Raw genomic sequence first — 144,179 nt, 5'->3', positions numbered from 1 at the left:
CGATGAAGTCAATCCCCCATTTCTCGAAGGGTTGTCGTGCAATAATTGGGGTTAGCTCCATGTGATCCTTACGAATTGGAACTTTAGTCCTTTGGCACTTGTCGCAATGCTTCACAAATCGTGCTGCATCTCGAAAGAGGGTAGGCCACCACCGTTGGAACTGCAGCACTTTGAGAGCTGTCGCGTCTCCGGTGAAATGTCCTCCTGCAATTCCATCGTGTGCCTCTATCAGGGTGTCATGCATCTCGTGCTCACACACGCATCTGCACAATAACTTGTCTTGCCCCAGCCTATAAAGTTGGCAAGCTATCAACTAATAGGGTTGGATAAGGATGAGCCACCTAAGTCAGGCTTTTTCTATCAGTCATTCTGGTAGCCCGTGTTCAAGCACTTGAACTATGTCATCTGCCCAATATGGCGTCATGTCAGCACTAAACAAGTATTTTTCGCTGGATAAGCTGAATAGATATGCGTCTAGTAGTTTATCCACAATGCCTTGTCTAGCCGCTTCTCCCGTGGGGATACGAGACAAATGGTCAACCATGTAATGCTGCTTCCCTTTACGCACCACCATGGAGAAGTCAAACTCCAAAACCATAAGAAGTCATCTAGCAATGCGTCCTGTAGTGCATGGTTTGTTAGCAAGTTACAACAAAGCTTGATGGTCAACAAAGAAAGTAAAAGACGTAGCCAAAAGATAATGTCAAAATTTCTTTACAGCAAACACCATGGCCAAGCCCTCTCTCTCCTTTTTCAAGTAATTCATTTCAGTCTCAGTGAGTTGTCTGCTAACAAAGCTCACTGGCTAATCCAGGTTGTGTTCACCAGGTTGGCACAACACAACTCCTGCAGCGAATTTCAAAGCATTGATGTGCACATGAAACGTGAGTGTCCAATCTAGGGCTCATGGAATTGGTGCTATGATCAGAGCCTTTTTCAGCCCCTCATATGCACGTTGGCATTCCTCGGTCCATTTGAATATGATCAGCAGCTTGTATAGAGGTCTTGCAATCAATGCATAGCTTAACACAAATCGTTGATAATACCCTGTGTGTCCCAAGAAGCACTCGACACCCTTGAAATTAGTTGGGGGTGGAAGGTTGGCAATGACCTTGATCTTTGAGAAATATGTGGCAATCCCATTCTTTGACACCATGTGTCCTAGGATACATCCATGTTTCACCCAAAACTGGCACTTCAAGGGGTTCAAGGAGAGACGGTATAGTCGACATCATTCAAAGACCGCTCAGAGTCCACTCGGAGTCTGTCTAAGTGTTCTTGCCAAGTAGAGTGAACACACAAGTCGTCTACAAAGACCTCTAACCTTTCCTCAGCATGTCTTTGAATATTGTGCACATCAGTCGTTTGGAAGGTGGCTAGCACGTAGTCAACCCCAAAGGCGTGACTATGTAGGCAAAGGTGCCCCATTTCGTGGCGAATGTGATTTTATGTCTATCATTAGGATGTACTTGCACCTGATTGTATCCAGAGAAGCCGTCTAGGAAACTGTAGGCCTCTTTGCCAGCCACTCTCTCGAGCATATACTCGGTGTATGGAAGTGGGTAGTTATCTCTCTTTGTAGCTGTATTTACTTTCTTGTAATTGACACATACTCTAATATTTCCATTCTTCTTTAATACAATGACTATGGGGGAAACCTAGTCCATGTGTTATATTTCCTAGATGAATCTTGCTCTCATTAGCTTGTCGATTTCTTCCTTGATAGCATGGGCATGCTTTGGATTCATGGGATATGGTCATTGCTTGACCGGCATTGCGTCAAGTATCATGGGTATGTTGTGGGTCACCACACTCGAGTCTACCCCTTTGAGCTCTTTTAGGGACCAAGCAAAGACCTCTATATACTCCTGCAAGAGAGTGATGAGACTTGTGTCTCTTGCTATGTCAAGTCATCGGCTATGAAGACAGGTCATGATGTCTCCCCTTTCCTAGCTAAATTGACCTCTTTGACCTTGGCAGGTCGCTTGATTGGTTCGCTTGCTTGCCCCTGTCATTTGGCTCCCAGCAAGATCACCACCCTATCTCCCTTTCTCAAACTTCATGAATTGTTTCGGTAGGCCTTGAAGTTTTTGTTGTTCTTTTGTCTTTGTTTCTTTAGGTAGCTTCCATCGTTCCTCCCTTAACCATCGGTATCTTAGGTGGACGGGTAGGTCTCCCTTGGTGTGTCTAGTCTTGGGAGGTCGAGGAATTTCGAGATTACTATCTGAGCTGACTTCCGATTTAGAATCAAACTTGTCGTCTTTGCTGGAAGAGGGGCTCTCTCCTGGCAGTCATAGCTCAAAAGGTGAGTCCTCGTTCACAGCAGTGGTACATCACTTGGCTAGGTTAGGCCTACCTATCGATTACACCTATGTGCTCCAACTCTCACACACAAAGCTAGGACTGCAAATGAGGTTTTCCCTGGTCAACCAAGACCTTAAACCCTTGTTCGTTGCATCTCAGCCTTCCCAATCACTCCACTTGCGACTGGAGACACCTAAGCCCTCTCTTTTTTCCATTTTTCCATGTTATTGCCCTGTGTAGGACTATTTTATAGCAGTGAATTGTGAGCTTCCCACTCTGATTTCTCCTTCATATCCTACTCTAAATGCGACAAAAATAAAAAGCAAGGTACTGAATTGATTTCTCCTACTCAACCAATCATCAAAAACCAAAAATACTTACTTGTAGCACAGATTAAAACGCAAAACCTCCTATCTATCTCAAGCTCTGATTCGAGGATGAAACCCTTACTTCAATGCTCAATTTGAAATGCGCAAGCGTCAAGCTTGAATCTGTTGATCTCGGCAACGGAATCAAAATGTAGAGGCGAGCTCAAGCTCAACCGCCAAGACCCATGGACCACTTATTGTTCAAGGGTTTCAAGAAAGCACTAATGGCTACCTCTCACATAGCCAACGTGCTATCCCTCTCTACAAGTGTAGTGAGCTTACCTTGATGCCTGATTGAGTTGATTCCTCTCTCAAGCACTCTAATAGCTCCATGATTTGTGATGCAAGCTCAAGCATCCTCAAGCCTCTTCCTCCAAGCTCCATCCTCCATAGCCACACGCGAGATGAGAGAAGAGAAGAGAAGTAGGGAAGAGAGGAGCAAGAGGAGGGCTTCTCCTCCAAGATCCCTCACCCTCACACACTCACTCCCTCACTAGCTCACACTCCCTCCCTCAAGCACTCACGTGCAAGCAAGAGAAGAAAAGAAGAGAAGAAGAAGTGTCCACTTTGACACACACCAAAGAATGAGCTGTCATTCACTTTTTGAACTTTGTATACAAAATCCTAAATCCCTTTTGGGTGGTCATCCCCTTATCCCCTTTTTCTTACATGGCCGGCCATGACCTAGGGATAGGCCCTTTTTCCCATTCTCCTCCTTTCTTTCTAGCTTAGTCCTACCGCCCATTCATCCTTACAAATTACACAAGAGGGAGATTTGCACTCTTTTACAAAGGTTTTGACTGCGCCTTTATATTTAAAGGTGCGCTTTCTTGCTTTTGGCTTCTTGCGACTTCCATGGTTACGTCTTATACTCCTAGTGGACCCACTCTCTTGTAACGTTCCTTTTCCTTTTTTCTACCTTGTGCTTTTCCTCTTGATGCCTCGTTTTTCACTTCCTTTGCTTTGCAGTAAATAGGGACCAAAAATAGGCAAAACAGGCCCGACACTAGCTCTCGAGGACCTCTAATACTCTCAAGACATCCCACACAGCCCCGCGGCCACCAAGAGCATCTAAAGCGCACACTGCCCTAACTTCTAATATAGATCTTGCATTTGTAGTGGAACGTAGTCCAACGATTGCCCTTCCTTAATCCTCAGAGGGAGATCCCACACATCTTGGTGTAGTACACCAATGTAATATAAACATAAAGGGGGCACCCCTCCGGCTAAATGTCGTGGCCCAACTACAACTCTCCTACACCTCGGGGATTAGTCCCCAAGATGCGCTGCTCTAACATAAAAAAACATACGAATAATCTCCATTCTTATATATTTTGAACAATCCAGGAGATTTGATATTTCTTTGCCAAGCTTCCCCCAAGAAACCGTTCATCTACCCTACAGCTCGGGTTTTCTTACACACTCCACATAGGTCAATTTTTTGGAAAACAATTGCAATGCATCCAAGTTTGATACCATGCTATACTCAATGCAAGTGTGGATGACCACTGTGCTCAAGCATTTTATCATTAGAAACCAGCTAGGTGAAGTGTAAAAACAACCCTTCAATGATTTTCCAACTAATCATATGTGCGGCATTGATAGAGACTAGCACCGAATTTCTTCGTGCTACTAGTCTCCTTAACTCAAATGATAGTCCATTCTATATGTTATGCATAGACAAATAGATCAGAATTTGAATCATTTTCAGCGACTAACCACTTTCACAAACCCTCTTCCCCCTATCGTTTATGTCTTGCACGGTTCGACAAGTTTAGGTTCATTTCTATGTCATTTTTCATGTATAAAGCGGTAGAAAACACACTCTAACATAAAAACAAGGCTAAAATGAGGCTTATCCCTCATGTCGTAGCCTTGCTATACATACACACACATAAAGCATATTTTCTCTTAATTTTTAAGTGTAAGAAACCTAATTTTTTCCTTATTTTTCTTATTTAGTTCTTCAAAAATTATGATAGTTTAGAATTATGAAGTCTTATCGATCAAGGACAGTCAACATCATTTTAATATCCATTTCTATCCCATATGAACCCCACAAACCCAACGAAACCCCCAAATTCCATTATTTTTATAAAAATCGCAACTTGTAGGGTTTTTGTGTTTTGCAAAAAATTATTATAACATTGTTTTCTGGTTTTCTTTCATATTTCAAAAAGAATGCAACATAGGAAATCAAGAACAAGCATTATCAAGCTCTTTCTTCAATCATTTTCCATAAAACAAAAGAAACGATCACTCACGTATAGAAACCTGCAGGTTTGAGGCTCGTATCTCGTAGTCGGGAGATCATTGACGCTTCTTCTTTGCCGCTAACGCACTAACTTGGCCCGACCGATCTATGATCTCGACGGCTCCATCATCATCATTTGCTCCAAATTCTTCATCACACCCCACCCCCTTCTCTCTTGAATTGATGCATAGAAACAAACCACAAGAGGAGAGAGGAGAGATGAGAGAGAAAGACTAGTTTTCATTCTTTACATTCCCTACATCAATTGCAGATTTGTTTTCGGCGATTTGAAGAGAGGAAATTTTGCAATTCAGTCCCCCCTAATCATGCCTTCCATCTCTCTGGTGGTCTCAAAATTCACATTTTTTTCCCAAATCGGGGTGTGCTGAAAAAATGTGCCCCCCCCCCCCCCCATGTCGTTAAAAAATTTGGTCAAGCTCTCTTGAGTAAGCTTTAAATCTTAAACATTAAAAAATCTAGTTCATGTCTTGCATGTTCACACTACATTGTAAGTGGATTTTTTAATTTCGGAGGGGCAAACTGACTCGGATTCAAGATCCGTCTTAATAGGCAGCTTCGCAACATTGAAATCCATCACCTTGGCCTCCGTCGTGCACTTTATGTGTAATAAAGAATAAATGCCTTAGTCTAGGGTAAGTATAAAAGGTGGAGGTGTAACATGTGTAGCATCTTTTTGCCATTTTACAAATATTACTTGTTTGAGGTCTCAACCTCCCACCAACTAAGAGGGTGAATACTCTTGGCCACCATAGCTTGGGGTGAATACCTTGCTGCAGCCTCTCATCATTTGATTCTCAACCAATATTGGTAATACCATTTCTTGCCAAGCCACCTTGGCTATGGCTTCCTGGCATTTTATGTCTATTTCTTGTATTTTCAGTTTAAGAGCTTGCTGTGGAATTCAGCTTTATTACATTGGTATCAGAGCATGGATTTTGATCCATAGGAAGAGTCATTTTCATGGTGAATCTGGTTACAGTTTAGGCACAGAGTAACTAGAGGACAAGAATTAGTTACAGGATTTGATTCAGTTAAAACCGTGACTAGTTAAGGTCTCTGCAGTAAACCGTGACTAAATTTGATAGTCTTGAAGAATGTCTGAAGAAACAATGGCGGATTCATGGTCATTTTGGTGGTAGGTGGTCAATTTTGGGCCATTTTGAAGAATCATAGACTTAATTGAAGCCTAAACAGGGTTTGAAGAGGTTAAACCGTAGTTACTTTTTGGAACAAGCTTCTCTTTCCTCTTTCCAAGCTTCTTGCTGAAAACTGCCATGGAGATTTTTGCTCATTTCTCTTTGCCATGATCATCTCTCTTCAAGCCACCTATTGGAGTTGATTCTTCAGGCCCTGAGCAACAAATGGACTACCTATTTGAGGGATCTTCAGCAAGATAATGATCACGTGGAGAAGAAGAGGCTCCTGGACAATTTGCGCAATTTTTTTTGTGCTCCTTGCTAGCTGGTTATTCAACAATCTCCTTCATCACTAAACTTCTCCTTCATTTGATGGATCATTGGCATCACTGACATGAAGTACCTACACTCTATTGCTTGATCTTTCACTCTCCTTCAACCCTAAAGCTTTCTTCACAACCCTAGCTATGGCAGATTTTAGGACAACAGTGATTTTCTTGGAATTTCTTCAAAGAATCAAAGGGCTTTTACTCTAACAAGTATCCTGGAGCTTCCTCGACACTCAAGGGACTGACATTGAAGCCTTCTTGGACATGAACCTTCAAAATATGGTGGCTATGGAGTCAAAACAGGATAGCAAGCTTCAAGAATCCAATTCTTGGATTATCTTCTTCAATTCCATGGGGCTTTTGTTGTCTAAAACCCGGGAAGGTTCAATTGAAGGTATTCTTCAATGATTTGGTTTACATTGAAGGAATTCTTAAAGTTTGAAAGCATCTTCAGACCTTGTACATGGCAATGTCTGAAAATTCATGGGGAATCCAAGAATTTATTGAGAAATTACACGTATCAAAGCTCAAAGGATATTCTCCAACAAGCTATTGTCGATTTCAATCAAGTCATTGACTTCTTTTGATTGCATTGGAGCAATCTTATTGATCAAGAGCTGTGAAGATTACTTGGGAGCAATCATATTGGACAAATTCTTCTTGAAGATTGGTCTTATTGATTTAAATCTTGGTCTATTTATGGGGTTTTATGCTGAAGGTTGATTGATTGGATTCATCCACTACTTTCCATCAGCATTAAAGAGGTAATTCTAGTACTTTCAGCTTAATCTCTCTTTTATCCAATTGCTGAACCAATCCTATTGTTCATAAGAGAGATTAAGCATAGTAGAACCTCTTAATTCCTATTGAAGGCATGTAAAATTCAGCCCAGGACTGATTATGATTGTTTAATGAGTTCTTTTCTGCTCATTCAAACGTTGAAGCTCAATTGATTGTATAAATGCTACTCATTGCCTACTTTACTTGGATTTTTGTTGGATGGTTGAGCATTGATGCTATAGGACTAAAATAATGATGAAAATGGTAACTGTGAATGTTGTAAAAGCAGTGAGTCACTGCAAAAGGGTAATGCCCTATCCATAGCCCTTTCAATTCAGTCATTTTCCAATACCCACTTGCATTTCATTAAAAGTTCAAAGGCTTTTTCGGTTCAATGCATAGCATCCTTGTTTGATTAGCCATTAGAATGTACTTGCCATGTTGGTTCTCGTGAGGAAAAGCGGATGCCAGGCGAGTCGGGAAGACAAAAGAGAGGTGACCCTCCCTTCCCGATTAAGACCCTGAAGGGGTGCACAACCCGGCTTGAGGTGGAACTTTGCACACCCCTCTTGTCTCGGAGCCCATGCTATTTTCAAATTTAGGTGCACGTACATTTTTATCATCAAAGTATGGCCCAAGTACAGCATTGATCAACAATAATCAGGGTTCCATAAGTGGTTGGTGAACCATTGGAAGACGGGCATAGCATCTTCTATTTTCAGGACACCTACAGGTGTTTGATTGATAAAACAACATGTATATATACCCATCTACAGGTTATTCTTGATCCCTACACGTGCCCCATAACCTCTCCTAGTTGCTACAATGGTTTACAAGGTTTTTCTTCACTCAGGGTATTCCTACAGGGTCAAACAGGGTTTCCACAGGGTGTTAACAGATTGCAAGAATTCTCTGGATAGATACACAGTTCCTACTACAGAAAATTCTATCGTGATCCAATTTGGAATCTCAATAGCTTGATTTTAAGAGGGGATCCTAAGCTCCAATTTGAATTAAAAATTTTGTAATTCTGACATTGGGAGCAAAAGTTATGGCCAATTTACTAACAGGGGGTCTAGTGGACTGCACCTAAACAGGCTATCTGGAATACACTGTTTGAGTTCATTCTACCTATATACCTTATTGCAAGTTGAGATATTATTAAATCTCGTATATACCCATATAATAAGATTTTCATAGAGCTATTAAGAATTGGGATTGGTGCCATATTCAGAGAGAAACAAGGGGTTAAGTGACAAACTATCTACTACTACAGCAATGTTTCCTAATGGCCAAGAATAAGAAGAAAGATCCTATTTTACTGAGGCATTGAATGATGGTGTCAAATATTTCCAAGAGGATCAAAATTACACAACTGAAGCCCATAATGTTGATCAAGTAGATGAAGAAATAAGCATTGGGATTGCTCATAGCACACATCAAGGACAGCATGACATACATGAAGAGCATGCATGAAATGATTATCTCCTACTGTCAAAAGAGCTGGGACATGTCAATGAAGGCCTTTCTAAGGATTTGAAGGCTTTGAATGAAGGTTTAACCCATATGAATCAAGGTTTGTTGCAAGGGATGGCACAGGTAAACCAAGGAAGCAATACATTCTTATTCCAAGAGCTCATCTTAGCCATAAAGGAAATCGAAAGCAAACCACAAAGTGAACCACAAAATATTGAAGACTCCCATGCGATTCCCTTTGTTGGTAATCCTTCCCATCCAAACAAAGAAAAGTCTCAGCCAGTATTGCACACCTTTGAAAGGGGAGAGCCATCTAGAGTCAAGGGCAACCATCATCCTTCACAAATTCATGGTATTCATACCCCAAGGCCTCAGTTTAGCAATCCAAAGGATAATCATAGACATGAAGGGGAACATGACAACACTCGATGAGATAGTGATTATCATGGATATGACCCCTTCTACAAGAATTTTTATCATCAGCCCTCAAATGCACAAAAAGGAAATGCAGTCAACAATCAAGTTCATGAAGGTGAAAGGCATGATGAGCGAAGATTAGCCCATGACATCCCAAACCAAGAGCATGTTTCAAATGGACAACCCTCATCTCATGGTTTTGGGCCACCTACTTTTAGACAAAATTCATGGAATAAAGATTCATGGAGACAACAATCTCATGGATAGCCATCTTACAATGAAAAAGAATATAAAGAGAATATCAATATCGCTAATTTCAAAGGATATAATGCATCACCTTCAGAATGGGAGGAGTGGATCAATAAGCTTTAATTGTACTTCACCCTTTACCCTAGAAGTGAAGAGGCCAAAATTTATTTTGCGGCCCTTCATCTTAAAGGTTATGCCTATACTTGGTGGCGTTACATCCAAAATATTGGGCAAAGTTTTGAGTCTTGGGAGGAGTTCAAGCAAGCGATGATTGATGTCAAAAAAGATGGTACACGTACGCTCAAAGAGGAATGTCCGTTAGAGACTATTCCAATGCCTACTTGAATCTTTCCATGTATGTTGAAGGTATTTCAGATTTTTCTAAGCTGAACAAATACATTTTTGGTCTTGACCCTACCTTATCATCGCAGGTAGGAGCTCAACAACCAAAAACATTACATGAGGCCATACAATTGGCTGAAAGATATTCTTTGAAGTACAAAAGAGATGCATGAAATTTTCAGCAAAGAAGTATGGGCAATAAATGTTTCCAATTAACCTACAAAGTATAGGCAAGTTTTCAGCCAATCAAGAGACTCTTTTAGACAAGAAAACAGAGGTTATAATAGTCCAAACAGTTATAGCAACAAAGTGCCAATATTTTCCACTATTTATGCCTCTAAACAGAGTGGACATTTTGTACCAAAACAAGGGAAATTTTTTAGAAATATGGTTGAGCCAAGAAGTACTTTTTCAAGAGCTGAAAATGCTCCAAAACTGCCCCAAAATAGTTCTAATAGCAACTTCCTTCCTCACAACAAACTTCGGGAAATGCATGCAAAAGGATTATGCTTCAAGTGTAGAGAGAAGTGGTTACAAGATCATAAGCTGAAATGTAAAGCTAAGAACTCAAAAATCAACATGGTGATCACTTAGGAAGTGAAAGTTGAAGAAGAAGAAGATCAAGAGGAAAATTTACTACATGTTGATGCATACCCAATGGTTGAAGAGATTCATGACGAGGAGCATGCCACCAACAAAGAATTCTATGATCCCATGGATGGATTTCCTTTTGATCCAGGTGGTAAACATGATTCTTATGTTTCCTTGTATACCATCTCACATGATGCATGGACTGGCTACAAAGGGGAAAATACAATTAGACTCAAAGGTTTCATTAATAGCAAGGTTTCACATATTCTAGTGGATACGGGTAGCACTCATAGCTTCGTCAACACCAAATCTTTGAACGGGCTGAAGTTGCTACCCATTGATATGGATTCTTCCTTGTGGATACAAGTTGCCAATGGTGCATATGAGTCTAGTAAAGAAGTGTGTCCATCTACCTCAATTGAGTTATCGCCCTCTTGCACAATAAAAGTGGATTTGATCACTTTGGATATGGGGCCTATTGACATTGTCATTGGTTGTAATTGGCTGAAAACACTTGGTAAATTTACCTTGGACTTGGACAAAATGCTAATGGAATTTAATTGTCAAGGATAGCACATAGAGTTGAAAGGCATAGACCACAAACAAATAGAACTTATCTCCATGATGGGACCTAAAACAGGCCGGCAGTGGCTCATGCACTAGCCAGACCTCTATCATGCACTCAACAACCCCACGGCCTCGCGGCCAGGAGCGTTGATGACACATACATCATACATTGCCTTCCTAAACATCTTGTGTTTATATCATGTCTCGTAGTCCAACTCTAACCCAATTAACACTCCTCAGAGGGAGTCCCAACACATTGCCAAATAGCACGAAGTACAAACATAGGAGGTCCTCCCACGGCTGACTGCTGCTACCTCACTGCGACTCTCCTACATCTTGGGGATTGGCCCCTCGATGCGTCACTAAACATATATCACATTTCGCACATAGTTCTCTCAAGGTACCAATTATTTCGTTCCAGGATGTACCATACCTCACTTTACTTTCCCCTTAGACCCAACGCCTAGCCCACAGCTTGGGACAACCTTACTCACTCAACGTTGGTCACGATCTAGAGAATACAGGTGCTATGCATCCAGGAGGTATTGTCTGATACCATTTATCATTTTATGCTTCATGCAAATTTTGAATGTCCATGTGCTCAAACAAAGAAAAATCAGCATTGTGCTTAGTGCAAAAGCATTCTTTCAATGAATTTCTCTGACGCGTAATTGCTACGTTGCACGAACCTAGCACCGAGGAGAACTCGTGCTACTAGATCCTTATTTTAAATTAACGATCGATCTATATGATATGCATAGATGAAAAAAATCAGCCTTTTCTTCCTCTCAGCACTTAAACACCACTCTCATTCTCTTTACCCCCTCGCCGTTTAGATTGTGCACGATGCATAGGTTTAGGGTAATGTTTTCCATGTTTTTTGTTGTATGAAAAGCAATAAAAACTCACTAAAACATAAAGGTAGGGCTGAACTGAGGCTAAACCTCATACTTTAGACCCCCCATATATACACAAACATGAATCTTATTTTTTAGTATTTTTCGCACACTCAAAACCTATTTTTCCCTTATTTTTACCCATTTTCCCTATTTTTCTTGTATTTTTTGCAATATTAAATAACTAAAAATGCAAAATGAGTTATGGACTGTGGCCCTTAGGTTCATTTGCAGTAAAAACACAAATTTAGTTGGTGTGTCTAATTATATTTTCCATTTATATATCAAAAACACCCAATTTCTCCCTATTTCGCGTGTTTTACGGGTTTTACACCATTAATTTCAGTCACAACACTTATGATTTTCTAATTTTCTGAGCATAAACTGATCAAACTCATAGCAAACAACAAAACAACAACATAACGCATAATCATCCCATGGGAACAAGTATTCATGAAGCAAATTGCATAAAACTTCAATTTCCTTTGTAAAAATGAAATTATCGTTCTTTGCGGGTTGCGGGTTTTTATTTGCCATGTCTCGGGACTGATTTCCAGCAGCCATTAATGCTCATGACGACCCACAATCAGCAATCTTCATTCCTCTTGAACCACGGAGCAATCCGGTCTTCATTGGACAAGCATTCGTCATCCATTCTTCTTCTTCTTCTTCAGCACATGAATCTGCCCTTAGAGGAGAGAGAGAGAGGAGAGAGAAAGACTGATCTCTGTTCTCTCTTTATAGCCCGCCATTGGACGTGCGAGAGAAGGCAATACGGAGCGAAGGAATAGTGGATCAACCTTGTCTCATCATTAATATGGCTTACTTTCAGCCATAATTCTCATCCATGGGGGGGGGGGGGGGGGGGAGGGGGGGCGTTTTTTCTACGCGTGCCGATTCTACACGACGCCCTCCTCCTTTTCATTGTTTTTTGGGGGTTGGGGGTCCCAAGAGGCACCCCCCACTAGCCACTTGATTCATGCCTCTTCAAATTTGGCCAAATTTTGGCACCTCCCACGTCCGGTGTTTGTTTTGCGATCTGAAAAATCCTGGGCGTCCGTCTCGGCATCCTGGACTGACCGGCAACTTCCTTGACTCGCACAGGCACATGGAAAATTTACTAAAAATCCGGAAGTATCGCACGGGCACCTTCAAAGTACTTTGACGCTTAAAATCGTCCTAGACTGAGCCGCCGCCTTCGACGTTGAATATTTTTCCCTTGATATTCGTAATTTTTAGCTATTTTTAAGCACTTCTCGGCATCAAAATTCTGCTCTCACTCCATGAAGAAATTGCGAAAAGAAATCAATGCAAAGTCGTGCATCTTCACTCTTTTGCTTGTGAAAGTAGATGAAGGACAATCAACAAATCAGCCATCTTCTTCTTCAAAGGAAAGGGATCCAAGATTAGAAGAGCTATTGGAGGAGTACAAGGATTTATTTCAGCCACCATCATCTTTACCTCCAAAGCGAGAGGTTGACCATCCTATTGACTTGTTGCCCAATACAAAACCCATCAACAAACCTCCCTATCGCTTTTCCAAGTTTGAAAGGGAAGAAGTAGAGTGTCAAGTCAAGAAATTGTTGCAAATGAGTTTAATTCAGCAAAGTCAATGCCTCTCCCGTGCTCTTAGTCAAAAAGAAGGATGGATCATTTCGCATGTGTATTGATTATTGGGATTTGAACAAGTCAATGGTCAAGAATAGGTATCCCCGAATTGATGATCTTTTGGATGAGCTTAAAGATGCAAAGGTCTTCACCAAAATAGATCTTTGTTCGGGTTATCATCAAATCCGAATGAAGGAAGGAGATGAGTTCAAAACAGCCTTTAGAACTGAAAGAGGGTTATGTCACTTCTTGGTTATGCCATTTGGACTTTCCAATGCACCTGCTACTTTTCAAGCCCTTATGAATAAAATATTGTAGCCCTTCTTGTTCAAAATAGTTCTTGTTTTCTTTGATGATATCCTAATCTATAGTAAATCCAAGGATGAGCATTTGAAGCATATGAGAGAGGTCTTTGACACTTTACGAAGACACACTCTTTACCAAGATGACGAAGTGTTTTTTCATGGAAGATGAAGTTGAATACTTAGGTCATGTTGTGGGAGAACAAGGGATTAAAGTGAACCCCAATAAGGTAAAATGTGTTAAATAATGGCCTACTCCTACAAATGCAACCTCTTTGAGAGGATTCCTTAGGTTGTCATTCTTCTATAGAAGGTTCATCAAGAATTATGCTCATGTGGCGGCTCCATTGACAGATAGGCTCAAAAAGGAAGCTTTCTTTTGGGACTCCATTGTCGATCAAAGTTTCAATGAGTTGAAATCTCTTCTAATTTCAGCACCCATCCTTGTATATCCGGATTTCTCTAAGGAGTTTATCATATGTGTGGATGCTAGTGGAAGAGAAATTGGGACTGTTTTATGTCAAGATCATGGAGTCATAGCTTATGAGAGCCGAAAGCTTGATGACAAGGAGCGTCAATTACATGTTTATGAGCAAGAGATGTTAGCAATATTTCATGCTATCAAAAAGTGGCATCATTACATTTATGGTAGCCATTTCAAGGTCAAAAGCGATCATCGTGTGCTGAAATATTTTCTTTCACAACCAAATTTATCTCCCAAGCAATGAAGATGGTTAGCTACTCTTTAAGGATATGACTTTGAAATATCTTATATGGTTGGAAAAGACAATGTGGTGGCAGATGCCTTATCAAGAATGTGGGCATGTTCCATTTCTACTATTTCAACTGTGCATAAGGATTGGATCCATGATATCCAAGAGGAGTATTTGCTTGATGAGCAAGCATCAAAGATAATGAAGGAATTTCAGCAAGGCAAAGGAGAAGAGTATCCAAATTTCAAATGGCACGATAGTCTTTCATGGTATCGCGGTAGAGTATTCTTGACACCGCAATCTTCTTTCAAAGACCATATCTTGCATGAGATGCACTCTTCACCCTTAGCGGGACACCATGGGTTGTTCAAAACATTTGACAATATCCATAAGAGTTTCTATTGGAAGGGCATTTGGAGGGATGTTAAGGATTATGTTATGCAATGTCTTCTGTGTCAACAAAATAAAGATTCATCTCTTCTACCCAGTGGTTTACTTCAGCCATTTCCTATTCCTCAAGGCAAGTGGACTGATATTACAATGGATTTTATTGTGGGCTTACCTTCAACAAAGCATGGGTGGAATAACATTTATGTGGTGGTGGACCAGTTGACTAAATTAGCTCATTTTATCCCTACCAAGGCTCAATTTACAACAAAGCAAGTGGCTGAAAAATTCATGGAATGTGTTTTTAAGCTTCATGATATGACGTTGAAGATAGTATCCGATCGTGATACTAAGTTCATTTTATCCCTACCAAGGCTAAATCAGCTCATTTTATCCCTACCAAGGCTCAATTTACAACAAAGCAAGTGGCTGAACAATTCATGGAATGTGTTTTTAAGCTTCATGATATGACGTTGAAGATAGTATCCGATCGTGATACTAAGTTCATGGGAAGCTTTTGGAGGAGTTTATTCACTTCTATGGGAACAATTTTGACTCCTAGGACTGCACATCATCCCCAAACCGATGGCTAAATGGAGCGTGTCAATAAATGGTTGGAAGTCTATCTTCATTATTTTTGCCATGACACTCAAGCTTTGTGGAATCATTGGTTACATCTTGCTGAATTCTGTTATAATAATGCTAATCATATGAGCATTGGCATGTCACCATTTGAAGCACTTTATGGATACAAAGTGCAAATACCTTCAGCCCTTTTTCATGAAGGCGTCAATCTACAAGCCAAGGCAAAAGTTGAGAAAATGGAAGCTCTTTTGCATCAATGCAAGGAAAACATTCAGAAGGCACAAGATGTTATGAAGGCTTATGCTGATGAAAAGCGGAGACCTTTGGAGTTTGAAGAAGGGGATTGGGTATTCCTCAAAGTGCCTAAATCTAGGTATGCTTCTCTCAAAGGCGGTCATAATAAGTTGGCTCATCATTACTACGGGACTTATCAAATCCTCAAATGAGTTGGTGAGCTTGCATACAAGCTTTATTTGCGTTCTTCAACAAGGATTCATTATACCTTCCATGTTTCCCAACTTAAGAGATATGTGGGTCCATCCATAAAGGTTTTAAAAGAGCTACCTCCCATAGATGAAGATGGTCTTATCATTTATGAGCCTAAAAAGGTTATTGGCAAAAGAGAAAAGGTTTTAAGGAACCGTTTGCTGCTGGAGTACATTATTAAATGGAGAGGTTTGCCCATGGATGAGTCTACTTGGAAACCATCATCATACCTTGATTCTTTTCCATGGCTTTTGCAGGAAATAGAGTAATATCTGAAGAGGACAGCTTGTTGTATTAAATTTTTGTCATAAAAATAATTGCTCTATGGTCATCAAAATTGGATTTTTATGGCATGGCTAAATACTAGGGATTGTCCTCTACATTTCTATATCTCATGATGATTGGACATTCCTTCTTCAAGTTATGGCCATTCTTGTGCAATAGCCTGTTTTGGACAATTTCCAGCAGTATATTCAAATTTCATACCTATACTTCATTGATATATGAGATCTTCTTCAGCTTGGAGTTTCATTCAGTATGGATTCATCACTTACAAGCTATTCTTGTAATCTTTCTTCATCAATTGTCCCAATTTCAGCTTTGAGGATAAATCTCTTTTAGGCCGGGATGGCTTGTAATAAAGCATAAATGCCTAGCATAAATGCCTTAGTCTAGGGTAAGTATAAAAGGTGGAGGTGTAACATGTGTAGCATCTTTTTGCCATTTTACAAACATTACTTGTTTGAGGTCTCAACCTCCCACCAACTAAGAGGGTGAATACTCTTGGCCACCATAGCTTGGGGTGCATACCTTGTTGCAGCCTCTCATCATTTGATTCTCAACCAATATTGGTAATACCATTTCTTGCCAAGCCACCTTGGCTATGGCTTCCTAGCATTTTATGTCTATTTCTTATATTTTCAATTTAAAAGCTTGCTGTGAAATTTAGCTTTATTATATTTTGGCTCCCAAATCCAATAGCTGCTTTATAATGCCAAACCTTGCAGGGATTAAATGGGGGGTCAAATGACCTCCGAATCGATGAACGGAGACTTGCATTGGATTCCTGACGTCGAAATGCGTCTAGGAAAACTCTAGCTCAGCCACCCGTCACCATTTGATTTTTCATGAAAATTTGGTCTTTGACACCTCCCGGGCACTTTTTTGCTCAAAAACGGCCTTAGATGCTTAAAGAACGAGAGTCCAAGTCGGCCCCTAAAATCCAACTCTAATAATGGAAGCTCACTATGCCCCTCAAAAACTTAATTGCTCATGTTACCCACCATGGCAAAAGTTAAACCCTAATGCTATTGACCATTACAAACTCAAAATACTTTTATTGCATTTTAAGAAATATTGTAGGCTTTGGTTCTCTAAACCCTAAGCCATAAAGATACTTCCTATCCAAAACCCTAATGTTATCCCTCTTCAAAACAAAGCCTTAAATTGTAAGCCCAAAAGTGTTAGCCCCTAGGTGATGAATCCATTAGGATTTTTTCCCTTGAAATATTATCTAATACTTTCATATGGATATATTATTACTTTTGGCATATATTATAATGACATTTTTATAACTAGATATATTTGAAACCTCCTCAATTGATCAAAATCTTGGCTCATACCTCTTGAAGATCTTAAGACATAGTGAGAATGGTAATTGATCTCTATGCCACTCAAAGCTATAAGTACTCATGCTACCTACCATGGAAAACATTGAATCCTAATGCTATCTGCCATTGCAAACTCTTAGCCTACTCCTCTCTAAAATAATCCCAAAACTTTTATTTTCTTATTGTTATGTAAAACCCTAAGCCCAAATTTTCAAAACCCTAATCCCATCCCTTTCTGAAATAAACCCTTTAACTTTAATCCCACCACTTCCCAAAATAAACTCTTTAATCAAACCCCAATACCCTAAATCTTGAAGCTATGAATCCGTTAGGACTTTGCTCTTGAAATCTTATCTAATATTTAACTATAGTATATTATATAATTTACTAAATATGTTATAGAGATATTAGGTAGAACTTTATGTCTCCCTAGTATCTAGTCAAAAATGATATTAGGTAGAGCTTCCTATCGCCTTAGTATCTAGTCACAAATGATAATGGAAGCCCACTATTTGCTTCAATTAATCCTCAACTACTCATGCTACCTGCCATGGCAAACTTAAAACCATAATGCTACCCACTATTGCAAACCCTTTGTCAACTCCTCCTACAAGTTTATTTTAAGTGAAGAAAAGAAACCAAAGCTAAGTGACCCTTTGATTGTAAAAGAATTACAGTTTTGGAAACAATGGAATGCAAAAGATAAAAAAGTGATGTTTTGGTTATCTGTAGTTATTGATAGCACTATGTTGTGGTATATGAGAAATGTAGAGAGTTCACATCAGGTTGGACCGCCTCTAAAAATATTTTTTTAGTAAATAAAAGGCAAAAAATATTCAGCTCTTGCTCTTGAAGAAAGGAAAGTGTATGTAAATGAGGATGTCTTAAAGGTGAGAAGCATTGCAGATTCCTTGGCATCCATTGATATAATTTCAGATGATGATGATTTTGATTTTGTCTAGTTTGGGTGGCCTTAATAATGATGATGATGATTATGATTTTGTCTACTTTGGGTGGCACAAATAATGAGAAATCTTGGAAAACTTTTGTTATTTCTATGTTTGGTATGAAAGTTATTTCCAAATTTTGATGAGTTGGTGTCTCTCATGGTTACTGAGAATATCAATATGCAAGATGAATCATCTAAAAGAAGTCATGAGTAGGTCCAAGCATTCTACTCAAGTTTAGGGAGGGGACATGGCAGGGCCTCTTCAAGAGGCTATGGTATAGGACGACATACTAGTGGTAACTAGCAAAATAGATTAAATCAATAGTTTGCTGACATGCATATTGCAAGTATTCTATAGGAAAGGGTAGCTTTAGAGAAAGAGGTGAGTGGTAGAATAGAGATTTTAGTTATTTTGCTATTTTTGTCATTACTATAATAGAATAGGTCATATTATAACCGATTTTTATGATGAGAAGGATAACCTTCGTAGTAGTGGTCAGTTGTGCAGCAAGGAAATTATGCATCATCCTCTAGACAAAATGATGAAAAAAATGAGCATATTTTTTCCATGTAGCATATAATGAGTGCTATTTATAAGAAAAGGAAAAAGTGATTATGTAAAGTATATTGATTCAGGTGCATATAATCATATGACTAACCATGTGAATAGCTTAGAGAGATACAAGATTTATATAGTTCGGGTTATATAGAGATGGATGATATTTGTGCCATCTGATTTCACATATTGAAGAAGTGTTTGTATGATATATTACATATGCTATCCATCACAAATATTTTGAAGCAAGGCCTACAGGATAGATTTTATATGAAGGGTTGCTTTTTTTTTTAAGACTTTAATAACAAGTACATATTGATTGCAAAAGGGAGTAGAGTTGGTTGCATATTTACGTTGGATGCTAGAACTTTTGCTATAAATCTTGCTATGTATACTAAAGAAAAAGTTATGTTGTAAAAATTGAAATATGGCACAAACATATTGGGCATGCAAATGTACAAATACTGAAATCAATGCAATCTTAAGGGTTAGTTATCACAGGTTTGCCGAGGTTTAGAGTTCTAGTCACTTTGGGAAGCATGTAAGATAACCTTTTTCACATGACAAAAATGTAAGCAAGAATGTACTTAATATTGTATATACAGATGTTTGGGGGCTTACATAGAATGTGTCACTTGGTGGCAATACAAATATTTTTTATGGTCATTGATGATTGTTCTACAAAGCTATAGACATATTTCATGAAAGAAAAAAGTGAGGTGTTTGAGCACTTTAGAACTTTCAAGGCCATTGTTGATATATAAATAGGCTTGAAAGTTAAGTGCTTGAGGTTAGATAGAAAGGGAGGATACCTCTATAATGAGTTTAGTAACTTTTTGAAATCTCATGGTATAAAGCGACAATTTACATACAAGCATACTCCCTCTATACTCCACAACAAAATGGGGTTACAAAAAGGAAAAACAAGCATATTGCAGAAGTTACACAGGAATCAATGGACTAAAAGAATATACCAAAGTATTTTTAGTACGAGGCTATCCATATTGCTATGTATATCATGAATAGGACTCCCATAATTTTAGTTCATGGTGTAATCCCTAAAGAATGTTTTACATGCGATAAGCATGATGTATCATACTTGAAAGTATTTGCTTGTATTGCATATATTTATGTGCTTGATAAGTTAGATAAGAAACTTAATCCAAAGGCTTAAAAATGTATCTTTGTTGGAGACTCTAGAGAGAAAAAAGGATATTGTTATTATAACTTTTTCATTGATGAATTTAGAGTGAGCATGGATATTATTTTTATATGATGAGCAGTTCATATGCATCTAATGGAGATACATTGGATGATGATAATGATCCTAGCCATCTACATATAGGAAGGCAAAAACATGGATCCTTAGTGGACCGGAGACATCATTTGATTGGTGTTAGTCCTAGGTCTAGGAGACGAAGAAATAGTCTCTCATCTCACACCGTATTGGTATATATTTGCCTACATCCATGACCAGCTCCTCTCACACTGTATTGGTATATCTTTGCCATGGCACTCTATTTCATTCACAAAAGATAACTCTAATACACAACTACTACTGCACAAGTTGGATCATCTACCACCTCTCCTCATGTCATATTACCATAGCTCATGAGATCCCCTACCTGTTGAGAAATGTGGATCCTTGAGTAAGGTTTATCTTTGGTGGTTGGAATTCATAGACAAGAAGCATGATGACTTAGAGTATTTCTCAAATGAATTAGGTTCCAAGATAGATTAGCTTGGATTTATAAACACGATCTTGAGTACACAATGACATGACTAAAAGTGCAAAGTACAATAGCATTCACATCAAATAATTGTCAAGTACATTATTTTATAGTTGCAAGATAGTTTCACTTTTTCCTATTGTGCTTATGGGATACATGACAATTCTTCTAGGCTGTTGCATGTTCCTTACCGCCTTACTACTCCATACAAAGAGACTATCATAGGAGTGTGATTGCATATTTCTCAACACTACCACCCCATATCAATCACTCAAGAGAGGACCTTTGATACAAAGCAATTGACATACTCCGTGGACCATCCATAGCTCCTCTTGTATCATATCTATTGTGGAGTTCAACTTCTTGATCTCTTTACATGGCTTTCTTTACCTCTCTCTATTATTCATATTGAGTTGTCATGTCTAAGAAGTCAAGATCCTTGCCTATTTCTTCTACCAAAGGAGTGAAGTTGAAAAAAAAGGAAGGATGACCTCCATAGCATCCAAAGAGTCAACCAAAGAAAAGAAAGACCTTGTCCTTGCCAATGTATTTTCAACCACTTCTCTAGGCTCCACTAGAAGTACAAGGATGTCAAGGAGGACCTCTAGCAAAGGAAATTTCCCTTTAAGGATCCAAGGCCTCACTCAAATTAAAGATATCACACCCTTTGAGAGGCTTTTGAATTTTCTAATTTAGAGTGCTACTAAATTGTCATGTTTCCCAATTGTTAGGGATATATTCAATCCTGAATGGGATCTAGATCAAGTAGTAGTCAAACCAAGATCTCCAATCAAATGGCCTAACCATAGGACCTCCTTGCAAGCCTCAATGGCTAAAATGTATGTAGTCTTGATAGTAGATAAGGTCGTGTATTGTTGCATCCTAGACATCCAAGAGATAACACCTCCTATATAGACATACCCAAAGGTGAACTTCCTATTGTCTACATATCGTGTATAATTTGAGTTAGTGTAACCCACAACTCATATATCCTAGCTACCATAGCAAATGCACATACTTTTAGTGCCTTTAAGGTATCTCATGATACCCTTCATGGCATCCCAATGTCACTTGCTAGGTGTAGCCATATAATGTGCCACAACTCCCACTGCAAATGTTATGTCAAGATGAGTGTCTATCATGGCATACATCTAATTACCCATTGTGGATGCATATGAAACCTTGGCCATCTCAGCCTTCTCATCATCAGATTAAGGACAATCGATCTAACTAACCTTCACATGAGAAGATAAAGAATAGCCAATAGGCTTACCATCCTACATATGGAATTTCTCAAAACTTTGTGAATATAATCCTTCTGGGACAAGTAGATAAGTCTCTTAGAGAAATTGCACATATAATGCATATACGAAGCATGTGTGAAGCTTGCCTCATGTCTTTTATCTCAAAGCTCTTCTCAAACTCAGTCTTTAAAGCATCCAACTCAACATGAGAACTCCTAACAATAAGCATATCATCAACATAAAGCACCAAGACAATAAGGCTATCATTACAAGCCTTCTTCGTGTATAGACATGGATCCATATCGCTGTGAAAATACCCTATGAATGCATGAAAGCATTAGACTTATGGTACAACTCCCTAGGTACTTGCTTAAGCCCATAAAGACTCTTCTTGAATTTGTACACTAGCTGTTCTCTATCTCTTTTCACAAATCCCTTGAGCTGCTGCATATAAATGTATTCATGCAAGTCCCCATGTAGAAAAATCATCTTGACATCCATCTGACAAAGTTCCAAATCCCGAGCCTCTACATCATCAACAACTATAGCAAGATGTCTCATTGGGGCCAAGTATACTATAGCATGACATCTTAAAGGATCATCTTATATAGCTCAATGGCCTCCTCTGGTCTCATATGCATCTTTTCCTAATGGAAAATAACATCATGGCTATAAATAACCTTCTGTGCCTATGAATGCCAAAGATGATAGCATATCTCACCCACATCCCCATATCTAAGAAAGACACATTTGATAGACTTCATAAATTATTACACTTGTCTTTGGAAATATGGTAGAAAGCCTCACATTGAAAGGCTTGCAAGTATGCATACAAGGGAAGTTTACTAGACCATACTTCCTCTACAACTCTACCACCAAGAACTATACATGGGGATCTATTAATGAAATGCACAGTAATAGTAACTGCCTCAACCTAATAGTGCTATGATATACACATATCTAACTAAGCATACTATGGACTCTTTCCTAAATAGTCATGTTCATGTGCTCTGCAACACCATTCTGGGATGAGGTGTATGGGTTGGTCAATTAACACTTAATACCCCTCTCATCACATAGCTGCTCAAAAGCCTTATAGAAAAATTCATCTCTATTATCAAACCATTGACATTTTAGCCTATAGCCAAACTTGTTCTCAACCATAGCACAAAAACACTGAAACATCAGCAAAATATCCCATTTCTACTTAATGGGATAGGCCCAAACCTTATGTGAATAATCATCTATGAATGTAACAAAGTACTTCGTGCTACCCAAGGATTGACATGGCATGGAGCAACCAACATCTGAACACGTAAGATCCAAAGGCTCACTCACACTCATAGAGTTAGACTAGTCTGCCTGCCATATAAACAATGATCACATGAATCAAAACAAGAATAATCCAAGGGTGGTAGATATTGCAAATGGATAAAAACTTTCATTTCTTTCAAAGACACGGCATTATTCAACCAATTAGCATCAAGTGATGAAGCAGTAAGAATGTGATTATCAAAACTATATGTCAAGGTATTTATCTCCTCTATCTTCACATTGGACTTTACAATCTCAATAGACTTTGCATTTTATATACTTTTCCCTTACCTTTCTCATTGCGCATTTTATGGCACTATTGCCTAATGGACTACCCTATTGCCCACAATAATGACATGTCAAAGAGGACTTATGACTGTGGGACTTACTATGTGATTGCCCACAAGACTAAGACTTACTTTTGTTGGACTGAGAGTCTCTACCATGGTTATTATTACCATTTCTACCTCTAACTATAGGTGCATGAAAAGTGCAGGCTGCATCAATATTCTTCCTATTTGCTTCTGCAATAAGTAAAGCATTGTCTACATCACTACATTTAAAATCATCCTCAATAGGATTAGCACTCATTACAATATGAAATGTATCCCATGAATGTGGTAGTGTGACAAGCAAGAACAAAGACTTTATATTTTTCTCAAACTTGATATCCTACAATATAAGTTGGCTAAAAATAGAGTGGAACTCATTTAAATGAGTAGATATAGGGGTGCCCTTCTTCATGTGAAGGTCCATAAGCTTCTTCAGCCAATATATGCAAGACTTTGCTTGTCATAAAGATCACATATCTACTTTCATAAATCATATACATCGCCAGTAGTAGAGATAACATTGAAATACGCATGCTTAGACAAAGATAATATAATAGTGGACTTGTATAACTCATCAAGCTTATTCCAATCATCTCTATTCCAATCTTTTGGCTTTATTCCCTTGGTCTTCAATGGCTTAAACTACTTCTTCTACATCAATGCATGCCACATTTTCATCTTTCAATATTGGAAGTTGTTATCGTTAAGCTTTTTAATGTTGAAAATAACACTATCGACTAATGCATGAGAAGTACTTGCCATTATGATTACAAATGACTGCAAAGTACAAGAGTATGGGATGTTGTAATTATAGTAAAATAGTCCAAAATCTGAGCCAAAAGGGCGAACAAGAGAATGGGAACAAAAGAGGGTATAGCTATCCATAAGTAATAGACAATAGAGTGCTCAAACAAGGTAATAGTATTTAACATTGCTATCCATAAAATTGCAATAAATGACCATATATTAGTAGGAAAATGACCAATGGAGCAAGTTTCCACTACTAAGAATATTCGAGTAGCAATCCGAGATATAGAGAATACAACTAGTAATGCAACAACCAAGTACCAATAACTATGATATTCAACCAACGTGTGATAAGCATCTACCTTTGACAACCACTATTAACGATGGGTAATGGGTATCCAAAAGCTCAAAAGCAAATCAGCCCACAAGAGTTAGTATATCTGCAAGAATAATGTATGCATATATCTACTAAGCATATACATGAGCAAGAAACTCTCACTGTCTCTAAAGAACCAAGTTCTACAAAGTAAATATAAGTCTCTTCCACCGAATACAAATTTAAAGTGTAAAGTGAGCGAGGAAAGCTCAAGACATAAGTTTCATAGCATCTCGGAAGCCCAAGTACATCATAAATACATTTGGGGGTATATACATGCAATATTTCTTCAACCCACAAGTGAATAGTCACTGAAAAAATTGGCCAAAATCCAAATACATCCAGTGGAGATCAAATGTGAAGCTCAAAGTGCATCATAAGCATATCTGGGCACATGCATAAATGCTAAGCATCCATATAAGTATGTAGAGTACCCGAAGCAGTTGTAGGCATTCAAAACATAAAGCTCATCATTGTATGCTTTTGTTCAAACTGATATTATAGTAATAAACCCTTTAATGGATCATGGGCACGTAGTCCTTCCTCTCTTCCATAGTAAGCATAGAACCTAATTTAATCGATCATGGCTCATCCAATGTACGAAGATCTAGCTCAACCACATCTGCATCTAATTCTATCTTGAGATTTTATCAACTCATTCTTCAAAATCACCTATTAGACATCTTTTGTAGTGTATCCCTCTCTTAATTCATTGCTTGATGAAGTCTCACTGCTAGAAGGATCCTCTAATGCATTCAATTCTATTGAAGATAAAGGTACTCTCTCGCTTTGGGGAGATTCAGGATATGCATCCACCATTACGCATATGGCATCTCTACAAATAATCAAACGACCAATAGGTATATCAACATCATAGTTGAATTGTGAGATCCATGGCCTTCCTAGTAATACTTGATAACTTGATTGCCCTGCAAATCTAATAACCCTAAAGTCCAAAATCCATTCCACATTAGCAACAATCACATGGACTTTGGTAATGCAACCTTCCGGTTGTCTTAAACTATCATCAGTCATCCACAAAATTGTGGAGGCATCCTTTTGGATTTTTAGTCCCAGCCTTTCTATCATTTCTAAACTCATAATGTTGACAAAGGATCCCAATATCCACAATGGCATGATCCACTAATATGCCATCAACATATGCTACTACCCTTGGGCAATGCTTTTCAACATGTTCAAACCAATCATCTCCCACATGGGCTATTCCCAAGGGTTCATTGATATACCCAGTGCCAAGGATCTTCTTAAATTATTTATAAACTCCTAGAGATAACTTGTTCAACTATGTAGGAGATTCACATTAAGCTTTACCTTGCAAAGAGGATTAGCTAAGTCAAATTCATGATAATTAGCAATGGTTCTCTTCTCCCGCCATACCATTCTTTCTCTTGGTTTGCTGAATAGGCTTAGGTGCCTCTTTCTTGGCTTTTACCTTCTTCTTTGGTAGCTTCTTATTGGAGTCAGCTTTGCCACTAGCAGCTTTTAGAGGACCGGCTTCCACATTAGGGTTAAGGACTTGTATATCCTTATTATCCTATTTAGAGTTTGCCTCAACATGTTTTATATTATCTTTAACACCTTCTTTAACCTTCTGTCCTTTTGTAATGGCTCATAAATTGGAAGCCTCATTGGTATTGACATGCACAACTTCGATAAGGCTGACACTACAACCACTAGGCAACTCTTCTACAATAGCTTTTCCTCTCTACAATAGTTACTTTGGTCCCTCATTCTATAAAAGTTTATTCCCTACTCGATGGTTGCTTACTCTAATCTTACTCCAGTAAGTACTAGCTAGATAGCTAGACTTTCCACATTTATGGCATTTGACATTAGAGCAGTTCCTTGAAAAATGTTGACCACCACACCACTTACAGCTAAATCTTGATGGACCACCCTCTTTAGGACATTGACTTCTTATCAAGTTTTGCTGCTTCTTTAGGAAATTAACATCTATGGCTATTTGTCTATACTGTTTTGTTATCATATCAGTATAATGCTTCATCACATCCTTAACTTTACCAAGAACATTTGATATACTGTTTTGTTATCATATTAGTATAATGCTTCATCACATCCTTAACTTTACCAAGAACATTTGATATACTAGACTCATAACCATGATCATCCCCTTGCCATTTAGCTGGCCTAACCACCTGATTAGGGATTGGTCATTGACTACTTGGTTTTCATTATTTAGTGGAACCATTTGGCTAGCCATCAGCATAGCAACATTAAGAGGAGACAACAGCATGGGCACACTCTACATTATGCTTCCTCTTCCATTCGAATTGGTCACATGTGTACTAATTCCACCTTGACTTCTATTAGTCAAAGACAAATTATTTCCAAGACCTAGACTCAAATTTAGATTTACCCTAAATGCGTAGACCACTTGTAAGCATAACTCTACCTCTTCTATTCATGTGATAGCAATGTCTATATCTGCAATAGCAACACTACTCAACTTCACTTGGATATTGAAATCTAATCCATGTAAAAAGTATTACAGTTGGGCGACAGGTGGAATATAAATAGAGATTTGCAATTTAAGAAACATGTCTTTCAGTTCCTTGGTGTAAGCTTGAGCATTCTCGTGGGGCTCTTGACCTCTCTCAGGAGCAAACTCTCTTCATCAAAACATTGCAAAGAATAAATCAATCATGGTTGTAGTTCTGGCAAGCCATGATACCAAATTGTAGCTCGTCCTTTCAGAGTCATATTGAAAAGCATCATGATATGTCCTTCATCGTCGTGAATTCAGCAATTGAACATTCATTCCTAGAATTCACTAATGTGAAGTTTTGCATCTTCCTCTGCTAACCCATGAAAGATGGGTAGAGAAAAACCTAGGGCTAGCAAATCTGGCATTCCTGCAGTATTGCAATGGGTTGCGCCATCATGACGATTGGGGTTGCTTTAAGGGTTTGTATCAGTGGGGTTATACTCCCACTCAAAGTAGATTGACTTTTCGAGAAAAGGGGAATGCTAAAGCTTCCTCCTCCCCTTGACGAACTAACGAGGATATTAATTGGATCAACAATACCTCTCTTTCTTAGCAATATCGAACTACTTGGTAGCTAGAAGCGATTGGAGGCTATACACTACTCTAAGTGAATCACATGTTTGCATCGATTTGTAGTCCCTCAAATTTTTTCCTTCCCAACTCCAACAAAGGGAGTATCCAAATATACAGGTGGTTAGCACCTAATGTCACATACATAAAGAGCTCTCCTTAGCAAAATGTTGTGGCTCCTACAGCTCTCCTACACCCCAAGATTTGACCCTAGGATGAGCCTCTTACACATAGAATATGAGTGTAATAGAGTTCCCTCGTAATGTAACCATAACGATCCAAGAGACTATATATGTTCCTCACTTGATCGATTTTCTTAGATATCGTACTAACCTATAGAAAAGGAAAACTTTACACTCTTAACATTGGTCGTCACCAAAACATATAATTACAATGTATCCATAAATTTATCTTTTGATACCCTATTTAGATTACATATGTAAAGTGTATAACACTTTGTGCTCAAACAACTTAACTAAAAATCAGTAAATGTGAAGTGTGCAAACAATCTTTTCATGATTTCCTTCTAGTAGCATCGTGCTCTGTGTTACTAAAAGGAACAATACACCAGACTAACACATGCTATACTAAACCTCTTAAAACTTATACAAAACATGGCCTATATGTTAAGATATGCAAAGAAATCATCAACTTAATCAAATGTCTTTCCATTTAAACCTTACACCCCCTATTGTTTATATATTAGATTGCTTGCACAAATGTAGGGAGATTTTGTGACAATTTTTCATAGAAACAAGCCCTAAACAGACACTTTAACATATGAATAAAAGCAAACTAAGGCAAACCCTCATGCTTTATCTTCATTATACATTCACAAATATTCTTCTATTTTTTTAACTTTTTTAAGCACAAAAAAATATTTTTTCTTAATTTTTTCTTCTTTTGACTATTTTTCATGCATTTTTTATCTATTTCAACATAAATTATTGATTTTTCTAAGTTTTCTTATTTTTATGACTTAGATGAAGTGTGTCCATCAGCATATTGAATTTCATGCCATATGAATATCATTTGACCCACAAAACCCAAAAACAATTTCATTTTTCCATTAAATCTCGTGTTTTGGATTTTTTTAATTTTATTATTTTTAATATACAAAAAGAAAAATTGATAAATTTCTGAAATTACAAATATCGGCAAATATATTTCAATCATTTGTAATCATCTTTCCATCATATGCACTAACAATTCATCATAAAAATCAAATAAAGATTGCTTACTCAAAAATCTACATACATACATCTCATATTTCAAGGAAATGGAGTTGTTGGTGCAATTTTCCAGTAGTTGACACATCCAAATTACCCGATCTATATGCCATTACACTTTTGAATCATCGTCCATCACTAATTTATCAAGTTAGCCATATGAATAAGGAACAAAGAGACGAGAGAAAGACTTAATTTTGATCTTGCTAATTACTACATCATTCTTTACGACGAGGATGGAAGTGATGGAGAGCAAGAAATCGATGTAAATCAGGCCCAAGAGGAGGAGGAGGATCTCAACAGGTACAAAAAATATTTTCTTAATGAGGAGAAGCAAGCACTGAAAAAAACACACCCCTTCCATCTCATGATGAAATTGTGGCTTTTGGCTCCTAATGAAGGGTTAAAATTGTCCCCCCAACTTACCTAGTTCAAATCTTGCATTTTCACACTTATTCAAAGTGGTTTCGATCTGGTTGGAGGGGCAAACAGCCTCAGAATCTCGATCTAACTCGATGTGCAACTTTCTAGTATTGAAATCTATCAACTTCTTGGCTTCTATCACATGATTTTGGGCTTCTAGATCCAATAGTAGTTACTTCATAATGCCAAACCTTCTGGCCATTAAATGGGGGTTCAAATAGACTCTGATCGACAAATGGACACTTGGATTGGATTTCCGATGTTGAAATGCATCTAGGAAAACTCCAACTCCTTGATCCGTAGCTATTTCATTTTTACACCAAACACGCCTCTTTTACGGGTCTCGAGATCCTTTTGCACTTGAATGCTGGCTTTAAAATCCGCTCTTAGTTTGCCATTACCTTGCATTGCTTATTCTCTAAGTAAGTATTTACCTCTCTCTCTCTCTCTCTCTCTCTCTCTCTCTCTCTCTCTCTCTCTCTCTCTCTCTCTCTCTCTCTCTCTCTCTCTCTCTCTCTCTCTCTCTCTCTCTCTCTCTCTCTCTCTCTCTCTCTCTCTCTCTCTGTGTTAACCTCAATTCAAGATGGCGGAAAAATGAAGGAAAAAGTGAAAAAATGATGGAAAAAGAGCAAAGGCGTAACCTCAATTCGAGATGGCGGAAAAATGAAGGAAAAAGTAAAAAAATGATGGAAAAAGAGCAAAGGCATAGAGGCGGCCCCTAAAGCTAAGCTGAGGCAAAAAGTGTAGTTTTAAATGAAAGGTGCCTCAAAAAACTCTAAAAACTCTTGTAAAAGAGTGCCAAGCTCCCTCCTGTGCCATTTGTAAAAGAATAGACGAGTATAGGCTTACGGCATGAAGCAAGAAGAGGGAATTAGAAAAAGGAACCTTGTCAAAATGGCCGGTCATGTAAAAAGGGATGGGTGCATGGGATTTTGGGGTTTTGTATATAAAGTTGAAAAGTGAACGAGAAGCTCATTCTTTGGTGTGTGGCTAACAAGAGTCCTCTCTTCTTCTCTTCACCTTGCTTCTGTGTGTGCTCTTGAGAGAGGGAGTGTGAGAGTGTGAGGGAGTGAGTAAGTGTGTGGGAGTGAGGGATCAAGAGGGTGAAGCTCTTGACCATCTCCTCTTCTCTCTTCTCTTCTCTTCTCTTTTCTCGCATGCGCGGCTATGGTGGATGGAGCTTGGAGATGGAGAAGGCTTGAGGATGCTTGAACTAGCATCTAGGATCGTGGAGCTACTGGCATGTGCGAGAGAGGAGGCAACTCATTTCGGCATCAAGGTAAGCTCACTACACCCCAAGAGAATCGACGATGCGTTGGCTAGGTGAGAGATAGCCATGAGAGCTTACTTGAAACGCTTGAAACAATAAGCTGTCCATGGGTCTTGGCGGTTGAGCGTGAGCTCCCACTACATTTTGGTTCCATTGCCGAGACAAATGGATTCAAGCTTCAGCACTTGCGCGCCTCATATCGAGCATCAAAGTAAGGGATTCATCCTCGAAACAGAGCTTGAGATAAGTAGGAAGTTTGGGTTTTTTAATCTTCGAAACAAGTATTTTGGGTTATTTTGTTGGTTTGATGATTGGAAAAGATGGAGGAATCATTTCAGTTTTTTGCCTTCGATCTTTGTTGCATTTAGTATAGGTTAGGATTAGAAAATCGGATCGTAAAAGCGTAGGGTTTGTTGCTGTAAAACAAGGCAAAACAGGGCACAAATAATGCAAAAATGGAAAAAAAGAGTGCTTGGGATGTTTAATGTCGGCAAGTGAGTGATTGGGGACATCAAAACCTTACCCGGGAAGGGGTTTAAGAGCCAAGAAGTCAAGGAAGAGCTCATTTCATACCCTGACATTGAGAAAGAGAGAGAGAGAGAGCTCTTGGAGATTTGATTCGATCTTGCTGTCAGGGAGTCTACCGCGTGTTCCAAGTATATCAAGCCCTTCCCCTTATGCCTTGGTACTGATCTGGAAGCTCTTGTGTGATATGATTGCATGTGTTGTAAGATTTGAGCAAATTATGCCTTTGTTGTCATCATCACGCGTCATTTGGCCCGTCCGAGTGGCCGGTTCCTGGGCCGAGTCCTAGAATCGGCTCTAGATCCACTTACTCTCGATCGACTCGGCCCACTAGTCAATTCGGCCCATCCGAGCATATCACTCAGCCCACTCGCAACTCGGCCCTCGGCCAATCTACCCCATTCGACCGTCCGAATGAACCAACTCGGCCAAAAGTTCACTCGGCCATATCGAAAATTGGCCCTTGGCCCACATGCCTCAGCCTATCCAAATAGACCTATTTGGCTCGTTCGAGTGAATCTCCTCGGCCCATTCGAATCACCGTGTCCGAGTCACCCTATCCAAGCTTCCCATTCGGCCCTCGGCCACGACAACTCGGCCTGTGCGAGCGACACACTCAACCCACATTCAACCCTCGGCCCGTCTGAATCCATCACTCGGTCCCTGCAATTCAGACGAGTTGGGCCGAGTCAGGATTTTTCCAAATTTTCAGGAAATTAGACCAAACTCGGCTAGAGTTCGACCACGTAAACCTTTGTGAGTCCTCCTGATGCATAGAACAGAAATTCATAGGATGCAGCCACTTAGCAGCTCAAGTAGGCTATTGCAAGACCCAGAGTCCTAACGATAGCCAGCTGAGCCAAAGACCCTGAACAAACCTAAAACGGGTAAGACAACGCAGCAAGAAACCCTAAAACTTGACAAGATGGCCAGAAGTGGGTCAACAAGCCTATCAGGCCTAAAATGAAGCGAGAGTGCGTAAGCCGCTTAGATACTTGTTTTCCACACTCACCTGAATTTCCGCACTTGAAATACACTTAAGGACAACTGAAAGCCTGATTAAGCACAAGTGCACGGGAAAGAACACACATAGATTGAGTAGAGATAAATTGAGGATTGGATGCAATAAGTCAAGGAACTCACTCAGATAAACATCTCAAGGAATCCACCAATAGGAGAAGATCCCAAGACATAGACGGACGACCAAAGCACAGAGTAGGACCAAGCAAACGACGCTAGAGAAGTGGATCTAACCAACTTGCTCAACTTGATCGACAGCTTGGTGGAGCATGATAACGTGATCATGACAAAGGAAAGCTCAGACCGCAGGCCGAATGAGGAACTCGACCTAGGAGTTTTTCTAGAGGCAATTCAGCAGCTAGTGAGCAGCTATGATATGCATGCTTGGTATGAGCACCGCGGAAAAACAACAGAGGCCATTATAACAGACTTGGAAGAGGAATGGAAGCTAGCCCACAAGGCACTGCAAGGCATAGTGAAATACAACCAAGACCAGCGTGCTAGGAGCTTAAGGCAGAACGCAGAATTGTGCGAGGTACAGTGGGTGGTGCTGAACCTAGAAGGTGGGAATCAAACCGATCATGAGAGAGCCCTAGAAGGAGACTTGACATTGAGTGAGCTTCTCATGAAGCGATTGCTCGACAACACAGCAGCAAAGCAAAGTGCTACAACACTAGCAACATCATTACTAGCAAGATTAGGATTAAACCAAGGCTCTAAGGGCCAGTCTAAAATCCCAATTGTTGCAAAGCAACTCCATAAGTACCAACCCCACGATGATCCATACAACTTTGTAGAGCAATTTGAGCAAGTCTACGAGGCCAACAACCTCACCGACTTGACTCAACGCTCTCAAGCATTCAGGCTTTGCTTAGGCGACAAGGGTAGGACTTGGTACACGAGTCTAGATGCCGGAGAACGAGCTGACTTTAATAGCCTCAAAAACCTCTTCATCAACGAGCTCGGATACTTTGACAATCTACTAGTAAGACTGATGGATGTCAAGTAGAAAGAGAAAGAGGACATCCGCGACTATGTCACCCACATGAGGAGCCTCTTTAAGAGAATCCCCATGGGCAAACAACCTACCAAAAGAGCGGTGTCCACCATGTTTATCAGTGGAATACGGAGAGCTGTATAAGCCTTGGCAAGCAACTCGAGCTTGCAACGAGACTCGCTAGCTAGGGTGTTTGAAGAGGCCATTTGAGTAAATGACCAGTTGAAAGAGCGGAGCTCCAGGAGCTCAAATTCAAAAGAGACCAACTCGTAGAGTTCAGAGAGAGCGTCAGTCTCTAGTGAACGATCAGGTCCAATGGCCCAGGACAAAGGAAAAGCCATTGCAACAAACCAAGACTTGGCTGAGGTAAAAATGGAGATAGCCAAACTGCAGGATATGTTGAGATGACCAACACGCCCACATGTCCAATGCATGTACTGTGGCAGAAACCACTTGTCGACCGAGTGTCAAGACCCTAGGTCACGACCTTGCGCTAATTGCGGTAGATTCGATCATGACATCGCACATTGCAGATTACTGAGAAGACTTCCATACTCACAACCATATGGCCAGCCATATCTAACGAGCAGACCCCAACAATTCTTCGAAAGGGGAGCCCCATTAGCCCTTCCTGTGCCTAACGACATTAAATCGGATATTCCTAGAATGGACATAAACCCTACATGCATACCTAGACCGCATGGTCCCTACATGACCCATCCACTGAGTGACGCTCCAGTCCACTACATGGAGGAGCCAAATGAGAAAGAGACTTACGTATGCCCATGCATCTCGCACGACGACAAGGGCAATGCAGTCCTTATGGACTATCGACCAGTACCAGTGATGGCATTAGGAAGAGGCTGAGGTAGAGACCTTGGAGGGTAGATGCAGGATCCAATCAGATGTTGGACTTGCGGTCATCCAGGGCACGTCTCATCAAGTTGTCCTGAAAGGGAGCAACCAAATAGAGACAAGGCAGACCTAAGGTGCCCTGAGTACAGAATCACTCATCTCTTCATTGACTATCCCAAGCGAAAACCATCCTCAAGTTCAGCCAATGTGCCATCTGTCCCATTGGGACTATTCGGCATCGAGAACCTCGATGGGGAGGCCACACCTATCCCATTGCGTGTCATGACCCGAGCACAGACGAAGCAGGCCGGCATATCATTGCCAGGTCCTAGCAACCTCGATGCAGCCTCGATCAGGAAGAAGAGCCGTAGATGGAGAAAGAAGAAACCCGAAGCTAAGATCACACTGAAAACTAAGAGTGCCATGACTCTACCTGTTGGAAAGGTCACTGATGCAGAGGCAGAAACCTCAGCTTCTAAGACGGCTGAAAAGGGAAGTGCTAAGGTAGGGGAGTACCCGCATCTGAAGCACCAAACTAGAGGCTATCGAGAAAGTGAAGGAAAGGGTAAAAGAGGCCCAAGAGCACCTAAAAGATGCTAAGCCCATCCTAGAGGATGAGATTGAAGATCTCTCCAGCATAAGCACGCTAGTCTCACCCCCTCGACCAAAATCGAGAGATGCAATTGTGCCGCAAGAGGTACCACTTAGGCAAAGCCTTGACGCTATAGGCCAGCAAATCAGTCATGGCCATTGGCCAAGACAATCCAGAATAGGAGAAAGACGAGCAGCCAATGACCTTCTTACCACACTAGTGACCACCCCTATGACGCTGAGCCTTGGAGACCTGCTTAGGCAGCATTCCACCCTATGGCAAGACTTGAAGCAGTGGGTTGAAGGATCACGAGAGCAAGCTACTACAGTGGGTTGAAGGATCACGAGAGCAAGCTGCTCCAGACTTGCACGACCATGATTCAGAGACACAAATACCGAGTCTGACACTGCACTCTATGCCTAAGTCCTTGCACATTAATGCTTTCTAGGAAGGCACGAAGATGCATGCGGTCTTACCTGTCTTAGCCCTAGACGACACAACGAGAAAGGGGATTGTAGACACAGGAGTAGGGGTTAGTGTACTGAGCCACACAGTGCTTCAGACTTGGGGAAACCCGCCTATTGAGATTGCTAGGTTCAATGTCACAGTAGCAAACAGTATGAGAGTGAAACCATTCGGGGTGCTTAAAAACTGGTCGGTGAAAATCACAGGCGTCCAGTTCTCGATTGACTTTATAGGCATGAAGGGAGTGGACTACAATATCCTATTAGGCCGACCCTAGATGCGCAATGCCAGAGTCATCGAAGATTGGGGTAACGGCTTAATCTTCCTTGGAAATAGAATGAAGCTATGAGGGTAAAGATGGACACTTAAAAGATCTCACCAGTCGACTTGGATGCCATCTCCGCGATGCTTAAAGGTAACACTCAAGTCAAGAAGTCCTATGGGCCCTTGACCAAGTATATCCCATTCCCAGAGGATGAGCGAGACTGGATGCATGCCCTTGCTATGATTGACTTGCCATTCTTGGATCATGAGGCATACGAGCAAGCCATTAAGACAGTTAGCAAGTCAAAAGACACACCCTCCATACCGGTCTACATGATGGCACAAACCCTTTGTGGGCGACCTAAACCTGTCACATTCCAAGTGCCAAATAACAAGAGGGAACTCCAAGAGATTCTGGAGTATTTGACTAGCAAGCTAGCTGGAAATCCAGCAACAAACTTCAAGCCACTCCAAGATCTGTTAGACGAACCAAGGTGGCAATGGACCAGGGTGCATGACTTAAACCTCATGTACAATTGGGCCCTAGTCCTCGATCAGAGACAAGAGATATACCAAAACCTAGGAGACGATGAGCAATCGGACAAAGATGGCTCCAATGATGAGTACGAAGACTGTCATTCTTTCAATGAGTGAAAGTGAGGGTGAGATAGACACAATGGAATACGACATTGAGGGATGAGAAATAGAATAGATATATACGAGCAGACTCCAAGCCACAAAAAAAGAGTGTCTTTAGGATAGAGCGAGGGGTCAAGCACATGGATTGTGACAGCACTTGGTTGCAACACAAGGGAGCCATAGATTTCAAATAAGCAGGCCTAACCCAACCAGGTACGACACCAGTGCTTAGAACAAAGTCACCCTCTGAGCTGCAACCACCAGGAGAAACCACCTCTTGTAGCGAAAACAGCAAGTTCGATTCTAAGTCAGAAGTAAGCTCAGATAGCAACCCAAAAATACCTAGACCATCCAAGACCAGATGCACCAAGGGGAACCTACCCGTCCACCTGAGGCGTAGACGGTTGAAGGAAGAAAGGGAAAAACAGCCTAGGGACACGCAAACAGAAGAGCAAAGAAAGCCGCAGGATCTCTCGAAGAGATTTATGAAATTCAAGAAGGGTGACATGGTAGGAATCCTATTGGGTGCCAAACGCCAAGGGCAAACAAGTGAACCCGTCGAGGGACCAGTCAAGGTTAAGGAGGTGAACCTAGCACAGGAAGGGGAGACACCCTGACCAGTCTTTATTGCCGATGACTTGACTGAGGAAGAGGAGACAAGTCTTGTTGCTCTCTTGCGAGAGTATATAGATATGTTTGCTTGGTCCTTAGAAGAGCTTAAGGGGGTAGATCCAAGTGTAGTGACTCATAACATACCCATGATGCCAAACACAATGCCGATCAAGCAATGATCATACCTGATGAATCCAAAACAAGCTCATGTAGTCAAAGAGGAGATTGACAAGCTGATGAGAGCATGATTCATTTACAAAATTGAGCACACAGACTGGGTGTCACCCATAGTCATAGTGATGAAGAAAAACGGAAAGATTAGAGTGTGCGTCAATTACAAGAAGGTGAACGCTGCCACTAAGAGAGACAACTACTCATTGCCGTACACTGAGCACATGCTCGAAAGAGTGGCGAGCAAAGAGGCCTACATCTTTCTGGATGGCTTCTCTAGATACAATTAGGTGCAAGTGCATCCTGCCAATAGGCATAAGACTACCTTCGCCACTGAGTGGAGCGTCTTTGCTTACATAGTCATGCCCTTCGAGTTGACTACTGCCCCAACCACCTTTCGACACCTCATGTGCACCATATTGAAAGACATGCTTCGCAAGGAATCGGAAGTCTTCGTGGATGACTTATGTGTTCACTTGACCTGGAGAGAACACTTAGACAAACTCCAAGCAGTCTTTGAGCAGTGTTGCCTATATTGTCTCTCCCTGAACCCCTTAAAGTGCCAATTCTGGGTGAAACATGGATGCATCCTAGGGCACATGGTGTCGAAGAACGGCATTGCCACTAACTTCTCGAAAGTCAAGGTTATTATTGATCTTCCGCCCCCAATCAACTATAAGGGAGTTCAATGCTTCTTAGGCCATACGGGATATTATCGATGATTTGTGCTGAACTATGCATTGATTGGTAGACCTTTGTACAAGCTATTAATCGTCTTTCGAGTGGACTAAAGCATGCCAACGAGCGTATGAGGAATTGAAAAAGGATCTGACTACTGCACCGATTCTACGAGCCCCAGATTGGATCATTACCTTCCATGTGCATAATGATGCTTCAAAATTCGCCCTGGGGGCAGTGTTGTGCCAACCTGGCGAACATAACCTCGACTATCCATTGAGCTTTGCTAGCAGACAACTCACTCAGACTAAAATGAATTACTTGACAACTGAGAGAGAGGGTTTAGCCATGGTATTTGCTGTAAAGAAGTTTCGGCATTATTGCTGGCTACACCTTTTGCTTTCTTTGTGGACCATCAAGCCTTGCTATATCTAGTAAACAAACCCTACGCTACACGGCGCATAGCTCGATGGCTCCTTTTGCTTTTAGAATTCGACTTCTCCGTTATTGTACGGAAGGAAAAATAACACTACATGGCAAACCACATGTCATGCATCCCCACGGGAGAGGCCACTAGACAAGGCATTGCCAATGAATTGCTAGACACCCATCTATTTAATCTTTTCTAATTATCCATCGAAAATCCTCTCCATACTACGCTCAGGAAAACGAGCAGGAAGAATCCACAAATAAGATCCTTATAAACGTCCTAACCAAAGTAGTTTCTGCTTTGCGCAGCAACTGGGATAACAAGTTGATGGCAGCCTTGTGGGCTTATCGTACAGCTTATAAAACGGCTGTCGGCCACACTCCCTTTAGGTTAACCTATGGGACTGAGGCAATTCTACGAGTAGAGTTCTTCGTTTCAAGCCTAAGAATAGCGCTTCAAGAATTATGGGAAGGGAAGGAGGCATGGACGCAACACCTGGTTGAACTTAAAAACCTCTCGGAAACTCACTTTCTAGCCACTTATGCGCTTATATGCGAGAAGGCACGACGCAAGAGCTGGTTTGACAAGCATGTCAAGCAGCCCGAGGGTGACTTAGTGCTCTTGTACTCAGTTAAAGCACATAAGCAGAAAATAAAGTTTAGAGGTCTTGGGCCTTTCAAAGTTCATGCAATCAGCCGAACTAGCAACGTTGAGCTCGAGACTCTAGACGGTGAGGGCATAGGCTTCTTTAATGGCAGTCACATTAAGAAGTACTACCCTCCCATGCATCCATTTCATGAGCCACCAATGTTAGAACCCCCTGTCAAAGTACGAGTCGCCACAATCACAGGAATTGATGATGAGGATGAAGAAGCCATACAACCCGCATACTTGCACATCACGGTCACTGCCAAGTAAACATGCGCTTTCAATGCCTTGATCGACGAGGGAGCATACTTCAATGTCTTAACTCACGATCATTGGACCCAACTTGGTAAACCACCACATCATCCCACTAATGCCAAATTAAGCCCATATGGGGGCCGCTCAGACGTACTTCTTGGCAAGTGCAAGGGCGCTATTGCTATCGAGTCTAAGACTATACCAATGATCTTTTACTTGTTGCCAAACACTAAAAACACAGGCATAGAGTCGTTGCTAGGGTGAATCTTCAAGAAGCAAACTCATTGCAATGTCAATTATGAGTTGCAGCGCATCCATCTCGCCATAGGCAATGGCCACATTGTTACAGCCTTCAGCAAAGGACTGCCAACCTCATCAAAGTCCGCAAGGCCACCGATAGAAATACTCGTAGCCAAGTCTATGGAGAGGGGTAGTGCTCGACCACCATCCATCGAATCTCACGAGTCGCCGCTCATAACAGCAAAAGCTAAGGCCCAACAGCCTAAGTTTCAATGGAGGCCTAAACAACCGCAACCACCACCTAGGAATAGACACTCACATCCTCGTAACACAAGAAAACTCTAAACCTAGGAGGCTGAGACACAGTTACAAAAATCGAAGCATGATCAAGCCAAGATAGGTTCCTAAAGTTCTCTTGCATGTGCAAGGCTACTATGAGGGAAATGCCTGGATATGGATCCCTAAGGCCTGAATGGCCCAAGGCACTACTCACATGCCGCCCTCAAGCTCGATCACCCCAAGCCCCATAGAACCTCAGAACCATAAGCCACAGCACTTCCAGGACTCGCCTCCTACAAGCTCACCCACACATAAGCCCAGAAGAGTTGAGCAAGCCTATCGACCCAAACCACAAATGCCTTTACACACTTCAACCTCTACTAGTGCCGATGAGACTTGCCAAACCCAATCCAGTGTAGCAACCCATCCATAGTAGCTACTATTCCGACGCTCATCCACAAGGCTCAACCACCGCTTCATGGGCAACTGCCACCATCTGCTGCCAAGCCTTCTAGCCCCATTAAACCCCAGCCACCTGCCTGCAGGCCTTAAATCCTCCTACAAGCAGAAATCATTCTTAACTCTGGCCACAAACCTAGTCGAAGACATAGGGGATGGCATTATTGCTTGTCTTAGATACTTAGATGCCACATTCATGTCGTTGGCTCTAAGTTATAACTACTTGGACTTGGGCCTGTTGCAAGAGCCTTTAGTAACTGAAGTTCACACGATGCCTTGTTCCTGGGAAACATTCAAATTCACATTTGTCAATTCACCCTACTCAGCTACCAAGTTGCTACGCATTGAGATATCAAGAGAACAAGCCCTGAAACAGCGCCTCATTACGTCCTACGATAAGCACACACTGACAAAGAAGTCGAGGAGTTGAAAGCGTTAGCTGACACCGACTCCCCATTTTTACAAAACTGGTACACTCTGCGATTGCAGTGGTAACTCAAAGGATGTCAAATCACGACCAATGCTGAGCAGCGCCGTGGACCCAACCCATGTCACACCCACCTCGTATAGAGTGTTAACCACTCTTTGTGGCCGACCCATGGAAGAGCACATCAAAGGACACCCATATCTTGATCGTCTCCTCTGAAGAAGAGCTACACATCGTTAGCCGTGTCGATTCCAGTGATTTCCTAATAGATGTCCTCACTTACATCACACACATAAGTACCCGATCCTTCGATCTGGACCGCAAGGCTCACCTACAATATAACCCAGAATTCTATACTTGGCTCATGCGCAAGTAACCCTTATATCTGAATGTTGAATGCCCTCGACCGCCTAACCTTTAATCCTAGGAAGGATTCTTCTCAATCTAGAAGGGGAGGGGGTAAGGTGAATCAAATTAAAACCAATCAAGATCAAGCAAACGCATAAACACATAAGAAATTGGTGATGTAGGAGGAATGTCACAAAAGCTTTGAAATAAAAGGCAAAAAGTCTAAAGGAAAGAATCTATGTTGGATCTTAATGCTTTCATTCAACAAACATAAAGTATTTCTTTTCAGCAAGTTATTATTTTTAAAAGCACCAATGGGAATTGTGGTTCATGATAGGAACGAAAGATGTCGCAACAAGACCGTGCTCACTGACTCCCCTTCATGGAAGAGGAGAGGACCCAATATGGCATCTCCTTGGTAAGTCATGCCTACAACCAACTAAAATTTCAAACCATCCATAACATCGAGGAAGTAGTGGCCAAGGAGGAAGCAGCCAAGAGGGTCATAGAGCAGTGCAACCTTGCTAAGTACCTCGAGAAGTTTGCACAAGAGCCTAACCACACAAAGTGTGTGGATTTCCTCAGAACTTACAACCTAGATCAGGAATGTGAAAAAACAATGGGAAGGGGGGAGAAGGCCAAGCAGGTACAGGTTCCCTTGAACCCAGGCTTGGTGGAGAAGGCACTGGGGTTAGAGCCTAAGGTGGAGAAGAAGCAGAAAAGAGACGTCTATGCTTAAGATGAAGAGGGAAGAGGTACCGACCAACAACGGCATCAGCATTCAGGATATCCCTGATACTGAAGCCTGCATGTAGGCAAAGCTGGTGCACTCACTATTCTCCAACTAGCGCTACAATTCCCTCATGCACCGGATCAGTGTGCCTATGCTCAAGAACGTGGCAACTCACACCCTGGATGAGGTTGACTGGAATGGCTATGTGCGCAAGACCATAGACCAAACAGCAAAAGCACTAGACTTGGGGAGCAAGCCAGCATGCGGGGAGTCCCCAGTCTCCAAAAGCACTGAGAGGAAGAAAGCCTCATCCAAAGCCTCTTTCATCGACTATGGAAGTGTTTTGACTGCTCTCATCCAAGAGGCAGTAGAAGAGGCACAGGATGCAGAGGAAGGAGAAGGAGAAACACCCAATAGATCGCCCCCTCACTAGGACCAAGAGTTGTCTAGCGACAGGACCGAAAGTGACGAAGAAGGGGGAGAATAGAAGGAACAATCAAGCAAAAAGCAAGCAAAGAAACCTAAGAAGAGGACGACACAAAAGAAGAAGCAGGATGAAGGCTGCAAAAAGGAGAAGGAGGACTTAGAGACAGCAAAAAGAGAATCCCTCAAAGAGGCAGAAGAGAGGGAGAAGAAGAAGAAACAGGAAGCAGAAAAGTCAAAGGAAGAAGCCAAGAAGGTGTCAAAACAGGAGGCCGAAGAGAGGAAGAAGAAAGAAAAAGAAGAAGATGATGAATTGGAGGAATAATCTAGGAAAGCAGAAGAAGAGAGGGAGAGAAGGGCTGCTGAGGAAGAGGAGGAGCTGAGAAGGAAGGAGAAGGAAGACATGGCCGAAGCCACACGTCGGTCCATAGAGCAACAAAGTAGGGGAGATGACCTAGGAGCTCTGAGCCCGCCCAAGGAGGAGGGGCCAGGCTCAAGCACTCAAGTGCCAAAGACCATACTGCTAGCCCTCATTAAAGGCAAGGGTAAAGCCCCCATCCATCCTATCCCGACCCTCCTGGTGCCTACCACCGAAGCAGCCACCCTCACCCCAAGCATCCCCACTAGTGCCGACGTCTCAAACTTTCTGGCCTGGATGCAATATTTCATCAATAAATAATTAGCCCAAGGAAAGAGCATGGAAACCATAGCCACGGGGTAGAAGATGCCAGCCATAGATGTGTCAAGATTGTGGGAGAGAAGGAAGGAGTCTCACTTGTAGCTTTCTTGCTTGCACAATGGGGGAATACGCACAAAGGTGGAGGCTGAAAACTGTTTTCCTCTTCTTAGTTTGTGTAAGCCAAAAAAAAAGTCTCATACAAAGAAATAGAAGAACCCTATATATGGGTCTCAAACCAAAGACAACTAACTAAGGTGGCATACTAACTGAGCCACGAACTAGAGTAGATAAGGATAGCTATCATCTAGCTATTATTCATGGGCGGTGTACCAACCGCATCTACAACTGACAAGTCGGTGACATAAATGCACAACGGTCACCCTGGCATATCACGAGTGGAGCTCGATATCTCAACACTCCCCCTCGAGCTCAATCCCAATTCCTGCACACCAAGCAGGTCTCTGAACTTGCGCAGCTTCTCTGCGCCCAATGCCTTCGTGAATATGTCAGCTACCTGATCCTCTGTGCTGACATAAACTAGATCAATAAGACCTAGTAAAACCCTTTCCCGTACATAGTGATAATGCAATTCAATGTGCTTTGTTCTAGCATGATAGACTGGGTTATTTGCCAAGTGTATACTACTCATGTTGTCACAATAAATGACAACTGGCCCATCTGTAGGCTGATGCATATCATAAAGTAGCTTATGCAACCAAGCTACCTCACATGCAGCCATTGCTGCACCCCTGTACTCAGCCTCTGTGCTCGACAAGGCAACTGTAGGCTGTTTCTTGCTACTCCAAGTGACTGCAGCACTCCCAAAAGAGAATACATATCCACTGGTAGATCGTCTATCAGAAATACTACCAGCCCAATCAACATCAGTGTATCCATGCAACTGTATCTGAACCCCAGTCTCATAAAATAGTCCATACTGCAATGTGGACTTCACATACCTGAGTATGCGTCTAGCCACATCCAAATGTGGTTTCCTTGGAGCCTGCATAAACTGACTTACCAATCCAACAGCATAGCTCAAATCTGGCCTGGTAATAGTCATATAAATCAAACTTCCTACTATGCGTCTGTACATAGTAGGGTCTTCTAGAAGCTCACATGTATCTGTGCTCAGCTTCACATTCTGCTCCAAAGGAACTGAAATAGGCTTACAGCCTGTCATCCCATATTTGGACAGCATGTCCAATCCATAGTGCCTCTGCAAGAGCTGTATCCCACTTGGTGATCTAATCACCTCAATGCCCAAGAAATAACGCAGCTCTCCCAAATCCTTCATCTTAAACTTCTGCTTCAATAGCATTTTCACATGAAGGATATCTTCATCACTGTCACCTGTCATAATCAAATCATCAACATAAATGACAAGTAGCATAATACCTTTCTCTATTTTTCTCACATAAAGTGAGAAATCTGCCTTGGAAATCTGAAAGCCAATAGTGACAAGATACTGTCCTATCTTGTCAGACCATGCTCTAGGTGCTTGCTTCAAGCCATACAAGGCTTTCTTCAACATGCAAACAAACTCAGGATGAACAGCATGCACATAACCTAGTGGCTGCTCCATATAGACCTCTTCTTGCAAATCACCATGCAAGAATGCATTCTTTACATCCATCTGATGTAAAGACCATCCCTTTGATGCAGCCATAGCAATGACTGCTCTTACGGTTGCCATCCTTACAACCGGACTGAATGTTTCTTCATAGTCAATGCCATATGTTTGTGCATACCCCTTGACTACTAATCTTGCCTTGTATCTGTTCACAGAACCATCTGCATTGTGCTTCACCTTATAAACCCACTTACAGCCAATTGCATTTTTACCTTTAGGCAAAGGTACCAATTCCCATGTAGCATTTGCTTCCAAGGCATCCATTTCTTCATCCATGGCTTTCTCCCATTTTTCTTTTCCCATGGCTTCCTCAAAAGAAGTGGGTTCTGGTTCCTGTATCACTTTGACCATATATGCATAGTGAATGGCTGTAAATCCATCATATTTCATCCTATCCACAAGATACCTAGTTCTCGTAGACCTGCGCAAAGTAGGTTCACTCCCAGGTGCTCTCAAAACATCCCTGGTCTTCCTTACTCCAGGTGTAACAATAGAAGGAATACCCAACTCATCATCAATGCTCTGTTCTGAGCCACTGGATTCACCATCCACATAAGAGTGACCTGCATTCACATCAAACATGGGCTGATCAACCTTCTCTTTTCCTTTTCGTGATACCTGCATACCACTATCTGCATTGCTTTGAGAAGATTCTCCTGATCTCAATCTGCCTGTCCATGGCGAAAAATGTGAACCACTACTAGAGGACGCTCCAGGTCCACTAATATTTTGTGACTGTTGCTGTGAATTCTGTGCAGCATTACCATTTTGTGCATCTACATCATCAATCATATTTACTGGTTTATACCAGCTACTCATCTCATCAAAAACAACATCTCTGCTCACTGTAAACTTACGAGTAGAAGGGTTATAGCATCTATACCCTTTTTGCTGCAGAGAGTAACCAATAAAGATGCACTTCTCAGCTTTTGGATCCAACTTGGATCTCAACTCATCTGGCACATGTACATAGGCAATGCAACCAAAAATTTTCAAATGAGAAATATCTGGTTTCCTACAAGTATACCTCTCCTCTAGAGTCATTCCATGTATTGTTGCAGTGGGAGTCCTGTTCATTATGTAGACTGCTGTAGCAACTGCTTCAGCCCAATAAAAATCTGGCAAGTCTTTTTCATTGAGCATGGCACGAGATACCTCTCCAATATGCCTGTTTTTTCTTTCTGCAATTCCATTTTGTTGTGGGGTATGACTGCATGAATATTGTTGCTTTATGCCATGCTCCTGCAGGAACCTTGCAAACTCATTTGAGAGGTACTCTCCCCCTCCATCTGACCTTAGGCATTTTATCTGCAGACTTGTTTCTTTTTCAACCATAGCTTTAAGAGTTTTCAAATGCCCAAAAACTTCACTTTTCTTTTTCATAAAATACACCCAAACTTTTCTACTATAGTCATCGATAAAAGTGACAAAATAATGACAGCCTCCAAGAGATGCAGCTTTAGTAGTCCACACATCAGAGTGGATTAATTCCAATGGCTTCTTACTCTCTTGAACATGTCTAGGAAATGGTTTCCTTGCTTGTTTTCCAAACTGACAGGCTTCACATACCTTATGCATTTCTGCAACCTTGAATTTAGGCAATCCTGCAACAATGTTTTGGGCCTGCATTGATTTAAGTCGCTGTACATTAACATAGCCAATGCGTTTATGCCAGATATCAATATCTGCAACTACACCGGTCCCATGTGCAAACATTGCTGCACTCAATTCAGACATGTTTGCATCCAACGTAAACATTCTGCCCTTCTTCTTTCCTTTTGCTATCAAGCGACCTTTATTTTTCATATCCTCAACAAAGCATCCATGAGGATTAAATCTGACTTTCAAGCCCTACTCAACCATTTGACCAACAGAAACCAGATTCTTGGTGATATTCGGGACATGAAATACATTGGACAAGTATTTCTTTTTCCCATCCTGCATAGACAAGGGAATTTTTCCAATCTGCACAATAGGATGTGCAGTATCATCACCAGTCTCCACAAATCCTGGTTTTTTCATTTTCCTTGCATCCTCCATCCATTCTGCATGACCTGTCATGTGGTTTGATGCACCTGAGTCAACATACCATACATCATTGCTTTCTTCTACACTTGTCACAGAATTGTTCATGTGCTACACCATGAATAAATGCTCATTTCTGTCATCACCCTGTCTACTAGAAGATGCATAATTTCCTTGTTGCAATTTCCCATTCATGATGTCATTCTTCTTTTTATAGCAGTCTTTAGCCATATGACCCATTTTACCACAGTAGTAGCATTCAACATTACTGTTTGCATTTTGGCCTCTTTGCCATCCACCACGACCTCTTTGGCTCCCCCTGCCTCTAGAGTTACCACGTCCTCCTCCATAGGACTGGTTTTCTTGAGTTTGCTGCATATTCTGATTTCTACCACGGCCTCCAAATCGGCCTCCTCTACCTCTGCCTCTACCTCTTCCAGCATTTGAGTAGAAGACAGCTTCTTTTGAAGTTCCTCCTGAAGAAGATGCACCACCATTTCTCTGCTCCTCAGAAATTAGAAGAGCAATCAACTCCTCAAAATCAGGAAATCTTTCACGAACTGAAATGGATGTCCGAAACTATGCATAATCCTTTCCTAGACCATTCAAGGTCACAGAAACTAAATCATCATCTTCCACTGGCGACCCAATGAAAGCAAGTGCATCTGCAATCTTCTTCACCTTCATGTGGTAGTCGTTGATGCTCATATTTTCTCTTTGCACATTGTGCAACTCTTGCTTGAGCTGCATTTTCCTGGCTTGCGTGTTTGTGCTATACATTTTTGACAAAGTATCCCATGCCTCCTTTGGCGTACTTGCATCTTGAATATGCACAATCATAGAGTCTAAAATGTTGATAGACAGCCAGTACATAACTTTCCTGGCTCTCTCATGCCATGCTTTAAATGCCTGCATTTGCTGTTGATTGGGAACATCAGGAAGAACTGGTTCTTCTTCATTTCCTGCAACAAATTCCCAATATCCTTTTCCCATAAGGAAATTCGTCATTCTAAACTTCCATGCTTGGAAGTTGTTCTTGTCAAGCTTTTCAGTGACAATCTGTGAGAGAGAATCAGACGCCATTACAGAACACTGCAAAAAATTCTGTCACTGCAAAGAACATAGCTTCAGCCTCACAAAGGCAAATCTGCAAAACTGACGAAAGTGGTATTTGACCACACAGTCACTTCCTAGTGACGATTTTGCATCAACAGGCAACAGGGATGATTCTGTAACTCCCAATGTCTCTGCGCACAAGCATACGATGCAATTTCTACAGTAACTTTTCACCGACCTGTAGAACAGTGGTTGCACAGCATAAAACTGGACCTTTTCCTGAGTGCGTGCAGAAAACTTCCGCCTCCAAAATAGGCCCTGAAATGGCCTCTTGCTTCACCGCGAAAGGCGTCTCAACCTGAGACAATGCACTCCTGCACTTTCTGGCTGTGCTACCTGCAAAGATCTGCTCCCAAAACAGAAAATGAAAGCAACACTGCTCCTCTTACCAGAACACCGCGAGCTTGGCTTGCTTTCTTGAGCTCCTTACCACGAACAAGGCTCTGATACCATGTCAAGATTGTGGGAGAGAAGGAAGGAGTCTCACTTGTAGCTTTCTTGCTTGCACAATGGGGGAATACGCACAAAGGTGGAGGCTGAAAACTGTTTTCCTCTTCTTAGTTTGTGTAAGCCAAAAAAAAAGTCTCATACAAAGAAATAGAAGAACCCTATATATGGGTCTCAAACCAAAGACAACTAACTAAGGTGGCATACTAACTGAGCCACGAACTAGAGTAGATAAGGATAGCTATCATCTAGCTATTATTCATGGGCGGTGTACCAACCGCATCTACAACTGACAAGTCGGTGACATAAATGCACAACGGTCACCCTGGCATATCACGAGTGGAGCTCGATATCTCAACAAGATGCTGAATCTAGACAAGATCCAAAACTCAGAAAGTGGAGGCCTCAACCACTCAGATCCACACGATGATGATGCCACCAACTAACTATGACGAATACGTTATTGAATTGCTCTCTCAATTAGAGAAAGCTAAAGAGGAGAGGAAGATAGTTGTGGCCGAGTTAGTAATGGAAAAAGAGTCGATAGCTACTTTTCAGCTTGAAAATACCCAAAAAATAGCCATGCAACAAAAGGAGATCTTTGATCTCAAACAAGAGCTGAAGGCTAAGGACGACTGGGAGGAAAGCTGGAGGCAATGGCTAGAAGATGAGAATCAGGAATTGGTAAAAATGCAAAGGGAGTATAAACTCTTGATCATGCAACATGAAGAGCTAACCGCAAAGACTGATTAGATTGAACGAGGCATGGAGGAGTTTGCCGCCAAAGAAGAGGAAAGTAAGCAAGAGGAAGAACAACATCGTAAGGAGATGGAGACCATGATTGAGAAGCTGAACTTAGAAAGAAAAGAGCAGGAGAGAATGAGGAAAGAATTGAAAGACTAGGAGCAAAGACTCATAGCTCTGGTGCAAAGGCAGAGGGAAAGCATGGAGGAAATGAAGAAGAGAGCCGAAGAATGGGTGGGACAGAATGAATGGAGGATGAAGACCTTGGCACGTCGCCTAACTCTCATGGAAAAAGAGAAAATCCTCGCAGAGAGTAGAGCAAAGACCACCCAAGTAGCCTTCAACACTCAACAGAAAGCCTTCTTGAATACACTAATGGATACCACCCACTTAGAGGAAGGGGAGTCCCTCGAGGTGGCAAAGAAGAAACTAAGCATAGCCCGCAAGGCCCTGCAAGCAGGACTGCACATGCCACCCCAAGCCGATGTCGTGGGGTTGAGCCTTGATGATAAACGGAGGTACCTATTGATGGCTGGCCTAACCCCCCAGGAGGTCAATGCACTAGGCTTTGAAGAGGAAACACATCATAGAGGGATGAAGCTGAACTCCAATTTGATATGGGCAGATTTAAAGAAGAGGTGATCCCACAACCCCCCTCGCCACATTCCCAAGAGCAGCCATCAATTGACACATCTGCGGAAAGACAAGCCGCCCTCAGGGAAAGGAGAAAGAAATTGGTGGAAGAAACCAGGAAACAAATGAGAGCCAAGCCGGCAACCATCCACACCCCTACCACCATGCCCAAATGACCTCCCAACATGTTTCCACGCTGAATTAATAGTTTGGGAGCGACAAGAAAGGGACAGAAAACCCTTCTCCTTTATCTTCCTTCTGCCCAACAGCCTGAGGAGAGTCATGCCACTTAAAGTAGTGGAGGAAGTGATTGCGATTGGAAGCCAACTAGGCCAACAATGGCTAGAAAAGAGAGAAAAGTATCCCACTCTCTGGGGGACCGAAGAGGCAGACTTTTGGCAGAATAAGATCTTTGAAGTGCCACATTTTGTACAAGGCTATAACTGCCAGCCCATGTGGAGGAGACGGGTGTGTGACATTAGCATGCTCACCTGGATGGCCTTTTGCAACATCTTACCCTACAAGAGGAACAACCCTACATTTATGGCATACCCTCATAGGATAGGATTTGGATTTTGACGCTACCCTCCATGGACGCTATGACTTCCCCATTATCTATAATCCTAACTGTGCCTCTTTTGAATAAGCTCTCACCTTCACCTTTGAAAGCCTAGATGTTTCCATGACCCGCTTCCTCGTCGACTTTTCCTCTTGCCCCGATCCAGCCTTTATAACCACCTGTAACTACCTTAGGCTTCTTAAACTCTTACTTAAGCAGGACCCTACCCCACAAGAATGTGGCCTCCCACCCCTCTTTTTTTATCCTAACACCATCGATAGTTGCGCCATGATGTGCTTGATGATGAGAGCTAGCCTTCTACCCTCTTTTCGCCTAGCTCTTCTTGAAGATATAAACGATAGCCAGTTCACCCGATGTAACCACCCCTTCCTCTCTACCACTTCACTCCATGTTCGCATGAATCTCAATGGATACATGCAGAGCTGGCAGTTTTTGAGCAAATCTATCCGGCCCCCTTCTCCACCTCCCTCTGACGATGATAATTAGAAATTGGCTATCATCTTGGCTTGATTTTTAGAAAAATAAAAAGAAAATTAAAAAAATAAAAGAAAGAAAGGAAGGCAAGAAAACACATCACAAAAAGAAAAAGACATGGAAAGAAAGACTCACATGAAGACACAACCAGGACCACACATGACACAATCACTTCACCTAGGGGTCCTCAAGTTAGGCGTGTCCGGTGGCTTCAGTCGACCAGCTCCACTCCTATCCCCCTAGCCCCTTTTTGATCCCCCACTTCACGCTTAGGGCACATCAAGGGCAGGACATACCTAGGGAGGTAACACTCGCCTATGGTTAGACCTGTCACCCTACGCTACACACACTGCACCTCCCTACTGCACGAACGGGGTCCTCAAGTATGGGACATCACCTAGGCCTACTTGTGGTTAGACCCAGCTCCCCATTCCACCAGCAGGAGCAGAATGCACCACATAGTAAGGTAGACACTCCCCTTAGGTAGAGCACTGCACCTTCTCCTTTTAGGTACTACAAAATGTGGCAAACCACCAACTTCACAGGCCCCATCATCCACTTGACATTTGATTGGCTTCTCCGTCAACCATCATTACCAAAGCTTCCAAAGCATCTAATTCCACATGTGGCCCTACCATCACCTGACCAACAATTTGCCAACCGCCTATCCTTTTCCAACAAACAGCTAGAAGTGCCATTGGATTGGCACCCGTCTTGTAGGGAGGTAATATTAACCTCAATTCGAGATGGCAGAAAAATGAAGGAAAAAGCGAAAAAAGGATTGGAAAAAGAGCAAAGGCGTAACCTCAATTCAAGATAGCGGAAAAATGAAGGAAAAAGTGAAAAAAATGATGGAAAAAGAGCAAAGGCTGAGGCGGCCCCTAAAGCTAAGCTGAGGCAAAAAGTGCAATTTTAAATGGAAGGCACCTCAAAAAACTCTAAAAACTCTTGTAAAAGAGCACCAGGCTCCCTTCTGTGCCATTTGTAAAAGAATAGAGGGATATAGGCTTAGGGCATGAAGCAAGAAGAGGGAATTAAAAAAAGAGACCTTGCCATAATGGCCGGTCATGTAAAAAGGGATGGGTGCCCATGGGATTTTAGGGTTTTGTATATAAAGTTGAAAAGTGAACGAGAAGCTCATTCTTTGGTGTGTGGCTAACAAGAGTTATCTCTTCTTCTCTTCACCTTGATTGTGTGTGTGCTCTTGAGTGAGGGAGTGTGAGAGTGTGAGGGAGTGAGTGTGTATGTGGGAGTGAGGGATCAAGAGGGTGAAGCTCTTCACCATCTCCTCTTCTCTCTTCTCTTCTCTTCTCTTTTCTCGCACGCGCGGCTATGGTGGATGGAGCTTGGAGATGGAGGAGACTTGAGGATGCTTGAGCTAGCATCTAGGATCATGGAGCTATTGGTGTGTGTGTGAGAGGAGGCAACGCATTTCGGTATCAAGATAAGCTCACTACACCCCAAGAGGATCGACGGCGCATCAGCTAAGTGAGAGATAGCCATGAGAGCTCGCTTGAAACGCTTGAAACAATAAGTGGTCCGTGGGTCTTGGTGGTTGAGCGTGAGCTCCCACCTCTCTCTCTCTCTCTCTCTCTCTCTCTCTCTCTCTCTCTCATGTGTTTTACATGCAAATCTTAAAACACGTATCAAAATTCTTGGCATCAACAATAAAACATAGTGAAAACTATATTACTTGTATTCCTTGCATGTAAATCTAACCATACCATACATGCAAGCATGAAGGATATAGCTAAGCAATAATATTAAAACATGTAGCAAAAGCTTTGGCATCAACAATAAAACATAGTCAAAGCTATATCCAAGTGATATAAAAGAGAATTAATGTCAAAAATAAGAAAGACTTTCTCTAATATATCTATTCAAAGTGAAGCTTTCTCTTTCATATTGAGCAATTTGGATGAGGTTTTGTTGGGAGGCCGCTTGTGCCTAGCCGCCTACATTTACTTGTATATAGTACTCGCACACTTGTACACTATAGGTGGAAAGTGCCCATCACTATCACGATTATTTATTCTTTTAGTGGTTACTTGAACCTCCATAGCTCTTGCTCTCTTCTGGCTTCCAGTTCCTCTCCACCTTTTAACTTGTCTTAGAGCTGGCATTTGAGGAGCTTCCTAATCACTTATTTTAGCCCACCGAGGAAGAATATCTTCACTTCAAGCTTTCATGGTAGCCCACCATTCATTCATCCAAGGTATGCATTGAGTCTATAATTGTCCCCTACCTGATGGAGCCTGTTCTAGGGACTTGTGGTGATCCTTTGACCATTGTTTGAGGCTCCATTATGGCCTACACAAGTAGCACTCCTCCATGACAACCATAGATATAGTTTGCATTATCTTTTATAGCCCTATTTACTAATCTATAGCTCACATCTCAATCATTTTTGGCTCTCAATGCTTCTCCTATCACTTAGCAATCATTCTGGCATTATTTGACTTAGTCGCAAGCACTTTTTAAAGAGTTAATCATCTACTCACAATTTGGTACAAACATTATGTACACCTTGAGGATAGTAAACAATGAGTTCTATGAATTTCATGATATTTTTGCTTGGAGCTATGATGAGTTGAGAGGTATTCCTCCTAGTCGTTTGGTTGTGCATACTATTCCCCTCCTGTAGAAGGAAGGTAGTTGTCCTATTTGACAAAAAGTGAGGTGTATGCCTTTTGAGCTAAGTGATAGACTATTTGAGAAGCTATAAAAATTGTGTGAGACTAGCCTGATATTTCTTGTACAACATAAGGAGTGGTGTTTGCTAATACTTATCAGGAAAAAGAACAATAATCAAATTTGGATTTTTGTAGATTTCAAGGAGCTTAATAAACAAGCAGTCAAATATTACTATATATTGTCATTTATTGATCAGATTCTAGATCAATTAGTGAGTAGGGATATCTATTTTTTTATGGATTGCTTCACTAGTTAATAACCAAATGGCTATTGCAAAGAAAGATAAGTAGAAAACTACATTTATCACTATATTTGGTACCTTTGTGTATCATGTTATGGCTTTTAGCCTATGTAATGCACCAAGGTCTTGGTAATGTACAGCTGATAAAACTTTCAGTGATATTTCCCTATAGGAGCTAAAAGTCTTTATTGATGACCTGGGGGCAGCCACCACAAGGAAGAGACATCCGATTATTCTAAGAAAATGTTTTGAGCAGTGTAGGAAATTCTGCATTGCTCTTAACCCAAGGAAATGCATATTTGGAGTACCCTATGGATTGTTGTTGGGCCATGTGGTTAGCTCGGTTGGTATTATGACCGCCGATCCTGAAAAGATAAAGATTATCATCGTTTTGAGTCTACCACATACTCCTAAAGAAGTGCATAGCTTTCTATCATCAATCAAATATCATCCATGATTTATTAGTGCATTGGCTGAGAGAACATTGCCATTAACGAATCTATTGTCCTTTAACTATCTGTTTGTTTGGAGTGATCTATATCAAGTATCCTTCGAGGATATGAAGAAGAAATTGGCAAAAGCGCTAGTCTTGAAAGCATCTAAAAGGGGTGAGATATTTTGTATATTTTTAGCGGCTACGATGTATAGTATCAACTACTACTATTTAGCCCAAATTTGGGAGGAGAAGTGATACCATCCGATTGCATTCGCCAATTGCGAATTGGGGTGTCCAAGATTAATTATATCTACATGGAGAACTTTGCCTTGGAATGGACTTTGCAACAAAGAAATTCGGGCACTATATCCTATATGAAAAGATAGTATTTTATATGAAGGCAAAGGGACTAAGGCTATTGTTAAATAAGTTGCAACCACCTGACTGCCTAGCAAAGTGGCTGATCACTTTGGAGGAGTTTGATTATGAAATTAGGAGTAAGCTGCCAAAGTTGTAGGGCATCATTGAATGTCTTGTAGATTTTGGGGAGGCAAAGGAAGTCTTGGCTAAAGGTAGTGAACTCGAGGGTCTATTCAAAATTGACACGTCCTCCATTCCATCGTGGTATGCTACCATAACACACTATCTATTTAGAGGAGAGGCTAGAGCCACTTTGTCAAAGATTGAAAAGAGGAAAATTAGGCAACAATCCTTGAAATTTTCCTTGATTGTTGTAGGAACACTAAATCAGTAAGGGGTTGATGATGTTTATCGCCGATGTGTTGTGTTGGATGAGGTTTCATTTATCTTGGAAGAGAGTCATGACTTCGCTTGTGGAGGGCACTTTGCCAGATGGTTAACTACATAGAAAGCATTGAGAGTTGGATATTGGTGGGGCCATCCATTTTCTAGGATGCATTTGTGTATGTCAAGAGATGTGATACATGTTAAAGACATGATAATAGGGAGAATATAAGTTATGCGCTAACTCCTACTATGGCTATACTACCATTTGAAAAGTTGGGTATTGTTTTTTTTTTACCTATACATCCTTCGTCAACTACATGAAAATGTTGTATCATTGTGGCGACAAAATATTTCACAAAGTGGTCCAAAGCCCTCACTACAATGAAGGATAATGCCAAGGAAATGGCTAGTTTCATTTTGGAATAGATTGTTTGTCGGTTTGGTCTACCTAAGGACCTTGTATCTGATCGTGGGACACATTTTTTTGATAAAGTGACTAAGGCTTTGATGGAAGCTCTAAATATTTGTTTACCGCTGCACAGAGGAGCGGGAAATGGAAAAAAAGAAAAGAAGGAAAAGGCGCCTTAACTGGCAACTAGACCCTAGAAAAAATTAAATGCACAAGCATGACCCTCAAGAAGTCTTAGAGTTGCCCAAGGAGAGTAAAAGAATGAAAAGCGCACCATTAAGTGCGAAAACACTTCCAAAACCTTGTAAGAGAGCGCCAGGCTCACTCCTGTGCAAATTGTATGCATTAGTTGGGGATAGGATAGACTAGAACAGTGGGAAATGAGAAATGGGCCTAGGCTAATGTCCGGCCATGTAAAAAGAAGGGGATGACCGCCCATGAAAAATAGGGCATGTATATAAAGTTGAAAAGTGAATAGGAAGCTGATTCTTGTGTGTGGCCAAAGCTTCTTCTTCTTCTTCTCTTGTTTCTTGCCTTCTTGCTTGTGCTTGAGAGAGGGATTGAGAGAGTGTGAGGGAGTGAGGGAGTGATTGTGTGAGAGTGAGGGATCTTGGAGAAGAAGCTCTCCATCTTCTCTCTTCATCTTCTTCTCCTCTCTTGTCTCGCGTGTGGCTATGGAGGATGAAGCTCATGGGAGAGGGATTGAGGTTGCTTGAGCTTGCCTCAAGGATCGTGGAGCTACCGGCATGCAAGAAAGAGGAGGGTACTCGATCGAGCATCAAGGTAAGCTCACTACACCCATAAGGTAGGCATTGTGCGTCGGCTAGGTGAGAGGTAGCCGTGGCCGCTCGGTTCGAAACACTTGAGCAATAAGTGGTCTGTAGGTCTTGGGGTAGAGCTTGAATCTCCCCTCCATTTTGGTTCTGTTGCCGGGACCGACGGAATCGAGCCTTGAGTGCCACGCGCATCAAATCGAGCATGGAAGTAGGGTTTGCAGCCTTAACCGGTGCTCGAGATAACTAGGAGATTTAGGAGGGTTTAATCCATGAAACAAGTAAGTATTTGGGTTTGTTGGAATCATTAGATTAGGACTACTATTCTGCATTTCTATTTTGCATGTTGGCTGCATTAGATTAAGGTTAGATTAGGGTAAGAAAAGAGAAAACAGAGGTTCTGGCCACTGCTGGAAACAGGGAAACAGGGGACCAAATTCAAGTTTCTGGGTGAAACTGGGACAGGGAACTGGCTGTAAGGTTTTGCAGTGCTGGGAAAGGACCTTAAGAGGCTTGGGAGGCCAGGACAAACCTCATTTCTTTGGTTAGCCTTATGAGAGAGAGAGAGAGAGCTTCTGGTCCACAGGACGAGGAAACGCTACCCCGATTCTAAGCGCCATCAATTCGTGCTGCTCCAGGTGAGTCTGGTGTTTTCCAATAGTGCTCTAATCAGATATGGGAAGTCTGTAGTGATTGTGTGCAGCAGACATTAAGAAGGATTCAAACGCGCCGGAATCGCGCCCATCGCCGACGCAGTCAGACCAACTCGCAGTGGTCCGATTCCCAGAATCGGACCACCCGACTCCTGGGGTCGGACCGTCCGATCCCCAGAATCGGACCGTCTGACTGAAGGAGTCGAACTATCCCTGTCCGAGTCCCGGAATCGGACACCCCGATCGGACGTGCCACATGGCACTCGGACTGCCCATTAGAGTCGGACCATCGGAGCCAGACTCAGACTAGTCCATAGTCCGACCACTTTGAAAGTAGGACCACCCTTCTGGTCCGATTCCTAGAGTCGGACCACCAAGGTCTGACGAGTCCCAAAATCGGACCAACCCCGTCTGACTATTAGAGTCGGACCAGACCGGTCCGATTGTAAGAATCGGACCGTCCGACTCCCAGAGTCGGACCAGACCGGTCCGATTGTAAGAATCGGACCGTCCGACTCCCAGAGTCGGACCAGCTCTGTCCGATTCCCAGAATCGGACCATCCTGCTAGAAGAAAAAGATAAGGATCTTTTGCTGGCCTTGCCACAGACCTGACCCTAGGACGTAACCCTGAACACCCCCAAGACCCAGTTTGACCATTAGAACCTCAGAGACCAATCGAACTTAGGGTGCGGAAAGACCGTAGAATAGCTGGAAACCGAGTTGAGAACTCAAATTAGGCTGGGAACGTGGGTAGAAACAAGGTGGAGTTTGCATTAAACGCTTTTTGCATCGGCACTTCACTCTTGTGCTCCACTGTCTGCACAGCAAGAAAAGAGAAAAGCATGTTTTCACACCAAGCACCACGAAAGCACTAAGCATAACGTGTGAGTAAGGATCGTAGCTGCTTTCGAATAACAAGGAACACACAAGGATATCTAATAACATTAAGGAACCCACCAGTAGGAGAAGACCCCAAGATTTAAACAGGTGCATGAGTGCCCTACTAGTAGTACCTGGAGAAGACACAAAGACACGGGAAGCAACAAGATAGAGGAGTGGAAGCTGCCGGAGCTGATTGGATTCATTGACAACCTCGTGGAGCTGGAAGCAGAAACAATGTCGGGATCAAGAGGCGAACAAGGGGAAGACCAATTAGACTTAGGAGAATTTCCAACCTCGGTCCAGGAACTGGTCCACGACTACGATCTACTCACCAAGACCGTGATCCAAGGTAGATCTGTAGAGGAAGTGGTAGCTAACCTGGAAGAAGAGAGAAGAGCTATCAAGAGAGCGTTGGAGGGCATAATTGCCTACAACCATGAGCAAAGGGCTAGAAGGCTACAGCAAGACGTGGATATGTACGAGGCTAGACAAGTACTAGACCTAGCTTGGGCAGCCAAGTCCGAACCGAACATAGAGAGGGAACGGGTAGCAGAGGCTGGCATGACATTGAGTGAACTAGTGGCAAAGCAACTTATGGACAATACATCTATGGAACAGAGTGCCACTGCCCTAGCCACGGCACTATTATCAGGATTGGGAGTCACACAAGGGGCTAAAGGGCAGGCTAGAATCCCCATAGTGGCAAAACAACTAGCTCGATACGAACCTAGCAGTGACCCGTTCAGCTTCATGGAGCAGTTCGAGCAAGTATGTGAGGTGAACGGTCTTACTGACCCTGCGCAGCGAGCTCAAGCCTTCGACCTGTGCTTAGGCGACAAGGGGAGGACCTGGTATTCTAGTCTGGATGACGCAGAACGTACAAACTTTGCTCGCCTTAAGGGCTTCTTTATCAAGAGGTTTTCGGAGGCGGGGTATTCAGATAACCTCATTGTTAGGTTGATGAATATCAGTCAAAGGGAGAAGGAGGACATTAGGGATTACGTCACTCAGGTGCGCAGCCTCTACAAGAGAATCCCTGCCAATGAGCGACCTACCGAGAGGGCAGTGTCTAAAGTGTTCATGAACGGGATTCGGAGTGAGGAGCTCTACAAGGCTTTGGCCAGTAACTCCACCTTACAGCAAGATGTGCTAGCTCGAGTCTTCGAGGAGGCAATATGCGTAGATGATCAACTCAGGGAACGTAGCATGAGGACTACCAACCGAGATAGTGCAAGCCAGAGGGACCCTGAGAGATCAACCACCTTGGGGGAAAAAGCAACTTCTAGCATGCAGGATAAGGGAAAGAGTGTAGCCACGACCAAGGGATGGCAGAGATGAGAATGGAGATTGCATGGTTGCAAGAGCTCGTTAGAAAGCCTATGAGATCACATGTACAATGTGTGTACTGCGGCCGCAATCACCTCCCAGTTGAGTGCCAAGATCCTAGATCTCGACCGTGCTCAAATTGCGGTAGATTCGGCGCATTGCAGAATGCCGAGGAGATTCCCATACACGCAGCAGTACAACCCTCCATACTTACGTAATAGGCCACCTAATTTCTTTGGCAGGGGAGCCCAGTTAGCTCTTCCAGCACCAACTGACTCAAGACTTACCATGCCTAGGATGGAGATGAACCCAACTGGTATACCCAGGCCACCAGAGCCTTTTGTGACTCACCCATCTAGCGATGCTCCTGTTCACTTTGTGGAAGAGCCTAATGAGGAAGAGACATATGTCAACCCGTACATATCCTATGACGAGGAGGGCAACCCGGTCCTGATGGACTATCGGCTAGTGCCGGTGATGGCTTTAGGAAGAGGAAAAGGCAGAGGCTTTGGAGGGCAGCCAAGATCCAATCACATGCTGGACTTGCGACCATCCAGACCACATTTCATCACGCTGCCCAGAGCTAGAACAAGCTAACACGGACAAAGCGGATCTCCGATGCGCACAGTGTGGAATCGCACATCTGTTTCCTAATTGTCCTAGGCGGAAGCCATCAACCAGCTCTGCCAACATACCATCGGTGCCTTTGGGGCTCTTTGGAGTGGAAACTTTTGGTAGTGAGGATACGCCCATCCCACTACATGCTATGACGCGAGCTCAAACGAAACAAGCAGGCATCTCCTTGCCAGGGCCAAGTAACCTTGATGCAACCTCAATGGGGAAGAAAAGCCGGAGGAGATGGAAAAAGAGAACCGATGAAAAGATAACCCTTAAAACCGAGGAAACGACTACGCTAGTAACAGGAAAGAAGGTCACAGACGCAGAGGCAGAGACCTCGGCTCCTAAGACAGCAGAGCTAGGGAGTGCCAAGGTAGGGGAATATCCCCACACCAAACGGCAACTCGGGGCTATAGCCAAGTTCAAGGAGTGGGTCAAGGATGCCCAAAAGCACCTCGAGGATGCTGAACCCATATTGGAAGACCCTATGGATGACTTCTCCAGTGTTAGCACACCAGTCTCACCCTCAAAACCACAGGCTGGGAGCATACCTGCAACACTAGGAGCAACTCAGCAAACAAGGCCGGGGGGAAACTTACCAGGGCAGACAGAATGCATAGCCTAGAACTGCTAGCCTCAAAGGAAGGCAAGGGTCCAATAACCTCCTCACAACCTTGATGTCCACTCCAGTAACTCTAAGCTTGGAGGATCTGCTTCGGCAAAATCGCTCCTTGTGGCAGGAGTTAAAAGACTGGATCGAGGGACACGTAGGACTTGCGGGTGCTGATCCGCAAGATCATGATGCAGTTACACGGATCCCAAGTCTAACTCTACACTCAAATCCTAAGTCTTTGCACATCAATGCTTTTTAGGAAGGCACTGAAATGCACGCAGTTTTGCCCATCCTAGCCTTAGGAGACATGTCTCGAAAAGGAATTGTAGACACAGGCGCCGGTGTTAGTGTGCTAAACCATGCAGTCCTAGAGGCATGGGGAAACCCTCCTATGGAGACCGCTAGGTTCAATGTCACGCTAGCAAATGGAATGAGGGTAAGACCATTTGGGGTCTTAAAGAATTGGCCGGTAAAGATTGCCGGTATACAATTTTCGGTGAACTTCATTGTCATGAAGGGAGTGGATTACGACATACTATTAGGCCGACCTTGGATGAGGAATGCACGAGTCATAGAGGACTGGGGCAATGGATTGATTTTCCTAGGGAACAGAACTAGTGCAGTGAGGGTAGAGATGGACACTTGGACGACGACACCTGTTGACCTAGCTGCTATCTCAGCTATGCTAAAAGGCGATACTCAAATGACCAAGCCCTATGGATCGCTCGCTAGATATATTCCTTGCCCCGAGGATGAGAGGGATTGGATGCACGTTTTGGCAACCATTGACCTACCATTCTTGGATGAGGAAGGACCACATCAGCAGGCTGTTAAAGCCGCAACCATGCCAACTGAGGAGCCGGTTGTGCCACTTTGCATGATGGCAGGAAGCTCGCTCAACCCGAGCAAACCGGCCCCGTCCCACATCCCCAACAACAAATTAGAGCTTCAGGAAATCGTAGAGTATCTGACCAATAAATTTGGATGCTAACTTAAAACCTCTACGTGACCTTTTAGCTAAACCAAAATGGAAATGGACCAAGGTCCATGACCTGAACTTGTTATATAACTGGGCTTTAATTACTGACGACAAGGAGATTGAAGAAGGAAGCTTAGGGGATGATGAGCAGTTAGAAGGACAGGACCCGGATGATGAGGAGTATGAGGACTGTCACTCTACGGGAGAAGAGAGTGAAGAAGAGATAGACACAATAGAGTACGACACGGAGGGAAAAGCGATAGAACAAATCAGGGCAGACTTGAGGCCTAGGAAAGAAGGGATCAGTCGGAACGAAAAAGGAGTCATGCGAATGGAGTGTGACAGATCCTGGCTAGAGCGCATAGGAGCCATGGATTACGAGCAAGCCGGAGTAGCACAACCATGGGTGATCCCAGTGCTCAAGACAGATGCACCTACGGGACTACGACCCCCTGGGGAAACACCTTCCTCAAGTGAGGGATGCGAGTTTAACTCAGATTCGGAAGTTAGCACTGAAAGTGATCCCAAGATCCCGCAACCCGCTAAGGTCAAACGCACCAAGGGAGACTTGCCAGTCCACCTGAGGCACAGGAGGCTAAAAGAGGAGGCCAAAAAGCAAGCAAGGGACTCACAAGCAGAAAGGCAGAAGAAACCATAGAATCTGCCCAAACAGTTTACAAAATTTAAAAAGGGTGACAGAGTGGTGATTCTGTTAATTGCAAAAAGACAAGGTCAGACTAGTGAATCGATCGAGGGACCCGCCAAAGTCAAAGAGGTTAACTTGGCTGGGGAAGGTGAAAAACCAAGACCGGTGTTCGTTGCAGATGACTTGGTGGAGGATGAAGAGACCAAACTTGTAGCTCCTACAAGAGTACATTGACGTATTTGCCTAGAACTTAAGGGAGTCGACCCTAGGGTCGTAACTCATAACATCCCAATGGTCCCAGATGCAGTGCCAATGAAACAACGACCTTACCCCATGAATCCCAAGCACGCCCATGCAGTAATAAAAGAGGAGATTGATAAACTCATGAGGGCAGGTTTCATATATGAGATCGAGCACACGGACTCGGTATCACCTATCATGATTGTCATGAAAAAAAATGGAAAAGTCCGAGTGTGCGTGAACTACAAAAAAGTGAATGCCGCTAGGAAAAGGGATAACTATCCTTTATCTTACACCGAGCACATGCTTGAGAGGGTAGCAGGAAAGGAAGCCTACAGTTTTCTGGATGGTTTCTCGGGCTACAATCAAGTGCAAGTGCACCCCGACGACAGGCACAAGACTGCCTTTGCCACAGAATGGGGCGTGTTCACCTACATTGTCATGCCTTTTGGGCTAATGAACGCACCTACAACTTTCCAACACCTAATGTGCACTATCTTTAAGGACATACTTAGACGCGAACTGGAAGTGTTCGTAGACGACCTATGTTTACACTCTAGTTGGGCCAAACACTTGGAGAAATTGAGAGCTGTCTTTGAAAGGTGTAGGCTGTACCACCTCTCATTGAACCCCTTAAAGTGCCAATTCTGGGTAAAACACGGATGCATCTTAGGGCACGTAGTGTCAAGGAACGGCATTGCTACTGACTTTTCCAAAGTCAGAGTCATTGTTGACCTACCGCCACCCGACAACTACAAGGGAGTTCAGTGCTTCTTGGGACACACTTGATATTATTGACGTTTTGTACTAAATTACGCACTAATAGCTAGACCATTGTACAAGCTATTGATAGTGTTTGAGTGGACGCAGGAATGCCAGCACGCATATGAGGAGTTGAAAAAGGCTGTTACGACTGCACCAATCTTACGAGCCCCAGACTAAAACGTGACGTTTCATGTACACATAGACGCCTCTAAGTTCGCTATTGGAGCCGTGCTATGCCAGTGTGGTGAACATAACTTGGATTACCCTGTGAGTTTTGCTAGCAGGCAGCTCATAGAGACCGAGATGAACTATTCCACGATAGAAAGGGAGGGGTTGGCCATGGTATTTGCGGTAAAGAAATTTAGGCATCACCTATTGGCCTCTCCCTTTGTCTTCTTTGTTGACCATCAAGCCTTGCTGTATCTTGTGAACAAGCCTTGCGCTACGGGGCGCATAGCTAGATGGTTACTCCTCTTACTGGAGTTTGACTTCTCTGTGGTTCTACGCAAGGGAAAGCAGTATTACATGGCTGACCACATGTCCCGCATACCCACAGGAGAAGCCGTCGGACAAGGCGTGCCTGACGATTTGCCGGATGCCCATCTCTTTAACCTGTCTAGTGAACGAGAATTATTTAAAGCTGATCTGACGCTGTATTGGGCCGATGACATAGTGCAAGTGCTAGAAAATGGATTACCAGAGCGACCCATTAAGAAGGCCAGGCTGAAAAGACTTATCTTGAAAATTCAGCCATACCAACTGATAGCTGGCCAACTCTACAGGTTGGGACAAGATAGTTTATTGCGCAGATGCGTATGTGAGCACGAGATGCACGATGCATTGAACGAACCACATGGCAGAATCACTGGAGGACACTTTAGCGGGGACACAACAGCCCGAAAGGTGCTACAATCCCAACTATGGTGGCCCACCCTCTTCCGCGATGCAGCTAAATTTGTAAAGCATTGCGATGAGTGCCAAAGGACCAAAGTGCCTGTGAGAAAGGACAAGATGGAGTTAACCCCTGTCATAGCCTGACAACCCTTTGAAAAATGGGGCATCGATTTTATTGGACCTATCAGCCCTGCAGCACAATATTCCCAAGCTCGCTACATCATAGTGGCGACCGACTATCTAACGAAATGGGCAGAGGCACGAGCCACGAGGAAGAATGATTCTAGGACCACCGCAAAGTTCTTGTGGGAGCATGTCATCTCACGGTTTGGCTGTCCAATCGAACTTGTAAGCGACCAAGGCACACACTTCATTAATGAAGTGATTTGCCCACTTGCTCTCTACATTCCTAATAATTCATCGGAAGTCCTCTCCCTATTACCCTCAGGCTAATGGCCAAGCCGAATCCACAAATAAAATCTTAGTCAACGTGCTTACAAAAGTCGTGTATGCTTCAAGAAGTGACTGGGACAACAAGCTAATGGCAGCCTTGTGGGCCTATCTCACAGCTTATAAAACGGTTGTAGGACAGACGCCTTTTAGGCTGACGTACGGAACTGAAGCCATTTTACCCTTAGAGTTCTTCATCCCTAGCTTGAGGCCAGCTGTCCAGGAGCGTTGGGAGGGAAGCGAGGCTTGGACCAACCGTTTGGTGGAGCTAGAGCGCTTAATGGAGACCCGACTCCTCACCACTCACTCTCTGATTTGTGAAAAGGCTCGACGAAAGATGTGGTTTGACAAGCATGTCAAGCAGTGAGACTTCGAACAAGGGGACCTTGTTCTGCTATACTCGGTAAAAGGACATAAACAGAAGATGAAGTTTCGGGGGCTAGGGCCTTTCAGAGTACGCATGATTGGTAGGACCGGGAATGTCGAGTTGGAGACACTTGACGGTGAAGGAATAGCCTTTTTTAACGGCAGCCGCATTAAGAAGTACTATCCTCCTTCCCATCCATTACATGAGCCACCCATGCTAGAACCCCCACTGAACGTCCGCATGGCTACTATAACTGACCTTACAGATCAGGACGAAGGAGCAGTGGCACCGGCATATCTACGAATCACAGTCGCAGCAGGAGTGGTGTATTCTTTCGAGGCCTTGATTGATGAAGATGCCGACTACAACATCTTGACACACGACCATTGGACATGCATTGGTCAACCGAAACTACAGCCCACTAACGCTAAACTCATCCCGTTTGGGGGTACCGCTTATTCACTCCTAGGGAAGTGCAAGGTGGTAGTTTCCATTGAGTCTGAAAGTATACTAGCCTTCTTCCATGTGTTGCCTGACAGTAAAGGAGCCGGTAATGTGTCACTATTGGGTCGCACTTTCAAGAAGCAAACAAACTGTAATGTGGATTACAACCTGAACCGCATACATCTTGCTATCGACAATGTGCGTATAGTGACAACCTTCAGCAAGGGCTGTCTTAATTCCCCCACCTTTACGAAGCCACTGGTAGAAACCCCTACGACCACGTTTCAGCCCGAGTCTGAACAGAAGGAAACTACGGCCTCGTGCCGGGCTCTCGACCCCAGGCCCAAACCCACCAAGAGCGCTCACAAGGCCAAAGAGTCCAACTTTCTATGGGTGCCAAAACGGCAAAAACCACATTCGGGTAGACCACCCAAGTGTGATCCTAAACGTCAGAATCATCGACCGTCACGGCCTAAGAGGCAGTCTAAATGATATCAACGTGGACACACAATCATGCCGCGTTGGATCCCCAAAGTTCTTTTGCGAGTACAAGGATACTACGAGGGCAATCCCTGGATTTGGGTGCCTAAAAAGGACCTGCTAAAAAGCTCACCTACAAGCAATCTCACCCTAGTGAGGGAGGCTTGCACAAGTGGTGCCTAGAACATAGTCAGTAGGCCATGGCCAGCTGTGGCTAGTAAGTCTCAGCTCATCTATCGACCAAAGCAAATGCCACAGGCCTTAAACCTACCTAATCCAGAGAACTTAAAAACCACTATGACCGCTCACTCAGAACCCAGCACAACCCCCATACCCCCGGAGCTTCCTACAGCACCTCAAAGTGCTTTAGAGTGCAAGGCCCAACCCATGACATCGATGAGGGAGTCACCACTATCCAGTCCAGTTGCACCACCCCCATCAGCGGTTCTTAAACCTTCATACGCAATACGACCTTTCCTCTCCTTGGCTAAGGACCTTGGCGCGACTTCTGGGGATGACTTAATAACCTGCGCAGCTCTTTGTGGGGTCGATGGTCTTGCAGTGATCGGGCATTGAACACTTTCGCACAAAGACCTGTATCATCCTGCATCCACTTGTCACTTCATGAGAGTACATGCATGGTATATGCCGCAACTATAATAAACCAATGCAATGCAAGGAGACATCACTTATCTGAATTCTATGGTGTTGACTTAGATATTTATCACCTGCGCTTGATTAGCTTTTTCTTTTGCTAAAGACGTGAAATACATTAAACGCAGATATGAAAAGTTTGTACAATTGGGCAACATGTCAACACTTAACCATTTGAAGACAAAGAGTCCTGGCTAGGTAGCTTTTAATAAGACTTTATACAACATGGGGCTACTCTATTTGTACAATGCGGGGCTCCTGTGGGGTTGTGCAGGGAACATGTCGGCCGGGACATGAATGGTGTAATCCCTGGCCGCCACCGTTTCCAAAATGCTTTTGAACAAATCATTGAATTCTCCCCTGTCTCGAGCTGCCCTTTCTACCTTTGAGCACCTGGTGCCCGAGCATCCGTTGGGTGTTTGCGCAACTGGTGTTGCCACTTCTTGCATGCTACTTTGAGCTTCTACTCCCCTAACCTGGGGATTCTTCGGCCTACGTCCGAGACGGTGTTGCTTAGGCCCTCGTTTCTTTTCATATTGTTTGAGGGTGGGCACGTAGCGCACCGGCGGAGGGGCGTGTGCTGCATGTTTCCATCGGCTCTGCAAAGAGTGTCCTTGCAAGCTAGTTGCCCTTGATTCTCCATGTTTTCCTCGCGGGGGGCCTGTAAGATGTGAATCAAGGATTAGGATTTGTTACGTGATAAGACCATTCATATGTAAGGGATTATAATGCAGGTTATCAAGTGCATAGGACGAGAAGGGGAGGGGTGGGGCATGCAGTGCTTGTTGTAGAGGGGTGGCCCCCGTGATGTATATTTAGCCTCCTGCCATTAGCAGATCTTGGTTCACGCTGAGTTACATCGGTTAGCGGTCATGGATTTAGGCAGGGCTCCTCCTCGAAAGGATAAACTAGAAAGGGAAGGTGTATGTGTATAGAAGGGGACTACACCCTGTCTACACCATCAGAGTTGTTGGTCAAGGCTTCCTATGGCGGTAATGTGGGTTGCATGCCCTTCACTTGGAGGTGGGGATGGTCATATGGCTTTTAAATGCGTGATGAGAGGAGTACTTGAGGAGCTTAGCCTATCAGACCCAACTCTTCTCCCTGCGCTTGACTATCATTGCTTGTGTGTGTTGATATTGTTTATACACGGTGACACAAAAATCAGTGTTTATTTATATACATATTTATGAATCTATGTCACTTCACGAGGATAAGAACCAACTATAGAACTCGGGGTTGTACTGGAGCGTGGCACATGCATCCAGCACTCGTGGCAACTTACTTAGTACCGATAGATATTTTGCCACATCGAGCAGCATGGACCCTTGTCCGAGTCTACTGGCAACATGTAACTCCTCCTCAGTGAGAACCTTATCAAACAGAGAGTTTTCTTGGCTAGGTTCAGCCAAGTCCGTACCCGGAATGGCAGTCAGCACTTGAAGGGAAGTGGGTGCCACATAGGTTGGGTCCCTTTGGGATCACCATTTGGCCAATTGCTCCTCAGAGACTATCATGATCTGAGCCCCTAGTTCAGCCATTACAATGCGGTGTTCGCACCAACGCTGCTCAAATTGGCTCTACAGTCGCCTTAGTTGCTCTATGTCTACAAGATTCGGTCGGCAGAGCACATCATTGAACGTGACAATTAAGCGCAGTTCATCGGTTTCCTCGTCAGAGATGAATCGCATGCGTTCATGCAGGAGCCTATCATAGTGCTCGTTAAGATGTTCTTGCTCTTCCCAGGATAGAGGAAAGGGCAAGTAATCTCCAAGCTGCTCCTTGGGGATTGTGCCCATGTCTGCAAGGACGTAGACTCATGCGAACACCTTGAGCTTAGCATCCAACTCAGCTAAGCATTCTGCAACACTTCTATGTTCAACAAGGCTCGGTTGCCATCTCATCCAAGGTTCTAGGAATTTGTCTAGGCTTTAGCATAGCTGGGGGTTCAGGCCTAGATGAGCAAGATTGGTCAACGCTAGGATTGCTTATGCTCTCAGGAATTGTGCATTTTTTCAGAGGTTTTACTGCTATTTTGTCATGGTTCTTCTCGGATGTGACTGGTATAGATTTGTCACCCTGTTGTGACGACGTTGTATCCACTCTTGATTGATCGATGTGAGTTCTATTGTCGGTGGATTGAGTGTTGAAAGCAACTGTTGATGGCAATGGCTGCTTTGATTTTTCAGAGCACACAGATGTGACTGAGGTTTCACCGCTATCAGGAGAGACATCAATGGATTCACTGGTGGATGGACTTGATGCTTTATTCCTCAGCTCTCCATCACTCTTAGTCTCAATGTTCTTGGGGTCCACAACCACATATATCTGCTGTTTTTTTCGTTGTTTTCTCCTCTTTTTCTTGGTTAGTGAAGGTGCATCTCTTTATGACTCAAGACCCTGAACTAGGTCAACCGTTGATGTGCTTGGTCGGGCCTCAGCATTCTCTTTCTCTAGTGTGTCCTTATGGGACATAGTCGTGGCCTGCGGAATTGCTTTGCCAAGTTGCGTGGGTACAACTGTCTCCCTTTTGGGGGAGTCTAGCTCTTCAGCTGTTTCCCATGTGTTTAACTCTTCCAGTCCAGGCTTTAGGCTCTTTGGAAGTGCCGGAGTTATTAATGAAGTTGGTTGCGACACCTCCTTCACAGGTAAACTACTAAGGACACGTTCCGCTAGGGGCATTGTCACGGCCAAGGGCTGTGACTGTTGTGATCCCTGATTGAAAGTAGTAGCAGCTAGTTTAGTGGCCTGGCTACCCTTGGTGGATTGCGGTGTCAAGTCCTTAGGCCGATCGAAGTGGCCGTGCCTTTTCTTGCCCTTTGAGGACTCATTTACGTAGATCGATCATGAGTTGATCTAGTCACATTGGGTTGCACAGGCATACCCTTGGGCCGAGAGCTACGGCTAGTGTCATGTCCCCCCTCTTGGATATTTGGAAGCTTTGATGGAGATAGAGATTGGGAGTGAGCAGCCGCCATTGACGACCGCTGTTGTGCTTCCTGTGATCGTTTGGAAAAAGAGGATGTAGGAGTTCTAGGACTCTTAGGTGGACTTGGCACTGGCTGAATGATTTGCTCGAGGCTATTAGACGATTGTGCCATTTTCTTTGTTGAGCGATCAGCCTTGCCTTGATCAATGTTGTGCCTATGATGCTTATTCTCCCCTTGGGAAATCAAAGGCTCTTTGGGCACTAATGATCTTTGTGCATGCTCAATGGTTACATATGACATCTGTCTATTTAGCATGCTAGGCTGAGGCTCTTTCTTTCGAACAATCATGTCTGGTTTGTTGCCTCGAGACCTAGATTTTCTCTTAGATTTCCTCCTGTGCTTCATTGCTTTTGATGCACTCTAGCCTTTTAGCTGATGGAGGCGGTTTAGCAAGGGATTTTGGTACCCAAATCCATCGGTTACCTGCATAGTACCCTTGAGCACGTAGCAATGCTTTGGATATCATCGCGGCGTTGTGCTGACCCTCCATCGATGCCTACGTCTATAAGGCTTGGGCTTCTTTTGGGGTCTTCTACGATATTTGTAAGTCCAAAGCCCGTCCTTGGCATTATCTCTTGACCTTCTTGTTTCAGGCATGGCCTCACTCGTTGGTTCTCGTTGTTTGACCTGTGCTTGTATTAACTCTTCCAACAAGTCTTTGCTCTCGTCAGCAGGCTATTACGTCAGCACCTTCCTTGCCTTTCCCTCGATGTTTGATGAGATCACCCTTGCTAAAGGTTGTGACTATCCTCACACTCGATAGTGTCAAGTGTATCCTCTGTGCTACATAGTCGGCCTCACACTTGGTCGCCCTTTTGAAGGGTCTTCCTAGGAGGGTTTCTTTCCCGCAACTAGCACTATTTGGAGGAACATGAAATAGGATAGGCAAGCTTTCTGTTTCAATTGTCACAAGGATTTTGCACATCCTTATAAGTGCTTGTGGGTGTCCCCCATAAGGGCTAAGAGTTGCACTAGTCAGTGTAAGCTCTGGTTGGCCTAGTAGGGTCCATGATTCATAGGTCAAGATGTTAAAATCTGCTCCTTCATCAATCAGAGCATCAATAGTATGCTCTCTTTTCGCGATGAGTTTGACCCTAAGATAAGTAGGTGGTACTATGTCTTCATCTTCTAGGTCCTGGCTTGTAAATTTAAGCCTTCTGACATATGCCTTTGAGTCCCCGCTTGCATGACCAGACGTGGATTCTCCACCAATGTCTTGGGTTGTCTGTGCAGTGTTGCTCAAGGTACATCTCTCATCAAGAGTGTCATGTCTAGTCATCTTGGCATTTGTAGCTTGCTGATGTTGCATTTTGCTCTGACTAGACATGGTATGAACACAATGTCTTTGTGTTCTCGTGGTGTGGCCTTTTTGCCCTTGATGGCTAGATTGGCCCATTGATGTTCTAAGGTCTCTGTTTCTCTCTGTTCGGGTATGGGCTTTTGGCTACTCTTTTGCAAGTGAGAATCCATGCTCATGTAGAGCCATTACTTCACTAGGGTCCAATTTGGAGGGCCTGTCACGACGCACGTTTTCCCTCCAATCTACTTGGGGGAGGTGCGGAGGGGGCATAGCCCCCTCTGCGGGGGTCTCGGGGGGGGAAGTCCCCCCCGCCCGCAGGGCCGTTACGGTAAATGCCATACACAATTTGGAGGACCGTTTATAGCCAAATTTTAAACTATGTGCTCTAAATTTTAGCCCGGTCATGGATCTGTGATGTGCCTTTAGCTCTACGTAGCCTTTGGGGTCAATCTCGGGGTTTAGATGTGTCAAAACTTGTGTTCTAGATACCTGTCCGATTTTGACAGTTTTCTATCCGATTCTCAGATGTCCAATTTTCACGAGTCCGATTATCAGAATCGGACGTCCGATTCTGGGTGGTCCGATTGGCCTAGTGGTCCGATTTTGGTCATGTCCGATTCTGGGAGTCGAATCGAAAAAGTGGTCCGATTTTTGGAGTGGTCCGGTTCTAGGAATCGGATCGGACAGGGTGGTCCGATTGCCTCGATCGGACAGGATGGTCCGAGTGGTCCGAGTCCGAGTGTCCGAGTGGTCCGATTTCCAAAATCGGACAGGTTGGTCCGAGTGGTCCGATCAGATGGGTTGGTCCAAGTGGTCCGAGTCCGAGTCCGAACGTCCGATTCTAAGACTCGGACACTGAATCGGGTGTCCGATTCCACCGACCCGAATGCACTTTCGAGCATGAAATCATCCAAAATCTTAAGGTATTGCTTATTGTAAGCTACAAGATTCCACATGAATGATGTTGGAGTGATGGGGAAGATATCTATATACCTGGGATAGCCAATAAACTCCAAAATGCAAATCGGCAAACAAATCAAACCCTCATGCCCTGTTATGATAGCAGAACCCTGATGCTTGTTTTTCTTCTTTTTCTTTGTTTTTTTTTTCCCCTACCCTAATGCATCCAAATCACAAAGTAAATACCTACACTACTCCATCTCACAACATAAATCTCAAAAAAGCAAAAAACCTACTTGCCAAGGAGATCGAATACCATCTTCAACTCCCTCACTTCCTACCTATCTCAAGCACCGGTTCGGGGAAAACCCTACTTCAATGCTCAATTCGAAGCGCGCAAGCACTCAAGGCTTGAATCCGTTGGTCCCGGCAACATAACCAAAATGTGGGAGCTTTCACTCAACCGCCAAGACCCACGGACCGCTTATTGTTTCAAGCGTTCCAAGCCGAGCACTAATGGCCACCTCTCACATAACCGGCGCGCGATCCATATCTACGGGTGTAGTGAGCTTACCTTCATGCCGATCAACTTATCTCCTCTCCCGTGCACTCTGGTAGCTCCACGATCCAAGTGCAAGCTTCAAGCAAGCTCCATCCTCAAGCTCCACGCTCCAAGCTCCATTGCCGCGAGCAAGACAAGAGAAGAGAAGAGAAAAGAAGAAGAGAGGAGAAGATGGAGAGCTTCTCCTCCTCGGTCCCTCACCCTCACACTCACTCCCTCACACTCTCATACTCCCTCTCTTAAGCACAAGCTCAAGCAAGCAAGAACAAGAAGAAGAAGAAGAAGAGGAGAGCTACTTTTGGCCACACACAAGAATGAGCTTCTCATTCACTTTTCAACTTTATATACAAAACCCTAAATCCCTTTTGGGCGGTCATCCCCTTTTCCCCTTTTTTACATGGCCGGCCGTAGCCTAGGCCCTTTTTCCCATTGTCCTTCTATCTTCCTAGCTTCCTTTCCACCGCCCATCTACATTTACAAATTGCACGGGTGAGAGCCCGGTGCTCCTTGAATTAAACCATGATGCGCTTGCGCTCTTTTACAATAGTTTGACTTGCGCTTTTCCTCGTGCGCCTTTGTTTTCCGTTTCTCTTTTCCTTGGCCTTTGTCTTTATCTTCTATTTTAGCTTTCCGGATTTTCCACCGCCTGGCACTCTTTTACAAGATTTCAAGGTGCGCCTTTGTATTTTAAAATGCGCATTTCCCCTTTTGCATTTCCCTTGGACTTTTAAGGTTGCCCTTGCACTTTTGGACTTTTCTCCTCTTCTTTCTTCAGTCGGGCTACCTTTTTTCCGCCTTTGACCTGCGTCTTTTTTATTTCCTTTTGCTTTCTTCGTATTGGGGTTAACATTTGCCGAAGGGAGGAAGCCCCAAGTGGAAGCCCGCGAGTGGAAGCAAGAGCTATGGTGGAAGAAGCAAGAGAGCAAGAGTAAGAGACATAGGATGTGGGAACTCCAGCAGTCACAATGTGTGATTCGCCTTCCCTTATTCAAATGTCACTAAAGGAATAAAGAATGAAGTGACAATGATGGGCATCTACCACCTGTAGTGTATCAATATGCGAATAATACTATCGGTGTAATGAATACATGAGCGATTAGGCATAAGTGCCTTTACTCCCAGCAACCTCCCGCTTAAAGGCGAATGTACCCCTAGTAAGGAGAGAATAAGAAAAAAGTAACAAAGTACAATAGGATAAGGAAATACATCATCCTAAGGAAGGCAAAAAGCTCTACAAAGAGACTTTTAGTAAGCAAATCTATAGGATTCTGGTTATTTGAGATCTTGACAAGCTCAATGTACTTGTCCCAAATGACCTCTTGGATAAAGTGGTAATGTGACTGTATGCGCTTTGTCTTCGCATGGAAGACCAGATTCTTGGCTAACTAAATAGCACTTATAGAATTCAAATGCAATGTAGAGACCACATCATAATTGTATTTAGAGGGCCTATAACCATAGAGTCTCCTTGCAAGCCTTAGTGGGGCTGCAATATACTCTATCTCTGTAGTTTACACACCCTGGACATCCAAGAGACAACACCTTTAGCAAAGGTGAAGATAGCCAAAAGTGGACTTCCTACTGTCTGCATGGCCTACATAATCATAGTCAATGTACTCCACAACTCCTGTATCTTGGCCACCATAATATATGCACATATTTGTAGTGCTCTTAAGGTACCTCATGATACCTTTATAGCATCCAAAGGCCACTTTCCAAGTGTAGCCATATAGCATGCCACCATTCCCATTGCAAATGCTATGTAAGGACAAGAGACTATCGTGGTATACATCAAACTGCCCACTGTAAATGCAAAAGGGATTTTGGCCATCTTGACTTTCTACTTATCATATTGTGGATAATCAACCTAACTAACCTTCATATGAGAAGGTAAAGGATAGCCAATAAGCTTAACATCCTACATATGAAACTGCTCAAGGATCTTCTAGATGTACTCCTTCTACGAGACAAGTACAAAAGCCCCTTAGAGCAATCACATGTGATATGCATCCCAAGAATATTCAAGGCATATTCAATGTCCTTCATCTCAAAGCTCTTCTTGAGCTGACATTTCAAGACATCTAGCTCATCATGAGCACTTCTAGCAATCAACATCATCCACATAAAGTACCAAAATCATAAGGCTACCATTATAGTCCTTTTTCGTGCATAAACATGGATCTATATCATTACAAGTATATCTCTGTGAGTGCATGAAAGCATCAAACTTGTGGTACCATTCCTCCCTAGGTGCCTACTTAAGGCCATAAAGGCTCTTTGTCAACTTGCACACTGGGTGTTCCCTACCTTTTTCCTCAAAGCTATGAGATTGCTACATATAAATCTCATCATGCAAGTCCCCATGTAAGAAAGCCCTCCTGGCATCCATCTGATAGAGATCTAGATCTAACTGTGTAACCAAGGCTAATACCAAGTGTAGGGTTGTCATCTTGACTACAACAGAGAAGACTTCATTGAAGTCAACACCATGCTCCTACTTCTTAAAACCCTTAACAACGAATTTGGCCTTATAAGCTGGCTTCAGACATCTAGGGGTACTTTTCAACTTGTACACCCACTTGTATAACAAAGCATGCTTTTCACTAAGCAAAGGAACCAAATCCCACATATAATTTTAAGTAGTGAGTCATACTCTGACTGTACGGCCCTCTCCCAAGAGTGATTATCACCTCTACGCATGGCCTCATTGTAGGAAAGAGTCTCACTAGTATCTATCACCATTACATAGTCCATAGAGGGCGCAAACCGATCATGCTAATGTCTATCTCTAGAAGACTGCCACACGAAGCAAGCTGTGAGGCTTATATCTCAAGTCTAACATCATGGTCCTAGGACACTAGCATCAGTTGCTACTGGTTGTATAGTAATATAAGACTCCTCTTAAAATATCACCATGCATACCTCAATGACCTATTCAGGTTGCTTATACATTTTCTCCTCATGAAAAACAATATCATGGATGCAGATGGCCTTTCAAGCCTGCGGATCCCATAAGTAATAGCTCATCTCACCTAGATTCTCATAACCAAGAAAGACGCATTTCACAAACTTAGGATCTAGCTTATTATGCTTGTCCTTGGGGGAACATGGTAGTAAGCCTCACAACCAAAGATATGCAAATGAGTATATGATGGGCGGTCTTCCAGACTATACCTCCTTTGTAACTTGATAGTCAAGAGTAGTGTACAGTGATCGATTAATCAAATCTACGATAGTAGTAGTTGCCTTAGACCAAAAGTGTTGTGGTAAGCCTATATGGCTAAGCATACCATGAACTCAATTCTAAATCGTTCTATTCATGCACTCAGCCATAGCATTCTAGGACAGGGTGTATGGGATGGTCAACTAATGCTCAATACCCCTCTCTTCACTAAGTTGATCAAAGGCTTTAGATACATACTCACCTCCATTGTCAGATTGTAGACATTTGAGTCTATACTTAGATTAGTTCTCAACAAAAGCAAGCCAATGCTGAAAGATAGCCAAGTCTTTCAATTTTTGCTTTATGGGGTATGCCTAGACCTTATGTGAGTAATCATCAATGAAAGTAACAAAATACTTCACACCACCTAACAATTTGCAGGGCATAGGTGCACAAACATTAGAATGAACAAGAGCCAGAGACTCACCCATGAATATAATGCCAGACTTCTTATGCAAATTACGAGTCTGCCTGCCATAAAGACAATGCTCACAAGAATCAAAACACTTACAGTCACAAGGGGTGAAAGATATTACAAACATGTAAGCATTTTCATTCCCTTTAATAACATGTGTCCAAGGTTGTGATGCCATAATGATATATGTGGTACTATAGCCATTGCCAAAACATAGTGAATAGACCTAGATACAAGTAAGGGATAAAGAGTGCCAAACTTGGCACCTCGTGGCACGACAAGATTCCCATGGGTAACCTTCCAAGAGGAATCACCAAAAGATACAACATAGCCTGCATCATCTACTGTCCAGTCGAAAGCAAGCTTGCAAACATGGTGTACATCATGAAAAGTAAATATGCTGCCTTTGAAGGAAAGTATAGCTAGACATCTCCAATACCAACAATATCCAATGCCAAGTCATTACCCAATCTAACAAACCCTATGATGCTTTGGTAGGAGTGAAACTACTCTCGATGAGGGGTGATATGAAATGAAGCCCCTAAAGATTAGCTTTATGAGACATGTTATCATTGCCTCTTGGAGTCGGAAAGCTTTTTTTCTTTGCAGGGGAAGCGAATTGGTTGATAGATAAATCTTAAACGATCGAGGAGGGGAGGGCAAGCCAATAAATTTCAAGGAGAGGATTGGTAGGTTGATAATTGTGGCGAACAAATCCAGCTAGCGGGTCGAAAGACTCGAGGGTGTTTGAAAATAGGCATATCCGAGAGTAATGTAAAGCAAACATAACCGTGGAGGAGGAACATTTTACTGTAAAGTCGCCTGCTCACGAGTTGCATGCTTTCTCAAAAATCTTAAATGGCGGCTTGAGCCTCAAGACTCTGAAGACTGAGACCCATCAACACATTCAAAGGAAAAAGGAAGGAAGAAAGGAGAAAAAGAGGCTTCCCTTTTTATTATTACAATTTAGCACCATCCGCATCAGGTTTTCTGCGATCTACATCTATCTCGACATTGTATCCCGGCGTCCTGGAACAAATCTCATGCAAAATTTTGCAATTCCCAAACATTGATTGTGGTGCCCTCAATCCACCCAGCTAGGTTTCATACCTCAAATAGCGTAATGGGTACGTCTTTGGATCTATGAACTGAAAGGATGTCTGCCACCGGCCCTGCGTCCATGAATTCCACCGATGATGAAGCCCGCACTAGTCCCGAGAAAATGTCCTTGCAGTATGAGGAGCTTTTTGATGATGATACTGTCAATGATACACCATGCTACCTGCCTGACAAGGCCCAGATTGACTTTTCCCCATCAGCTTACAGTAATGGCAATCAGGAAGCAGAGCTGGAGACCGCCAGTCGCCCCTTCATTGCTCCGGCAGAGCAGCAGGATCCTCTAGAGAACCTGACCTTTTCGACCGAGGAGCTGGACAGGCCGTCTTGTCAGGAGCAAAGTAAGAGTAGGGAGTCATCAGACCTGAGTTCAGGGGCAGAGGTTCTTGAACAGGTGGCTAGTGGGACTTCTTATGATGTGGATGACACAGGCTCGAAACCAATTGGACAAATTGAAGAATCAGATCAGAAAATGGAGGATGAAAGACCGCAGGAAAGGACTTCATCTGATGAAGCAGGATTACAGGTTTCTGAGAATGGCAATATTCAGGAGGCACCATCAGAGCTGTTACCAGGGGTTGCTAGCACGTCTGGGGAGATCAGTGCCAGTTACAGTGTAAACGGCGAAGAGGAACCTTGGCTTAGTCAGACCAGTGTTACACGGGATTTAGATGCACGACCAACAAATCTGATCCCAGGGAAGCAACATCAAGATGAGGTGTATATCTCTTTCAGTATCTTTCTGAAGTTTCCAGGGGACTGTTTTGATTTGAGCATCTGGTCTTTATCTATGAGCAGTCAATACATTTCATTGTGCTGTTAAAGCAGCGGTTTGTCAAAATTGGACTGCTTCTGTCGGTGTGTTTTTACTTTTCATTTTGTAAGAGAGCCATGCGACTTCTGGTTTCTGTAAAGCTTGCACTTCAAATCTCGAGTAGTGCCTAGAGCTTATTGCATTTGAAATGCAAATGTAGCATACGAAACATTTATGATCATTTTGAGATTGACTCTATGCTAGTGCAAGCCACACCAGTCTACTTCATGTGCACAAACAGTGGTGCTGTACACACCATGTGAACACAATTAAGGGTGTGACATGGACATCTATCAGGCCAACACTGCTGCATTCAGTCACTTGATGTGTTGGTTGCACATAGTCCTGGTGTGCAATTCTGTTGTCCGAGAAAGTCCCAACTTTCAGAAGTCAAAATGAGTAAAGTCTATGAAGAATGATGTCTTGTCTAAGATAAGGTACTTGACTCCGAGTTCAGCCAGCCAAGAGTTGAGTGTCAAGTTTTATTTAACAAACCTATTGGTTGACTGTAAATGCAGGGACCATTAATTAATCTTCATTGTTCTCCTTCATTTCGTTTTGGATGGCTTGTAGATGAATAGCAGCAGCTTAGCATATTTAAGGCACTGGCCATGTTAGCTTGAGCTTGTAGCCTTGTGCCCTTTCCTTGGTCCTATCCACATTCTTTAATCCCGTTGATGTTTCCTTAAAGTATTCATCTCTTTCATGCAGTTGATTTTCATCTAAGATCACTTCGAATTGAGGCCCACTTTGGGATCCTTGATGATGTTGCTAACGATACCTTCAAATACACATGTACTGACACAGCAAGGGTTTGTATCACAAACGCTTGATCTTTCTACCTATCTGTAACCAGTAACATGCTTAACTGAAAGGAAATGCTTTGGATATTATAGCCACAGAGAAAGGGCTGCAACCCTGATCATAGGAAAAAGACAACTATCTGCCCTCATGTCTATCAGTAAATGATGCAGCCAACTCTTTGCCAAATTTCTCAATGATGCAGATAGTAAATAGAGGAATGTGATGAAGAAGATATTGGCTTGATCAGGTTTGCCTCCTGCAGATTTTGGTTCTCCATTGTAGAAGACACCCCATGTAGTGCACCTATGATGTGGTGATGCCATAGTGTGTGCACAAGGAGGGCTGACAATCCTGTGAAGCACTAGTTGCATGCCAGTTGACAGCTTTGCTGGTTGTGCAGCAGGTCACTTTTGATGGTGCAAAGTTAATATTTTGATGGCACGGCAAGACATTAATGTTGAAGAAGTTGGGCTGCATTAAGTAATGTTAATTCAATTGGGCTGCACACTTCATGAGTATAGATACAAAGTGAACTAGAAAATGGACTAAGCCATTGTGGTTATCATCACCTCATTAGGGTTAATCATCAGCTTGGAGTCTTCTCATCTTAGTAAGATCTTATTTGCAGCGATCATGGTCATATCTGTTGAAATATCAGAGTGAGAGCAAGAGAGTGTGCACAAGAGGGAGAGAGAGAGCTCAAGTACAAGAAGATGATCTTGCTTAATGAGTTGTTCACAAGTACGACTGGTATACTCTCCTCTAGCTTGAGAGTGAACTTTAGGTTGTTTAAATAGCCTCTGGATAGCTAGGGTTAGGGTTTCCCCCTGCCCTCCAGTTCATTCACACCCAACTACCCTTATCCACCCTTGCATACATAGGGTTCACACGCCTATCTCTCAACACCCCCTCTCAATGCTAGAGTGGCATTGGACTACAAGATATGTTAATTGCCCCCCTTAAACAAAATGGGATGCCTTTATAAATCAAGCTACAAGAGTGCTTATAAGTAGAGGATTTTATAATTTTAGAAAAGGCGATCATCAGATGTTTTGGAGACAAAGTTAGCTTCCAATTCTTTTGGTACTTTAGGGATGGTAGGACATTTACTGGTAATATGCCCTGTCTTTTTACATTTGTTGCACTTCATTTTGTCAATATATTTTTTTCAATAGTTACTGACAAGATGTCTCTTCTTATTGCAAAAGGAGCATTTGGTGGAGATAGTATAAACCAAGAGTTGCTCGCGGGCTGTTGAACTAGATCCCTGACTGGTGCTCCCTTCTTTTTGATTTTTTTTTCTCCTCATCTAAACAAGATTGGATGATGCTTTTCAAGGTTGGATTTGGGATATTTATAACAGTAGTTACAAGGGTTGGGAATACCTTCTTTATAGCTTTTAAGAGAATTGCAATCGCATCTTCATTATGAATCAGAGCTTGAACTGAGGATAGCTGTGCCATGAGTCCCTTCATGTGAGAAATAAACTTTCCTAGGTCTTCTTCTTGTTTATACTCCAGACTAGAAAATTCTATCTTAAGGAAGATTTTAGAGTTCTTTTCTGTAGCCCCATAGAGCTTTTCAAGCTCTTTCCATTTCTCCTTGGAAGTGGAGAGTTGCTCAATGTAATGGATTAGAGATTCATCTAGATGAATTATGATTATGGCTTGGGATCTTTCATCATCTTCTACATCAAGTGTGTTTGATGGATCAATAACCTTGGTCCCTTTGATGAAGGGCTAGTAGCTCCGTTCCATCATTTTATACTTCACTAGTACCTGCCATGGATGAAAGTCTTTTCCATTAAACTTATGGATTTGAGGTCTAACATCGGCATAAGCAATGGCCATGATAGGAAGGTCTTACCGATTGCTCTAGGCAATGGCAATGTCTAGTCCTTTACACAATGGCTAGTAAGTGGGGAAGCAAAAAGAGATGATTAATACATAGCAGACTTAATTGTGATGTGTTATAAGATGAGATGGGGGATGAGGACAATGGACTATGTGTTTATAACCTACACATAGCCTTACAATGACAGTTGAGTACTTAATGAATATGCTTAAGATAGATAGAGACTAATGTTCTTAAGATTGAGATCTAGGGTAAAATATATTCCACATGCTGATTAGAAATAAGATCATGACTATGAGATGTAGCATTAGTGCTTACAAGCACTCATCTCATAGTGTATGTTCTTAAGTCAGCTTTTTTATGAGCTTACTAATATCCACAAGGTGTGTTTGGACCTAAGTTGAAGCTGTAGATCTAAAATAGACTCCGCAGGACTTAAATTAGTGATTAAAATCACTGTTGATGATTTCAGTAAGTGAAAAAATTCAAAAAACCAAGTTTGCAAGCTTTGGCAATGGCTATTAGCAGGATACATAGTTAGGGTTTTGCTTTGTGTGAGCAGTAGGGAAGGAATTGTGCCAAACCCTCTTAGGTGGAGATAGCCCACTTGGGGGGGGGCTAACAAATCCCTGTGGTGGCTTAGGTGATTATGCCCTCTACTGCCCGTGCTATAGCGCAAAAGCTTATGCTGTCCAGATCTGCATTGTTTTTGGGAAACACACAATGCTGCCTTCCTCGTTGCCCAATGTTAGTGTTTGATATACTGTGCTGAAGTGCCCTGAGCTGGGAATGAAGTCTCGAGAAGAAATCAAGAGCTGATATGGCCTCCTTTGCTCACACAAGCTTCTCCAATGGAGATAAGTGTTGGCTAGCTATGGAGGTTGAAAGACTAAGATGGGAAAATGAAGTTTTTCTTGTGCAGATCTTACTTAATGAGTTGTTTACAAGTACAACTGGTATACTCTCCTCTACCTTGAGAGTGACTCTTAGGCTGTTTAAATAGCCTCTGGATGGCTAGGGTTAGGGGTTCCCCTTGCCCTCTAGTTCATTCACACCCAGCTACCCTTATCCACGCTTGCATACATAGGATTCACATGCCTAACTTGCAACAATATCTTGGTGAGTGATCAAGGAGATCTTTAGTATGGGGCAGTGTGAATGTGAGCGAGTGCGTGGATTGGAATGTTTATGGCTGCTTGAATCAAGTGAAGACTGATTGTGCTAAATTGAGAATTGTCATAGAATGGATAGGGATGCATTTTGTGAATATAGAGTGTGAGAGTGTGCTAGATTATAGATAGTGCACCACTTGGGCTTTCAGAGCTTATACCTTGGATTGTAAACTAGTAAGACATCTTCCAAATGTGCAATCACCCAACAAACTGTGTGTTGATGAAAAAAGTGCGAATGCCAAAAGGCAATCAACTACTATAGAAGGTGTAGATGTGTTGCCTAAACAAGGAAATACTGTTGCCTGCAGCTACAGAGGATGCCGCTACCTCTAGATGACGACGACTGACTGAAGAAGGCTGCCCCTGAGCAATAAATGCTGCCACCAGGGGTCGCCAAGCTGAAAACACACATGTAGACCCACTAGATGCTGCCACCTCCTCCACATATAGTTGCGTCTGTAGCAAACACAAGCCTGGATTGCTGTGTTTGATGGTTGGGCTGCTCCTCATCAATAGATCTCGACCTTGTGCTCTCACTTAGGCGATGATACCATGCAAGTGTATCACAGAAGAAGAAACATCAACACACACACACACACACACACACACACACACACACACACACACACACACACACAGAGTAGGGTTTAGATCGTCGGTGTCTCAACGGCTGTTGTGAATTCTGTAATCTGGTGCCTGCGTGACGTGGAGCCTCTGTTTTGTGATTGCAGAATCGCATTTTGTCAAACACTTTCCAATTGGATTTGAAATGCTATCCATGGCGCACTGTATACCTGCAGGCCTGTGAGGTGCCTTTGACATACAATGTAGAGAGGAGACGCGCTCTGTGCTATCGCGAACTCTGGAAGGAGACGACAAAGAGTTGAAAAGACTGCTCACTTTCAGGTGATAGTCTACTTGTAGAAAAGAGTGTCACAGAGAGTTTTCACGCAAGGAGTCATCTCACATTTGGTTGGACTTACCTAGTTAGGGTTCAGAAAGACGTTTGTGATCAACATCTAGTTCTGCTATGGTGAATCTGCAAGAATCAAATGGTATCGACGTGGCCTTCCTCAATTAGCATATAGGTCAAGGGAATGACCAAGATTTGGAGGGTTCAGATGGTGATTTGTCGGCTGAAGACCCTGGGCCGTTGATGGATGGGGATGAGATGGGCAAACGTCGTAGGATGTCAGTTGAAGAACTGGTCTTAAGCACCACCTCCCCCCCCACCAAAAAAAAAAAAAAAAAAGACTTAGTCAGGTTTTCTTGCTCACAGACTGATGGGTCTCTTCAGTTCATGCTGGCCACTACCAATCATCTTATGTTGGATTATGTCCATGCTAATGAGGGTAAAGCTAACTCTTTACCGGATGAGGATCATGTAGTAGTCATGGGAACGGACCTGGTCTTACAGTAGATTGTTGCTTTCCATGAGAGGGCAGTCATCTTTTACTTTATTGGGAGGACTCCCTTGATTACGAGAATTCGTGCTTGGCTGCAATCCATGCTAGTTAGTGTTGAACAGTGCCGTGATGATGTTTCAGGGCATATGCAGGCTCCTCTTGTTGAAGTGATTTACGATGGACCAAGGGGGTTCTTTGAGATTCTCTTTCATTTCTTGAAAGTGCGGGCTCTCATTATGCAACACATTCCTTTGTTTATGGATGGGCAGCTAGTTCATATGGTCCCTTGGAGGCCTATGGCCGAGTTTCAGGAGGTGCTGAGGCAGGCATGCCCAATTTGGGTGGAGGTGGTTGATTTTCCTTCACATCTTTGGAGACTCCTCCCTTTGGTCTTGAGAATTGGTTTACAGAAGGCAGATCTTGTAGATGTAATTCGAAGTGAAATGGAGAGATTCCAGGTAGCTAAAGCCATTGATGTAAAAGGGAAAGGGAAAGCGGTGAAAGCGAAAGGGAAAGGGAAAGCCATTGATGTAAAAGGGAATGTGAAAGGTATTTCTTTGGGCAGTAAGCAATATCGGTTGCCGAAAGTTGTGTTAGCTGGAAATTGGGATGTCTTTTGTGTTGTGGAGCATAAACAACGCGCTTTGGCTGGCTCTTCTTATGTTTACAAGGATTATGCAGTCTTTTTTAGTAAAATCTGGAGTTATGTTGGTTGTCGAATCTTCCTTGCAACCATCCTTGGTTTCTCAGGACCCTCGCGGTTGATTTATGATTCTGGAAATACTTTATGAGGGAGAGGTCTTGTGGCTGGTGGGTGTATATGCACCTTCTACTGCAAGGAAACGTTGTCAGCTTCGGGATGACTTGCACTGCCTTGGCATGGGTGATTTTAATGCATGTGTTTCTGGGGATCAGGCGACTTCTCCACATTCAGTCATGGATGCTCCTAAGAGACAGGCTTGGGATGCTCTTGCAACCATGTCTTTGAAACAAGACATGTAGTCCTGGATGTATCCATCACAATCAGGATATACTTATCGTTCTTTTTAGCGTCCAAATACCTGGACTAGATTGGATAGGATCTACATTTGCCAATCTGATTCTTTTCTTCTTGTAGTCATTGGCATGTGGGTGGAAAGACAGCATGTCTTGTCGGATCATTACCCTTTGGTCTTGGAAATGAGTCACATACCTGTTAATGCTTTTAAGGCTCTCCTTGCTCGTTTACCTCTTCGTTTTAACCAATCTTTTCTGCAACAAAATCAGTTTTTGGATGGTGTTCAGGAACTGATCGCTTCTTTTAGCTTGAGGGTCCTATCTGGAGGGATGGATGCATGAACGGTGTCGCAGCGCGTAGGGTTAAAGGTCACCACAGGGGTTTGGCAAGAGAAGAATGTGGGGGTTCAAGAGCTTAGACTTCGGAGATGGTAGAGATAAGAGAAGGGTTGAAGGTTTCAAGCCAAGTTCTTGAAGATAAGAGACAGCAGGGTATAGGTAGATTCAAGGAGAGGAGTAGATGGAAGAGAAGGGGTTCAAAGAGATTGAAGATGTAGAAGAATATTCCCAAAAAGAATTAGAAAATATAGAAGAATACTAACAGAGATGAAGCCTGTCAGTTTCTTTCAGCATTATGAGAAAATATAACTCTAATAGATAAAAACGTGTACAAAATAATACCTTTCACTATGCTGCTCGGATCGCTAATCCGATGCTTTCAATGGCTCCGAAAGGGGAGTTAAATACCAAGATGCCTGGCCAGAATCCTGCCAGATCACTCCTTCTTCATCTTTCACTTTCGGAGTGCTGTTCATTGCCTGAAAACAGCGATCGCGCGTCGTGCAGTTTCGCTAATCTCTTTTTTTACATAAAATCCTCTCAAATTGGCTGAAAGCTACATGCTTTCTTTTACATGTTCTCCTAATCTAGAAGTTATCTATAGTTTTATGGATTTTTACAAGAGATAATATCTAGAATATCAAAAATTGACTAAAAACTTGTCCAAAAAAATCTAATATTTTGAACCATGAACACTAATACTAATGCCTAAAGTGACATTGGGCTCTCTAAATCTAAAAGGAAGCCACACTCTAGATTTTTTTACACGGTGTACGCGTAGCGGCACGACATCCACCCTCTCCTAACCTACACATCCTCTGGCATGTGCCAAAGGCTTACGGATTCGCAGTGTCAGAAGAAGTATCTTCTGCCATGTCAATGTCTTCATCTTCTGCCTCTTCTTCTTCCTCTATGTCTTCATGCTCTTGAACTAATTATATTCAAGTCTTTTAGCTCATATGTTGAACTTTCTCTTTGTTTGAAGAGCTTGATTCTTTTTCCAGCTATGGGTATCTTCATGCTTGTTCCATCCAATTCAGCCAATGAATATGTGGCATTGTCATGAACGACCTTTACCACATATGGGCCAAACCAACGCTTTACCATCTTCCTAGAAGCACTGTATTGATTGTCTAGGTTGCTGTCATAGACAAGCACCCAGTCATTTTTTTGAATTGCTCTTGGCCGAAGTCGATGTCGCTTATCAAATCTTCTTTTGTTATTTAGTCTTGCTGTCTTTAGCTTCTCAATAGCTGCTTGAACATCTTCAGGCCTTCTTTCTAGTTGCCATATGCGCAAAGTCAGCAACTCTTCTCTACTGATGCCTTTCTCCCAAGATAGAAGACTCCATGTGAGAATAGATTCTTCAATTGGCATAATTGGTTGTTGTCCATGCATAATTTCAGCTGGCATATAGCCAGTCATTGAACTGTGAGTAGTCCGGTCAGCCCATAATGCAAAAGGTAGCATTTTAGGCCATTCTTTGATCTTTTCTCTACAAGACTTTGATAGAGCTTTGAGAATAGGTTGATGACCTCTCTCACTCTTTCCATTGCCTTCAGGGTTGTAGGATGATGTTAAAGCCAACTTAATATCCAATTGAGCAAAGAAGTTGCGTGCCTTATCAGCATCCAACTCTCCTCTATCTGCAGTTACTTTACCCACACAACCATATCTACAAAACACTTCTTCAAGCAAAAAACGACAAACAGCTTGAGTGGATTTGGTTGTTAACGCTTTGCCTTCAACTTGATTGGTTAGATCCTCTCTTGCAAGCACTAAATACCGCATATTCCATCTTCCTGTAGGCATGGTTACAAGATCAATAACCCATCTATAATGTATAGACAAAGGATAAGTTGGCTGTAACCCATCTTGATGCTTGACCATAGAATACATTTGACACACATAACAGGTTTCAACAAGATGTGCTATGTCCCGATACATGTTTTGCCACCAATATTTTTCTTTGACTTTACTAAAGGTTCCCCATATGCCTCTATGGCCAACCCACAGGCTTTCATGAAATGCCTTCATTACCCGTTGTTGCAATTTTTTGTTACCTAAAACTCGGACAGGCGCTCCTTTCTTCGTCTTTGCGTGCTTCCATAGATGTCATTCTTTAAGAAAAAAGCCATAAGCTTTTCTCTTGATATGCTCGAACTCCTCATCGGTCCAAGTCTCCTTCTTCTTCATTGTGCTCAAATATTGGCCGATCTTTAGCCAATCTTTTTCATAATCTTCTTCATAATCTTCTTCAAGGAAATGAACTAGAACTTGAGCAATGCAATGAGCATGCTGGCTTCTAGTTGACCATCCTGTTGTTTTCAGCTTTGGACCAGTATATTGAGAAACTGAAAAGGTACTTTCAGCAACCATGGAATGAAATTTAGCAAGTATAGATTATTGAGCTTCATCTTCTTCCATCAGCTCTTTTTCATTGTCATATCTTGCACGTGATAGCATGTCAGTAACTGGATTCGCCTTTCCTGCAATATGCTTTAATTCGGGGTTGAGAGACTTAATATATGCAATCCATCTTAGCATAGCAATGTCGGGTGTAGAGCAGTTGGCAATCATGCCCAAGAGTGGAAGACAATCTGTTTCTACCACTACGGAAGCACCTATAAAGTATTCACGATCACACTTTAATGCTGTTACAACTCCCCACAATTTCCTTTTTACTTGTGCATACCTTCTTTGACGTTCATTGAGAACTTTTGCTCCAAATTGAATTGCATACCTGTTACCTTCAAGATCCTCTTGGCCAACAGCCCATCCAATCCCAATGGGACTTGTATCCACAGTAGGGATGATGGGTTGACCATTTGAATAGTCAGTCCTTTTGAGAGTGGGGGCTGAAATTAATAGCTTCTCTAATTTACGCATAGTGAGTATACTCTTTATTCCAAGAGAATCTTTGGCATTTTCTTAATAATTGATAAAGATTTTCGGCTACATGAGCAAAATGTAGTATCCATATGAGATAAAATACACATGTGCCAAGAAATCTTCTCACCTCTGAAATATTTGTGCATTTTTCTTGCATTCTGCTGATGGCATCTATCTTGATTAGAAGGTTTGCGTCCATAGGGGCCACATAGATGTCCAACCACTAGGACTTTTTCTACTCCAAAAATCGACTTAGCTCCAGAAAGGGTAAGATGTACCTCTTCTAGCCTTGTCAAAATCCTGTCACAATCATGAATATGGTTAACTACAAATGTCCTGTAACCATCTTCGTCAAGCTCCTCATTCTTTTCATTGACTTTACATCCCTTGATAGGTACATCATCAAGAAATGGAAGAGTAAGTTGTGGAATAAAGTTCCTCAAGACTTTATGCATGGCATTCATCATATGGGCTACGGAGTTTGTTGCACCTTGTGGTAGAGTGCACATGCGGACCAATCCAAGAGGTGTCTTCATTGTGGTAATGTCTCGGCTTTCTAATGAAAGCTGAAATTGGTCATATCCTGAATATAGGTTGCCCATAGAATAAATTGCTCTACCTGCAAAAGCTTCAGCAAACTCATCAACAATTGGACCCGAACCAACATTTCGGATTGTGGCATGATTGACAGGCTGTAGATCTTGAATGAATTGTAAAGATCCATTTTTCTTAGGCACAATAAACCATCGGTTTGAGTAAGGTGCTGAAGAATGTTCTAAAATCTTCATTCTAATTTTCTCATTTAGAAGTTCCAATAATTTGGGCAGATGCACCCTTGGAACGGGAATGGGCTTGAGGTTCCAAGGCACATGTGGGACCGTAAAAATGACCATAGGAGCCACAATATTTGGATCCACACAGCCTATTTCACTCGGTTGAAATGTAAAAGTTTTTCCATGTTTCATTAGCATTTGCATAAAAGAGTGTTTTTCAGCCGGCGAAAGAAAAGAATTTTCATCTATTTTGAGCTCTTTTATACTTTCAGATGTGAACTTGTGACTAATGTTGGAAGAATCACGAAGACTTGGCTGATTTACTGCCCTATCAGCGAGTCCTTCACTTTCAGGAGGCAGTGGGACTGCCACAGGTTTGACTTTGTTAGCCACTGTCTTGTATTTTGTCTCCACTTGTGCTTCAGCCTTGTTGAGTAAACCAATATCTTCCTGCTTAACAAATTCTTGAATTGTTTGATAAAAATCCAATGGACATACTTCTATGGATTGATTTTCTGCATGAGCAGTTGCATATATTTCAGTTAATGTATCAGTAGTAATTAGTCCAAAAAAATGCCTGAAATATCTTCATTTTCAGTCATCATGTCATAAGTTTTCAGCTCCCTTTTTACATGACATAAATATTTTCTTTCAGCCTTAGTCATGGCCAGAAGAGACTTATAACAGCCCATACTATTGGCTGTACATACATACAAATTTGCTAGAGACACAGTTTCTGTAGCATAAGGAGGTTCAATCTTTTTACATGACGCACTACCATAGCCTCCTTTTATAGTAGTGCAGCCCAAAAACCCTTGAAATCTCAGGTATTAGGAGGCATAGGATAATCACGCAGTCGATCTCTATTTCGATGATGGTTAACACACACAGTAAGAAATTGGATAGCTCGTTCATTATCCTTGCTTCCGATTCAAGCATAGGAAGAACCATCATCAAGAGCTTTTGTTTCCAAGGGGGCTTCAGTCAGATGCCAGGATTATCTTTAGGGAGAAATAAATATTTTGTCACCTTTGTCGACGATGCTACACGAAAGGTATGGGCTTATCCTATTCGTAGCAAGGATGAAGTGCTTGATAAGTTCAAAAAATTCTTGGCATCGGTTGAAAATCAGATTGATAAGACACTTATGTGTCTTCGCTCTGACAATGGTGGGGAATATGTGTCTAAGGCCTTTTAGGCATTTTGTGACAGTAAAGGGATAAAGAGGGAGCTCACTGCTCCTCATAATCCGCCCCAAAATGGAGTTGCGGAGCGTATGAATCGGACCATACAGGATAAGGTCCGTACGATGTTGTCTCATGTTGCATTACTCCATGGTTTTTGGGTAGAGGTTGTTATGACAACCGTTCACTTAATTAATCGGTCACCAAACAGGTCTTTGGGGGGGGGGGGGGGTTCCCCAAGAAGCGTGGTCGGGCAAGCCACCTTCATATGCTCATCTGAATGTGTTTGGTTGCGAGGCTTTTGTGCACATTCGTAAAGAAAAACACAGCAAACTTGAGCCAAACTCCTGTAAATGCATTTTTCTAGGATATGGTGACGAGGGTCAAATGCGGTATAAATTGTGGGATCCCGAGAAAAGGAAAGTAGTACGCAGCAATGACGTTATCTTTCAGGAAGATTGCATGCATAAATAGCCTGAAAAGACTGAGGAGGTCTGTAGGGTTGTATTGCGGAAAGAAATACCTTTTGGACAACAAAATGTGCCCATTGTACAGCAGCAAATACCTGATGTAAATGAATCTGTAAATGCAAAAAATGATGCTGGAAATGATCAGCCAGCTATTGCCCATGATAATGAGCCACCACATGTACAGGAACAGCCAGGACAGCAAGTTGCTGAAATGCCAGGACAGCATGCTGAAAATGGAAATTTGCAGGAACAGCCAGCAAACAATGATCATTGGGTTAGGAGATTGTCTAAGGCTACTAGACAACCTGACAGATTTGTTCCTCGTGCAAATAATGTGGCTGATTATATTGTGTTGACAGATTGTGGTGAACCGTCTTGCTTCAAGGAAGCAATGGACAGACAGGACAGTAAGAAATGGTATAAAGCCATGTTGTCAGAGATGGAATCTCTTGAGAAGAATGGCACTTGGGACTTGGTGTAGTTGCCTAAAGGTAGAAAACCCTTCCATGCAAATGGGTTTACAAGATGAAGGTCACTTCTAGTTCCTCACCAAAGTACAAAGCAAGATTGGTTGCAAAGGGGTACAAGCAGAAGCATGGAATTGACTTTGATGAGATTTTCTCTCCTGTAGTCAAGATGACCACATTGAGAACCATTTTGGGCTTGGTTGCAGTTGAGGTAATGGAATTTATACAGATGGATGTAAAGACTGCATTTTTATATGGTGATTTGCATGAAGACATATATATGCAGTAGCCTGAAGGGTTTGTGGAAAAAGGGAAAGAAAAGATGGTATATAAACTCAAAAGGAGTTTGTATGGATTGAAACAAGCACCAAGAGAATGGTATCATAAGTTTGATACATTCATGCAGTCTCAATTCTTTCATAGAAGTCAAGGGGATCACTGCTTGTACACCAAGAGACAGTAGATGGCAGCTTGATTATCTTGGTTTTGTATGTTGATGACATGCTGATTGCTGGCAGGGATACTCACGCCTTGGATTCATTGAAGCAAAGTCTTCATGGCAGCTTTGACATTAAAGATCTTGGTGATGCAAATCACATTCTTGGCATGCGAATACTCAGAGATAGATCAAAAGGCTTACTCTCTATCTCAACAAGAGTATATCTCCAAGGTTTTGCAGTGTTTTAATATGGAGGGGGGGAAAACGATTGGGGTTCCATTGCCTCCATATGTGAAACTTAGTGCAGAGGGTAGCCCTACATTTGATGATGAGAAGGCTGAAATGGCCAAGATACCCTATGCTTCAGCTGTTGGCAATTTGATGTATGCTATGGTTGCTACACGTCCTGACATTGCCTTGCAGTGGGAGTGGTTAGTAGATACATGGCAATCCCTGGTAAGAAGCATTGGGATGCAGTGAAAGGTATTATGAGATACCTCAAAGGCACAAAGGAGTTGTGTATCTGCTTTGGGAAGTCGAAGGTATCTGTTGTTGGCTTTACGGATACAGACTATGCTGGTCATGCGGATTGCAGGAAGTCCACTTTTGGGTATGTGTTTACTTTCACAAGAGGAGCAGTCTCTTGGATCTCCAAACTACAAAAGTGTGTTGCATTGTCTACTACAATGGCAGAGTATGTGGCTGCCACTGAGGCATGCAAGGAAGCTTTATGGCTTTCATGTCTGGTGGGAGAGCTTGGCATCACAGAGTTACCTGTTCTCCATTGTGATAGTCAGAGTGCTATCATGCTAGCACGGAATCCTGTCTTTCATGCAAAGACAAAGCGCATACAGGTGAAGTACCACTTCATTAGAGATGTACTTGACAGCAAGAGCATTGAGCTTGTCAAAGTGCATATAGATGATAATCTTGCACACCTTCTCACGAAGGGTCTTTCAGCAGAGCGGTTTGCTCATTGCTGACAGATGATGGGAGTTGGATAGATATATGTATTTCAGCTTTGTACATACCTAGACTTAGCTGATTCTTTTCTCCTCTTAAGGCACATTGCCTTTAGGTTGGAGGTTGTTGGGAATAAAGGCCCTTGTGCCTTTAAATGTGCTCGGGTGTGAACACACCCTTAGCACTTGTATTTACATATATATATCTATTTAAAAACCTAAAGGTACACACTCGTCATTGTACCTAAAAATGTGCTCACTCTCTGCTACTCCTCTCACTCACTTTCTGTCTCTCGCTGCACGTAACGACTCACTGTCTCGATCTTCATGTTTGACCCGTCACTACAGATGCTCCAAACACAAGGCGTGATGTTGGAACAAGGCGCCTAAAGCAGAAGAGGAAGGGTAAAGGCAGCCACGAGCCAAGAACTGCCATGTTCCTGTGAAGGGGTGTGAGGGTAGTGGAAGAGGTTGGTGAGAGAAGGAGAGTGGTGGTGGTGACTGAAGAAGGTGGTGAAGAATGACTGAAGAGAGTGGTCAAGAATGAATGAAGTGGCTGCCTATTTATAGGCATAAGCTGTCTAGGGTGGCACACCATTGTGGGGGTGCCCACTGAAAGAGTGACCAAAATTTGGATACTAGCCCTTTTTGGGGCTGTCAGTGTGAAACCCTAAATGAAGTGTGTAAACTGAAGAAGTGGTTTCTCAACATGGGGTGAGGGAGATATCGATGTGTTGTCCATTGTAGATGGATCTCGAGTGTAGTAGCCACCAATCAGAGCAAAGGCTTATGAAGAAAAGTGCTGAAAACACAAAAATGACCTAATGTAGATGATGAAAGCTGATCATCAGCAGTAGTGGGAGGCTGGGTGACAAGTGTAGAACATGTGGGAGCAGTTGCTGGGGTCTAGACAGCTAGTGGAAGGGGGCTAATGACCGAAACCTGCAAGACAAGGATGGGGCTAAATGGTGGGCAGGTTGTCTATTTATAAACGTGGAAGGATCCTCCCAAATTAGGGGTTTGCATGTGGGACATAGAAACTCTAAAGAACTGCTCCCCGTTTAATGTAACTTTTGATGACTTACTGTTTTGGGACTATTTTAAAGAGCTAATCAGTGGGTAGTGAATTTTTAGCTCGACACATGGATCTTGACTGAGGAGTTGTTCCTACACTGGCCATTGCCTAGAAAGTTTGCCATAGATATAGCTTTTCTTAGATCATATTATTTTTCATTCGGGTTATGTGGGGATTTCTGCAGTCTGTTCAAGTTTGTCTTAGAATGGTACTCATGAACTGCCAAGAACAGTTCTTATCATTGTGCAGCCCCAAAATATGTCCAAATGCAATAACATCTACATCAGGTGCAAACAAACTAGAACACTCAAGCTCCTGCTGTCACTCACAAAGTTCTTTAGCAGAATAATAAAATACAGAATGCTGATAATGATAGGCAGGAACCCCTTCATGTAGTCAGGAGTTTATGCATCACAATGAATGATGATATGGCAAGTGCATTTGCCTTTCATGCAGCTGTTTTATGGATAAAGAGTATGAAGAAATGTGCCTCCAGAAGAGAGGAATATGGTATTATGAACCACATATAAGCTTTTCACGAAACAAAAACTGGTTGACATGTGTAGCATGCATGCGGTGCAAATATTTAAGGCTATTGCATGGAAAAATTGTGGAGAAGGGTGAGATACATTGCTAAGCCTGAGTACTCAGCTATGTAGAGAGCATTAAATAATGTACAGCTGCAGAGCTGGGCTGGCTTCTAACACGCTTGAGCCCATCGTAAAACTGGGTTAGACCTACTCATGCTCGATAAGTCAGACTGCTGGCCTGATCAGCTGCTGAATTCCAGCCTTTGTGCTGCAGTGCCTGGCACCTGTACCACCCACCTCTTTCCTTACAAGTCTCCCCCTATGCAGTCAGACTGTAGATAGTGCCTTTTCATGGCACAAGTCCTTTCCTATCCAATCTGTCTCATTGACCACAAAATGTGAATGTTGCCATAAGACGCCATACTAAATTCTAACAGTTGGCTAAACATAGCAGTGCTTGACTACTGAAGTGAAGGAGAATGTAGCAGCTCTGCAATTCATACCTGCAGTTTTCAATTTGTATTTCTATTCAATAACAGTCTTGCCATGATGGTTTTCTGTCAGGATGATACCAGCACCTCATGGAGAAAGCACAAAAAACACTATTTTATACTGAGTCATGCTGGAAAACCGATATATTCTAGGTAGCAATCCTTAACATGATTGGAAATGGATCAGTTGCTCTCAACTACAGTATAAATAGCTCCATGAAATATTTGCTATTGCTGCCTTAGGTATGGGGATGAACACAAGCTTGCTGGATTTTCAGCAACACTTCAGGCAATAATCTCTTTCATTGAAAATAGGTGAGATAGTTTAATAATCACGTAAATGATAGTTCTATCCTCTTTTAAGCAAGCAGCCTAATGCTATGTCTTTCCTAGTCCCTAATCCTGTTTAGTTTGTCTGTGTTCTCAGTGGTGATTGTGTTAGATATATCCGGGCTGGTAATCATCAGGTAATTCAGCTAACTTGGTGCCTGCTCTTTGATCAAGGCTGCTTAGACCAGTTTTATTTTAATTATATGCTTCAATGAACATCCAAGTGTGATATATGCTTTCAAATGTCAATATTTGCAGATTGTGTTCTTGGTGAAAGGGCCGATTTATCTTGTGTCAATAAGTGCAACAGATGAACCAATTCAAGCCCTTAGAGGGCAGCTAGAGCTTCTTTATGGTCAGGTAAATGCTCTGGAATGATGCTTCTTTTGTCAGAATGACTGATTTTGTGTCCTGTTACTACTTAGCAGACTTTTCTATGTTTGAGCACAACATCTGGGTCCTTGATAATATGACTTGATTCTTCACCTTTTAGCTGATACAAATGGGAATTACACTTGCAGGTACTACTAATTTTGACAAAGTCTCTGGAAAAGTGCTTCGTTAAAAATGCAAACTTTGACATGAGGTCACTACTTGGAGGAACAGAGTTTGTGTTTTCTTCTTTGATACGTTCTTTTAGTTGGTAAGTGCCACTGTGAGGGCTTTCCTTATTCAAAGGCTTGAGCATGATGATTTGTACCATTATCAGAATAGATACAACTCAAAGAGTATCAAGACACATTCATAATGCTGGCTTGTTCAGTAAGAGAAGCTGCTGGTGTTTATTCTTACAAGAAAATAATTATGTAACTATACAGGAACCCTGCTACTTTTCTACATTCCTATACTTGCCTTCCCCTCCCACACAATGCGCGACAAGCTGCAGGAGCTGCGCTGCAAGATGTTGCTGATTCAGATCTATTATTTGCTCTTCTTTTGTCAGACTCAAAGGTATGCTGTTCAAAGTTCTTAGAGGGGTGAGCATTCAGTTTGCTAAACTTTCTGTTCAATATTGCAAGAAATTTAGTTGCCTTGTACTTGTTTTGTTTCAAATTTAATTTTCAGTTTGCTAAATTAGAGAAGGGAACAGCACAGGATAAGGCCCTTGAGAGTACATCTACACTAAAAATTAAGTGTATAACTTGCTTCATTCAGGGCCTGTCTGACCCTAATTGTTCAATGCCTATGTGATTGGATGTGGGACTTGGATCTGCAGTTTGATTTTATTTTTCAATAAGTTATTATTGAGAAGCAAAGCTCCAGCACAAGCGTGCAAAAAAAAAAGAAGAGAAAGAATGTGCTTAGCTTTGTGATTGGTTACATTCTACTCCCCTCATCAGCACCTCAAGCATCACCAAGGCAATGCTTACGGGATGCCTTTGGGAGAGTTGAGCAGGATCTGTTAGGAGGAGGCTCTACGAGTGAGACATGAGTGTTGGGAGGAGGAGAGGGCATTGTGTCACGACCTGACAGCTATCCAATGACTGCTACAGTACTCCATTGGAGACCACACCCTTTAGATACATTCATGAGCTTTGTGATTGTTTACATTCTACTCCCCTCATCAGCACCTCAAGCATCACTAAGGTGATGCTTATGAGATGCCTTTGGGAGAGTTGAGTAGGATCGGTTAGGAGGAGGCTCTACGAGTGAGACATGAGTGTTGGGAGGAGGAGAGGGCATTGTCACGACCTGACAGCTATCCAATGGTTGCTACAGGACTCCATTGGAGACCACACCCTTTAGATACAGGATTTAGAGTATGTAGATGACAAAACCTTGTATGTTGAGGATGATGAGTTGATGCTAGAGAGGATGAGATTGGACTTAAAGGTGTTTTGTGTTGTAGCAGGTGCGGAAGAGAGAAGGAACAAATTGACAAAAAAAAGAATGATATGAGGATTTAATACTTAGCCCCAACACGTAGTTTGAAGCCTCAATGTGGGTGCGAGACAGAAGTAGGGGGGGTGGAATAGAAGAATGAGCGAGGGTTGGCTGGATGAACAATGAATGATGGACCGGCGAAGTGAGGGGGCAAGCTGCCTATATGTAGGCAAAGTGAAGTTACTGTTGGGTGTAAAGTCCCTTAATCTCCATGTGTATAAACTTATACGGGTGTGAGCACACCCTTATTTGTACCCTAACATATAAATACATTTTATTCTGTTTGTACCGAGACAAGTTGGTACCCTCATCTTGGGAGTCACTCACTCTCACACTCAACAGTGCTGCTGCGTCACTTTTGACTCGCATTCCCACTGCGCACTTGTCCCAACAAACTGGTATTAGAGCTGCGGCTAAGGTGTGTGCACTTCTTGAGGACTGTGCGGGTCAGTTTCAGCTTGTGCTTGTGAAGAAACATCAGGTCGCTTTTTTGCTTAGGTGAGATAGGCGGCAACTCCTAGGTCTCATTTTGTGCAGGTGACAATGTTTCAGGCTCGTTTTCTGCTCAGACAGGTCAGGCGCAGCCTTTCCAGGTCAGCACAGGTCAGATCGTCACTTTTCAGACGTGTGTATTGGGCAGGCAAGCGATAGGTCAGTTTTGACCGGGCGACAGTGTTTCTGGGCAGGCGATAGGTCAGGCTCGTCAAGCACAGGCAGCACAGGTCACGATCAGCTGTGTCACAGCCACGGAAGGCAGTCTTGTCAATTTTTGGACCAAGCTACTGCTCATGGCAGGACAACGGCTGTTTTTGGTCACATTTTGGGCAGTTTTCGTCACGTTTTTCTTAATTTCTGCAAGCAGGCCCCTTCCTTCACTGAAAGGGTTCGCGCATGTAAGTACAATTCTCAGATTTGTGCCCAAAAATTTGGGGCTTTTCCTAGATTTGGTGCTGTTCATGCATAATAGTGACATTGGACCCGGAAATTGCAGAAATTATGCACATTGGCTTTGAAATTTTTGGGGCTTTTCATGTATTAGTGAAATTTTGCTCAGTTGAGATGAATCTATTGACATTGGTGCGCATTTGGAACCAAGGAATTTGGGGCTTTTGCAAAATTTTGTGAAATTTTTCTAAATTTGCTGTTCTATGCTCTTGGGAACATGTATTAATGCAATCGGGGCAGACTGCTTAGTGAAAATTTGGGGCTTTTGCTGAAATTTTGAATTTTGGCAAAATTGGTGTGTGAAATTCACGTTGGGGACATTGCTGAAGCAACGTTGGTGCTATAATTAATGTAATTCGAGTTTACTATCTCTCATTTGTGAGATTTTGGTGAAATTGGAGAGAATTTTGGTGGTTTTTTGTATGTCGGAAGTGCTTTTGGGCACGTGTATGCTATGTGTTTTGGCCCATGGGATTTGAAGTATATTTATATGCAAATTAAATTGCAATAATTTTAATCTCAAACGAAATCCGTTTCTTACATTTTAGGAAACTTCTATGAAACATTTGAAAGCTATTCCATACCTCCCATTTTTGAAACCCTTGACAACTATGCCTTGCACATCTTGGTGAAAAATTTTTACCTTCTTCATTTTCCCTTGTCTTCAACTTCAGCTTTACAAGACATGACTCCATATGAGGCTTTCTTTGGGAAGAAGCCTTTGGTGTCTCATTTTTGCATCTTTAGGTGTGATGTATATGTCCATGTGGTCAAGAAGAAACGAGGCAAGCTTGATCCAAAGTCTAGGAAGTTTATCTTTATTGTTTAGGTGCTCGCACAAAGCACATAGTTGTTTAGTATCATTTTGTATGAGAGCGGATCGTGGATCCTAAGTTAGCGGTGGCTTGCTCTCCCACGGCGGAGGGCAATTAGTGGATCTGTTCACGAAGCCCTTACCATAAGCTTCTATGCTTCATCACATGAGGTCATTGGGTCTTCAAACACTCCGAGGATCTGAGAGGGGGTGTTAGCCTGCCCTTTTGTTAGTCAATCATATCCTAGTTGTAAGCTTCATTAGTCTGACAGAAACATTGGAGCTCAAACAGTTCTAGATCATCAGCTTGTATGCATTTTTTTCTTAGTGAGTGTTGGGTATGTTGACATTGTGCATGCAGCTAGTTATCCAATTTTGTTAGTGGTGAGGGTGTTGCAAGACTCTCCCCTGCTGCCCTCACCCCTTTAGGAGGACATTACAGTTAGAGGCTTGTGGCTGGCTCACACCATTTTCACCTTCTTGAGGCGCCTTGTTTCTCATCATCAAGTCTTGCGTTTGGAGCTCTCCTAGCCTGGCGTCAACATCTGCAACATTGGTGTCAACTTCTTCCTTATCAGGTGTCACTTAGCATTTGCGTTTGGCTATTTGGAGGCCTTTCCCCTACCTGACATCATCATCCCTAGCTTGGTGTCAACACTCTCTTCCTTGGCATTGGTTAGGTTTTCAGCCCTTGCCATTTGTGTTCTGTAGTTAGGAGGCTCATCCACCTTGCATTTGTAGTTCCCAGGCTATTGGCATCATCTTCCATTTGACGTTTTGCTGCCTAGCCCACTTTACAGCATCCAAGGACTCCACTTTGCTTCGAGACATGATCATTGTCTCCATCCTTGATGGCATCAGAGGATTGCACTTCGATCCCTCAATAATTGTCCTTTACCTTCTAGTGATTACTTCGATAGCCCACTGCCATTGTGTTTTGCTCCATTCATTGTACACATTCCCCACAGGTACTGCTATTTGATTCCGGTAGGACAATGCAGTCATCTTTTGAGCTTCGGTTCTGCTGTATCAACTTTTCTTCTCATAGCATGATTAAGTGCAACATCATCGTGTTCTTTCATGTTTTTTGAGTTCCTCTTCCCTTTGAGTGTTTGCCATACACACATTGTGTTTCTCCTTGCAAACCCTATTGTCTCTTTGTATCATTGCTTTTTTTGACAAGTAGCATGTTATCGACATAAAGAATGATAATCAGCAAGTTCCCCCCTTCATTCTTAATGTACAGAGTGGGAGAAGTTGGACTATTTTTGAATCCTTTGCTAGCCAAATAAGCATCAAGTTTGGAGTATCATGCACAAGGTGGAACCGGCCTTCATTCTTGGAGAGGTCGTAATTCCATGATTAAGCACTTAATTACGACCATCAACAAATAAACATGGATTGAAATGCACACCTTACCTTAATAATCTTGGACATTGGACACCCTATTGGGCCCAAAACTGGTGTTCCTTTCGTTGTTTCTTTAACTTCAATTGCCAATGGATTGATTATAAGCTGAGATTCCATGATCTCCTTGGCTAATCCAAAATGCCCTTGCTGGTCCAACAATCAACAAACAAATTGCGCAATTTGCCCTTTGACTTTCATCCAAGACTTGTTCTAATTGGATCCAAATTGGCCAAATGCTGCCCCAGATTTACAATGGATGGTTGGGTATTTGAAATCTCTAATAATACAAGGATTTGCAAGTGCTGATTTCAATGTACAATGCCTTCTCTAGTTGGCACGGGTCCTAAGGTGGTTGCTAAACCCTAAGTTCTGCAGAAATTTAGGGTTTACAGTAGAAATCCCGCTGCTGTCCACCAAGTATGGTTGAGATTTGCTCAAAATGGCCGAGAAAGACTGAGATCTCTTGAGAGTGGGCTGGAATAGGTGAGAGAATGCCACAGAGAGAGAAAATTCAGAGTTTTCATGCGGGGAAAGCCCTAAATCTGCCTGTAGCCTGCACCAATCAGAATTTAATGCTATCGCCTGTTGCCTGGAGACTCCAAAATGCTGTTGCTTGTTATTGATGAAGGTCTTTTTGCTGTCACAAACCCTAGAATGGCTCTTGTTTGCTGTTACAGCCTCCAATGGCTGTGTTCTTTGCTGAAAATTAACCACCAACCCCTTCTCTCTCTTTCTCTCTCTCTCTCTTGAGGCCCTCTTCCAAATAGTGGCCTTCTTGCACCGACTATGGGACTTGCCGCGGCATCGGTACCCCAGACTCGCGCTGGAGTCGTCCAAACAGCTAGCACTGCAAGGGGACACTGAATGCTAGTATCCCCGAATAGAGACCTGGCTACGGCTACATGGCCTACACATGGACCACCTCCCCCCACTGCAATACAACCTAGATTGCCCCCACTTGGAGCTCAGCCGGGAAGAGGTGAACCGTATCATCAGAATGGACATCATTCAGCTACACACGGCCAAGACATGGGTGACTCCTACAGAAGACCTAGGGACAAAGAAGGCTTTCTACCAGGAGCACTTCCTGCACATATCTCCGGATGGCTTCATTACCCACCCAAGCTACATGGACACACACTTGTCCCATGGAGTTAGAAGTGCCATTGGACAGATCCGTACATCTTTACAGCAGCTACGGGTCGAGACAGGTAGATACGAGGCCCACCCCCTCCCCCTAGAAGATCGGATATGCCAAATTTGCCAGCTCGAGCCGGAGATAGAAGAACACTACATATACAGGTGCCCAGCGTACTACGAGATCCGGGGACGCTTCCACTGCTTGTTTAGAGAAGGATTTGGGCCACTCTCCAGAGTGATGGATTTCAAGGACCAAAGATGCCTTGGGCTCTTCTTATTGGAAATACGGTGCCACAGAGACCACCTCCTCCGGACCTTGGAGTAGAGACAGGGAGCCGCCCAATGCGTGCTCACAGAATTCTATTGAGAGCCAACTACCATCCCCATCCCTGAGCCCACACCAACCCCACTGACCTCTTGGCCATGGGGGACCACCCTAGCCATAGCCACGGCAAGAAGCAAAGCCCGGCACCCACGCCCAATCGGCCCCTGCCTCCGCTTCCGCAGGAGGCATATGTCGAGGATACAAGGGATACTACGCCGCGACCGGAGGGCCTTGCCCCGCCGATTCAGCCTCTCGATGTTAGATAGACCCATGCGGGACATTTTAGGATGACCAAACTCCACGAGCAGTTCCACACCATACTTGGAACACATATGAATTGTACCCAGCCTATATACCACCTTATACCTACTCAATTAGTTTATCACAACATTAGATGGTAGCTTTGCTGGGACTTGGAAAGTTTCCCAGACATTTTGCATGTAACATTTTGGTCTCATAGGTTACCTTGGCCTTTCATAGACGTTAATATAACTTTCTTTCTTTCTCTGTGTGTGTGTGTGTCTCTGTTATGCTCTCTCAGGCTCCAAACTGATTGCATGGCTGAGATCCAACCCCCAAAAATGTTTTCTCAGTTTGTATGGGCATTTTTTCCAAGTGGCAGAGCCTTCTAAACCCATTTTTCAGCACAATCCAAGCATCAAATTAATTTTCAAAATTAAATAATTCTAAAAGTTAATTTTAGCCCTTTTTGTTAGCGATTATCAGAGTCTGGTCTGGTCGGGTGTGGCAGTCCAGTCGGACTGCCAGTCGGACTGATCAGTCAGCTGCATTTAATGCAGCCGACCTGCTTTTTTTGGGCGCATTATTTTTGGCTATTTATAGCTGATATTCTGCACAGTCTTCCATAGTTCTGTTTGCAGATTACAGGCTGGAGATTCGTGCAGACTGCAGCGTACTTCGAGGTGGACAGCAGGTTGCATCGTCGAGGTGGAGACACGCAGTCCCGCGCACTGCGCCCGTGTACATATCTGCATATCTTTGTATACAGCACACTTTATACAGCAGATCTTCATCTTTCACTGTCTCTTTCTCTCTCTCTCTTCTCTTTGCGTTCATTCTCTCTCCCAGTCTTGGTCCCACGCTTCCGCATCGCTGCACTCTGACATGGTATCAGAGCAGTGAAGAAGGGTTGACTGAGTGAAGAACCTACCTGAAGAGGAGATTCCATCGCGACACAAGGCTGCGTTTTCAGCGTTCGAGGGCGAGTGGGAGGGCTGCGCATCGGAACAAGGCTGAAGCTAGCGTGGGCGCGCGGGAAAGGAGTCCAGTTGGTGAATTTGCTGCTGTTTGCTGCTGTCTGAAGAGGAAGAAGGCTGAGTTTTCAGCTTTCAAGTGCAGGTTTTACTTTTTCATTGCCTCCGGCGGGTGAAGAAGGTTCAGGATGCGGAAGAAAGAGCCCTAGTAGGCTGCGTTTTCACAGTCTGAGGGGGCTGCTTTTGCGTTTGTGAAGGCATTACAGGTGAAGATGTCTACAGAGATTGACTTGGAGTTCCAGACGATCATGGATTGGAAGGTGCCTGTCTTAACGGCTCTTCCCACAGATCAAAAGCTCAATGGCGACAATTACCGCATCTGGCACGTGATGATGTTGGCCATCCTTGAGTCTTACGATTTGGCGGAGCTTGTACAAGAGGAGATCGACTGGCCCTCGGTGAGAGATGAGTTCAAACTCTCTTCCGATGCTCGTGCGGAGTTAGCCAAGGCACAGTCTCACTGGGACAAACTGAATGCCCGGATTCGTTCTTTTCTTTTTTTGTCTTGTACTACAGTCGTGATAGCCCACATCGAGCACTTGACGGTGGCTCGGGAGATATGGCTGGAGCTTGACCAGATGTATAACCGGATGACCCTTATGAAGCGGGTTTCTTTGGAGGTGCAGATGCGGACCTTGTCCGTGAACAAGTCTTCTTCGTTGCGGGAGCACATTAACAAGCTTAGACAGCTTCAGATGCAGGTTCAGAATGCGGGAAAGTCGATTTCCTCCGAAGACATGGTGATTACACTCTTGTCCCAGTTACCGCCACGATTCGGTGCTTTTTACTCCGCCCTTATTGCTTCGGGGCGAGAGTCTACTCTTCGGTGGGAAGAGTTGGTTCCTATGGTCTTGGACCAAGAGGAACAACTGAAGGGACAACATGCTTCCAAATCGGAAGCTTTGACAGGTCAAGCCTCTCAGAAGAAGGGGAAGGACCAAAAGAAGAAGAAGAAGGACAACAAGTCAAAGAAGGACAAGGACAAAGAATCCACATGCCATATTTGTGGTAAGACCGGCCATTGGAAGAAGGATTGCCTTGACAAAGACAAGAAGGACACCAACAAGGACACGAAGGATTCTGGAGCGGTGGCTGCACCCTCATCAGCTGCGTTTCTTCATCTAGCAGTCATTGAGGACTCTACACCGAAGGCTTCTGATGCTGCGATGATAGCTCCCCAGGCTCGAGAGTGGATCGTTGACAGTGGTGCCTCTCGGCACATGACTCCTTCATCAGTTGGTGTTGCCCAGTTGCGACCTTCGCGTGGACAGATCAGAGTCTGGTCTGGTCGGACTGACACGTGGCAGTCCAGTCGGACTGATCAATCGGCTGCATTGAATGCAGCCGACCTGCTTTTTTTGGGCGCATTATTTCTAGCTATTTATAGCCGATATTTTGCACAATCTTCCACAGTTCTGTTTGCAGATTACAGGCTGGAGATTCGTGCAGACTGCAGCGTACTTCGAGGTGGACAGCAGGTTGCATCGTCGAGGTGGAGACACGCAGTCCCATGCACTGCGCCCGTATACATATCTGCATATCTTTGTACACAACACACTTTATACAGCAGATCTTCACCTTCCACTGTCTCTTTCTCTCTCTCTCTTCTCTCTGCGTTGACTCTCTCTCTCAGTCTTGGTCCCACGCTTCCGCATCGTTGCACTCTGACACTTTTGACCCTGTCCAAAATTAAATGTACCTATCCATTATTAAATTGGCTAGGCCATTTGTAATGTGGAGTGGTCCTCAACCTGTGTTGACCCTTAGACTAGCATTAATTAATTAATTAATGCTAGTCCTTAGTGTTAGTACGGATACTCATTGGCCAAACAATTGTCCTAGGGTCAAAACTGACACCAATTGACCACCAAAACCCAGTTCGCTTAACTTATCACAACTTTTGTCTTTGATATCCATTGCATCCTTGGGGTCCTTGGCATGTTACCATGAAATAACTGCCATGTGCATCACATGTGCTAAACAACCTTGTACATTTGACTAATAACTTAATCAAATGTTATCGGCAAGATTAAAGCATCTTAAAATTTCACGTCCTTGTGACAAGATTTCTAATTTTGCCCCATGCTCTACACAACTCAATAGCATCATCATTGGGCTAATCACTAACAATATTAGGCACCAATCCCATTGATGTTTTGGGCGGCTTCTCCTTAGAGTCTCCTTGATTTTTTGATTTTTCAACTTGCTGCCTATTGGGGCAATCCCTTGCAATGTGACCCTCCTGTTCACAAATAAAAATTTTATTAGTAGCCATCAACTCCTTACGCTGTGCCAATGTTTTCAAGCCCTATCTTTGCTATTTTGGCCTCTCTTTAGGTTGATTTTTAGATCTGCCCCTTTTCTAAGTCTTAAACAACTTTTTATTCGATTTCTCCCCACTCTCCAAGAAGCCCGCATCCTTCCAACATAGCAAAGCATGTGCTGTAGCAATAGTCTCTATGAGCTGAGACATGCCTAGAGATTGTGGATTTAATGCAAAAATCCCTGATTCCTTTAGGCAGCCCACAAACATACTTTTTCACTTGCTCATGAAGAGGTATGGGGTGATAAGAAGTAACGGGCAGTAATTGCATTTCTATCAGTTGGCTTATTTCAAGTTGTCATGATGTCCACCTCAAAGGTACTTGTCAACCAATTCGATGCAAACATTTGCTTGAATTGTATCCATGTTGACAGTGCTCTACCTTATATCAAAAGAGTGGATCACCACTACAATGCATTCCCTTTCAAGAAGTGGTTGCCTTTTGAATCTTTGAGGACTCAGTGAAGTTCCCCCTTGAATAGGTTGCATCAAATTGCTGAATGAAAGTCAAAACTTTCAGCCTATCTTGTGCACCACTGAAGGACTCAAACTTCACTGCTTTTCCACCCTCATCATAGTCTTTTGTTGCCCCTTTGGATGTCAAGTTATCATACACTGGTTGTTGCAAAAAGAGTGCATTCATTGAATTTACATCAAAACAAACATCGAATGGAGCATTTGCATGACCAACACTCACTCTTTGAGACCCATAAACATTCGAGGGGGCAGATGCATTACTAAGCATGCTACCTTGTTAGGCATCGAGTAAATGTTGCCATACATGGGGTTTTGCATATAGCTTTACTCCAATACATTGGGCCTTGCACACCATACATTGGCTGTTGAACCTATGCATTTTGCCCAAAATACATCTGTCACATGTAATGGGAGGTGGAGTATCCACAGGAGACAATGCATCTATCATTTGAGACCATTGAAGAGTCATCAGGTGGCCAAAACTCATATGGCCATAATGAGCATGCCACAGTTTCGCATTTTGTATTGTGGGTGAAAGAGTGCCAGAGCATCATGAATTTGTCTATCATACATATCCAACAAAAAGAGACCCTAATACAGGTTGCCGGATAGCGTGAGTGCATAATCCATCTCTCTGCTCTGACAATGCATTTGTCATCTTCAAAGATATGAAAGCCATGCTTATTAAAAGTAGATATATACAATAGTTCTTTGTAATGCCAGGCACAAATGAAACATCCAGAAGCATGAAATCGGAACCATTTGTAGCAGTAATCATGATTGAACCAATGCCACATACATCATAAGTGCTGTTGTTTGCATATGTAACAGGCTTCCATGCAGGGGTTGAATGCAAAAATGTGGAGAGACACTTCCTAGAAGTGATATGCCTAGACGCCCCACTGTTAAAATACTATGTATGCTGTGTTTAACATACATGGTATGCCTAGACACCCCATTCTTAAAATACCATGTATGTTGTGTTCAGCGACATTAAATGCTGAACGAGCAATCGAAGAATCAAAATACATGTAAGAAATGCATAGTCCTTCACAAAGTTGGCCAAAGCGTCACCATTTAAAGATTTGTTGGCTGATGTCTCTTGGATAGCCAAACCGGAGTCCTCCTCTTTGGCCAATCACTTTATGCATTCATCAATATAATGACTGGGCTTTTTGCAATAATGACATTTCTCATTTTTCTTAGACTTTTTTGGGCTGAATGCAAAGATGTGGAGAGTCACTTCCTAGAAGTGATATACCTAGATGCCCCTTTGTTAAAATACCATATATGCTGCGTTTAGCAGCATTAAATGTTGAATTAGCAATTGAAGAATCAAAACTACATGTAAGAAATGCATAGGCCTCCCTTATTCTCTTTGGCCAATCACTTCCTGCATTCATTAATATAATGACCGGGCTTTTTGCAACAATGACATTTCTCTTTTTCTTGGACTTTTTTGTGTCTTGGGCAATCTTATTTGATGGCTGTTTAGCATAAGCTTTTTACTGATTTTTCACATTTTGCTTGACTTTCCCTTTGTCTTTGTACTTTGAGAGCATAGCCACATCACCCGAATGCAATGCAACATTTTTTCGTGTTTCTTCCTCTTGCAGCAAAAGGTTTTCCAATTCCACAAATGTGAGGGGCTGGTGCCTCCCCCCCGAAAATACAACATGAACAAGGTGTGGAATCCAAGATATAGCTCATGAAGTGAGTTCAATGTGATGTTTACCAACTTTGCATCCTGAATGACCTCATCAACATTGAGCAACTGCTCACACAAATCTTGTATGTGTGTGAGGTGATCTGTCAAGCTGTCACCCTCATGAATGTTTTCATTAGTTAGCTCTTCACGGAGACAAGATATCCTAGCTTCATTACGTGCTGCAAATATACACTCTAGTACATCCCAAGCAGCTTTGGAGGTCCTACAAGACTAAATATGGAGAATAATAGTCCTTTTCATTGACAAGGCAATCAAAGATAGGGCTTGTGTATCCTTCAAGTCCCACCTCCGTTGATCCTTAGTAGGAGGGGAAGGAAAGGTAGTAGTAACAACACCATTAACTTGTCCTCTAGCATTATGCTGAGGTGTAAGACCTCTTGGTCATTGTAGATCACCAGTGACATAGTCCCACAAATCCTTTGCCACAAGAAGGTTACGCACCATGAAACTCCAAAGAGGGTGGTTGTTGCCATTGTGCTTGTCCTCCTAAGTGAGAACACCAAGGATGCTACTGACCATTATGCCCCTAACATGCCTTGTTACCAATGATGCATGTTGAAGTATACAATGTACTTTGTTGAGTATCAAAAATCTCCACATAGGATTAGAATGCAAGTACCAAACTCTCACAATTCTTGATGAACGTGCCCAAGGTTGCACACATCAGCATTTAACTTGCAATTTGCAGCAATACGTTGTTGTATTTATTGCCTTGAAATGCATGTCCAAATAGACGATTTACAGCAATTTAGTGTCGAGTCTCCCCAAATTTTACTAAAAATCCCCAAGTGATGCAGCAAGATAATGTTGTTGTACCACTTGTTGTTTACCTTGGAATGCGTGTTGGTTGGAAGCCCCCAATTTCTTTGTAAAATTTAAAGAAATTGAAGAAATTTATACCTCATAGTTTGAAATTTTGTGGAAATGTTGCCTTGAGATACTTGTTGATAGTAAGTAGCAGCAGTAGTCCACCTTGTAATGCATGCTAGAGTCTCTAAACCAAAAAGCCCTAAATTTGTTGCACAAATCTAGAAGAAATTATGCAATGTCAGCTTGCCCGGTGTTGATTTGCACGTTGGAAGCCAATTCGAGCAAAAGCCCCAAATTTTGGGCACCTTGAGAAGCACCCACAAAGCTCAAGACCTTCACGCCAAAGAGATAGAGTAGTTGTGCTGGTAGCAACTTGAGGCAGAATGCATGAAGTTGCAGGATGCGGGAGTGTGCCTCGAGTTGCTTAAATATAACTACTCTATATGAACTGAAGGCTAGATCCACAAAGGTTACTTTTTAACCATTTAGTCACATAGACCTCATCTGACATACAAGTCGGGACCCAACTAATATCCAAGCTCACACATGGCTTCTCCTCATAATGGGGGTCTTATAACTTAGAGCACCATGGATCATTGGTGGCACCTTACAACTTACAAGGGTGGGGAATTGAGCATATCTAACACCTCATGCGAACAAAGGTAGGTGGCAACAAGACCTCTAGCGGAGTGGAACCATTAGACGGTGGCTGAGTGAAACCCGCCCAAAAGCTGCTCTAATACCAAATGTGAGAAATGCACCAGCAATGGAGAGAGAAATGAGAGATGGTGATAGTGAGTTAGCTGAAGCTAGAGAGCAGTGTGCACTTGTTGTACTGAAAGATAGAGTGAAAGTACAACACTAGTTTAGGTCATAGGTTGACCTAACCAGCCTTCCACCAACTAACTAGAAATAGGTTAACTTACTGTAGTCCCTATGTCACTACTTTAGACATTAATGTACAAAGACACTAGGTACACACACACACTCCACATTTACACTTTAGTAAGTGCACACACCACATGAATTGACCAAACTTGTTGTACTCTTGCAAGAGTACATTGACGTATTTGCCTATTCGATGAACTTAAGGAAGTCGACCCTAGGGTTGTGACTCATAATATCCCAATGGTCCCTGATGCAATGCCAACGAAACAACGACCTTACCCCATGAATCCCAAACACGCCCATGCAGTAAAAGAGGAGATTGATAAACTCATGAGGGCAGGATTCATATATGAGATCGAACACACGGACTGGGTATATTTGTTGGAAAGGGGTGTGGACAACAGAGAACAGGGCACCAACAATCTGTAAAAAGAGATGGGCCTGAGTGGTAGGCAGCTTGTCCATGTATAGATGAGTGGATCCTCCCAAATTAGGGTTTGGCATATGGGGCACACTCACTCTTTAGGAAAGTGGTCATTTAATGATAGCTTTGGCAATAAGCATGTTTTGGGGTTGTAATAAAGAGCTAATCAGTATATAATGTGTTTTTTCTCTCAACAAGGCTTCTCCTACAACACATGTGCACAGCCCCCAATCTCTTTCTCTCGCTTTTTGCACAAATCCCCCCCACCCAAAAAAATGGAAAAAACTGTGCACACCCCCGCCCCGCCCCACCCCGCTCCCCTGTTAAGAAACCCTTCACCCGCAATTTGCGTTTTTTGTGTTTTTGCGTTTTGCGTTTAGGGTTTGCAGCCCCAAAAAGGGGCGCCATCCTAGACTGACTGTGCCTATTTATAGGCCACTCTCTCATTCATTCCTTACGGCTGATTCATTCAGTCCGTCACCTCTTCTCTCTAGCCTCTCCACTACCCTCACACCCCTTGAGGAGGACATTGCGGTTCGTGGTTCGTGGTTGTCTTCATCATCTTCCTTGTGCGATGGCACCCTTGTTCCCTTGTATCACATTCACTCCATGATTCAGAACTTCATCATTCCATTCATCAGAGTTTCTTTCCTCTTCTCTTCTCTTCTCCATGTTTGCGGAGTTCACTCCGTGTTCCTCCCCGCCAATCCTACTGTCTCGCTGGTACGTCAACTTTTGACATGGTATCAGAGCTGGATCTGCTCAAACAGTGGCAAAGATCCTCCACTCCAGTGAAGGCAAAGACTGGTGGCGGGTTTTAGCATCCACTTCTCTTCTTCTTCTGCTGCATCAAAATCTCATTTTTGCAGGTTTCAAGTGCTTTCAGCTTGCTGCCCACACCCCTTTCGCAGAGGACATCGCAGTCTCAGTTGTCCCTTGTTGCTGTTATCTACAGTCTGGCCCCCATTTCCAGCCTTCCACCCACAGTTTGCAGCTGTTTCCAGCAAAATGATTGTTGCTGATCACTCTCCATTCAGAAAACAATCTCGTTTTTGCAGATTTCACGTATTCAGCTTGCTACCCACACCCCAAACGCGGAGGATATCGCGGCCCAAGCTGGCCATTGCTGACTACAACAGTTTGGCACTTGTTTCTAGCCCATCACACACTGTTCGGAGCTGATTTCAGCAAATTGACTGGTGTTGCTGTTTTATCCTGCGTTTTTAGTCTTTCTCTCTCCTGTAGGCTGTCCTGCCTGCGTTTTTAGTCTTTCTTACCTGGTGCTTGCGTTTTTAGTCTTTCTCTCTCCTCACCTGCGTTTTCTATTGGTTGCAATCTCTTACTACTGGTTGCATCCTCCTTCCACTGATAGCTCACTTCCAGTCCTTCCACTGCCCTTCCACCCCTTGAGGTGGACATTGTGGTTCGTGCTTCACACTGTCCTCACACCCCTTGAGGCGAACATTGCAGTTCGTGGTTCATGGTGGCTGACCTCTTCCTTCTTCAGCAAGGCACACTGGTATCCATGGCTTCTTTACCAATAGATGACCAGACTACTGGGTGCTCCTACTATGGTACCACCAGATACACCACCAATGCTTGCCGACTTTGACCTTTGCTCCCCATCCCCCGGAGTATATGTGTCTTCCACCAGACACTCCTTGTGCCACCTCTCCTTTCTGGGCCACATAGATTGATCTACATCGGCTATCAGAGTACTATGCTCACGGCAATAAGACGCATCCAATGCGTACTAAGTCCTTTCGAGCACATGGAGGATCGATTGAGATCGTCGCAATGTCAGTGGCAGTCGTCTCCCACCTATTTTCGGGTACAGTGGCTTCCACGATCCAGGGATCTGCAGTCCGCTCCATCGAGAGATAGTGATTGTTTGATACTGTCTCCTTATCAGTCCGCTTCTTCGAGAGACAGTGGTTGCTTGACTCCTTCCTCTTCTTCGGCTACCCAGTCCGCTTCACTAAGAGACAATGACTATTGCCCACCAGTTGCTCATTCTGAGCCCCACCCTTCCTCACCCTCGACTACTCAAGTTCGAGAGGCTACCTCTGGGAGCTCTTCAGCATCTCCGATACCTTCTTCGGCACGACCGGTGGCACTTCCTTTATCATCAGACATTTTGGAGTCCGTGATCCATGAGTTTTTGGATTCCCTATCTACTTCAGAGGGGGATTCAAAGGGAATGTTATTTCTTTGCCCTTAGAGGGGGACATCTACTTCTTCTTCAACTTCAACGGTGGCCCCTCCACCTCCCACCTCAGAGGGGGAACCTACTCCACATGAAGTTCTTCACCCATCCTTTACTTTCTTAGGGTGGCTGTCTTCGACCAGTCATCTCTTCTACTGATACCCAGGATCTTCAGGTGCCACCTAGATCGGGACCTCGGAGGTTCATCCGCGACTTGGTGACGAGGCCTTCGTATTCCTTCTAGCATGGATGCACGAAGCTAGTGGTTTCTCTCCCGAGGTTGAGTTTCGGGTTCCCCAGTTCACTCTGTCTACTGTTCTTTACTGTAGGTTCCCTTTCTGGTGGAAATCTTGGATCTTAGGGATCCTCTACATCTTCTTTCTCCTCTTCTTCTTGCCTTCGTCCCTTGGTTAGCATGGAGCCACCTCCCGAGATCGAGTACGGGCACATCCTTATGGTTCTCGGCACCACACAAAGTGCGACATTCCTCCTATGCATTGCATGTTTTCATCATCTTTGTACTAGGGCACTTGGGCAAGTGAATAATTTCCCCATGAGGGACACTCTCCAAGTGGCACCTGCTGCATGAGCATTCTTCAGCATGTAGCATTGTATCTCCACCTCACTCTTCTCTTGTTCCCCTTTTTGGGCCTGAGAGGGGGTGTTGAGAAACCCTTCACCCGCAATTTGCGTTTTTTGCGTTTTTTGCGTTTCTGCGTTTTGCGTTTAGGGTTTGCAGCCACAAAAAGGGGCGCCATCCTAGACTGACTGTGCCTATTTATAGGCCACTCTCTCATTCATTCCTTACGGTTGATTCATTCAGTCTGTCACCTCTTCTCTCTAGCCTCTCCACTACCCTCACACCCCTTCAGGAGGACATTGTGGTTCGTGGTTCATGGCTGTCTTCATCATCTTCCTTGTGCTACGGCACCCTTGTTCCCTTGTATCACATTCACTCCATGATTCAGAACTTCATCATTCCATTCATCAGAGTTTCTTCTCTCTTCTCTTCTCTTCTCCATGTTTACAGAGTTCACTCCGTGTTCCTCCCCGCCAACCCTATTGTCTCGTTGGTACGTCAACTTTTGAGAACCACCCCCCCCCCCCCCCCCCCCCACGGGGAAAAATATATTATACTTCTTCATGAGAGAGACTCAGGAGGTTTCAGCACAGCTGCAGCCTCAGTCATCTACACATACGTGGGGGGAATTGACTGATCTAGCCATCCAGCTTGGCTGATCTAGATGTCCTAGACCCTGACATAGGTATCGATGACATTTCCATAGGCAGATATATGAGATTGTTGCCCAAGCTAGAGCTAGGCCCTCTGCATCAGCTAGAGCTCTTTATTTGTCAGCTAGAGTTCTCCTTACTTATAGCTCTTAGTCTTCTTGTACTGTTTATTACATTTTCTTTTACTGTTCTTTTCAGACAGTTGTATTGTCATATAGATGATTGTAACTCATTGTCTCATAGTTCATTTTGGCCTTTTTTTGCAGATGTTGCACTTCTTTGTATTTTTTTCTGAGTAATATAATTAGCCACACATGATTTGGCCAAAAAAAATTTGTTTGTATCTAAAAATCCCTATTCTGTAGGTGATCAGCCTGGTTGGAGCTCAAAAGGCCTCTTTGCATCCTGATGATATTCTATTACTTTCCAGCTTTGTATCAGCATCAGAATCTTTCAGGTGAGGTTTGGAAAATGCCATTAAAAGCAAGAAAGTTATGTTGTGGTCACCAGTGCATAGCCATTTAACATTCTTTTATATTGAATGTTTTGTTTAGGACTAACGAAAGCTATGCTGGCTTTTCTGTGTAGAACTACAGAATCTTACTCTCCAGTTTGCCTCCCCAATTACAATCCCATGGCGTTTTTGTATGCCTATGTTCATTATCTTGATGTATGTTTGAAACTTGATATGCAGCGAATGAAAGGAATTACTGTCTGTTTTTGTTTTGTTTCAGTAAACTAAGATGTTGCTGCTTATATTGGCAGACAGATACATGCTTGATTCTGATCACAGCAAATTCAGATGCATTCTTCCACTTGAAAGAATGCAGGTAAAATTTCTAAGCAACCTAAGTGAGTTGATTAGATTATCTGAGTTGATTAAATGTCTTTACGTTTCTTGGGTTTGTATTAAGAATTACAAAGCTGAGAAGTTCCGTTATGGTTTCAGGGTGAAGATTGAGAGTTTCTTGCTGGAGACTCATGTACTTTCTGAGATAGCAAACTCTGTGGAGAAAGGTGGACTTAAAGTAGAGGATCTACCTGGTGATGCGTTGTATGGGTCCCTTGGTAGGGGAAGGCGTGTAGAAAATAGGATATTTGAAATTGATGGTGGTAGTAGACAGAGAGCAGGTGTGGGGGGTGCTGGAGGTCTTTGGCATTTCATATATAGAAGTGTTTACCTTGATCAATATGTTGCCTCAGAATATTCACCACCTTTGCATACAAAATCAGCACAGAAGAGGTGTGACATCTTTCAATGTTGGTTGCACCTTGATGTTTTGTAATCCATCTTTAATTTTTACCAATTCCATTGTTTAGCTCAGTAATCATGTTGTTTGCCAAAATGCTGTACTTAGCATAATAGGTCAACTTGCAAGTAGGTATTTTTACTATAAGGTTCACATAGAATGGTTTTGAGATGGCTCCTATTGCTTGGGAAGTCCAGACAGGATAGGGAACAATCTCTTATGAAATGATGGATGATCTTGATTTTTGAGTGGACAACAGTGTTGGGTCATCAGCAACTTTATGTTAGCTCTTTGCACCTAATAGGGGAGACAATCTTATAGGAGAGTATTTTAAAAGTAGGAATTGGGATGCATTTGGGGATTCAAGGAGTCTGTTTGATCAAAAGGCCTGCTGAATATGGGGGCACAATGATTTGCCAAATGGATAATGGAGGCATTTGTGTGAGAAAAATACATGTACGGCATTAGCAAGGTCTGTGCTATTCAGTACTCGCCATTTAAGCTAGTTGGGTACAAGCAAGGCCTTAAAAGTTTTCTCTTTTTCTTTCTTTTGGTATCAGAGCACATGCTCAGCATTTTCTTCATTTGAAGAAGCTGGTTACTGTTCGTGAGAATGTTGCTGTCCAGAGTTGTATTCATAATGACACACGTCACTTCAGGCTGATTGTTGAGCTGATGCAGCTGCACTCAGCAGTTCACCATTGTCCCTGAGAGGCGTGCATTATTAGAAGGCTGTGTTTCTAGGAGGCGCTGCAAATAAGAGGCTGTGTTTCATCAGCATGAGGCAGCAATGGTGACATTGCTTGCGGCAGCAGAGGCAGCTGCATTCATTAGTGTGAGGCAGCTGGAGGCTGAAAACATCAGTTTGAAGCAACAGAAATATGTGTTTTTCTAGCCTGAGGCAAGGAAGCTGTGTTTTCCCAGATTTATGCAGCAGGTCCTATTTCACTAGGTAAGGAAGTAGACAAGTACATTTTGCTGAGATTGTTGTGAGGTGCATGAGCAGCAGAAGTCACAAGTGGCGTTTCAGCAATAATTAGTTTCTTTTCCACTAGGTGAGGAGGGAGCTGCATTTCAGCCTTGACACAGTTAGATAACCAGTGAAATTGCTGTGTTTCAGCTGAGAGATACCAAGGATTGCTGTGTTTTCAGGAACTCTTTGCCTAATGGCACATTTGGTGTGGCATCTAAATTGACTAATGACAATTATGGCATATAGAAATAAAAGATTGTGTTTGCCTTAGGGCCTAGGCATTGCTGAATATTATGATATAATCATAGGCATAGAAATAACCCCCAAGTTGCAAGTACCAAGAAGAGGAATTAGGAAGATAATGCATGCAGCTAGCATGTGTTGAATTTTCTGGTTTTCCTGAAACAGCTGAGAATTCAAAAGAAAGTGCCACTAATCCAGAAAGGGTGGCCACATGGTAAAGTATTGCAGAAAGAAAGAGAAGGTGAAAAATGGTACAACAAAGTCTTCTTCCAAGGGCAAAGACTCCTTGAACATTGTAGCAGTCGATTGGAGTCTTTTTTGGGGATTGCGGAGGTTTGGTCCTGAACTTTGTTTTCAAAGAGGAGGATCCTTGGATGCTAGAGAGTGGAGCAAACTGGTGTCCATATCTACACTGGCCTGCACTCGAAACTCTTATGACAACTGTTGAATTTGGTCAAATTTGTCTGAAGGAAAAGAATAAGGCGATCCATTCATATTGCCGTTTAGGAAAAGATTGCCAGTGAAACTCTTGAATGAATAGGGAGGTGCCTTGTTAGCATCCAAGAAAAGTCTCTCTTGGGTGTGCATGGCAGATATGTGTGATGAGGGGGATGGTACTGAGGCATGGTACTGAGGCTGAAATCTGAGTCTGCTGCTGGTAGAAGTAAACGTAGCCTCTAGAACCTAATTGAGGGAGGGAGGGATTGGGGGGATCAACCTGGAACAAAGTAGGTGCTGGCCTGGGCAGCCTGTTGCAGGGTGTTAGAAAATGATATGGTGGAAAGGCACAATTGAATCCACCTGGGAAGGCTAGTGGCTGCAAAAGCACAGTAGTTTTGTGACTCCTGCATTTTGGTTTCCCTCCCATCCCCTCTGCAGCACCCTACTCTTCATCTTGGGAATGAGGGCGGGGGACCTAAGATTGCATAACTGAGGCAGGTTTGGTGCTGAAAACCACTGTGATACGAATTGTAATGCACAAAGGGGTCTCGAATCTGGAGGCGTCTAAGTGTGCATGATGGACACACACAAGGGCAGGAAATGGAAAATGGCTGACAGCAGAAAAGTGCCAAATACTGAAGTTTGGACTTGTCAAAAGATGACGTACCAGCGAGACAAAGACAACGTACCAGCGAGACAATAGGGTTTGCGGGGAGGAACACGGAGTGAACTCGGCAAACATGGAGAAGAGAAGAGGAGAGAGAAGAAACTCTAATGAATGGAATGATGAAGATCTGAATCATGGAGTGAATGTGATACAAGGGGACATGCGTGCCGTAGCACAAGGAAGATGATGAAGACAGCCATGAACCACGAACCGCAATGTCCTCCTGAAGGGGAGTGAGGGTAGTGGAGAGGCTGGAAAGAAGAGGTGACGGACTGAATGAATCAGCCATGAAGAATGAGTGATAGAGGCAGCCTATAAATAGGCAAGAGATTGTCTAGGGTGGCGCTCGAAGGGAGGGCACCGGTTGTCTAGGGTGGTTCCCCACTCTGGGCGCCCAACCCCTTTTTGGGGCTGTCCACTATGAAACCCTAAACGCAAAATGTGAAACCCTAAACACAAAACGCAAAACTCAAATTGCACGTGAAGGGTTTCTCAACATCCCCTCTCAGGCCCTAAAAGGGGAAGAAGAGAAGAGTGAGGTGGAGATAGAATGCTACATGTTGAAGAATGCTCATGTAGCAAGTGCCACTTGAACAGTGTTCCTCGTGGGGAAATTGTTCACTTGCCCAAGCGCCCTAGTACAAGGATGATGAAAACATGCAATGCATAGGAGAAATGTCAGACTTTGTGTGGTGCCGAGAACCATAAGGATATGCCCGTACTCGATCTTGGGAGTTAGCTCCATGCTGACCAAGTGACCAAGGCAAGAAGAAGAGGAGGAGGAAGATGTAGAGGATCCCTAAGATCCAAGATTTCCACCTGAAAGGTAACCTGTAGTAAAGAACAACAGACATAGTGAAATAGAGAACCCAAAACTTAACCTCAGGAGAGAAGCCACTACCTCCGTGCATCCATGCAAAAAGGAATACAAAGGTCTCGTCACCAAGTCGCAGCTGGAACCTCTAAGGCCTTGATCTAGGTAGATCCTCGAGATCTTGGGTATCAATAGGTGAGATGACCGATGCAAGGAAGCCACCCCATCCAAGGTAGAAGAAAAAGGTAAAAGGCCTTCGCCAGGGTGTGCGAAGGATTGAGCGGGGGTGGGGATCCCCTTTGAAACTGGAGGAATAGGAGTCTCCTCTGAAGTCACAGTAGATGTAGATGCCTCCTCGGAGGGCAATAAAAGATCATTCCCCTTTGAATCCCCCTCTGAGGTAGATAGGGAATCCTAAAACTCATGGATCACGGACTCTGAAATGTCTGAGGATAAAGGAAGTGCTGCCGGTCGTGCCGAAGAAGGTATTTGGGGTAGTGAAGAACTCGTAGAGGTGGCCTCTTGAACCTTAGTAGGTGAGGGTGAAGGGTGGGGTTGAGATTGAGCAATGAGTGGGTAACAGTCGTTGCTTCTCAATGGAGCGGACCGGGAAGCCGAAGAAGAGGAGGGAGTCGAGCAACCATTGTCTCTTGAAGGAGCGGACTGACGAGGATACCGTATCAAACAATCATTGTCTCTCGATGGAGCGGATTGTAGAACCGCGGGCCTTGGTAACCACTGTACCTGAAAATAGATGGGAGAAGACTGCCGCTGGCATTGCTCCAGGAGGTCGTAGTGTCAATCGCTCCTCCATGTGCTCGGAAGGACTTAGTGTGCATCCGATGCGTCTTATTCCCTTGAGCATAGTACTTTGATAGCCGATGCAAAACGATCTCTATGGCCCACAAAGGAGAGGTGGCACAAGGAGTGCCTGGTGGAAGATGCATGTACTCCGGGGGGGTGGGGAGCAAAGGTTGAAGTCGGCAAGCATTGGTGGTGGCCAGCCACGAACCATGAACCGCAATGTTCGCTTCAAGGGCTAGGAGGGCAGTGGAAGGGCTGGAAGTGAGCTACCAGTGGGAGGAGGATGTGACCAGCAGTAAGAGTTTGCAACCAGTAGAAAAATGCAGATGAGGAGAGAGAAATACTAAAAATGCAGGCTGCAGGAGAGAGAAAACAGCAAACACAAGTAGTGGAGAGAATCTGCTGCGACAGGCTGAGGGAAGAGAAAATCTGCAGCGACAGGCTGAGGAGAGAAAATCAGCAGCCAAGTTGTAGAGAACAGCCGCCAGCACAGGGAGGAGCCGCAAGCAGTTGGGCTGAGCCGCCAGCAGCAGGGAGGTGAATGTGGCAGCAGCCGCCCGGAACGCAGGCTGGAAAACAGCAAACATAGGAGGAAGCAGCCGCCAGTTAGGATGTTGATGCAGCGGAAGAAGAGAAGTGGATGCTGAACCCGCCACCGGTCTTTGCTTTCACTGGATTGGAGGATCTTTGCCGTTGTTTGAGCAGATCCAGCTCTGATACCGTGTCAAAAGACGACGTACCAACGAGACAGTAGGGTTTGCAGGGAGGAACATGGAGTGAACTCGGCAAACATGGAGAAGAGAAGAGAGAAGAAACTTTGATGAATGGAATGATGAAGATCTGAATCATGGAGTGAATGTGATACAAGGGTACAAGGGTGCCATAGCACAAGGAAGATGATGAAGACAGCCACGAACCACGAACCGCAATGTCCTCCTGAAGGGGTGTGAGGGTAGTGGAGAGGCTGGAAAGAAGAGGTGATGGACTGAATGAATCAGCCGTGAAGAATGAGTGACAGAGGCAGCCTATAAATAGGCAAGAGACTATCTAGGGTGGCGCCCGGAGGGAGGGCGCCGACTGTCTAGGGTGGCGCCCTAGTGTGGGCGCCCAGCCCCTTTTTGGGGCTGTCCACTGCGAAACCCTAAACGCAAAATGCAGAACGCAAACTGCATGTGAAGGGTTTCTCAACAGGACTGAATTTAAGGGCTAAATGTGCTGCCATCTTGTCCATGTGGCATGTGGCAGGTGTGCCTCACTTATGGTGGCAACATCATCTTATGAAGCTGAGTCAAAAGTAAAATTCATACCGACTGTTAAGTATGTTTGGCTGAGGCAGATCTCATTGTGGGGCAAAGTTACCTACTTCACATATTTCTTCACGGTCAAAAGTGCTGAAGCCTGGCATGCAGTCCTGTAACAGTCTGTTTTTGTATGGGAATAGTACGCAGATGTGTCACACTACACTATCTCATGGAAATTTTATACGCAGGAGAAAGGAGCTTGTGTTACTTCACAGACAACACTGCAAATATCTTCACAAAGGCACTTCCCTGAAAGAAGTTTGCTGTTTTCGGTTCAGTTGGATAATCTCTTCTGGCGCCTGACTCAGTGAGACAAAATGAAAACCTTTCACCATCAGTAGAAGAATCTAAATGTATGCAAATCATTAAGTAGCTGTGCATTTCAGAGCTTTAGCTGACATGTGCCTGATCCTTGACAACTTTTCTCACTCATTCTGAAATATTGGATCCAGTAGAAACATTAAGTGAATTTTTAAGACAAAATACTTTTTTTAGACCTTTAAATTTCCTATTGGTTATATGAAGTCCATATGTACAGAACTTTATTTTTGCAAACATGTGCGCTTAGAATTAAGACTTCCAGCTGCAATGGTTTATGCTTTATATGGAGTATATCCTTTATTGCAGGCTCTTTCGTGCTTATCAGCGATTGTATGCTTCAATGCATGGTGGTTCAACAGGATCTCATCAGATGCAGTACAGAAGGGATGAAAGTCATGGTTTGTGCAACCATTTCTGAAGAGAATTTGAGTTGTAACTTAGAAATGGAGAGGGAGAACCCCTTTCCTGTGATCGTTTAATCCAGGACTTCTTTTATGCTAACGTGACATTATTTTGCAGTTTTGCTGGCTTGGAGCACTGCAGATTTTGAGTTCTTTGCAGCGTTTGATCCTTTGGCTGAGAAGGTATGCTTGTTTATTGAAAAACTCCTGCTAAGCATCCTAGGGGTTCATCGAAGAATGTTTTTACTACAGGCTACTGTAGAGAAGTTAACATTCTGGCTTTACTTGTCAGAAGTGAACTGAATTAGATTGGACCGATAATGAAATCTGATCCATGCAGAAATTGCTATTTCTTTCAAAATATAATTGACACTGATTTTTCGCTGCCAACACAATTGCTGTGTTCTTTTCCTCTAATTTGCAAGCTATTGGATGCGTGTGCAGAGTTCGGCCATAACAATCTGCAACCGTGTTTGCCAGTGGATTCGTGATCTTGAGAGTGATATCTTTTATATAGGAGCCAGCCCTTTCAACTGGTGAAAAGGGGGCTACACCAACCCCATAGAGTCAACATGACATGCATGTAAGAATGGATACAACAGAATTCTTTTGGAAAATCCTTTTTCTGTATACATTGCGGAAAAAATAATGCATCTAAGATCTGCGCATTGATTTGTCATATGTACTCCTTTTATACTTTTTTGTCCTTCAATAATGACTTCAGTTATGGTGATAAAAAGTAACTGCTGCGCAACGTTTAATAGCATGGCCTTGTACAAGCTGCACTTCATAAGAGCTGCAAACAAGTATCAGGATTGACATCTCCAAATCAATGTCTTTCCTCAAAATCAACATGCTCAAATCTCTAGTGAATTGAATATGAAGATGTGGGGCAATGTAATTGAAGTAGTTGTAGTCCCTTCATGGAAGGATTCTGAATGATGGAAGCTTTATGAGCTTTCAACTTTGCTCATGTAATTGCTGATAATCTAGAGAATTGTATGTTGGGGTTTTTCGTCAAGGGGTCTTAATTGCAAAGCCTGCTAAGAATGCTCTCGTCTGTGCAAATCGCTCCACAATCAAATATCCAAAATTATGCCTAGACTTGGTGAACATTTAATGGCATCCGGCTATTGCAGATCAGCAACATACTTGGAAGTATGGTATACCCTAGCTTACAAAATATCGAAAGAGACGGGGGTGACAAAGGGGGATGGTAAATCTAAGTCATACATTTGCAAAACATCTTTTTGCAAATGAATAAGATTGTCTTCAAAGTGGTGGCCAGGTTTAGTCTTTTGGTTGAGACATTCCCAATAAGATGTTTTAATGCAATGGCAGTAGCATTTGCCCTCTTTTTTCAGTTCCCCTCCTATCCGTTGGGTAGGCTGCACTTGTTGTGTGCTTCCTTTTGTCATTCTTGACCCATGATCAAAGGATTAGAGGTGTCAATTGCATGCACTGTGGGCCTAAACTATTGTGAAAGTTAATACTTGCTTAAACCTTGAAATCACAGCCTTTGACATGTGTGGGTCTTCCTACAGCTTGCAAATGGAATGCCATTGTGAGTTGCTTACTCACATTTCTCTTGGCCTAGGCTAGATAACTGCCAGATAATGCTCAATGATACTTCCTCTGTTTCCTACTAAAGAGGTGCCATGTGAATCAGCAATGTAGAGCCATGATATTATAAAAATGAAACTGTCAACTCGGTGGGCCAGGATTGAGCTTGTATGGGCTCTCTTAGGGTTCTCTCTGCACATTTTACACATTTCTATTCATTTCTATAGCCATGACCAAGGCATTAACCTTAGAAAAGACGATGGGATTTACACCCATTTGGCCTGTTGCTTCGATATATGGTGCTTAACATTGATTAGAATTTCTAGGTAATGTGAGCAAAGGTGGCTGCCACCTTTAGTTGTCATGGGAGCCACTTGTGTTATGATGTTGCTCATGGCAATCATCACACCCATTATTCTGCACTCATGCCTATTATTTTACCAACCTAGTCTAAGTGAGTGCTACACATGCCACTCTTGAAACTTCACAAATGCTCATAGTCCTTGACTAGTAATATCGGTAACACACCAATACTTACAAAAGATAGAACGTACAATATCAATGATTTGATCTATTTTAACATTGCTATTCTTCTCCCACTTCACCTTTCTTTGTGAAACCCAAACGCTTAAATATTATCATTCTTCTCTTTTCCCATGTTTTTACTCATCAACATGATTGATGTACAAAGATGAGCTCAAAAAAGTACATTACCAACATAATGAGGGCTTGACAAACTAAATTTGGAACCCATTTGTGCATAAGAAATATTGGATTTGTGCAATCAAAATTGAAACAATGGCAAAACCAAAAAAATCTATGCACAAAAAAGCTTAACTCTATGAGATGATGGAGGATCTCTATCACCATCCTTTCATAGGTAGCTTTTTATGAGTAGTGTAGCTCCATGGAGTACACATTTCATTCATTGGCACATGAATACACTTTATCCTCAGCTATTACACGTGCTAGATAAATATCAAATTGTTTGTAGCATAATAAATGATCCCATGGATTTTGCTAATGATATATGATCTCATGGCTCTTGCTAGTGGAAATTACAAAGTGCTATCTCTCGTAGTATACTGTGACATCATGCCATGGACTAAAAAATGTGAAAAAGAATCTAAAATATCCACATATTCTATTCCAACTAAAGATTTGCACAAAAGCTTCTAGTCCAGAAGAAAACCATACTCAAGAGTCAATAAGACATCTATTTACATGGTTAGCCTAGCAAGGATTTATGAACACTTGGTGTCTCAAGTGTGTCTATGTGTCACAATCTGAATCAATGCTTTCACATGTCACAATCCCTAAAATCTTTAGTGGAGGAAAATAGGTCAAAAGCAAGAATAAAATTAAGCCAATTTGTAATATATATTAATAGAAGCTCTTTCAACCTTGCCATTTGGTAGCATGATGAGGAGGGAGAGTAAATGGAGAGAGAGAGAGAGAGAGAGAGAGAGAGAGAGAGAGAGAGAGAGAGAGAGAGAGAGAGAGAGAGAGAGAGAGAGAGAGAGAGAGAGAGAGAGAATGTGTGCGTGTGTGCGTGCACGTGGATGTGTGTGTGTGTGTGGGTTTTTCTTTTATGTGGAAGAGGAAATCAATCAGTTTTGGTTGATTATTTTATAATCTTATGTGATGTTGATTTGTTTATGCAAAAGTCTATTATTTTGATTATATCAGAGTATAATATTGTACATTGTATTTGTTTTTATATCTCCTTAGGAGAAATATGGACTCTTTTTTGCTCCGTAAGGGATTTCTCTCACCTCTCTCTCTCTCTCTCTCTTTAAAAAGAGATTTTAAAATAATGTTATAATAAGAGATCTACAATCAAGCAAATCTCGTATTTGTATTTTTAATAGTATTCACCTATTATTTTATTCCCAAGCTGTAAGATAAGATCACTTTTTCTCACAATCCACACAACTAAAAAAATACAATTCTATTTTTTTTCAAAAATAGAGCAAATAATTGACATATAACTCTTTACTACCCTGATGACTTTTCAACATTAAAATATATTGGAATAATTCTCATTCTTGCTTCTTAAAAGGATGGAAGTTAAAAAAGGGTATAAGTTGACGTACACATCATATTTTAAGATTATTTTTTACCCAAAGTCACTTTTTTGACTCGAGAAATTCCTTGTAAGTTTTCATCTCTTTTGGACAAGTATATATATATATATATATATATATATATATATATATATATATATATATATATATATATATATATAGAGAGAGAGAGAGAGAGAGAGAGAGAGAGAGAGAGAGAGAATATTTTGGATAGAACACAAGATAAGATTAGAGCCTAATAAGAAGTTGATTCCAAGATAAGATTAGAGGAGATTAACTAGGGGTTGATTAGGGTCTATCATGACTGAAATCAAGTGAAATAGCCAATATCCAATTGGGTAAAAAAGAATACAGATATAGTGAACCAAAGGGGTATAATTATGTGATTTGAATGTTAATCTAAGCTAATGCAAGACATACTAAGAGAAAGAGAGATATTCACTTCCAATTGGAGGATGAATATGCACCATTGTTCAAAAGAATTGTGGAAAGGGATGATATTCACTTCCAATTGGAGGATGAATATGCATCACTACTCAAAAGAATTGTGGAAAGGGATGATGCAATAAGATACAAGATGCAACAAGAAAGAAATACATGGAAAAAAATGTGAATCTTTGGATTGATGGTGGGTGCATTTATTCACTTGATCTACTAATTGAAAGGCCACCACAATTTAATGGGCTAACATCATTTGTAAAGTTTGTTTGTGAAGGCAATGAAAGATTGTATGGATACACATGTAGACTTGTGACAGAAGGATCAATAGGGGTTCATCAAACCTTAACAAATATATAGACAAGATTACAAGGGTGTATGCAGTCTTTGATGGAAAAAGATAGGTTGTTGGCTGTGAAGGATAGAGAGAATTAGAGTTTACAACAAGCAATGTCTGTCATTGAAGATGCTATGCATGCTACACACATACAAAATATTGAGTTACAGTCTAAAATTATGGAGTTGGAGAAGGAGAACAGAAACTTAAAGAGGAAGCTCATAGAAAATTTGAAGATTGGGCCCACTTTAAAAACCAAAGAAGCACGTTAGTGCATCCGATTAGTTAAACCAATTCACCAATTAACCAAAGAAAGTGGACAATATCATAGACGAATATATGCTCAATCCGCTACAATGAGAGATATGTTTTCTCATGCAGAGAATGACAATATTGCTAAAGTCCTTAGCAAGGATATGGTAAAAAATGTATTGGAAAATCATAAATTCAGTGATATTGTGGGATCGTGTCACAAGTAAATCTCTTAGGAATATAAGCAACTTGTTTACCGCTACAGATGCTCAGAGATTGTGTGATGAAAGATGGGATTGAGTTCTGAGTCATACAGTATGCTCTATCAACAATTAGATATAGGTTTTAAGAAGCTCTTCAAAACTAAGTGAGTAGTGCCTTTGCCAAAACCATTTCACGTAAAGAAGGCTCGAAAAAAACTAAATGAGAAAGTTTTAGAATTGATTGATAAGCCTACACATCTTGAACGCACACACATACTGAAGTATGGTTCCAAAGAAGTTACCTTTGTATTAAATACATCCAACAATTTTGTATTGGATATATGTAGGGTATAGGTGGCTATGGTCTAGTTCTACAACATATATTTGGAAGAATGTAGAGGCAAGCTTAAGTTTGTCCTAAAACTTGACGAGAGTGAGATTATCAAGGGAAAAAAACTTGAACGTGTGAGTATAACACTTATGAATCGAGCATTGGATCCCAACATCAATGAAAACCATCCTTTATACTTGAGTGTGCAATTAGAGAATGAAATATGGTGGCTTGCAGCATTTGAAGTACCAAAGGAGAATCATGAAATACTTAAAGTTCTTTTAGACCTCACTAATATACCTAGTGTTATTCAATAGCAAAATAATGGAGCAACTTTGCATGTTGAAGGATTTGGAAACTATCAAGTTGAATGGCATCTTACAGGTGATCTAAAAATAATGAAGTGTATGTTTAGTTTATTGAATGCAGAAAATGTAAAAGTCCCATGCATATATTGTATGCAAACTAGGAAGAAGGAAAAGATGGAAAGAAAGAATGGCCTGCCAAGATAGGACAACAAGGTGCTCCAACACGTGATAAAAAAGTCATTTGAGAAATGGAGTGCTAGTTCGACTGGATCCAAACTGGTGCTTTATTTTGGAAATACCATTGACAAGGGTTCACTTTTGCACATTGCATTGTTTGGTTAGAATAATTGAGAAGCTAGTATATGAATATGCATACTTCTCATACAAGATGCAACTTGCGTCAGAAGCTGATGCTATATGTAAGAAGGTAGAATAAGTCCTCTTTGAAGTTGGATTGCATGAGGACCAAGTAGAAATAAAAAAGGGCGAGAAAAAATCGGGCAAAGAGTGGAGACATCCCTTGTAAACCATGCTTTGGCGGACCCAAGGCTAGGAAATTTGTATCTCCACCTTGAGATGAGGAAGGTAATATACTTGTGAAACAACCATAGAAGTATGAAGCATGGAAAAAGTTGCACCTTTCTGTTCCAGATTGGAGCAATGGGGGAAGAATGAGGATTGCAAAGGTAGAAGTGTGGATACAGCTAGATAGATTAGCAGCTCTCTTACAAAAGTTGAGGTCTAGGGATGGTGATGCCAATACATTTAAAGAGACAGCTGCTAAATTTCACAACTCTATGGTGGAGGCATGAACTTCAAACAACATAACACAGTACATGGTTAGTATTGTCACAATTACAAAAATATATCATCATTGCGAATTAGTTTGTGTTTCTAATCTTTCTTTGTTATGCACATATACTCGAGGTCAACTCAAGTATATGTGCATAACTACATGGTCGATACTTTGCAGATCAAGGGAGTTTAGTAGTATGGTCAACTCAAGGCCTGGATGCACATATATATTCATGAGTGACTTACCCGAGTGTGCGATCGACTACGGGTGGTGTGCAATCAAGTACACATGGTTGCCTACATGCAATCGTCTACAAGCATTGTGCAATCGACTATACGCGATGTGCAATCGACTACACTTAATGTGCAATAATTGGGTGCATGTGGATACACTGAAATGTGATGCACAAGAATGCATGAATGCATAATGTGAGGTGACAGATGTACAAGTGACTGTGCAAGTGTCAATGAGTGCATTACAATGTAGGTGGATGCACATGTGTGTGGTCAAATGCATACATACTATTACACATAGATGCATGTGGATACACTATGGTGTATGGGTGTATCCTAAGAAAGGTGATAGATACAAAGTGGGTGGCGCTTTGTGTGTTGCTTTTACTCCCTCGTCCCTCCTCTCGTCTCCCCTTCGTAAACAGGATAGCACTAGGGGTGAGACAAATATGTGTCCTAATGTGTGTGTGTGTGTTTGTTTGACGGTGCTTTTAAAAGAGGGGTGCGCGTGTGTTGTTGTTGTGAGCACACTGGTGGTGTTGGATGATGGTGCCAAGCGGCGGAGGACGAGGCCGCAGCGCGGAGGATGGAAACTTGGGAGAGAGGAAGGGGTAGATGTGGCTACCAGCCAGCGGGACTGGGCGGTCTTTGGGTGGAAGCGATGGGCATTGGATGGCAACGCAAAAAGCCTGGCAGGATGGCCGGGCGCAGGGTTTGATGGTGGGCAGGCCGAGCCACTGTGGTGCTACGGCGGCCTAGTGGGGGGCGTGACCGCCGACTGCCAGTTAGATAAAGTACAGCGAGCGGTGATGAGAGTATGCACGGCGGCTGCGAGTGTGAGCGCAGCAAGCCCGGTGGTGTGTTCGTGGCAGAAGCATGCGGGGGCGGTGATCGGCCAGGGGAAGGGAGCAGGCAGAAGACTGCAGGTTATGGAGGCGAAGGTAAGGCAGGGCCTAGAGGTGGAAAAGGCCGCACAGGCAGCGACTGTTGGCGTGGTGGCTCCCACTCACAGGTGGATCGGGAGGCTGGGCTGCTGGCCACAACTAGAGCAGGCGCACGCAGTGGGACCTGCCGGCAGGGAGGCTGATGGAGCATGGCGCGGTCAAAGGCGGCCTTGGTGTGGCCCTGGAGACGGGCGTGAAGTGCAAGGTGGTGGCGGAAGGCGGGGGTGACGACCGCGACGGAGGCCTGGGGAAGGCCACAGGGTGTGGTGGCGGGGTTGAGCCTTACGGCGGCCGGGAGTCAGTGCATGTAGTAGACGTGGGGAGGTGAGCAGGGACAAAGGTGGTCAAGCGATCAGCATGGGCCCCGCCATCGGCCTATGCTTTTCGGATCATGTAACCGGAAGCGCCGGTAATAAGTAGGTGCGCTAGAGTTTTCTAGTATTATTCTCTAAAATTAAGAGAATAATCCATTTTATCAACTTGCATATACACATGCCATGTATAGAGCTTCGAGCCGCCAGCACAGGTGTGCAGCTTCAAATCCAGCAAGTGATGGATTGGGTACTCAGGCCGGATACACACGCAGGGTGAAAAAAGAAGCGTCCGCTGCCCTACGTGTCAAAAGGCCATTGGGCCCGATTTTTGCGGGTGGCGGACACTTCTAGGCGGGGGATCTTCCTCGTCCCGAAATTCGGGTGTGCCCCATGAACAAGACGACAGCACCTTTTTCCAAAAAGTGACATGAGAGACTAACAATTGAACCCCCACCAATCCCCTCACACCCCTAATTCATTACCAATTGGCCAACCTTCTTTTTGTGAAATTTGTAGGCGTAGTTTAGTGTCTAAACAAAGTAATGGACAACTTGCACCTCCTGTCCGTCCATAGCCCGATGTGTAACCGACCTCAGACCTTGCACATTTTAGGGGTCCATTTAATTTTCATAACAGATTACACTGGCAACCGGATGAACGGGTTTGTTATGGCATGGCCCATGCCAATAAGTATCTTGAGCCGTCGAGCTGAGGGGGGCGATAGCTACAAAGGAGGCAGCCCGCATGGACTGCATATGTATTTTTTTATTTTTTAAATTGGTGAGCGGGTGGGCTTTCCCTTTGTCGCCTTCCCTCTTCCTTTTCTTCTTTTTCTTCTTCTCTTTTCTTATTCTCTCTCTTTTTTTTCTTATTCTTATTCTTTTCTTTCTTTCTGCTGCTTCTTTTTCTCGCCTTTTTTTCTATTCTTTCTTTTCTTTTTCTTCTTCTTTCTCTTCTTATTTTTCTTATTCTTATTCTGTCCTTTTTTTTCTCTTTTTAAAAAAAATTATTTTAAAAACCTTTTTTTTTCTTTCTTCTCTTTCTCCTTCTCACAAATTGCGAATGTCACTTGGAGTCATTGCAACTCCACCTTCTTCTTCTTCTTAAAAAATGCAAATAACCCATTAGCGTTAATGTACCATGATTACAAAATCGCAACCTTGACTATGGCCAAAACATAACTATTGTCAAGAATTGCGTGGTGGGGGAACTTGCTTGAGCTACTGTGCAACGCACACTGTATACGCAAGAGAAAGCTCACTCAAAAACACAAGAAGAGAGATGGAGGCCAAAATGTTTTGTTGCTGGTTTCTTCTTCTTCTTCCACACACAATACAATGTACACAAAGTATAGATAAGATACAATATAAAAGAAAGTGGCCTACTAAGTTAAACAATGCATAATTGACTATACTAATTGACCGATGTTATGTCTATGCCAGCTATAGGTAGGTGTAACAAACTAAATAAAATTAGTGATAAGTCAATGGCCATGTGAAGATCATAATGATCACCGACGTGCTAATTGTAGATGTGCGGACCCATCTAGCCAAGCAGTCCATCATCAATGTCCGCACGTGTTGAGCTTGCCATCTCAACACTCCCCCTCAAGCTCAACTCTATCTCTACAACTCCAAGTAAGCTTTGAAACTTTCGAAGCTTCTTTGCACCCAATGTCTTTCTAAAAATGTCAGCTATCCGATCTTGTGTGCTGAAATATACCAAGTCACAATCTCTCTTACAATTATCTTCTTTCTCACAAAGTGGTAGTGCACCTCAATGTGTTTTGTCCTAGCATGGGACATTGAGTTTCTAGCTAGCTGTATGTTGTTCCTGTTGTCACAGTGAATGACAATTGCACCATCTCCCTGTACATCTAAATCACAAAATAACTTTTGCAACCATACCATCTCACATGCTGCCATAGCAGCATCTCTATACTCAGCCTCTATACTTGATAAAGCAATTGTAGGTTGCTTTTTGCTGCTCCATGTAATTGCTGCACTACCAAGGGAAAACATGAAGACATTGGTAGATCTTCTGTATGACATACAACCAGCCCAATCTGCATGTGTGTATCCAAACACCTGTATATCCTTACTTGCCTCATAAAAAAGTCCATAATGTAAAGTGGACTTCACATACCTCAATATGCGTCTAGCTGCATCCAAATAAGGCTTTCTAGACATCTGCATAAATTGATTGACAAGGCCAACAACATAGCTCAAGTGGCCTTGCTATAGTCATGTAAATTAAACTCCCTATTATCCTCCTGAACATAGTAGAGTCTTCTATCTCATCCTTAATGTCAACACTCAACTTCACATTTTGCTCCAATGGTACTGAAAGAGGCTTACATGCTGTCATACCATACTTAGATAATATATCCAAGCCATACTACCTTTGGGATAGCCACATACCATCATCACATCTGATCACCTTAATACCAAGAAAGTATCTTAGCTTACCCAAATCCTTCATCTCAAGCTTATTTTTCAAGAAGTCCTTAACTTCAGTAATCCCATTGTCACTATCACATGTAATAATCACGTCATCCACATAGATGACTATGATGATAAGACCTACAATCTCCCCTTCTCACATAAAGTGAGTCATTAGCATTAGAAATACAAAAGCCAATATTGACAAGATACTCCTCGATCTTGTCAAACCATGTTCTAAGTACTTGCTTCAGTCCATAGAGTGCATTCTTTAACTTGCACGCATATATGGGATGCTCTAAATCCTCATAACCTGATGGCTGCTCCATATACACCTCTTCTTGAAATTCACCATGCAAGAAGGCATTCTTGACATCCATCTGCTGCTGCAAACTCCAACCTTTGGCTGTTGCCAAAGCAATCATGCATCTAACAATTGCCATCCTAGCATCTAGACTAAATGTCTCTTCATAATCTATGCCATATATTTGAGCATAGCCTTTTGCAACTAGCTTAGCCTTATACCTGCTAATTGAACCATCTACATTATCCTTGACTTTGTAAACCCACTTACAACAGTCAATGGCTTTCTTGCCCATAGGCAAAGGTACCAAATCCCAAGTCTTATTGGCTTCTAATGCAACTGTCTCCTCATCTATTACTGCATCCAAATGAGCATGACCAACAACATCCTCAAAACAAGTGGGCTCAATATCCTCAACTACCTTCACCATATAAACAAGTGAGCTGGATAATTCTTACACGTAGTTGATTATCACCTTACATAGGCTTGGTAGGTTTCTGGGGGCAATGCCGATGCCTTGTCTTCCTAGAGGTAGCAACTAGTTGAAAAGAAAAAAAAAGGGAAGGTTGGAGCGAAAATAAAAGTGAGTGTTAAAAAAAGATTAAGTGTCACCCTGCGAGGGCTTGGTAGGCTCTTGGATATCAAATCAGGACCTAAGGATGATGCCCTGTTCTCCTTGGGTTACTCTACACTAAGCTTCCTTATTTTTACACGCACGGGTATGGAAACCTTGGAAGGAAATTATGTTAAATGAAAATATTTATTGATCAGACTATAGGAGTCCTCTTCTAGTAGGAGGTCTTGGTCCAATTGTCCTAAGTTAGGTAGGTTATGTAGACCACCATTAGGATTACCTCTTTGATAGGTTTTTTTCGCTAGGCTATGTTAGAGCAGTGGGTTAGAGACTTGCTATGGATTTCTATTAGATTATGTTGGGCCTATCCCTTGTGGATTTTCATGCCTTGATTTTGTCAGGGGGTAGGGTGAGAGCTGTCCTTGTGCTTTGTTGATCATAATTTTTGTATCAGTTTGATGCTCTTTATGCTTATGCACGTGTAGATCTGTTAATGGGATTCAACGGGCTAAGTCGCCCTATCCTTTGGTAAGTAATGAGAACTAGATTTTAGGAGCCGATTTCGAGCGGTGTTTGAAGCCTTTGAGGCCGTTTTTGGAGCAAGAAGTGCTCGGGAATATAAAGACCAATTTTTCATGAAAAATCAAATAGTGGCGGATGCCAGAGCTAGAGTTTTCCTAGATGCATTTCGACATCAGGAATCCAATGCAAGTCTTTGTTCGTCGATTGGAGGTTGTTTGGCCTCCCATTTAATCCCCGCAAGGTTTGGTGTTATAAAGCAGCTACAGGATTTGGGAGCCAGAAAGTACGTGGCGGTCCAAACTTTATAGATTTTGACGTCACGAAGTTACTTATCCAGACGAATCTCGAATCTGAGTTCATTTTTCCATCTGCAATTGAAATATCCATCTGCAGGATAGTGTGAACACAAAGACATGAACTGGTTATTTTATAAATTTTAACCTTAGGCTTAATAAGAAGCCTAAAATTAACACAGGAGGGGGGCACAAATTTTTTTTGTGCCCTCTCAAAATCTGATCAGTGCCTCTCTGATTCACATCCGTTTAGAGAGAGAGAGAGAGAGATTTCTGATCAAGACAGCGAGAGAAAGAAAATGGCTATAATCTTGGCCGTTTTCATGGAGGATTAAGAAATCTGATTTTTAGTCTTTCTCTCTCCTCTCTCCTCTTTACAGTTGTTCATATACATCAATTCAAGAGAGAAAGGAGACGGTTGTAATGACAAATCCAGAACAAATGATTGTGGAGATGGCAAGCTCAACATGTGGGGACATTGATGATGGACCGCCTGGCTAGATGAGTCCGCACGTCTACACTTAGCACATTAGTGGTCATTATGATACTCACATGGCCATTGACTTATCACTTATTATATTTAGTTTGTTATACTTACCTACAACTGGCAAAGATATAACACTAGTCGATTAGTGTAGTTGATTATGCACTGTTTAACTTGGAAGACTACTTTTCTTTATGTTGTATCTTAACTATACTTTGTGTACATTGTATAGTGTGTGAGAGAAGAAGAAGAAATCAGCAAGAAAACGTTTGGCCTCCATCTCTCTTCTTGTGTTCTTGAATGAGCTTTCTCTTGTGTATACAACGTGTATTTAGTGCAGTAGCTCAAGCATATTTTCCCATCATGCAATTCTTGACATGGTATCAGAGCCACGCCACTAAGAGAGGTTGATTTTGAAGGCTGAAGTGAAGGAGAAGAAGCAAGGTTCGAGCAAGCAAGCAACGAGTAAGAAGCTCTTCCATTCTTCCACTCTCTCTCTTGGATAGTGCATATGGAGGCACCGAAAGCAGAGTAGAGAGAAAATCTCAGATTGCTGTGAGATTTGGTGTGCGAGCAGAGCATTGTATATTCTGCAGATAAGCCCTTTAGCGCTTTACCATAGTTATTCTGGGTGTGAAAGGCCATTTTAGGTCCCGTTTTAGAGCCGCAAGCTTGCGGACAACAATTTCAGGGTACATTGTGATTTTGGCCGTATTGATCGAAAGTGGGTACATAGGTTACAGATTTTGAATCTGTAATTTTTGAGGTGTTTGCAGAAAGCAAACATAGTGTTTATCTGCAAAAAAGTTGTAGATTACATATACTATTGAGCAATCAGTGAAAAAGGTTACTTAGTGTAGTGTTGTACATATGTTGTGAAAGATTACAGAAGACTAGCTTGCTGTGTTGTATCCTTATGTGTGATAATGACAGAGAATAGTGGAAATCGCATTATTGAGAAGCTCGACAAGAACAACTACTGATGCCAGGAGGCATATGTCACAGTGGATTCCGTGAGGTTTTACGGTGGATTCCGTAAACTTTGTTGACCGGGGCTCATACACAAAGTGGATTCTTTGTGCAAGAAGTTGATGGGGACGCCTATCCTTTTCGGGCGTTTCATTAATTTAGTGTGTACATGGGTGATTCCATAGCGGGCGATTCCGCAAAATACATATTAAATTAATAAACGTTTATGAGTATTGAGTACGCACTCGTGATAAACTAAGGTTAGGATTGATTTCTAACCAGTTGATTTATTTATGTAGCTGAAGATTGCTAGGTATTCACTTTTGTCGGTTAAATTGTATTATTTTACTAACGATTGTGAATGCTTCAGTTGATGTGTAGAGATAGCAGCAGTGGCGGAGGAAAGCATTGGAGGATAGCGTGTATTCGAGTTATCACTTATATTTTGATGGGCGCATACCTTAGGCATGGCGCCTATATTTTATTGCACCTATTTATTAAGGCGTTGGATATTTATTTATTATTTTATATGCACATGGACGTACGATTATGATATTTGTATTTGGACATTGTATTGGGTATGCCTGACTCTTTGGGCGCCCGCCCATTAGCTTTATTTCTATTTTGTGCTAAAGCAAACTCAAAAGTCAAAAGCGTGCTATTTTGTAATTTGGGCTATTATTTGAGCTTGAAGATGATTAATACATAAAATACATGCTTTGTGGAGCGCTCACACAAGGCATGGGGGAGATTGCACCCAATTGGTCTCTTGTTCATGTCATGCATGCTTTTTACCTTGAGTTTTGTGCAAAAAGTAGAGTTCTTTTGTTCTTGGGGACCTTCCGGCGTTCACTACGCGAGCATACAACATCCGATCTGCGCACCAGTGGTATCAGAGCAAAGCTGACATCGAGAGCTCCCAATTGCTACCCATCTGGTGCACACATTGGATGCTATATGCTCGCGTAGTGAACACCGGAAGCTCCCTAAGAACAAAAGAACTCTACTTTTTGTACAAAACTCAAGGTAGAAAGCATGCACGACATGAACAAGAGACCAATTGGGTACAATCTCCCCCCATGCCTTGTGTAAGTGCTCTACAAAGCATGTATTTTATGTATTAATCATCTTCAAGCTCAAATAATAGCCCAAATTACAAAATAGCACGCTTTTGGCTTTTGAGTTTGCTTTAGCACAAAATAGAAATAAAGCTAATGGGCGGGCGCCCAAAGAGTTAGGCATACCCAATACAATGTCCAAATACAAATATCATAATCGTGCGTCCATGCGCATACAAAATAATAAATAAATATCCAACGCCTTAATAAATATGTGCAATAAAATATAGGTGCCATGCCTAAGGTATGCGCCCATCAAAATATAAGTGATAACTCGAATACACGCTATCCTCCAATGCTTTCCTCCGCCACTGCTGCTATCTCTACACATCAACTGAAGCATTCACAATCGTTAGTAAAATAATACAATTAAACCGACAAAAGTGAATACCTAGCAGTCTTCAGCTACATAAATAAATCAACTGGTTAGAAATCAATCCTTACCTTAGTTTATCATGAGTACGCACTCAATACTCATAAACGTTTATTAATTTAATATGTATTTTGTGGAATCACCTGCTATGGAATCACCCATGTACACACTAAATTAATAAAACGCCCGAAAAGGATAGGCGTCCCCATCAACTTCTTGCATAAAGAATCCACTTTGTATATGAGCCCCGGTCAACAAAGTTTACGGAATCCACCGTAAAACCTCACGGAATCCACCGTGAAATATGCCTCCTTGCATCAGTAGTTGTTCTTGTCAAGCTTCTCAATAATGCGATTTCCACTATTCTCTGTCATTATCACACACAAGGATACAACACAACAAGCTAGTCTTCTGTAATCTTTCACAACATATGTACAACACTACACTAAGTAACCTTTTTCACTGATTGCTCAATAGTATATGTAATCTACAACTTTTTTGCAGATAAACCCTATGTTTGCTTTCTGCAAACACCTCAAAAATTACAGATTCAAAATCCCAAATTAGAAGCCAATAAGACTTGGGATTTGGTACCCTTACCTAAGGGTAATAAAGCTATTGGCTGTAAGTGGATTTACAAAGTCAAGCATAATGCAGATGGTTCAATTAGCAGGTATAAGGCTAGGTTGGTTGCAAAAGGCTATGCTCAAACATATGGCATAGATCATGAAGAGACATTCAATCCAGTTGCTAGGATGGAAAGTGTTAGGTGTGTGATTTCCTTGGCAGCCAGCCAAAGGTTGGATTTTGCAGAAAATGGATGTTAAGAATGCCTTCTTGCATGGTGAATTGCAAGAAGAAGTGTATATGGAGCAGCTAGCAGGTTATGAGGACTTAGAGCATCCCACATATGTGTGCAGGTTAAAGAAGGCGCTCTATGGGCTGAAACAAGCACCTAAAGCATGGTATGACAAGATTGGAGAGTATCTTGTCAATATTGGATTTTGTATTTTTGATGCTGATCACTCACTTTATGTGAGAAAGGGAGATGCAGGGTTGGTCATCATAGTCATCTATGTGGATGACTTGATTATTACAGGTGACAATGACAATGGGATTGCTCAAGTTAAGGACTTCTTGAAGAAGAAGTTTGAGATGAAAGATGGTCCAGTTATCATTCATTGTGACAACATGAGCAGCATACAGCTAGCTAGGAATCCAGTGTTCCATGCTAGGACAAAACACATTGAGGTGCAATACCACTTTGTGAGAGAGAAGATACTTGCAGGAGAGATTGACTTGGTATATGTCAGTAGACAGGATCAGATAGCTGACATTTTCACAAAGGCATTGGGTGTAGAGAAGCTTCGAAAGTTCCAAAGCTTACTTGGAGTTGCAGAGATAGAGTTGAGCTTGAGGGGGAGTATTGAGATGGCAAGCTCAACACATGCAGTCGCATGTCTACACTTAGCATGTTGGTGGTCATTATGATACTTACATGGCCACTGACTTATCACTTATTATATTTAGTTTGTTACACCTACCTACAGCTGGCAAAGACAACGCCTGTCGATTAGTGTAGTCGGTTATGCACTGTTTGACTTAGTAGGTCACTTTCCTTTATGTTGTATTTTATCTATACTTTGTGTATATTGTATAGGGTGTGGAAGAAGATGAAGAATCTAGCAAGAAAATATTTTGGCCTCCATCTCTCTTCTTGTGTTCTTGAGTGAGCTTCCTCTTGTGTGTACTGTGTGTGTTTGGCGCTGCAGGTCAAGCAAGTCCCCCCACCATGCGATTCTTGACATCTTTCTCCCCTCCCATATTCATCATCCCACATTCCTTGTCAAGGTTGTCGGTCCTTAAAAATTCCACACATTGTTCATTTTCATGGATGCAGAAAAGAGAGCAACCCAGAGTGAAGCAACATACTTCCTCTCTCCATTCTTCTCATTATTCATTCAACACACACTTTAGTGCATATACAACCTAAGGTCATAAAGACCATTCATACTAGAAGTAGAACCGACTTAGTTAATGTACCTAACTGATCTAGCTAGACTAGCTGTGTCCAGCTCATGTCGGTCAAACACACATAAAAGAGCTTGATATTCTAACACACATTTGGTGTGGTCAGGCTCCTGTCTGGATTTCTTGAGGTACTTGGCTAGGTTGCATTGCTCCACAACCCTTTTGGTAGCCTTCTCCTTAGCCATCACCTCTGCAATATTGTGGATGCTTCTGAAATTGATCTACTTATAGGCTCAATTTTTTATAAAAAAGGCCATACTTTGCTCTTTCCTTGTCCATGAATGGAAGATGGTGGGTACGATCCTGTTGTGTTACCATCTTCAGCTCTTGTCATGAAACCATGGTTCACCATTAGCGTTCTAAAGACACTTTCTTGCTGGAAGATAAGGAGTTGATCATGCTTTTATGGAAAGAATAATAGTATAAAAAGAGGATTTTATCTCAAGTAGTTCTATTCATTTCCAAATTTGTATGACACTTTTCATCAATCACAAGTTAATTTTCATCTATTTTGGACTCTCATTGAGACTTTAAATTTTTGCTTGTGTGTTTCATTCTCCTTACATGTTTGATTTCTCCTGTTGATTTCACCTTACTTCACCTTACTCCACCTTACCCCCTCCTCCCTTGGGAATGAGAAGAATCCTTCCTAGGATTAGGGGTTGAGAGGTCAAGGGCATTTAGCATGTGTTCTTGGTGCTTTACTTTTTCATGAGAGCCAAGAATAGAAATTAGGATTGTATTCTAGATCAACATAGTGGTCCATGTTGAAAGGACATATGCCTACTTGAGTGATGTTGGTGAGAACCATGAGGAAGTTACTGGAGTCTACTTGACTGGCAATGTGTAACTCCTCCTCAGTTAGAATTTGATCTAAATGTGGGTGGGTCAAGAGGTGCTCTTTTAGGGGTCGGTTACGAATGGTGGTCAACACCGTATATGAGGTTGGAGCTACATAAGTGTGGGGTCATACTGTAAGGTTTTGATGGCACATCATTCCTCAATGCTAGTCATGATTTGGTATCCCTCTAGCTCCCATTGAAGTCGAAGAGCATACCATTTTCTCAAGAAAGAGGAGTTGGTATTAGCTCCTCAATTTCTTGGTCTCTCTATGGTGGCAAGGACAATGCTCTTGTCATAGGAAATAATGAAACATTGCTTTCGTGTGTATTCTCTGGAGATTTTGGTGACAAGTAGATCCTCAACTGCTTCGAAAGCCTTAACAAATACAAATTCCGATTCTTTCCAAGAACAAGGAAGTGTACACACTTCCGTCACTATAGGCTCGTCCAAAAGACCTAAATCAAGCATGTTGTAGCTTTTAGCAAGTGTCATAAAGGTAGCATCCAAGTGTCTAAGGCAAGCAACCAAGTCATCCCTTGTATTCTCCGCTAAGTGTGTGGCCAAGGTTAGAATTGATCTTTGCTCATAAGAGTGTCTAAGGTTGATCAGTGGGGGTTGACAACGAACTAGATTGTTTAGCAGATGAATGTTGTAGCTTGGGTTGCTTTTGTGGTTGTGGCTTGGCCTCTTGATCAACGGGTTTGGTTGGAGTGGTAGGTGTCGTGCTACTAGATGATTTTGAGGCCTTAAGGACACAAGTGGGACTAGGTTGAGGCAGCTTGTGAGTAATGGGCTATAGCTTTTGTCGATAGCTTGGTTTAGGCTCTACTGGCCTAGGATTTTTAGGTTCTATGGGTTTCATAGCCTGAGTCTCTTGTGGCATGCAAGTCTGATTCATCTTATTGGTGTGGGTGGTCAAGCTTGATGGTGACATTTGAGTGGTGTCCTTGGCCATCTTGGCTTTAGGTATCCATATCCATGTATTACCCTCGTAATAGCATTGAGCTTGCAATAAGGTCTTGGAGACCCATTGTGGATTGGACCATTCGTGGATGTTGGTAGTTTTGTTGTAGTCCTCTAGGTTTCCAGTGTGGGTTCTTAGCCTTGCAGGGTCGTGGGAGTCTACTCCTAGATGGCTCGCCTTGATATTTAGGTATCCGTTGAAGCTTTGGATCATAGGCCTCAGCTTTGGCTTTAGTGTTTTTCTTGTCATGAGATTTGGCGGGTTGTGATGGGTCACGACCTGTCAAGATTGTGGGAGAGAAGGAAGGAATCTCACTTGTAGCTTTCTTGCTTGCACAATGGGGGAATACACACAGAGGTGGAGACTGAAAACAGTTTTCCGCTTCTTAGTTGTGTAAGCCAAAAAGAACTCCACTTACAAAGAAATAGAAGAACCCTATATATGGGTCTCAAACCAAAGACAACTAACTAAGGTGGCATACTAACTGAGCCACGAACTAGAGTAGATAAGGATAGCTGTCATCTAGCTATTATTCATGGGTGGTGTACCAACCGCATCTACAACTGACAAGTCGGTGACATAAATACACAACGGTCACCCTGGCGTATCACGAGTGGAGCTCGATATCTCAATACTCCCCCTCGAGCTCAATCCCAATTCCTGCACACCAAGCAGGTCTCTGAACTTGCGCAGCTTCTCTGCGCCCAATGCCTTCGTAAATATGTCAGCTACCTGATTCTCTGTGCTGACATAAACTAGATCAATAAGACCTAGTAAAACCCTCTCCCGCACATAGTGATAATGCACCTCAATGTGCTTTGTTCTAGCATGATAGACTAGGTTATTTGCCAAGTGTATACTGCTCATGTTGTCACAATAAATGACAACTGGCCCATCTGTAGGCTGATGCATATCATAAAGTAGCTTATGCAACCAAGCTACCTCACATGCAGCCATTGTTGCACCCCTGTACTCAGCCTTTGTGCTCGACAAGGCAACTGTAGGCTGCTTCTTGCTGGTTCAAGTGACTGCAGCACTCCCAAAAGAGAACACATACCCACTGGTAGATCGTCTATCAGAAATACTACCAGCCCAATTAGTATTAGTGTATCCATGCAACTGTATCTGAACCCCAGTCTCATAAAATAGTCCATACTGCAATGTGGACTTCACATACCTGAGTATGCGTCTAGCCGCATCCAAATGCGGTTTCCTTGGAGCCTGCATAAACTGACTTACCAATCCAACAGCATAGCTCAAATCTGGCCTGGTAATAGTCATATAAATCAAGCTTCCTACTATGCGTCTGTACATAGTAGGGTCTTCCAGAAGCTCACCTGCATCTGCGCTCAGCTTCACATTCTGCTCCAAAGGAACTGAAATAGGCTTACAGCCTGTCATCCCATATTTGGACAGCATGTCCAATCCATACTGCCTCTGCAAGAGCTGTATCCCACTTGGTGATCTAATCACCTCAATGCCCAAGAAATAACGCAGCTCTCCCAAATCCTTCATCTCAAACTTCTGCTTCAATAGCATTTTCACATGAAGGATATCTTCATCACTGTCACCTGTCATAATCAAATCATCAACATAAATGACAAGCAGCATAATACATTTCTCTGTTTTTCTCACATAAAGTGAGAAATCTGCCTTGGAAATCTGAAATCCAATAGTGACAAGATACTGTCCTATCTTGTCAGACCATGCTCTAGGTGCTTGCTTCAAGCCATACAAGGCTTTCTTCAACCTGCAAACAAACTCAGGATGAACAGCATGCACATAACCTGGTGGCTGCTCCATATAGACCTCTTCTTGTAAATCACCATGCAAGAAGGCATTCTTTACATCCATCTGATGTAAAGACCATCCCTTTGATGCAGCCATAGCAATGACTGCTCTTACGGTTGCCATCCTTGCAACCGGGCTAAATGTTTCTTCATAGTCAATGCCATATGTTTGTGCATACCCCTTGACTACTAATCTTGCCTTGTATCTGTTCACAGAACCATCTGCATTGTGCTTCACCTTATAAACCCACTTACAGCCAATTGCATTTTTACCTTTAGGCAAAGGTACCAACTCCCATGTAGCATTTTCTTCCAAGGCATCCATTTCTTCATCCATGGCTTTCTCCCATTTTTCTTTTCCCATGGCTTGCTCAAAAGAAGTGTGTTCTGGTTCCTGTATCACTTTGACCATATATGCATAGTGAATGGCTGTAAATCCATCATATTTCACCCTATCCACAGGATACCTAGCTCTCGTAGACCTGCGCAAAGTAGGTTCACTCCCAGGTACTCTCAAAACATCCCTGGTCTTCCTTACTCCAGGTGTAACAATAGAAGGTATACCCAACTCATCATCAATGCTCTGTTCTGAGCCACTGGATTCACCATCCACATAAGAGTGACCTGCATTCACATCAAACATGGGCTGATCAACCTTCTCTTTTCCTTTTTGTGATATCTGCATACCACTATCTGCATTGCTTTGAGAAGATTCTCCTGATCTCAATCTGCCTGTCCATGGTGAAGAATGTGAACCACTGCTAGAGGACGCTCCAGGTCCACTAATATTTTGTGACTGCTGCTGTGAATTCTGTGCAGCATTACCATTTTGTGCATCTACATCATCTATCACATTTACTGGTTTATACCAGCTACTCATCTCATCAAAAACAACATCTCTGCTCACTGTAAACTTACGAGTAGAAGGGTTATAGCATCTATACCCTTTTTGCTGCAGAGAGTAACCAATAAAGATGCACTTCTCAGCTTTTGGATCCAACTTGGATCTCAACTCATTTGGCACATGTACATAGGCAATGCAACAAAAAATTTTCAAATGAGAAATATCTGGTTTCCTACCAGTATACCTCTCCTCTGGAGTCATCCCATGTATTGCTGCAGTGGGAGTCCTGTTCATTATGTAGACTGCTGTAGCAACTGCTTCAGCCTAATAAAAATCTGGCAAGTCTTTTTCGTTGAGCATGGCACGAGATACCTCCCCAATATGCCTGTTTTTCCTTTCTGCAATTCCATTTTGTTGTGGGGTATGACTGCATGAATATTGCTGCTCTATGCCATGCTCCTGCAGGAACCTTGCAAACTCATTTGAGAGGTACTCTCCCCCTCCATCTGACCTTAGGCATTTTATCTGCATGCCTGTTTCTTTTTCAACCATAGCTTTAAGAGTTTTGAAGTGCCCAAAAACTTCACTTTTCTTTTTCATAAAATACACCCAAAGTTTTCTGCTATAGTCATCAATAAAAGTGACAAAATAATGACAGCCTCCAAGAGATGCAGCTTTAGTAGTCCACACATCAGAGTGGATTAATTCCAATGGCTTCTCACTCTCTTAAACATGTCTAGGAAATGGTTTCCTTGCCTGTTTTCCAAACTGACAGGCTTCACATACCTTATGCATTTCTGCAACCTTGAATTTGGGCAATCCTGCAACAATATTTTGGGCCTGCATTGATTTAAGTCAATGTACATTAACATGACCAATGCGTTTATGCCAGATATCAATATCTGCAACTACACCCGTCCCATGTGCAAACATTGCTGCACTCAATTCAGACATGTCTGCATCCAATGTAAACATTCTGCCCTTCTTCTTTCCTTTTGCTATCAAGCGACCTTTATTTTTCATATCCTCAACAAAGCATCCATGAGGATTAAATCTGACCTGCAAGCCCTGCTCAACCATTTGACCAACAGAAACCAGATTCTTGGTGATATTCGGGATATGAAATACATCTGACAAGTATTTCTTTTTCCCATCCTGCATAGACAAATGAATTTTTCCAATCTGCACAATAGGATGTGCAGTATCATCACCAGTCTCCACAAATCCTGGTTTTTCCATTTTCCTTGCATTCTCCATCCATTCTGCATGACCTATCATGTGGTTTGATGCACTTGAGTCAACATACCATACATCATTGCTTTCTTCTGCACTTGTCATAGAATTGTTCATGTGCTGCACCATAAACAAATGCTCATTTCTGTCATCACCCTGTCTACTAGAAGATGCATAATTCCCTTGTTGCAGTTTTCCATTCATGATGTCATTCTGCTTTTTATAGCAGTCTTTAGCCATATGACCCATTTTACCACAGTAGTAGCATTCAACATTACTGTTTGCATTTTGGCCTCTTTGCCATCCACCACGACCTCTTTGGCTCCCCCTGCCTCTAGAGTTACCATGTCCTCCTCCATAGGACTGGTTTTCTTGAGTTTGCTGCATATTCTGATTTCTACCACGGCCTCCATATCGGCCTCCTCTACCTCTGCCTCTACCTCTTCCAGCATTTGAGTAGAAGTCAGCTTCTTTTGAAGTTCCCCCTGAAGAAGATGCACCACCATTTCTCTGCTCCTCAGAAATTAGAAGAGCAATCAACTCCTCAAAATCAGGAAATCTTTCACGGACGGAAATGGATGTTCGGAACTGTGCATAATCCTTTCCTAGACCATTCAAGGTCACAGAAACTAAATCATCATCTTCCACTGGCGACCCAATGGAAGCAAGTGCATCTGCAATCTTCTTCACCTTCATGTGGTAGTCGTTGATACTTATATTTTCTCTTTGCACATTGTGCAACTCTTGCTTGAGCTGCATTTTCCTGGCTTGCGTATTTGTGCTGTACATTTTTGACAAAGTATCCCATGCCTTCTTTGGCGTACTTGCATCTTGAATATGCACAATCATAGAGTTTGAAATGCTGATAGACAGCCAGTACATAACTTTCTTGGCTCTCTCATGCCATGCTTTAAATGCCTGCATTTGCTGTTGATTGGGAACATCAGGAAGAACTGGTTCTTCTTCATTTCCTGCAACAAATTCCCAATATCCTTTTCCCATAAGGAAATTCGTCATTCTAAACTTCCATGCCTAGAAGTTGTTCTTGTCAAGCTTTTCAGTTACAATCTGTGAAAGAGAGTCAGACGCCATTACAGAACATTGCAAAAAATTCTGTCATTGCAAAAAACACAGCTTCATCCTCACAAGGGCAAATCTGCAAAACTGGCGAAAGTGGTATTTGACCACACAGTCACTTTCTAGTGACGATTTTGCATCAACAGGCAACAGGGATGATTCTTAACTCCCAATGTCTCTGCGCACAAGCATACGATGCGATTTCTACAGTAACTTTTCACCGACCTGTAGAACAGTGGCTGCACAGCATAAAACTGGGCCTTTTCCTGAGTGCGTGCATAAAACTTCCGCCTCCAAAACAGGCCCCGAAATGGCCTCAAATAAAAAAAACAAGGTCGCCTAGGGCTAAAGCCCTGTCCCGTAGCATATACTGCCCTCTTGCTTCACCGCGAAGGGCGTCTCAACCTGAGACAATGCACTCCTGCACTTTTCGGCTGTGCTACCTGCAGAGATCTGCTCCGAAAATAGAAAATGAAAGCAACACTGCTCCTCTTACCAGAACGCCACGAGCTTGGCTTGCTTTCTTGAGCTCCTTATCACGAACAAGGCTCTGATACCATGTCAAGATTGTGGGAGAGAAGGAAGGAATCTCACTTGTAGCTTTCTTGCTTGCACAATGGGGGAATACACATAGAGGTGGAGGCTGAAAACAGTTTTTCTCTTCTTAGTTGTATAAGCCAAAAAGAACTCCACTTATAAAGAAATAGAAGAACCCTATATATGGGTCTCAAACCAAAGACAACTAACTAAGGTGGCATACTAACTGAGCCACAAACTAGAATAGATAAGGATAGCTGTCATCTAGCTATTATTCATGGGTGGTGTACCAACCGCATCTACAACTGACAAGTCGGTGACATAAATACACAACGGTCACCCTGGTGTATCACGAGTGGAGCTCGATATCTCAATACGACCCCCCTCTTTATATTGGATGATGGGTTTCTGTATCGGCGGCTTTGCAGACTTTGAAGGAGTCGCCCAACCCTTGTTGAAAGCGATGACTATATATACCTTGCCTATGATAAGGTGAATATGCTAGGACTCGTAGTAGTTGACATTGCAACGAGCTTGCTTTTTAAATGTGCATCCTACCAGTGATTGCATACTTGCATCTTTAGTGGTTAGCAACACATAGAAGATCATTGTATGCTCTTAGACACTCAATAGAGATTGCTACTTTACACTTTTCCAAAAGTGCATATGATCGGCCCCCAAATGGGCTAAGTTTGGCATTAGTAGGCTGTAACTAAGATTTTCCAATTTGGGTCCAATGATCGTGAGTTAGGACATTAAAGTCAGCTCCCTCATTGATCAGTGCATTGAGGGTAGATGTGTGCTTGGCAGTGTGACCATTATGCTTAGGTAAGCTGGTTCCACTACTTTCTCATCCTCATCTTCAATCTCCGTAATTGTGGCCACTCATACATTGACAAGGGACTCGAGGGGGACTCTAGCATTGGAGGCTCATGTAATGGGTGTGTGGGAGGGTAGTACTTCTTGATGCAATTGCCATTGAAGAGGCATATGCCCTCTTCCTCTAGGGTTTCTCATTCCACATTATTGATTGTGCTGATGGTGTGAAGTCTGAAAGGCCCTAGCTCTATAAACTTTATCTTTTGTTTATGACCCTTGATTGAGTACAAGAGTACTAAGTCTCCCTGTTTGAAATCTCATTGCTTGACATGCTTGTCAAATTAGCTTTTCTGTCTATCCTTCTCACATATCAGTGTGTGGGTGACTAGAAACTGAGTTTTTGATAGACATTCTAGCTCAATTAGGCAATCTATCCATTCGTCCCTTCCATCCCATCTCTCTTGAAGAGCGATTCTTAGGCTAGGAACAAAGAACTCTACAGAGAATTGCTTCAGTCTCATAGGTCAACCTAAAGGGAGTCTATCCTATAGCCATTTCTGTGTAGTAGTTCCACAAGGCTGCTATCAATTTGTTATCCTAGTCACTACGTGAGGTAGAGACTACTTTGGTTAGGATGTTCACTAAGATTCTATTAGTAGACTCGGATTGGCCATTCACTTGAGAATAGTAAGGATATTCACTAAGATTTAATTAGTAGACTCAGCTTGGCCATTCGCCCGAGAATAGTAAGGCGAAGACTTTCGATGGATGATTAGAAAGGTAGACAGGAGGTGAGCGATCACTTCAATTGCGATCACTTTAATTGCAATTTTGAAAGGTAGACAGTGTGAACACAAAGAGATGAACTGGTTATTTTAAAAATTTTAATCTTAGGCTTAATAAGAAGTCTAAAATTAATACAGGAGGGGGGCGCAAATTTTTTTTGTGCCCTTTCAAAGTCTGATTGGTGCCTCTCTTATCCACATCCGTTTAGAGAGAGAGAGAGATTTTTGATCAGGACAGAGAGAGGAAGAAAATGGCTATAATCTTGGCTGTTTGCATGGAGGATTAAAAAATTTGGTTTTTAGTCTTTCTCTCTTCTCTCTCCTCTTTGCAGTTGTTCATATACATCAATTCAAGAGAGAAAGGAGACGGTTGTAATGAC

At 42.7% G+C, this 144,179-nt stretch overlaps 1 protein-coding gene across 1 annotated transcript; it reads left to right on the top strand.

Moving 5' to 3' along the window:
* The first annotated feature begins 75,556 nt into the window (after positions 1–75,556).
* On the top strand, positions 75,557–118,671 carry LOC148030673 (SAND family protein). The gene is made up of 14 exons (XM_087687025.1): positions 75,557–76,615; positions 92,639–92,718; positions 92,809–92,880; positions 92,993–93,032; positions 93,154–93,255; positions 93,417–93,538; positions 93,714–93,846; positions 111,143–111,234; positions 111,366–111,447; positions 111,543–111,607; positions 111,727–112,020; positions 117,898–117,989; positions 118,111–118,175; positions 118,437–118,671. Exons 1-14 carry the CDS (start codon positions 75,938–75,940, stop codon positions 118,530–118,532), a joined length of 2,013 nt encoding a protein of 670 aa, XP_087543151.1. The 5' UTR covers positions 75,557–75,937; the 3' UTR covers positions 118,533–118,671.
* The last annotated feature ends 25,508 nt before the right edge of the window (positions 118,672–144,179 follow it).

This window comes from Lygodium microphyllum, chromosome 10 (assembly GCF_053477565.2).
Source record: "Lygodium microphyllum isolate KBCC chromosome 10, Lygodium_microphyllum_v1.1.10, whole genome shotgun sequence".
Classification (NCBI taxonomy): Eukaryota; Viridiplantae; Streptophyta; class Polypodiopsida; order Schizaeales; family Lygodiaceae; genus Lygodium; species Lygodium microphyllum.
Note: the sequence above shows the minus strand (reverse complement) of the source record. Positions and strands in the feature narration are given on the sequence as shown.

Excerpts from the sequence above, each read along its gene's own strand:
- LOC148030673 (XM_087687025.1), top strand. The coding sequence starts at position 75,938 with ATGTCTGCCACCGGCCCTGCGTCCATGAATTCCACCGATGATGAAGCC. Across the intron at positions 111,235-111,365 it reads TCAGCATCAGAATCTTTCAG|AACTACAGAATCTTACTCTC; the intron begins GTGAGGTTTGGA and ends TTTTCTGTGTAG. Across the intron at positions 111,608-111,726 it reads TTCCACTTGAAAGAATGCAG|GGTGAAGATTGAGAGTTTCT; the intron begins GTAAAATTTCTA and ends TTATGGTTTCAG.